The 115792-nt window shown below is 39.1% G+C and overlaps 2 protein-coding genes across 3 annotated transcripts; one reads left to right on the top strand and one right to left on the bottom strand.

Moving 5' to 3' along the window:
* Positions 1-61925: 61925 nt before the first annotated feature.
* UBXN2B (UBX domain protein 2B) lies at positions 61926-78822 on the top strand. 2 transcript variants are annotated; one of them, XM_060775359.2, is made up of 10 exons: positions 62229-62316; positions 67372-67472; positions 68044-68147; positions 68637-68687; positions 69651-69807; positions 71020-71106; positions 72826-72935; positions 74800-74937; positions 76405-76566; positions 76738-78822. In XM_060775359.2, the coding sequence occupies exons 2-10, from the start codon at positions 67425-67427 to the stop codon at positions 76898-76900; spliced, it is 1020 nt and encodes a 339-aa protein (XP_060631342.1). In that variant the 5' UTR covers positions 62229-62316; positions 67372-67424; the 3' UTR covers positions 76901-78822. The 2 variants fall into 2 exon arrangements, with proteins under 2 accessions (XP_060631341.2, XP_060631342.1); XM_060775358.2 differs by lacking the exon at positions 67372-67472 and having other exon boundaries at positions 61926-62316.
* A 10655-nt stretch (positions 78823-89477) lies between these two features.
* On the bottom strand, positions 89478-97443 carry CYP7A1 (cytochrome P450 family 7 subfamily A member 1). Its single transcript, XM_060775360.2, has 6 exons — positions 97359-97443; positions 94567-94807; positions 91953-92566; positions 91291-91421; positions 90771-90946; positions 89478-89777 (listed from the first exon to the last, which is right to left on the bottom strand). The coding sequence occupies exons 1-6, from the start codon at positions 97433-97435 to the stop codon at positions 89478-89480; spliced, it is 1539 nt and encodes a 512-aa protein (XP_060631343.2). The 5' UTR covers positions 97436-97443.
* Between the last annotated feature and the right edge of the window lie 18349 nt (positions 97444-115792).

The following is a 115792-nucleotide window of genomic DNA, read 5'->3' as shown; positions in this document are numbered from 1 at the left end:
ATCTCTTTAGATGCAGCGGAAGGAGATGACTAGAGCTTCATGTTATAGCAATTCCTTCATGGCATCTGGTATGTCCTGCAGAGACATAAAGGCAAAGGCTGCACATGAGCCTCTCCTCTTCAGACTCATATTCAATCAATGAAGAAGGGGAAATGTAGGTTGCATGCAGAACAGAAGAAACAAATGTGGAACTACCACAAGGGAATGGGGAAAGCTACATATTTTCAAGAAGAAAAATAAATAGGATATTCATAGCTCTTTGTTTTGTTTCCAAAAATCTTATCAGGACAGACACAGAATAAAATTTGGCTGTGCTATAAATAGTAATACATATCTCCTCATTAAAAGGGCTGAAGTGCTGGTAAGGAATCCAAGTGGAGGTGTTACGAAACGATAGCTAGAGAAGATGTTTCCATTTCCAAATATTTTTCTATTTTTGGATGTAGATTTGCTTTGTTGTTGCTTTCAGCTTTAATCCAGAACCATTCATTAATAATAGCATTATTTTACATACTGTACAGGAAACTCAATTTATTCACCCAAAACAAGGAATGTTCCAAATAACATCTTTTTGCTCTTGTAATAAGAAGCCAGTGGCATATATTTTCATAATGTTTTCAAGAAACAAATTCTCAAATATGATGCAAGCCTTCTTAGTGCGTGGTTTGAATGTTCCTGGATTGTGTCTATTCTTAGCAGCTGTAAATAAGTTTATAATGAATATATGTAAATCCAGATGCTGGGAGATTTTGTAACTGACATGCTAATGACTGGTCACAAAATTAGAATAGAAAAAGATGGTATATTTCTCATACTGTTTTGAACTCATAAGAGAGTTGAACAAATTACATAATGGAGAAGAATAAGGATTAAATAAATAAATAACTTTATTTGTATATTGCCCTATCTTCTCGGAGGGACTCAAGGTAGTTTCCAACATATAAGGCAAACATTCAATTGCCGGGGGGGGGGGGGGACCATACAATTACATCAAAATAAACACATTCAACACTATAACACAAACTAATTTAACTTAACGAACAAAATAACAATGACTAAAAGCATCATAAAATACCACAATCCTGTTAAAACACATTAAAAATTAAAAAAACTAAACCCATTTCATTGTAGCTCCATCAGTAGATGTTCAACAAACCAATGGCCAGAATTACAAAATGAATGAGGCCGACTATAAAACATCTGGACAAAGAATAGTGCAAACAGCATATCATGGGGTCATGGAAGTGGATGAAGTGCAGGACAGAGTGCTATCTGGCTACCTAAAGACTGGACCTAGGAACTAACCCTTCTTGAAAATTTGCTGGAACATCCAGGTTTTCAGATCCCAATGGAAGGAGGACAGTGGGGGGGGGGGTTACCTTATCTCCCTGGGGAGGGTTTTCCAAAGATGGAGGGCCACCACCAAAAAGGCCTTCTCACTCGTCACCACTAATCATGCTTGTGACAGTGGTGGAAGTGAGAGGAGAGCCTCCCCGGCAGATCTTACAGCCTGTGCCAGTTCATAGGAGGAGATGCGATCCCGAAGATAGGCAGGACCTGAACTGTTTAGGGCTTTGTAGGTCATAACCTGCACCTTGAATTGGTACCGGAAACTTAGCGTCAGCCAGTGGAGCTGCTTTAATAGGAGTGTTATATGTTTCCTATTATTAGCTCCAGTTAGAAGCCTGGTTGCCAACCTTTGTACCAATTGCAGTGTCCGGGCCGTCTTCAAAGGCAGCCCCACATAGTGTGCATTGCAATAATCCAATATGGATATAACCAAGGCATGGACCACCTTGGCCAAGTCTGACTTCTCACGCTATGGTCATAGCTGGTGCACAAGCTTTAACAGTACAAATGCCCTCCTGGCCATGGCCTACACTTGGGCATCAAGTGTCAGCACTGAGTCCCGGAGGACCCCCAAACTGTGGATCTGTGTCTTCAGGGGGAGTGCAACCTCATCAAGCACAGGCTGCCACCCAATAACCTCATCAGCCTCACAACTGACCAGGAGGATCTCTGTCTTGTCTGGATTAAGCTACAACTTAATTAGGTATTATATACATTGGATACTAAGATAATGAAGGAGACTAAAACAAATAGCTATTTATATATTAAAATATTAATATTCTGCCCTTTTTTCAAAGATCTCAGGACCACTTTAAAATAAATAAATAAAAATCGCTTTAAGATTTTAAAATACAAAGAGAATGTCCTTTCTGCCTTTTCACATATATCAAATTTCTGTCCTCCCTCCCTTTCCAACATTTTTCTAGGTTAGCTTTGCGGCCTATATATCCTAATGGCACTAGATTCCATCTGATCTTGGAACCAAAGAAGGCCCAGTTCTACTTCCTACTTGGATGGGAGACCACAAATAAGTGCTTGGTGCTGTAGGCTATATTTCAGAGGACGAAACTAGCAAAACCAACTCTTAGTGCTGTCAAAGGCTATCATGGCCAGAATCACTAGATTGCTGTAAGGTTTTTGGGATGTATGGCCATGTTCCAGAAGCATTATCTCCTGGCGTTTCACCTGCATCTATGGCAGGCATCCTCAGAGATTGACTCTGAGATTGTCTGCCATAGATGCAGGCAAAACATAAGGAGAGAATACTTCTGGAACATGGCCATACAGCCCGAAAAACTTACAGCAACCCAACTCTTTGTATTCCTTGCATGAGAAAACCCTATGAAATTAATGGGGACATGAAGACACTTACATTGTCACATATGTTTGAAAATACAAGTCCCAACGAACAACTCTTGCCCTGTTGTTTTATAAACAACACAATGTAACTCAGGTAATGTTGAGAAAAATTGACTTAAACCTTTCCCTTTTTTGTAAGGGAAAAGCCTTTGCTCACTCCTGCTTTTAATGTGATTCTAACTCATGCACACGGCATGCCCCTCATGTCTAGTTTACCTCATACCTGTCATCTTAACTTGCCTCACATGTGTTGTAAGACTGAAGCAGAATAATCTGCATATGATCCTCTGGAGAAAAGTGTAATGCAAATAAAATATTGACGGTGAAGAAATAAAATGTACTTTTATTAGTAATGAATTAAATATAATTATTGAACATAGAGATAAAGGTAAGATTTTCTATTACTCAAAATTAGTGTGTAGCATTTTCTCTTCTCAGATTATATAAATACACAAATGAAGCAGAAATGTCTGAAATGGTTCCTTGTAAAAGTCTTGTCAAATAGCTAATCTTTCCCAAATGGATCACAATATTCCAGATAACTGCAGACTGCGAAATAGCTTTCCAGGTATTAGAGATGTTATTAAAATTTCCTGTCTCTCAAGTGCAGTCTTTGTAGATGTAGAATTTCTTGTCATCCCCTGGCTTTAGCATTGATATTCGCATATGTTATATGACACGCATCCAATTTAAAGATGGAAAACCTGAGGAAGCAGTAGATTCAAGTCTAATTTTTGGTTTGGTGCTGAGGGGGAGGAGGACAGAGTAAAGATATAGATCAAGTACTCAAGGGTTCTTTCATTCTTTCTCTTCCCACTTTGGATCTGCTTAGCTGCCTTGGCTTCAAATGAATAAAAGCAGCTGAATGCTGGCTCCTTACACTCAGATAACCAGCTGTTTGTGTCTCATGTGGAGACTGCAGAGCTTCAAGGCCTGTCATCTCCACAGTTAAATTTGATTCCCAGGCTTAAATTGAAACCATATTGCTTTCTTTTTTTCCCATAGAACAACCACTTCAACAGATCTTATCTCTCTAGATTTTTTCCCCTCTCTATGCCTATGTCCTGTAAATTTTCACCTCTGACTCTCACCATAGCGCTTCAATAATTTCTGAAGATGTAGAAACAGGCTTGAGCACCAGCTTTGACCTAGTCTGCTCTCTGTGACTGTTTCTCTTTCTTTTGATGGAAAATGGCTTTTAAAAGATAACTGTCTAGTTTTGCTGAATAAAAACCCAAGCAGATGCAGGCACAAACGTAACGTTTAAATTTGGTAAAGGTAGTGAGCAGAGGAAAAAGAGAAAGGCATTAGAGAAGCATTTGAGAAGCATTAGTTAATTTTCAAAACGTACACACCAAATGTTACTGAAATGTCACATCATATATTTTTCAAAGCACTTCACACTAACAGGTTCCATCCTGATGTGATAGATTTATAACACTGTGACATTTATATTCTAATGATAACGAAGCTTTGATCTTTCTGGAAATTTTAGAGATAAAAGAGCAACGGGCTCACTTGAAATCCTTCTTCCCTTAGGGAACGCAAAAGCAAAGAGCCAGCTTGACAAGGGTTACACAAACACAGACCAGAGTACAATATTGGCAAGAAGGACTGTTTATACAGAGTGTGTGTACATTGACATGAGACTGAACTGTGTTTGAAAAAGTTCCCAGTACTGAATACAATGCCTCCACAGTATAGGTATGCTCCAGGCATTGCAAGCAAATGCTGAATTGTGCAAAGAATAGATGTGCTTAGAGTGGATTTTGGAAATGTTACTGTTTGTAGCTACATGTTGGCACAATCCAACATGTAGCTACAAACAGTTGGACTGGATGGCCCATGAGGTCTCTTCCAACTCTTTGATTCTATGATTCTATGAATCCCCTTGTCAACATGTATCCCCAAAATTAGTTTTTTAAATCTCTGGTTTAGAACAAACCAACAGAGCTGGATTTCACCAGTATTTGTGGCAGATGACGGGAGAAATATGCTTAATTGTAAATGAAATCAAGCAGTCCAGAGGAACATCTGAAGGCCTCCTGGTCAAACAGGTTGTGTGTGGAGGTTTCAAAAGGTGTAGTCTGTGACCTGAGCAAAAGGACCACAGAGATTGCCAATGTGACAAGAATGAAGTGAGCTTTGAAAATTGATTTAAAATTATGCCTAATATTTTTTTAAAAAATATTATAATTCTGTTCATATTTTATTCTGAGTATTATAAGATCATTGGCGATATGGCCAAGGATGAAGTGCCACACTCATAGGTTTTAGTTGATTTGCTCACCAGCCCCTTTCATTATTATTATGGAAACCCTTCAGAATCTGTGGAGTATATCAACTTGCAAAGCGTGTCAAAAGAAACTCTTTCTCCCAACCAAAATTATTATTTACATGTTCCATTAGTATATATATGTTACTACCAGAAAACTTCAATTGTCCCTCCAAATGGAGAGAAATCCTGAACAACTGACCAATTTGAAGCAGTGTTTGAGGAAAAAAACAGTTTGCCCTTATTCCTTTGCTTGACCTTTAAAGAGAGATGCATTAGATTTTGAAACAAGCAAGATATTGACCACAAGAGAAAAATGAATTAATGAAGCAAGGCAGTGAGTTATGTAATCAGGACAAGGGGGCTATAAGTGTAAATGTTTAAAACAAATAGGTTATAGATCTTATTTTCTTGCTCTTCCTTTGAAACTTTTTCAACCTTTTATATGGAAAGTGCTGGAAAGAGAATTGGAAATATACATAGAAAATATGAAAGGCTAGAACATTTTGTCTGTTCAAAATGGGAGGAATGAGTGTCAACATTGCAAGAAAACTTAAATTGATATTTGGAGACTCATTTTTTCCACTGTCAAATGAAGAATATTTTGGATTTTATTTAATGACCTTCTTTTTCATCATTTTGTTGTAGTTATCGAAAAGATTTAATGGGTAATTTAGTGTTCTTTTTCTTCTGCCATAAATTCTTGGAGGGAAATGGTTTCTATCATGTTGCGGGTGGGGTGAGAAACAGAATAGGGGAGGAGTAAATAGCAGAGATTTATTGAAGGCACAGTTTACATTGTGGGGGGAAGAAAGCAAGAAGAAAAGAAGAATCCTTAAACTTTATTTCTCCTATTTAAATGATGCTTTTTCTCTCTCCTTTACAAGTTGCATTATAGTAGAATCATAGATTTGGAAGAGACCTTGTAATAACAACACAATGTTAAGACTCTCAACCACATCAGACAGGGTTAAATTGGGTGGCATATTCCCCTTCTCTTTTGACATGCGGGGCTTGATGAATCCAAGGTTGGAGTTAAAATTGCTGGAAGAAACATTAACAACCTTTGTGCCGTTCCACCCAGACGCTTTATAAAACAAACTATGATGTGCTGTTCCTATGTCTGGGCGAACCGCTGGGGCTTTCTGGAGAAAATTGAGGTCTAAACATCAAAAGGGGAATATTTATTTCAATAGTTGTTCTCAATACTCAATACAATTGTTCTCTCAATAGTCAATTAAACTTATCTCACTACACTTAACTCAATACTTCTCCATTCAATAGTTCTCAAGTAAACTGATCTCAATAGTACTTATCTTAATTCTCAATATCTGATCTCAATAGCTCAATAGTTTTTGCGGTGGTTTTTTCTGGGCTGCCCTATTTGGCCCTCAGCACATCCAAACGGCTTCTTTGGAACTGAACAGGGTAGGGAGATTCTAAGAAGGAAAACTCTCCCCAGGAAGAAGGGCGGGCTCTAAGAGCTGCCCCCTAAGCCAATCACTTCAAAGAGTTTGCAGGATGGTTCCCTTTTTTCCTGCCTTTGGCTGCAACTCCAGGGCTTGCAAAGAAAGGCAAAGGCAGCCGAATCAAGCAACCAAAAAAGGTAATAAACCCAGTCTCCTGGGAGACGGAACAACCTTAGATATGCAAATACTACCACTTTGATGGCTGAAAGTGAGGAGGAGCTGAGGAGCCTTCTAACCAAGGTGAAAGAAGAAAGTGCAAAAGCTGGGTTGCAGCTAAACATTTTAAAAAACCAAGATTATGACAACCAGATTGATTGATAACTGGCAAACAGAGGAAGAAAACGTGGCAGACTTTGTATTTCTAGGTGCGAAAATTACTGCAGATAATAGAAGATTATCTGCAAGGAAATCAGAAGCCAGGAAATCAGAAAACGTTGACTTCTTGGGAGGAGAGCAATGACCAATCTCGATAAAATAGTGAAGAGTAGAGACATCACACTGGCAATGAAGATCCACATAGTTGTATTCCCTGTACTAACCTATGGATGCGAGTGCTGGACCATAAAAAAGGCTGAGCGAAGGAAGATAAACGATTTTGAATTGTGGTGTTGGAGGAAAATTAAGAGAATGCCTTGAATGGCAAGAAGATCCAACCAGTCCATACTCCAGGAAATAAAACCCGACTGCTCACTGGAGGGAAGGATATTAGAGGCCAAAATGAAGCTCTTTGGTCACATAATGAGAAGACAAGAAAACTTGGAGAAGATCAGCAAGAGGGGCTGACCAAGGGCAAGAGGGATCGATGGCATCCTTGATGGGACTACCTTGACCTTAAAGGAGCTGTGGGTAGCGACGGCCAACTGGGAGCTCTGATTTGGGCTGTACCATGAGGTCACAAAAAGTCGGAAGCAACTGAATGAATAAACAACCATAAAATAAGCTGCTTAAATCAGGACTGGGAGCTGCATGAAACCTGAATGGCCAAAGCACCCAATTTTTAAAAAAATCATTATTAAAATTTCACCAGAAAAAAGTCAGAAAAAAACATGCCACAAAACATGTCCCATAAGCTTCACAAGACCTCCCAATACTCAGCTTCCTGAAAACACCAACAAAGCAGCAGATATTAGCCAAAACCATAACTGCTGTGGCATTACTTCTGCTTACACCTGGTGCAGTCCACAAGGGCTGCAGTGGGAGAAAAAATGCAGTTATCCACCCTTGTCCTTAACAGACATATTTTCTCTAGTATGTATAATTAAGTAAAGTATAAACCCCACTGTTACTTCCTTTGCTGGGCACATCATACTGCAGCATAGAGAAATCATCACTTATCTACACCTCAGCTTATTTTGCTGCCAAATGGAAGAAAATAATAGTAGTCAAAGTCACTTCCCATTGCTGATCCTGCAATCTTAATGCATGGGGATTTCTTTTAAGGAAAAAAAAATGAAATGAACAACTGTTTTGAGTCTTCTGTTTTCATATGCTTCAAAAGGGATGATAGAAAGCCAAACAGCTGAAGCAACTTCCCTTTCCTCGTCCTTAACAGAAGAGGGAACTAACAAAAATCTGTGCCTGTAATGATGAAAGACCCAACTATATCTACGTCAAAGCTTTAAGGAAATTACAAAAACTCTGATTCAGCCTCCTCCCCTCCAAAAGGGTTTGTGCTAAAAGGCTGCCAAGATTGCTGAATGACTAAATCTGATGAGAAAGCAGCCTTTGAAGGAGAGTAGCAATCCTTTTGAGCAGCTCAGCATTCAGTTGGCCAGATGCATTGGGGTTTTTTTTCCTTTTCCAAACTGTGACATGCTTATGAAAATAAAAGATTTCATTCTAGCTATTGTTGGAAGGTTTTGCCAATGGCATCGGAAGCAATCTCTCACTTGCATCAGAGTGATTTCTCTGTTGGGACAAGATTTGATCTTTCCTTTATTTGTCTACCTGAAGTATTCTGGCCTCTGATTCCTCTGGGCACAGGGAACTTTCCAAAAGCCCAAGGCTGGCTCCAAACTGTAGAATGAATGCAGTTTGAGATGAATTTAACTGCTGTGGCTCAATGCTATAGAATCATGGGTTTTGTAGTTTGGTGAAGCAGCAGCACTCTTTGGCAGAAACTTTTACAATTCCCATGATTTCATAGCTTTGAGCCAGTGCAGTTCAGCTAATGTCAAACTGCATTAATTCCACAGTGTAGATGCACTCTAGACAGCCTTTCCAAAACACCTTTGCTTCGTTGAAACTCAGTCTAGACAGGCTAAAAATTCATTTCCGCCCCATTTCTTAGCCTTTGTTGTCACATGACCTTCACTGATGCCTGTAAAAAGCTTTGCCTTCAGCACTTAAACTCAGAATGCAAAGGGTCACTTCCCAGTATGATTTTTCCCTGCAACTTCCCTGCCCTGCCCTTTTTCCTCATCCTTTTTTCAATGTGGCCTGTTTAATAATAACAACAACAACAACAACAACAACAACAACAACTTTATTTATACCCCGCCACCATCTCCCCCAGTGGGGACTCGGGGTGGCTTACATGAGGCCAAGCCCATACAACAAATTACAATGAAATAAAATACAATGAAATAAAAACCAAAATGCAAACAACATAGTAAAATACAAAAACAATAAGCAATATACACAAAAACATAAGAAGGTAATGAACAATCATACTGACAATGAGCGGCCCGCATGTACAATAAAATGATCAAAAACTCAGGATGATATAAAAGGAGCAGATTATTTGCAAGGGAGAACTCATAGAGAAGCCGGGTAGTGAACAGGCCTTTGTACAAGGGGGAAGTGTACTCCTAAGACAAAAACGTTGAGGGGAGCAATAGCATAAGATAGTGTGGCTACTCTCCAAAAGCGCAATGGCAGAGCCAGGTCTTGAGATACTTTTTAAAGATTTCTAAGGTAGGGGCTTTCCTAATCTCTCCAGGCAATGAGTTCCAGAGTCAGGGGGCCACAGAGGAGAAGGCTCTCTCCCTTGTACCCACAAGACGAGCCTATGAAACTGGCAGGGGCAAAAGGAAGACCTCCCCGAAGATTGAAGGGCTCGGGCTGGTTCATGGTGGGAGACTGGGAATGCCCCTCCAGGAAGGACCAGAGCCACAGTAAAACCATACCCCCAAGTCCCATCCCAGCGAGTCTCCCCAAAAGGATACATGGTCGATGGTATCGAAAGCTGCTGAGATATCCAAGAGAATGAGCAGGGTCACACTCCCCTTGTCCAGTTCCCTGTGGAGGTCATCCACCAAGGCGATCAAAGCCGTCTCAGTACTGTGCTCAGGCCGAAAGCCAGACTGTGAATGGTCTAGAAAATTGGTGTCATTGAGGAATCCCTGAAGCTGCGAGGCAACCATCCACTGCATAACCTTGCCCAGAAAAGGGAGGTTAAAAATTGGTCTGTAGTTGTCACATATAGTCGGGTCAAGGGAGGTCTTCTTTAATAGACCAACACCTGCTTAAGGCACGACGGGAATTTCCCCTGGCCCAATGAAGCATTTATTATCACAACAAACCATTCCAACAACCCCTCTCTGGCCAGCTTAACTAACCAGGAAGGGCAAGGATCGCTGGCTTTCGGCCTGGGCACAGTACCAAGACGGCTTTGGTCGCCTTGGTGGATAAGCACATTACTGGCACTCACCTTCATTCTGGTTTCACACTTGAAATCCAACCCATATGACTTGCAAGACCAGTTCAATGTTGGACTAAATGCACCAGCATGGCATGCCAAGGGCAAACCTGGATAAAAAACAAACTAAAGAAAAATTGAGGAGCACTTTCCAATCACTGCAATCTAGTAGTGTAATGTGGTACTAATGTAGCACGCATGTGTCATGGGCCTATGAATAATTTACAGTTTATGGTAACCTTTTAGGCTGAAAGAGTGCAACTTGACCAAGATCACCCAGCAGGTTTCCATGGCTAAGCAGAGATTCCCATTTGGTCTCCATAAATCATAATACAAGAGTCAAATAATTACACTCCACTGATTCCCTATAATCATCATCATCATTTGATCCATAACAAGATTAGTACACAGCAAACAAGATTACTATGCTGGCTTTTGTATTTGATCACACGTCAGACACTTCCCAAGTGCCTAGGACTGTGTGATGTACCGGTCAAATCGAAGTAGGATGGCCTTTTGCAGCTGACAGATGATAATTTTGTCAGTGCCAATTGTTTTTAAGTGCAGGCCAAGGTCTTTACGCGCTGCACCCAGTGTGCCAATCACCATTGGGATCAACTTTACTGGCTTGTGCCAGTGTCTAAAGATCTTGGCCTGCACTAAAAACAAAAGCGCTTATTATTGTTGATTATTATTATTATTATTATTATTATTATTATTATTATTATTGCCCCACTTTCTCTCTTAACTGAGATTCAAAGCAGCTAATGCAGTATAGCAGGAATGTGCTTCTAGAACATGGCCATTCACGTAGCCCAGAAAACTTATAACTATCCAGTGATTCTGGTCATGAAAGTCGACAACACATTGTAGTAGGAATTTTGCCCCCACTCCTCCATAACATTTCCAAGCTGTTCTTAGGCTGTAATACTGTAATACAAAACTATTCAGAATACACTATTGTTGATATAATCATTCCTTTGAAAATAATAAAATCATGGAAAGTTTCCACGTTCACTCTTGATGAGGAATGTGGATGAAGAAAAAAGTTCAACCTCTTTGGAACTGAAGCTGGACCTTTGACAAGCCTCCTTTTAGTGGTCTATGCAAACTTGTTCAAAAAGGTCTTACTCTGCCTTAGTATGGCTAAATTAAAACGATTGGTGGTCATTTTTTAAAACACTCAGCACCAAGAGCAGCACTTTGTGAGCCCGTAAAGCACATCCAGAGAGTAGATCAGCTGAGTTGCGGCTTTCCACTAAGAGCTCCTTCACAGCAAAAAGCAGATAAATCAATAACAATGTGAAGCTCTGGAAAGGTAAAAAGTGCCTCAGGAGAACCACAACACAGAATAATGTAGCTATAGTTAGAATCAGCAGCTCTTTTTAATGCACCATAAAGGCACGACCTAGACAACAGGAAAATCAGGTGTGCCCAATGATGCGATCTTAAACATACCTTCTGGAAAGTAAAGTCCCATTTAACTCAGTGGAGCTCATCTCCAAGTAAAAATGTTTAGACTCAGACTGCATGAAGATGACTTTCTTCAAGTGTAAAGAAGAGTTCACTTTTCTCTCAACACACTTGTTACATTAGCTCTGCACTACTATTGATAGATGGATTGCCATGCTTTTTCCTGTACTCTATTTCATCATTCCCGCTGCTTCTGTTTTTCTTGGTTACTTATTTTCTATTTGGTTTAGTGTTTATAGTGTTTGTTTTAATTGAAAGGCATCTTAAACTTAGAATCACAGAATCATAGATTAAAAGAGTTGGAAGAGACAACATAGGTTGTCCAGTCAACCCTCTGTCATGCAGGAAAAACACAATCAAAGCACCCCCAACAGATAGCCATCCAGCCTCTATTTAAAACAGTGTTTCTCAACCTGTGGGTCCCCAGGTGCTTTGGCCTACAACTCCCAGAAATCCCAGCCAGTTTACTAGCTGTTAGGATTTCTGGGAGTTGAACGCAAAAACATCTGGGGACCTACAGGTTGAGAACCACTGGTTTAAAAGCTTCCAAGGAAGAAACTTGCATCATTATTCTGCATATGAACAATGCTTGTACATATTCTCTCTAGCATTCAGTTAAAACACACACACACACACACACACACACACAAATGAAACCAATTCTAAACAAAAGTACTTTCTTCAAAGAGTCTCACGGGCCATTCCAGATAGGCCTAAATCTTGAGAGGAACCAGTGTTCCTCTCAGGATTTAGGCCATATAGCAGGCCAAAACCCTGCAATTTTAAGGGGTGGAGTGGCTAGTTGCCCTCCCATGTCAAACAGAGATTGAACCAAGAGACAATCTACCCAGCTGCCAGCCCCCTCTTTCTCCCCTAAAAGGGTTTTGTACCTGTGTAAAATTTACTTATTTATCCTATCAGGAGCAAACCAAGAGTACAGTTTTAATGTATTTAAAAAAAACCCACAAAGTTTAGAAACTTGGCATTATATTAAATGTCCTTTGACCAGTAGCTGGCCACTTGGAGTACCTCTGGTGTTACTATAAGCAGGTCCTCCATTGTGCATGTAGCAGGGTTCAGACTGTGTTGTAAGAGGTGGTCAGTGGTTTACTCAACTCCAAACTCGCATATCGTGGACTCCACTTCGTGGCCCCATTTCTTAAGGTTGGCTCTGCATATTGAACTTCAAACCATGGCTGATACCGAATGAGAGACTCCTTTCCGGGCACCTTCCAAGTCTTCTGTGTGCCCAGAAAGGAGTCTCTCATTCGGTATCAGCCATGGTTTGAGGTTCTGGGTTTTGGACTCTCGCTTGCTGAGGTGTTCCTGAGAGTATCTCTGTAGATCTTAGAAAACTATTTCTTGATTTAAGGCATTGGCATGCTGGCTGATATCCGAACAGGTGATGGGCTGGAGATGTCACTGCCTTGGTCCTTTCATTATTGATTGCTACTTCCTGTCAGATGTCAGATGGTGCAATACCAGCTAAGCAGTGTAATTTCTCCAGTGGTGTAGGGCACAGACATCCTGTGATAATATGGCATGTCTCATTTAGAGCCACATCCACTGTTTTAGTGTGCTGAGATGTGTTTCACACTAGGTATACGTACTGAGCAGCAGAGTAGCAACGTGCAAGGGCAGATGTCTTCACTGTGTCAGGTTGTGATCCCCAGGTTGTGCCAGTCAGCTTTCGTATAACACAGGTCTCTACACAGGTGTGAGATCTGTGTAGAAGAGCCCTATGTTGAAATGATTCTGATCTAATCAGACATAAGAATACAAGGACTATTCCATCAGAATAACCTGTTCAGTTCAGTACTCTGCTCATGTACTGCCATGCCCTTGGGCATCAAGACACAGCCTTCTTGCTTGCCTTATCCAGTATTTGCAATGGTATGCAAATGGTAGGCATTTCTCTAAAGTGTCTTTTTTCTAAACTATGAAGCTCTAAACATTGTGGACTTCTTCACATATCCCACAATATACTTTGAATACTGTATGACGACCACAACGCCAGACAGTATTCAAAGTTGGTTTGCATATTATGGATTTCTCTAATAGCAGGATAATATTAGCAATTGTTTTTTCAGTTCCTTTCCTGAAAGTCTACAATGGAGTTTCTGATATTGGACAGGGAATGAAGGGAAGTAAGTAGATTGAGGCTGTAGAATAGGCAGGAAAAAAATAAGACAGTTCTAAACATGTGCTGGGTACACAAAGCTCTCCGAGATCTGCATGGAGGAGAGGAACTAAATCAGCAAAACTAGTCTAAATACTACCCTCCATGGGTGGAATTTTTTTTTTCAAAAGCAAAAATGGAAGGAAATCAATGGCAAGCACAGCTCTTCTTTCCTTTTTGCACTGCTAGCAGGCAGCCAGGAGGACTTCAGAAATATCAAAGCTCTTCTACCTCATACCGTATATATTAGTGTTTCTCAACCTGAGGGTCAGGACCCACTTGGGGCGGGTCATGAGGGGGTGTCAGAGGGGTCACCAAAGACCATCAGAAAACACAGTATTTTCTGTTGATCCAGGGAATTCTATGTGGGGAGTTTGGCCCAATTCCATCGTTAGTGGGGTTCACAATGCTCTTTGATTGTAGGTGAACTATAAATCCCAGCAACTACAACTCCCAAATGTCAAGGTCTATTTTCCCCAAACTTTGCCAGTGTTCACATTTGGGCATAATGAGTATTCGTGCCAAGTTTGGTCCAGATCCATCATAGTTTGAGTCCACAGTGCTCTCTGGATGCAGATGAACTACAACTCCAAAACTCAAGATCAATGCCCACCAAACCCTTCCAGTATTTTCTGTGAGTCATGGGAGTTCTGTGTGTCAAGTTTCCATTGTTGGTGGAGTTCAGAATGCTCTTTGATTGGTTAACTAGAAATCTCAGCAACTACAATTCCCAAATGACAAAATGAACCCCCCCCCCCCCCGCCAACCCTACCAGTATTCAAATTTGGATATATGGGGTATTCGTGCCAAATGTGGTCCGGTGAATGAAAATACATCCTACATATCAGATATTTACATTACAATTCATAACAGTAGCAAAATTACAGTTATGAAGTAACAACAAAAATAATGTTATGGTTGGGGGGTCACGGCATTCAGAAGGTTGAGAACCACTGGTGAATTAGTGTCATAGATACTTTAAATTTAATATTAGTGCAGGAATTAGGAAAGAGCTGCCCAGAGACCAGAAGTGGGTTTATTGTTAAAATGAAAGTGTTAAAATGAAAGTGATGTTTACTTTTTGTTATAACCATACTGCATTGAATGCTTGCTGCTGACTGTTGTAAACCACCCTCAGTCCCTACAGGGAGACAGAACAGGACATAAATAAAGTTTATTATTAGTATTATTATGTTTGGAGGGACCTCCTTGCTTAAATGGCTTAAATTGTTTAGGTGGTACATTAAAACATTGGCCCGCAATCTCATATCTAGTATTGGTCAGCATTCAGGTTGGGAAAATTGTTGGGTTGTTTTTCCTTTTTTGGTTGAAATGTCAGAGGGCGGTACAACCAACCCATACATTAATGGAACATGTTTTAAAAACAGCTATTTCCTTAAATCTTGCACAGCAGGCAAATATATTTTCCAGGGATAATGTATGTGTGTGTGTAGGGGGGGGGGGGGGGGGAGAGAGAGAGAGAGAGAGAAAGAGAGAGAGACTTTTTCATTGATAATTGGCATCATGAATTGGAATAATGAATATTTTATGACTGAAATGTCTTTTGTTATTCTGTTAGATGCCTGGTATATATATATTTGTCAAGCACTGCTTTAAATAACATTTATTTTGCAAAAACCAGATTTATGGCTTCTATCTGCCATCCATCTTTTTCATATGGTTGTAAGTTTTGATAGTCCCTTCATACAAAATCTTACAATTAGTCTGTTGTTTAAAAGGAATTGAGATTCAGCATATAAATTGATAATGCTGAAAATGTGGAGTGGTTCTTTTAGAAATTTCTTACCTAATACCATATATTTGTTTCAGCACTGAGAACTCAGCATTTTTGGCACATAATTTCTAGTCATTTTAATGGGTGGGGAAATTCAAGGATGGGATTGGGGGGGGAGGCATTTAACTCTGCCAGAGAGTTCACATGTTTCACCAAATTACAAATCCCAGGATACGATTGGATTCATAGTACTATAAAGTGGAGTCATAGTACTATAATTCCATAATGTAATTGGGACCACGGTTTCAAGTGGTCAAGAGCAGACAGGGAAGTATTTAAATAGCATTAATTTCACTGTTACTTCTAGATGCTGTCCCTAGCAAACACACAATCATCTCAATCATTGCCATTTTATCTGTATGACATTATCCATCTGCATACTCAAAGCAGCTTCCAGCAAAATAAAAGAATTTTACATAATAAGATATAGCAGCTTTTCCAAATAATTCAGTATTACAATCCATGCCAAGTTTTAAATAGGCTAACACAGGCTTCACACATTAAACAATCTGCTAACACTTCCAACTAAGGCCTGAAGCCTAACAAAAGAAAAATACCATATAGATACAAATATAGATAGAGATATATGTTATTTGCCTATGTGCCCTGAAATTCACAGCAGGCTGCACACCGATCTATGTTCTTCATTGCAATCTTGCTTTAAGTTGTTCAGTCAAAGGCAAATTTGCTCTTGATTCTTCAAGAGCAAATAGATGCATAGCTAGAAAGAATAGATGCATAGCTAGATAGATGCATAGCTAGAAAGAAGACATATATTCACACATCCAGGGAAATGCAAAGAAACTTTCAAGAAAAGGTTAGAGATAAAAAATAAACATATTTAACCATTCCCATTATTTGGCTTGTTTCCACTTTTTTTCTGTATCAGGAGCAACTTGAGAAACTGCAAGTCGCTTCTGGTGTGAGAGAACTGGCCATCTGCAAAAACATTGTCCAGGGGATGCCCAGACGTTTTACCATCCTTGTGGGAGGCTTCTCTCATGTCCCCACATGGGGAGCTGGAGCTGACAGAGGGAGCTCATCTGTGCTCTCCTCAGATTCAAATCTCTGATGTGTCGGTCTTCAGTCCTGCGGTTTAACCCACTGCACCACCAGAGGCTCCATTATTTCCACTGGAAGTTACCATGTATTTGCCTTGAATCACCTAGAACAGTGGTTCTCAACCTGGGGTTTTTGGCCTACAACTCCCAGAAATTCCAGCTAGTTTACCAGCTGTTAGGATTTCTGGGAGTTGAAAGCCAAAAACATCTGGGGACCCCAGGATGAGAACCACTGACCTAGAACATTCCTAGAGGACATATCTTGTTGGATGCAGGAAGGTGAAACAGTGGGTACAGAGGTAATACTATACATGGTATGTATAGAACTCTTATCTAGCACCATATTTCAAGTGAGATGCCTTTCTTCCTGTCAGGTTTTCTTCCTGTCAGTGCTGTTCCTTCTTTGTGAGATTGCCTCTGGCCTTTAGATGCCTTCAACACTCTTGGGAGTGTACTTTTGAACCATGTCTTATAAGTCAGGGTGGTTCTAGATGGCCAGTTCTTGGTGCTCATTTATCCAAAGGAATTGTTTAACTATAGTATCTTTTACTAGATCATAGGTTTTCTGTGGAAGGATGAGAAGATGAAAGAAACAGTGGAAGGGCATGAGAGAGTTGCAAATGAAAGCTGAAACCCATTTGGACCTCCCTAAAATTAAAACAATAGGGCTGTGCCATTGAGCAGTTAAGTGCTTGTGTGAAATCGCCCTTCTGTACTGAATGTTTAAAAACGCAGAGATATCGCTTGCTTTCAAACCACAGCATTATTTAGCATCTCTATAATAAAGAAACACCAACTAAAATCTGCCAAGGCGACCATGAGATAATTTTATTCCCACTAAGAGTAAGATATTTGCTCACAACAAAGCACAAGGTACGGAATGCCTAAACTCCATAAATCCACATTTCCTTAATCCTAAATGTCTGCACAGAGAGGGGGGAAACTGCTACCATTTGTTAAACTAGGAGAAAGGATTTTCAAAAGCTCCTAAGTGACTTAAGGACTGTGACTGGGTCCCTGAATCACAATAAAGCTGTAGAAAGCATACTCGTGGTAAGTGCATTTCAGGGCAATAATTCCTAATTGGAAGCAGTCATATTTAACAGCCGTCAGCTTGTTGGGTCTGATGATCTTTCCCAAAATAAGAATCAACAGAGAGCATCCAGGCTGGATAAACTGGGGACATGTAATTGCTTATTGTCATTTTAATATCGTAAAACTGTAAAAAAAATTTTACATATTCTGACTTGTTGATGTTGTAGTTATTTGTTTTGATTTACATTTTCATTGATTGCTGCAGAATTTGTCTTAAAGGGAGTGGGAATAGCTCTTCTTGCTTTCTTTCTCACACACATCTCTCTCTCTCTCTCTATTTCTAGCTGAAATAAGAATGCTTTAATCTGTTCACAGTGGTGAAATCGTGAATATTTGATCAAGGTGCTTGCAAATGTGAGTGCCCCTGATTGAACGACTGAGAGCAAGATGGGGATAGAAAACATCGAGCTATTCTCAGCCAGCTGCAAGTTAAGCTTTCTAGCCACATGAGCAAATCCCAGGGCCTCAGTAGAAACCACAAAGAATATGGCTCAGATGGAAAGGAGGCAGAAATGGGGAGCAACTTATCCTGGTCTATGTAGTGTGTCTTAATTTGATAAGCTCTGCCATCTGAATTTATGTCACTCATGATATTGATATATAAAAGAGATCGCGGTGAAGTGCATTGGCCTAGACCAGCATTTCTCAACCTGGGGGTTGTGAGGGAGTGTCATAGGAGTCATCAAAGTCCATCAATAAACAGTGTCTTCTGTTGGTTGTGAGGGTTTTGTGTGGGAAATTTGGCCCAATTCTATTGTTGGTGGGGTTCAGAATGCTCTTTGATTGTAGGTTAACTATAAATCCCAGCAACTGCAACTCCCAAATATCAAAGTCTATTTTCCCCTAACTCCACCAGTATTCACGTTTGGGCACGTTGAGTATTTGTGCCAAGTTTGGTCGAGATCCATCATTGTTATCATTATTTGAGTCCACAGTACTCTCTGGATGTAGGTGAACTACAACTCCAAAACTCAAGGTCAATGTCCACCACACCCTTCCAGTATTTTGTGTTGGTCGTGGGAGTTCTGTGTGCCAATTTTGGTTCGATTCCATCATTGGTGAAGTTCAGAATGCTCTTTGATTGTAGGTTAACTAAAAATCCCAACAACTACAACTCCCAAATGACAAATTGTCATTTCTCCAGTGGTGTAGGGCACAGACATCCTGTGATAATGTGGCATGTCTCATTAAGAGCCACATCCACTGTTTTAGTGTGGTAAGATGTGTTCCTTACTAGGCATATGTACTGAGCAGCAGAGTAGCAACGTGCAAGGGCAAATGTCTTCACTGTGTCAGGTTGTGATCCCCAGGTTGTGCCAGTCAGCTTTCGTAGGATAATACAGGTCTCTACACAGGTGTGAGATCTGTGTAGAAGAGCCATATGTTGAAATGATTCAGGTCTAGTTAGACATAAGAACACAAGAAGGACTATTCCATCAGAATAACCTGTTCAGTGCAGTACTCTGCTTATGTACTGCCATGCCCTTTGTGCTAGATTTGGTCCAATGAATGAAAATACATCCTGCATATCAGAAATTTACATTACAATTCATAACTAACATTACAGTTATGAAGTAACAACAAAAATAATGTTATGGTTGGGGGTCTCCACAACATGAGGAACTGTATTAAGCAGCCATGACATTAGGAAGGTTGAGAACCACTGGTCTAGACCATAATATGCTGTACTCCACAAGCCTGTATTCATCATACTTATGGGTCTATTTATATAGGAATGGCTCAGATGACAATGCTAGCAAGAATAGGCATGTTGTGTAGGTGTGGACATCTAAATAGCACAATTAAGTAGTAAAGAGATGAAAACAGACAAAGAAAGCTAATAAAACATTGTATAAGGCTCATACAACAAAATTGTATCCAGATAGACAGTTCTTCATCAAATGATGACATGCCATCCAAGAAGGTTCCAAACTACCATATAATGTCCTCGGAAAATGAATTTAATTGTATCAATCTGTCTTTTAAATCATAACTTTATTATTTTGTGATTGATCCCTATTAGCTGCATTGAGGAGTCCAAAAACCCTCTGATAAAGTCATCTTGGCTGACCATAGGTTGGAAATGACTTGAAGATACACAACAATAACATGCACCAAAAGACTGCCAACATAACTTTGACTAATTTATATATTTTTATTTGTTTAAAATATGAATCCAGCATATATATTTAAAAATCTCATGGTTGTAAATCTTGTAAAATCAATACAAACCAGTTAAGACAATTTAAAACAGAAGAGAATTTAGTATTGCAATTACAGATTTGTTCCCGAGATTTGCAGAAACATAAATGATTCATATTCACAAAGGAAAAGATCACGTCATAGCCATCAGCTGTTGTGAACAATACACATCTGTTCTCCTGTCGTTCAAGGTGCAGCAGGTTGACATATCAATCACTCTCCCACCAGTATGACAATTAGAGGTAGGATCCCTGTCACAAGTCTTCCTTCCACCAAAGCCTGGGCTTCGAAATATCACTCTGCTTCACCCCAATTGACTGGATCTCTATTACTCAAAGCTATTAAAGCTGAGGGGGGCGGGGGTAAGCATACACAGTTAGGTATGCTTACCTAGGATCCTAGCCATGATAAATATGGTTAACAAGTTCAGGACTAAAACAGTTTAAGAACTGTGTGTATTAGTATTTTGAAAAACTCAAACAATTTAATAAACAACAATATTTCAGTTACTGCATAAATAAAGCCATTGTTGGCACCCACCAAGCTTCCAAAGTGGAGGGACTCTATAACTGGACTGCCAGAGCTGAGAAGACTCACATTCTCATTTCCTCACACAGTGTACTGATCTCACTGGTGAGACAAGAAGGACACCCATATCAGAAGGCCCCAGGCAGACACATATAAAGAATTGTGTTGCATCTAGCATTGAACAACCCAGTGATTTAGGGCTTTAAAAGCCATGGGAAGAACTTTGAATTCAGATTGGCGTATTTTATAAATAAATGAAAATCAGTATTCTGTTTTAGCCAAGCTTTTTCCTTAGTCCTTCAACACTCCCTCCCAGGATGCTCATATGGTCTTTGTAATCTTTATGGCAGTGTTCCATCCTTTGTCTTCATTGCTTGTTTCTGTGAATGGATTATCTTTAGTGGCAAGATAAATGAATACTGTCGATCTGTCCCTCATATAACCCTATTTATATTTGAGAGCACCAAAAGAATTGTTTTTCTGGTGCCGATACACTCAACATTGACAGTGTTTGTTCTACCTTCTTATAAGGCTCTTTCGTTGTCTTTAAAATTTCCATTTGAAAATCAGCTCCTGAGATTAAGTCTTCAGGCTGTTCAATTAGAACCCCCCCCCCCAAAAAAAACCCCTACATTCTACTTCTCAATATTGCTTTTGTTCTTCTTTTCAATATTGCTCAACATTACTTTTTATGGTCCTACTTAGATTCGATACCATCTGGTTTACTGAGTTAAAATTAATTCAATTACTTTGTGGTAAAACCCCTGCTGGCTTAACTCCAAAGCTTCCATTGTATCACTATCAACAAATAGTAAGAAAAGTTAGCTCATCCAGGCTAGCTGCTTTTCAGGTTTTCCTCCCATCATTTTATAGATACAAAAGCCCTACATGCTTGATTGTTACAATTGCTTTTTGGGGGCAGTCATCGCCTTATATTAATTTTGTATGCTGAAGCTTTTAGTTGAATTATTACTACACATGATCAGACCTGTTGTTTGTAAATTGGGGCAATCTCATTTTCATTGTTTCCCCTCATATGATGTACTCTAGTACTTTTATTTAACTTTGCTTTTTTGGTATAGATGGAGCCATTACCACATAGTAGTAACTACAATAAATCAACCAGATACTCTTAACAAATGATTTGCTGTAATTCAAGTTAGGACACCACCATTCTAGCAGTGGGAACTCTTAAGTAGTTCTTCAAACTACAAGTCCAAGGACTCTATAGGGTTGCATTATAGCACCTTAAATGGTACAAGACTGGTTCAATTGGGCAGTGCAGTTATATTTTTAGCCCCCCGCCCCCAAATTACCATAAAAGATTCCTCCAATGTTATCAAATACTAACTTCCTGTAATCAGAAACAATGTTAATGACTCCACGAACAATTTAAGTTTAATAAGAGCGGTTTGAAAATAAATGTGGTTGACTGTGTCTGTCATGCAAAACGAAAATGTAGTATCAGTTAATTTTCCAGAAAAGAATGTGCCCTGCATCTTTGAAAACAGATTATCCATGACTTGAGAGATCTTTTCAGGGAGGAAACTACTCACCAATTGGATTGTTGTAAGTTTTTCAGACTATATGGCCATGTTCTTTCTAGAACGTGGCCATATATCCCAAAAAAACCTATAACAACCCAGTGATTCTGGCCATGAAAGACTTCGACAATACTCACCAATTATTTTTTCTTTAGAGAAAGAACTAGTAGGCTCACTACTGATAGTATCAGCATTCAAAATGACCATAACAGATTGGAAATCTGGGCCAAAATTAACAAAATGAATGTCAAGATGGAGAAATGTAATTATTACATTTAGGCAGAAACAATGGAATGCACAAATATAGGATGGGTGACACCTGGCCATCTTGGACTCCTCCACCATAATAATAATAATAATAAACTTTTACTGAAGGGATCTTGGAGTCCTAGTAGACCAGAAGCTGAACATCAGCCAAGAGTATGATACAGGGCCAGAAAGGCCAATGTGATACTAGGCTGCACCAATAGTGTCCAGAATAAGGGAAGTAGTGTAGTGTCTAGAGGGAAGTAATATTTCCTCTTTATTTCTTCTTTATTTTGCCTTTGTCAGATATCTCCTGAAATACTGCATCCTGTTCTGAGCATCACAATTCAAGAAGCATATGGACAAGCTGGAAGGCAGCAAAATGGGTAAAAGGTCTGGAAGCCATGCCCTATAAGGAATGACTTAGAGTATGCTCAACTTGTAGAAGAGAAGGCTAAGAGATGGCATAATAGCCATGTTTAAATATTTGAAAGGATTTTGTATTGAAGATGGAATAAACTAGAGACTTTATTCCACTCTGCCCCACCACTACCACCCCACTTCTGGTCTCTAAAATTAAATCAACTGAGGGTATGATTTATGTTGGAGCCCTTTCCACAACACAGGGGAGCTTTAGAAAAGGGAGGGAGGATATCATATTCTGGATTCCATCTAACTTGACAATAGAATACAACACTTTGTGTGTGGTGGCATCCCCTTCTCTGGAGGTTTTTAAACAGAGTCTCAATTACCATCTGTCAGGAGTGCTTTGGTTATATATTCCTACATCGCTGGGGTTGGACTGTATGACTCTTGGGTTCTCTTCCAACTCTATGATTCTATGAGATGTTGGTGTAGGCAAACTCTCCCATCTTCCGTGATTATTAGTATTGTATCTACTAATGATATGGCACTTACAAATAGGATATGGCACTGCAAAAACAATTGAGTGATGAGGATCTTGCTTGTGAAGGGTCTTCTCTGCAGCCTTTCACTCTTACCTTTCACCTTCCCTTCAACACTTCTAAGCCACTGGAGTATAACCCAGAATCCTCAGCCAGGGAATTGTAATAGAAACAACACAATTTGTGCATGACCAACTCCCAGACTCCCTTTGCCAGTTTTGTTTGGCCAGAAGCAATCTCGTTGGAGTATCCCCTGGAGTGTAGCTAAATCGGGGTAAATTAGGGTGTTTCTAGAGTTTATGTCTGCTATGTTTGCATTCTTTTGGTATATTGCCCTGCCCCTTTATCTGGATGTGTAATAGATATTTCTAAATGCCCAAGTGTAATTTTGTTCTACAAGTTTGTGGATGGAAGTAAACCCCATTGTGGGAGGCTGAGTTCCATTTCATTCCTCCCCCTTCCATAGCCATATCCCCTGGGCATCCCTTTTGATGGGAAAGCATTACTAGGCAGCTAGAGGTCAAAGTCTTATTGGCTTTCTACTAGCTGCATTTGATAGTGTTTTTTTGTAGTCTGAGAGGTTGGGCCAGAGCTCCTTCAATTCAAAAATAGCTTTCATTTGGAAGAGCTTTAGAGGAGACTGGATGAGACAGGAGTAACTTGACAATTCTTGTCCAGCAATGGATTTCATCTTAGCTATTGTAGAATTCAAGGGTTTGCAAAGCTCACATTTTGTGGAGGTAAACATTATGAGCCCCTAAAGCTTAATTCTGCTCTCATGCCCAGCAAGCTTTGCTGGCGTATTGGTATTTAATGGTTCCCCAAATGATAAGAGAATAGTGTGATGAAACAGTTTAGATGCAACAATTTCATCTGCAGCAACATCAAAAAGGTCATTTATTTTTTTCTTGAAAACTCACCAACTTTGTATATAACACATACTGCCATCCTAGTTTATGAATTATGAAATTATGTTTTCATTGATGCAATAAAAGTAAATAATAAATGATTCTAAGCATCTTTTTGCCCTTTAAAGTATGCAGATTTTTTAAAATCAAAGTTATAATAACCCATACTATATCTTTCAGAAATGCAATAAATACATCTGTGCAGTTTTAGAGTTCATGCCCTGAAAATCTATCTTCATTTTCTTCCCCTTTTTATGATTCGGTGGTTTTGATAATTGAAAATGTAAAGCAACAAATATTCGTCTAAGGTCACATTGGGGAAAAATGAAGATGTATCTGAATATGTAACTGCAAAACAATTATTGTTCTGAAATGGCATTTTATTATAACAGTGGTAGAGGATAATACAGTCAAAAATATCACAAACAAGGTTGAATCAATGAATTTGAAGTTTCACTGTGTTCTGATATCATATAGCAATTTTGCTCTGTTAGAATTGTAATACAATGGTTGCTGATGACACGATAAATAAATAAATAAATAAATAAATAAATAAATAGCAATTGCATATGCAAATTACTGGGAAGAGAGTTGATATAAACAAATAAACATTGCAAGAACTATTTTTAGAACTACAGTCCAAAAGTAGCCTATCTAGGCTCTGCAGATGAACTATTAGAGGTGTGCATGATTCCATTTTGGGATTCAGGTAAATTCGGCGATCTGGCATAGGTTTAGGGAAGGAATAGCCTTACTCCCTTTAGTATAAATGGGGTCCATGTTGTCCTTGGATTTTTGTACCCCTCAGACTGACCATTGCTCATTCTCATTACTGAAGAATGTGGATGTAGTAAATGTTCTCTTTGTGAAGTTCAGTGTGACTAGTAGTGCACAAAACCATTGAGAAGACTCTTGGTTAGATATTTCATTTTCTTAAAAGAGTAGTTGGAAGTCACAATGGAAATCCTTAGCAAATATTTGTGATTCATGGCAAATGTTTTGCATCCCTGGCATAGATTTGTAAAAGTAAGCAATAAACCCAAATTACTTCAGCTAATTTTAACCTCATTAAGGTCTATGTTTAGGTCTTGTTGGGCTCTTCTTGATTTGGAAAGATGTTTGTCTCTTCCTAAACATAATTCCAAATCAGTGCATATGGGCAGCTGAAGCATAAATTGATTGTAAGTTGCATGAATAGGCATGAAACTGCCTAGACACAGTCTGGTATGCATCAGTTGAAGGTACCAGGATATGCTTAACATATTGATTACCAAGTGATATGGTTACCTTAGCAACTGAAGCTATGGAAGCTTAGAAACTCTTGCTATACTTATGCCTCCCTTTATCATAACCTTTTTGATGTTTTTAATGACATCAAAAGGAGAGAGAAACAATGTGGAAAGGGGATTATTATGGCATAGACTGAATCTCCACCAACTACTCACTCGGGGAAACAGGCATATATGACCATGGAGCATGAACTCTGCCTGATATTGCATCTATGCCAAACATTCTGCATTATGACACAATGGCGGGGATCTTGCTGGTATCTTATGCATGTGTAAATTACCCTACAGAAAATGTGAGATACTTGTCTTTAATCTAGAATAGTTGTGTTCAGCCCAAGGTTGTGGAAGTAGCATTTGAATGCAGTGCCATTACACGTGGATGTTACTAACACAATCATGTGAAAGCACCCAGTTGCACATTACAGATCCCCATTTGGTTGTGCATTCAATTGCACAATGTCCTAATGCATTATCAAGATGTCACTGTGAAACACATATGCTCCATCTTCTCAGTGTAGGACCTCTGCCAATGTCTTCATTATGTCATTGAGCCACAGCACCCCCTCTCTAAAATAATAAGGACAAAGACGAAACTTCAAGCAAGTTATATGAGTTTTCTTTATTTTAAAACCTTTGTTTATTCATTTAACTTGAGGCTGAGAGTCTGTTACTCCCATGGAAGAGGAGGCTCAACAAACATGAATTCATTAGCTCTTTATAGGGACAGCCAAGCCTGCGATTGTCTTGAACTACCACCGTTGTCTTTTGGTACTTGCATCCTTACTTTCACACGGAACTGGACACTTGAGTTAATCAGGAACTCATCAGCATATCCACATCACCATTTCCTCCTGGATTGTGCCCTCCCAAGGAGCATTTCTGCAGTGGACTGGCTCTTTAAACTGATCAACTGTCGGCTGTCTTCCCACTATGGGAAATCTCCTCCTGCAGGCTGTGATGTCAAAGGAACCCCCGGGCAATCCTGGTGCTGATCCTAGCCTGCCTGTTCTTGCTCTATTTTATTTATTTACTAGCTTGGGGACCTGGCGCTGCCCGGGTTATTAGAGAAAGTGGGTAATGGTGGTTCTCTATGCCAAGTTTGGTTTTTCTTGGTCATTGGCTGATGGTTGCATTGTTTTCAGGAAGTGACTGAAGGTACTTGAAGTGCCATCATCCATGGTCCACCCTTCTCCAAACAGCAGCAGGATATAGAGTGTGTCATGGGGGATCTGTGTGCCAAGTTTGGTCTTTATCAGCCATTGGATGAGGGTGGTAGTGGTTTCAGTAAGTGAGGGAAGGTAATGCAAGTCCCATCATCCAAAGTCCATCCTCCTTCAAACTGCAGCAGGATGTAGAGTGGGCCATGGGGACTCTGTGTGCTAAGTTTGGTCTAGATTGGTCTATGGATGAGGGTTGCAGCAATCTTGGGAAGGAAGTGGAGGTACTTGAAGTCCCATCATCCACGGTCTGTCCTCCTCCAAACTGCACCAAGATGTAGAGTGGGTCATGGGGGCTCTGTGTGCTAAGTTTGGTCTTGATCAGTCATTGGAGTAGGGTCACAGTGGTTTCAGTAAGTGAGTAAACATACTGCAAGTCCCATAATCCATGGTCAACCCTCCTCCAAAACTGCAGCAGGATGTAGAGTGGGTCATGGGGGCTCTGTGTGCCAAGTTTGGTCTAGATTGGTCATTAATGAGGGTTGCAACAATCTTGGGAAAGGAGTGGAGGTACTTGAAGTCCCATCATCCATGGTCTGTCCTCCTAGAAAGTGCACCAGGATGTAGAGTGGGTCATGGAGACTCTGTGTGCCAAGTTTGCTCTTGATCAGTCATTGGCGAGGGTCTCGGTCCCAAGGAGTGAGTGCAGTGACTGCAAGTCCCATCATGCATTGACAAATTCTTCCAAACCGCACCAGGATGTAGAATGGGTCATGCAGGCTCTCTGTGTAAATTGTGGTCCTGACCCATCATTGTTGGCAGTTGTAATGGTCGTAGGAAGGGAGTGCAGGTATTGCAAGCCCCATCATCCATGGTGCATCCTCCTCCAAACTGCACCAGGATGTAGAGTGCATCATGGAGACTCAGTGTGCCAAGTTTGATCTTTATCGCTAATTGGATGAGGGTTGCAGTGCTCTCAAGGATTGAGCAAAGGTACTGCAAGTCCCATAATCCATGGTCCATCCCCAGCCAAACCACACCAGGACGTAAAGTGGGTCATGAGAGGTCTATGTGCCAAGTGTGGTCCTGATCAGTCATTGGATGAGGTTAACAGCGGTCTCAGAATGTGAGTGATGGTACTGCAAGTCCCATCATCCATGGTTCATCCTCCTCCAAACTGCAGTAAGATGTCGAGTGGGTCTTGTGTGCTCTGTTTGCAAAGTGTGGTCTGTATTGGTAATTTTCTGACAGAGCCCCTGGCCTTTCCTTTCCTCTCTTTCTCATCTCGGAATCTTGGAATTGAGGCTGGCCAATCAGAGACCATATGCAAATTTCCTTCTGTTATATCCCTGTTACTGTCATGAACCCTTTTCTCCACCAGGGGCTCCGTTGAAGCAGGCCAATCAGGGATCATATGCAAATAGCACCACAGCAGCAGCCAGTCAGAATCTTGGAACTTTCAGGCTGGCCAATCAGAAAGCCGGCACATACACCGCCCTCCACAATTCCGATACAAACACTCTTCTTTATTATATATATAGATATAGATAGATATAGATAGATAGATAGATATATATAGATTGTATTTTTTTATCCCATTCTATCTCAACCCCAAAGGGGACTCAAAGCAGCTTCCACATTGGCAATAATTCAAGAATAGCTCTAAGATTGGGTAGATCCAGGAATGAAGTTAGATGAAAGGTCTTATGAAGTTAGATTAACATGACAAACTAGATTACAATCATTAAAAAACACAAATTTAAGACAGTTGGGCATGGTGATTTTTGTACTGATTATAATAACTATATTCTGTGTTTATAAGCTGAGGATTTCACATTGCTATATAACTTGGCCCTCAAACTTCTTAGTTCTTCCATTTTTGATCAATAAGTACAATTTATTTCCAATATTGTCCCTAACCATTGTATGCATCTGAACAAGGAGATGATTTAATTTTGGGGGTACCATTTCACTCTCTTTTTATTGCCACGTATAATCACAGCATATAAAATGACTTTTTGGATTATAACTTTCAGAAATCCCCAACAATTAGGGTCACTAGCCATTTTGAGCTGTTGCTCAAAAATGTAATAACCAAGAGGAAACGCGGTCAAAACCATCTCAGGGCCAATCCGGAATTTAACACTCTCAAGCCACTGCAGGGTAAAGTGTCTGAGTAGAACCACCCTAAGATATGCAGCAACTCATTCAAACTGCAGGAAAGCGTTAAGAAGAACTACCTTTTAGCAAAGGCTGTTGACAATGTACTATGCTGCCTTGGAATGTAATTGAGTCCTCTTCTTAGGAGGTTTTTAAATAGGGCCTAGATGGCTGCCAGTCAAGAGTGATTGTGGATTCCTACATGGCAGAAGGTAGGCTGGATGGTCCCAATGGCCTCTTCCAACTTCATAACTCTATGATTCTAAGAGTCTTTTAACTTGTTAAATTATTTAATATGTGTTCAGTGCTTTAAATTCATCATGTTGATTTTATTGTAATCATGCTCTAAGATCCTTAGACAGAAGGTGGGATAATACATAATAAAAGCATTCTATGTCTATGATAAGCAAGCATTAATTGTTCCTTTAATGAGCTATTATTGTGCGATTTATCCCAGCATTTTCATACCAAATAAAAATGAGCACTACAAGAATGTATTCACATGTCATGCTAACTGCAAATCAAATATAGGACAGAGAATTTAGCACAAGGAGAATTAAACTATCGGGAAAAAGATTGTGCCAATATTTAGAAATAAATAATTAGTTGTTTAGGTTATAATGACAGTGTGTAAGTTGATAATGACGCAAGTACAACTTTGGGCCTTAGGATTAAATTCACACATTCATTTCAACTAGCTTATCCATTTCAATTAAGAGAACTTACCTAAGTGCTGACTTACCAAATTCTCATTGACTTAACAGATCTATTGCAAGTAGGAATAGATGACTATATTAGACCCTGGGATGCTGCTATCTGTTCAAGCATGCTCTAGCTATAAAAATGCAGTTAATGTAAATGGTTCATTAAAAATAATAATTCCTGGAAGGCGCCTACTCAGAAGTGTTAATGCTTCAGAAGAAATTCTGTTCCCAACTCCTTTGGCAGATAAATGGCTGCTGCCTTCATTTGAAAGCATGTTCTGTAATTGTCCTGAATGAAAAGATGTGATGATGGTTGTATTAGAGGTGAGTTTACAACAAAAAAGAGAGAGAGAGAGTATAAGCCAAAACCTGTGAAAGAAATTGGATAGCAGCTTTTAGGATTTTGACAGATTCTGTCTTAACCACTTGTCATTCATCTGCCCAACATTCGCCAAGTCTTCTTCACCATTACCAGTTGTACCCCACTTTAATTTTCCCCAATTCCGAATAAAACTGTTTTTGAAAAGCTGCAATTACAGAGGTTACATATAATCTAAATCAACACAGCTGGCCCTGGAACAGTTCCAAGACATAATCACCCGTCATGTGTGCTAATTCCTGCTATGATTAAAGCCTGATATTTCCAGTAGGGTCCAACAGCTCCATTGTCAAAAATGTCATTTCGTAATACAGCAGACTTAGGTTTGTCTGCTTTTGGCTCACAGTGCTTCCTATGTCAGCTTGAGTTGAGGGTATGTGTTAATGCTTTCAAATATAGGGGTTTCTCCCCCTTTCCTTTCCTTTTAGTAGACCTGAGCCAATATTGTCAACAGGAGACTAAAGACAATGTGATTCTCATATGAAATACAGATGCGGTAACCATGTCAAGAAATTACACAGCCTTGACTTTCCAGTAATGTTGCTTTTATGAGAGGTGAACAGACTCCACTGCAAAGGAAGGCAATACAATAGTTAATTTTTATAAGTGGAAAAGCTAGTATTTACCACATTCAAGAAACGCTTGCTTTGAACTTTGCTAAAAACAGATATTTTTCTCTAGCACTCTTTTGTTCGCTCAAGATTAGTTAGGAGCAAGAAATCATGTGAATCATATAAAGATCCTTTGAAAGCTTACAAAATGCAGTTTTTTCAGGGTTATTTTGTATGTTAACTTCAAGCAACATACTAGTATTTTTTACTTTTTACACTACATGATTAATTATTATTGTGTATTACTGCAGGTTTATTGGTTGTTGTTTTGATAGTTGCTTTTATATACAATGTTATTGTTTTATTCTGTTTTGTGTTGTTGTATTTTATATGTGAGTGTGTATTTTAACCATGTTTGTTTCGCACTCATCCCTTTGTAAGCCACTCCTAGTCCCTACAGGGAGATAGAGGCAGGGTAAAAAATAAAGTAGTGATTATTATTAGAATTAGTATTAGTATTAGTGGGTTGTTGTAGGTTTTTCTGGGCTATATGGCCATGTTCTAGAGGCATTTTCTCCTGACGTTTCACCTGCATCTATGGCAAGCATCCTCAGAGGTAGTGAGGTCTGTTGGAAGTAGGAAAATGGGTTTATATATCTGTGGAAAGACCAGGGTGAGACAAAGGACTTTTGTCTGCTGGAGCTAGGTGTGAATGTTTCAACTGATCACCTTGATTAGCATTTAATGGCTTGGAAGTGCCTGGGAGGAATCTTTTGTTGAGAGTGATTTGATGTGCCTTGTCCACAGCTGCATGGAATACCAAGAAATACCCACAAGGAAAATCCAACAAATGCTACATTCAGCGAAGGACAAGAGGGATCCTCTCACCTCTGCAGGAGTCTACCGTATTCCATGCAGCTGTGGACAAGTCTACATAGGGACCACCAAACGCAGCGCCCAAACACGAATCAAGGAACATGAAAGGCACTGCAGACTACTCCAACCAGAGAAGTCAGCCATAGCAGAGCACCTGATGAACCAACCTGGACACAGCATATTATTTGAGAACACAGAAATGCTGGACCACTCTCACAACCACCATGTCAGACTACACAGAGAAGCCATTGAAATCCACAAACATGTGGACAATTTCAACAGAAAGGAAGAAACCATGAAAATGAACAAAATCTGGCTACCAGTATTAAAAAAACTCAAAAATTACAACAGCAAAACAACAGAGAGGAAACAATCAGGCACATCAAATCACTCTCAACAAAAGATTCCCCCCAGGCACTTCCAAGCCATTAAATGCTAATCAAGGTGGTCAGTTGAAACATTCACACCTAGCTCCAGCAGACAAAAGTCCTTTGTCTCACCCTGGTCTTTCCACAGATATATAAACCCATTTTCCTACTTCCAACAGACCTCACTACCTCTGAGGATGCTTGCCATAGATGCAGGCAAAACGTCAGGAGAAAATGCCTCTAGAACATGGCCATATAGCCCGGAAAAACCTACAACAACCCAGTGATTCCAGCCATGAAAGCCTTCGACAATACATTAGTATTAGTAATAATGTTCTACTTTTTAAATGATAGATAGTCCAAAACTATGTACAATGTCAAAACAACTATTCAAAATTATCCTTCTAGAGGTTAGAGGGCTGAAAAAGACTCCATAATATTGGATGGGAAGAGGAAGCTGAAGTACTGCTTTTACTTGCATTATTGCATCCCTCTGGAAAGTTTGAACTCTTCTCAAGATAGAGAGGTGAGGCTTAAATATTTTAATAAATGCATAAAGAAATTAATGAAGACCCACAAGAAAACATGGCTAAATTCTATTCTATGAACAATTTGCATCTGGTTTCCTATCAATGGATGGAAACTGGTTGTATTTATTCCCTCCCTCAGCCAAAGGGTTCACAGCTGCTTACATGAAGAAGACACCAAAACATCTGGAGCAGGGTGCACTATGGGCAGAGCATTTTGGACTTTTTACCAAGCTGGTGTGACAGCCTTCAAAAAAAGACAATAAATATTCAAGGATGTTTTTATTATTCATTCACCTCTCAGCCAGTTCCACCACCCACTTTCACAAGAAGGGGGATAGCATACTATTTAATTTACTATTACAGAGGCAAAATTCTAATTTCTTACTATTTTTCAGCATCCTTAGGACTGAGCACTGGGCACAGAATTTGTATACACAAAGGACTTGATTTATTTGCCCCAGTGGCCACCTTAGTGCCCAATCCAACTAATTCATCTATTCCTTGTGCATAGTACAATGTGCCTTGTCACAGCTGTGTCTTATTTTATTTATGTATATATTTATTCAATTTATATTCCACCTTTCTACCAAAGTGGGACCTAAAGCAGCCTTGGGCCACTTGAAACTTCCTTCATTTTTTTCTTTAAACACAGGGTGCATCTGTAAACATGGTGATATGTATAAGAACTTTGAACAGTTTGCTGACTAAAACTCACCTGAAAAAAGAGATATATTGTTTTGTTTTGAATAGCCATGGCTGAAGTCACACAAGGGCTAGAGCTCAGCACTGGTGCATAGTATTCTGCCCGGCTTTGACCCCCTTAATGTTAAACTCATCTGTTTTAATCCAAACTCAAACTGGTCTTGAAAGCCATACATTTCCCCCACCATGAGGTCGTCTCACTATAAAAGGGCATTTCTACCATGTTCATCGGTTCCGGATTATTTTACATCAGAGAAGCACAGTAAGGGTTTGTTTTCTTCAGTCATGCAGGCAGATATATCTGTATGACCATATAAACAAATAGCTTTTCTTGTTCATGCATCAGTCTAATCATGCACCTGGAAAGTTACGTACCTGGGCAATACCTTACATGTCTTCTCTCTGTCTCCTCTAATGGGGAATATCGTTGTCCTAATAATCTTCATACACATTCACAGACCCTATACTGGTGATCAAGTCACTAATTTCTTTCTTGCACCATGAATCTTGGACCTTTCTCAGTTATATTCATCCCTCCTTCTTCTATATTAGTGTTTCTCAATCTTCCTAATCCCATGACCCATTAATGCAGTTCCTGATGTTGCGGTGACCCCCAACCATAAAATTATTTTAGTTGCTATTTCATAACTGTAATTTTGCTACTGTTGTAAATTATAATTTCAATATCTGATATGCAGGATGTATTTTTATTCCCCACCTAATTTGAATACTGGTAGGGTTTTGGGGGGGGGGGAGTTTGATTTTGTCATTTGGGCGTTGTACTTGCTGGGACTTGTAGTTAACATATAAGAGCATTCTGAACTCCACCAATGATGGAATTGAACCAAAATTGGCATACAGAACTCCCATGACCAACAGAAAATACTGGAAGGGTTTGGTGGGTATTGACCTTAAGTTTAGGAGTTGTAGTTCACTTACATCCAGAGAGCACTGTGGACTCAAACAATGATAGATCCGGACCAAACTTGGCATGAATACTCAATATGCCCAAATGTGAACACTGATGGGGTTTGGGGAAAATAGACCTTGACATTTGGGAGTTGTAGTTGCTGGGATTTATAGTTCACCTTCAACCAAAGAGCATTCTGAACCCCACCAACAATAGAATTGGGCTAAACTTCCCACACAGAAACCTCATGCCTTGAAGGGATTCTTCAGCCTTCTCTGCTAAAGGGGTTCCTAAGACCATCAGAAATATATGGTTTCTGATGGTCTTTGGCAACCCCTCTGAAACCCCCTCATGGCCCTCCCAGGGGTCCCGACCCCCAGGTTGAGAAATGCTTTTCTATAGGTGCCATTTTTCCTACATAAAGATCCAGAGTTGCCCCTGAGCTTCAGAAATAATGAGAATATGGTGTCTGCACAGTTCTAGTAAAATATAATACTTGACAGAAAGAAAAAATAAAAGGCAACTGAATAAAAATAAGTGGTGAATAATAAACCTAATGTGAGTCAAATTTACATTTCCAGTATTCAGAACTGTTCTTTGAACTTTGAATATGAGTTACTTTCTTGAATTTAATATCACTTCTCCTCAGGCTTATTTTCCTTGGAAGGTAGGCAGAATTAAAGTGCTGAACTATCTAGCTCTGGTGAAGCATATCATGGAATAATCAAGAAATGTGCTTCATTATCATTGGCATGTAAAACAAGTTCAACACTTTCCACACTTGTAGGTTTTTTTTTATCCTTCCTGTCATTTAGTACTAAAACTTTCAAAAAGTGTAAAGCTCGCTGTTAGTTAGTGAGTTGAATACAATATTATTATTTTTAAATGAGGACCTTCCATACAGATTTCCATTACTCAATTACATTTTTCACATGAGATTGCTTTTAAAAGTAAATAGAAATATGGAGGGGAGTCGCTTTGTTATCTTAATTAATCTCCTTCCCATTCCCTTGTTCATGACAGCTAAGCTCTTGTGGGAGTTCAAATTATGCTGGAATTTGATGACATAAGTGCTTAAGCATATAGGAGTTTGCTGCTATCCACTGCTGATGAATAAGCTGCTAGTATTCACATAGGCAGCTGCTCTCCCTTAACAATAAGGGAGTTGCCAGCTAAATGTAAGTGCACAAAAACTTGTAACTCAGGGACAGGTCTTTTTAATTTGTCCCATAAATTCATCAGTTTTACACTGTATACCTTATTTTATATGATGCAGGCATTTTTGAAATTTTGTGCTGAAGAGAAGGATACAGATCATGGGAGAAACTTGTGTGATTGGAGCAATTCGACATTTTAAAATTTTAAAATAATGGCCCTAGAGCAGTGTTTCTCAACCTGGGTGTCAGAGGGGTCACAAAAGACCATCTGAAAACAGTATTTTTGTTGGTCATGGAGGTTCTGTGTGGGAAGTTTGGCCCAATTCTATCATTGGTGGGGTTCAGAATGTACATGAACTATAAATCCCAGCAACTATAACTTCCAAATATCAAGGTCTATTTTCCCTAAACTCCATCAATGTTCACACTTTGGCATATTAAATATTCATGCTAGTTTGGTCCAGATCCATCATTTTTTGAGACTACAATGCTCTCTGGATGCAGGTGAACTACAACTCCAAAACTCAAGGTCAATGCCCACCAAACCCTTCCAGTATTTTCTGTTGGTCATGGGAATTCTGTGTGCCACATTTGATTTATCATTGGTGGAGCTCAGAATGCTCTTTGATTGTAGGTAAACTATAAATTCCAGCAACTACAACTCTCAAATGACAAAATAAACCCCCCCCCCAACCCCACTAATATTCAAATTTGGGCGTATTGGGTATTTGTGCCAAATTTGGTCCAGGGAATGAAAATACATCAGGTATTTACATTACGATTCATAACAGTAGCAAAATTACAGTTATGAAGTAGTAATGAAAATAATTTTATGTTTTGGGGTCACCACAACATGAGGAACTGTATTAAGGGGTCGCAGCGTTAGGAAGGTTGAGAACAATTTCCCTAGAGGAAGGGAGTGGTAGTAGTTGAGCTTTGGTTTGGGCAGTAAAATATTTTGAGTCAGTACTGAAAGGAGAGTGTCAGCTGCTTTACATGAATTGATAGCTCTAATCTGAAAGAAAGACTGCTGGTGATAGAGTCTCAGCATAATTATCTTTTAATTCATATGAATTTTACATCAGGAAGCCTTTTCTGATTTCCTGTAACTCCAGTCCTGTCTTGACTTACTAATGGCTCTTCTTTTTCCTTGAAATATTGCACTGCTCTTTATCTGAACTGAATCATTTTCCATCTGACCATTTTACACTATATACAGATCTACTTTGGGTCTATAAGATTGGAACCTTTGCATTCCAATTGAAACCACTTTATTTTTCTGAATGAAGGTATTCATTTTTAGACATTTTTAACATCAGTTTCTGTCAGTGTGTTTATGTAATGTTTGCTGTTCCATGTTTAATCTTATGAAAGGTTTGCTTCCTCTTAGAAGGTATATTTTTAAATGTGTCTGAATGAATATATTCATTTCTGCTACCAGCCTGGTGACACTTTAATACCAAGGCCTTATTTTGTTAACAAGCTGTTTAGCATTGAATGTGGATGTTGAGGCTGCAGAAGTAATTCTATCCACAAAAGTCTTAGCATGGTTGAACAGAGGCATAAGGTGGTATGACAGAACATCTCATCTGCCCTGCGCCATATGCTGAATGATAATGTTTCCTTCTTCTTAAACTGAGAAAGCAAAGCCATTTATGACCAACATTAGTTTCAAATGTGCTTTTTAATTGGCTTTGATGTTTTCCCCCAGACATGGATTCTGTTGGCAATCCAGAAATTTACAGAAATTCTCCCATATGGAAAAAGCACGCTCCCAACAATGGCTGCTTAGCTGTACATTTTAATGCATTTTAAATCCTAGGACTAAATTCGGTTTATCAGCAATGGAGGAAAAAAGTGCACTAGTGTAGTTATGCTGGGTTTCCATAGATCAGCCAGTAGGACACATGTTCTTGCAGTCTCCAACCACTGACTCTACCTCTTCTTTTACAACTGGTGGTGGTAGGATCAAGGTAGAGGACAACAAATTGAAATACAGTACCAAATAGACACATAATGCAGTATAAATGAGTAACAAATTAAAAATACACAATCAGTTTTAAAAGGCATTAACACCAGTTTTAAAAGCATGCATATTTAAAAAATACATCCATACTTTAAAAACTCAGAATTTTAAAACCCACTGGATAGGCCAGCTGGAAACAATTGGTCTTTAATGTTATTTTAAACTCAGGCAGACTGTTTAGCTATTGAATATTTCCAACAGATCATTTCTCAATCTGGGGGCAGTTGAAGAAAAAATCCTCTACTTAATAGCCTAATTCTAGATGACTGAAGTCAATGTTCCCCAGAAGACTTGAGTGTATACCAGGATTTTATAGGAGACGGCAATCCTGTAGGTTGCCTGGTACAAATCACTTTGTACATTTTCCAAAAACTATGTGGCAGTCATGGAGTGATTGTAATATGGATATAATATGATCACTCCTAGACTCACTGATATCCAATCGGGTTATCATCTTTTGTGCTAATGAAGTTTCCAAACTTGGTACAGAGGAAGCCCAATGTACGGTTTATTGCAGAAGTCCAGCCTTGAGGTTACCAGTGCATGGACTTACCATCTTTATATTTATTTATTTATTTATTTATTTATTTACTTTATTTGTATACCTCTCTTCTCAGCCCTTAGGCGACTCAGAGCGGTTAGATTCTCCAGCTTTGGGAAAGGACGCAGCTGGCATATCTGCTAAAGCTGATAATAGGCACCCCTGGACATTATAACAATATGGGTTGTTATTTGGAGTGATAGATCTAGTCGCACTCCCAAACTATGAACACAGGGGAGAATGTAATCCCAGCCAGGGCTCTACAGCCATATTAGTACTCTTAATAGTAAGAACCTCTGTCTTGTCAAGATTCAGTTTCAGGTTTTTTTAAGTCATCTAGATCATTACCTCCTACATGTATTCATTCAGAAAAGATACATTATCCTTAGCTGATGCTATTTTTAAAGGCAGCCTGCCTCCTGTCTCTGGATAATTTCTCCCAGTAGTTTAGTGTACACGTTAAACAATATTGGGATAGAATGACACATTGTAGTAACACCAGACCCTTTTTTGAGGAGTAGCTATTCCCAAGAACTATCATCCTGAATCTATCCAAAAGATAAGACTGTAACCACTTGAAGTAAGCACAGTGCCGCAATTCCCAAACGCCTTAGATATCACAGAAAGATATCATTATTAATAGTACTGAATGCTGCTGAGAGGTCCAAAAGCACCAAAAGAAAAACAGCCCCATTGCCAATGCTCAGGTGACCATGGTTGTCTCAGCTCTGCAATTTGTTCTTAAACTAATTTGAAATGGGTCTGAAAACCTGTATCTTCCAAGACTTCAGCATAAAGACCATTGCTAACAAAACACTTTTTAAACACTAGAGAGGGTATCAGCTGTGTAACGAGAATTAATTGCTTTGGAAAAATAACTTTCAATTTGGCCCTGTTGGGGCCAAGGAGACATTAATTCAGAGATAATATCTAGATGGATGATATCAATTGAAAAATCTCACTCTGTTCTGAAACAGCAAGAGACCTTGGCACACAAGGATAACAAAAATATCCTGAGAAGCTAAGAGGAACATCATAAGACATCGTAACAGATGGTGAAACCATAACATACTAGCTTTGTTTTGAAAAGCTGCTTATATGGAATTTGCCTGTATGACTAGTGTGACAATAAATGGCAATGACAATTTGCAGGGAAAGTGGCACTGGCTATCCTAACAATGTTAATATTGGGTCTGATCTCTGATTATGAAGTGTAAAATGTGAAGAGGTTAGTTAACTACATTTCAGGCTTCCTGCCTTCAGCTCTGTTCACCTTTCAGTTCTAATGAGACTCAAGTTCTCTGAAAGCATTCACCCACATATCTCAGAGCTAGAACCGTGCAGGATAGCAAAGTCCAGATTTTGGGAAATGGAACAAGATGTTTGCATTAGGTCTCTCAGAACTCCTGAGCCAGCATGTCCAAAAATATTTCTCAGCTTTTACAACTAGTACACACAAAGCTCATGGTAAACCTTCTGGAGCACATATGTTTTTCTAAAGAGCATTATATGTTAAGCAGAAAAGTCTCCAGGGGGTTTACCTTCATATAGCTCAGTGATTCTTAACCTGTGGGTCGTGAACCAGCATTGAGTCATCCGTAAGGATGACAATCTGGTCCACGAGCCTCCTTCCTCTTTATTCATTCATATATTTATTTTATTTATTTTATTTCTGCTCCTTTCACGCCACCTGCCACTCCTTCCCTGTCGCTGACCAGCCCCACCCACTTGGATAGATCACATCAGTTTCATATTATTAAATATGGTTTTATGTGGGCAAGCAGATGGCAACTTTTGGATGGCATATGTTCTGTATCAGAAACTAGAGTTGATGTGGTCGATCCAATGCAATTTTCTGAATCAGCACCCCAAATAACCAAACCAAATCGAAAGTTGACCAAAAAGTGATTCATAACCCTTTTTATACTAATGTTGGAGAGTGGTCCCTGGTCAAGTGGTCCCTGGCCAAACAAAGGTTGGGAACCACTGATTTAACTGGACATGTTTAATATCATGTTTACCATCAGAAATGCTGATGAAGGCAGGATTCTCAATCACAAGGAAACTTTTAGCCATGTTTGGTGTAAAAATGTTTTCTATGCCTTCCTGCTCAACTTAGGAAGATTTGTTTTTGAGGACCCATGTACCTAGAGACACAAAATACAGAGTTCATATATTTGTCCTTGACTCTGTATACCGTATTAGGTCTCTGTGTCCAGGCAAACACCTACATGGGGAAAATATCTGCGCATTGTATACATTGTAGTCCTTTTTTGTTGACACTCTCTTCTTCCTTTTCTTCATTCTTCCCTTCATCCTATGCTGTAGACAAGGGGGAAAAGGCTTACATTTGTTGATGTACTACACTGGATCATTAGGTATGACTTGCTCTGCAATGCTTTATAATACAATGTCTAGAAAACTCGAATAGTTAAGTTTCTTTAGACTAGAAAAAAATTATCCATGTTATGTAAGGCCTAGAGATATGTATATTTTCATTCTTAATTTTGGTTTTAGGAGGTTTGCCTATTGTTCTTACTCAGATATATTTATACTTTTGCTCATTTGGTGATGCCTTGCTTCCTACATTGTGCTACAGTAATCAATTCTACTGTGTTTCATAAACTAAATGATTTAATAATTCATAATAAGAAATAGAAAAATATATAATTGTGTAAAAATATCTAATTAATTTATATCATATTTCTGACTCTGTTGTCTTTGTCTTGAGTTCAGTTTCACCCTCCCCCACAATGTAAATTCAAGCTTAGACAAACACACCTCTTTTAAAATGATGTATAGGTAAACAGGTTTAAATGCCTTGAATACACCAGATTCTGCCTTATCTTGGGTTTTAAGTAGGGTCAACCCTGATTGATACTAGTGCCAATGAATACCAGGGTCAGTGGACCATATTTCAGAGAAAGGAACTAGCAAAACCACCTCAGAGTATTTATTGTCTAACAAAACCCTATGAAATTCATGGAGTCATTATGAAATTCAAGTCAACAGAGGACTGTAAGGCATATACACTGAGATAAACATCCATATCCAATTCCTAATTATTCTGCTTTTTAGTACAGCATGTGAGGATAAATTCTGATAAAAAGAAGCACTATTTAACAATAACAAAATACAATGATAACACTGTAGTCAGGAAGAAGAGCAAATTTATCTTCTTTGCTGCAAGGAAATTTCTTAGGCTGACCTGTTGAAAAACCCTTTGTTCCCTCTCTGGTTATATATATATATATGATGCATTGGAAAAAAGATAAATACATATGAGAGAAGTGCAGTGCTCAGGCATTTCACGTGGCCCTCCCACATGTTATCCTTTTTACATTATAGCAGAAAGGTCAGAAAGTGGAAATACTAGCTAGCTACATGTACTTCCACTTGCCAGCTCTTTTCATGAAGTTCAAATGCAATGTTAATCAATAACAGAAGGCAGTGCATTAAATGCACAAATAACAGAAAAAGGAAAGGGGCATTTTCTCATCTTGTAAAAAAGAAAGAAAGAGTCTGCTTGTACCAGAACTTTTAAAAATAAATCAGAGTTGTCTTTATTTACATGTTTTAATATGCACAACAATATTGGTGTTAGTAAGGACTACACATCCCATCATGTGAATATCCAGTGAAACATTTTGGTTGAATGGAGCTTAGAATAATAAAGATTTGGAGATGGAAATCTTTCAGCCTTTCATTCAGGGCAATGACAATCATGTTTCATGGTGGCTTGCTGAGAAAGATGAAGAAAAGTGTGAACCTGATGGAACAGGAATATTTCTAGATCAGTGGTTCTCAGCCTGTGGGTACCCAGATGCTTTAGCCTTCAGCTCCCAGAAATCCTAACAGCTGGTAAACTGGGATTTCCGGGAGTTGTAGGCCAAAACATCTGAGGACCCACAGGTTGAGAACCACTGTTCTGGATTAATATTTGTTCCTGGAGGTTGATTTGACTTTAGCTGCACAGAACTGCTTTGACCAGATTTGGTTGACCTGTTACGTCTCACCAGGGAAACCTAGCCACAATAATTCATATGGTGATACATTCCCATTTTGGTTATAACAATGTGTTCTGTGTGCAGTTGCATTTAAAATGAATAAGAAGTTAAAGTGAGAGGACGTACTTACCAAGTTTGCAGATAACACCAAATTGGAAGAGAATAGTTCATATTCCAAAAGACAGTATCAGAATTCAAAATGACCTCAACAGATTAGAGAGCTGGGCCAAAACTACCAAAATGAATTTCAGCAAGGAAAAAGGTCTTGGAGCCTTAATAGACAGTAAGTTGAACATGAGCCAACAATGTGATGCAGCAGCTTAAAAAGCCAATGGTATTTTGGACTGCATCAAAAGAAGTATAGTATCTATATCAAGGGAAGTCATAGTGACTCTCTATTCTGCTTTGGTTAGACCTCACTTGGAATACTGTGTCCAATTCTGGGCACCACAATCCAGGAGAGATATTGACAAGTTGAAACGTGTGCAGAGGAGGGTGACCAAAATGATCAAAGGTCTGGAAATCATGACCTATTTTTTTCTGCTGTCCTGGAGACTAGGAATCGGAGCAATGGGTTCAAATTACAGGAAAGGAGATTCCGCTTGAACAATAAAAAGACCTTCCTGGCCACGAGAGCTCTGGAACTCTCTGCCTATGCATGTGTTGAAAGCTCCTTCTTTGCTGGAGTTTCTTCATGGCTGGATAGTCATCTGTCAGGGGTACTTTAATTGTGTTTTTCTTTGACTTCTCTCTGGAACATTGTACAGAAAGCTCATAACTGTGGTTTTAAAGGTTGTTGTTCAAGTTGGTGGTATCATTTAAAGCCATAAATGGTATCATTTAAAGCCCCCCCCCCCCAAAATTTTCATGGTGGTTTGCGAAAAGGCCTTATTGGTGCATTATTTAAACTGTTATGTTTATTCATATCATGATCTGATCACCATACTCAATATATCCCATATGCATGGGGGTATTGGGGTAATGATACAAAAGGTTTGCTAGGCTAGACCCTCTTTCACTCAGACTCAGCCCCCCCCCCTGAAACTCAGCCCCCCCCCCAAAAACCCCCCCTGAAAAAAATTAGCACCCCCCCCCCCCCGAAACGAAATCCTGGCTACGGGCCTGATCCAGGATCTTGAGGTTTCAAGTTGTGTCAATCTCCCTGTATGCGTTTTCTGATTAAGATCTTTCAAGAGGAATGCCTGTCTGACCCATTGTGAGGAACCATACCTTGTGACAAGATTCTTAGTCATTGCACCCTGGTTACAGATTTCTATCCACCAGAGACCTAAATAGTGCCTCATTTTAACATCAAGTTAATATCCATCTTTTTCTGAGGCATTTTATCTTAGTCAAGATATCTTGATTCTGCTTGATGAATTATAAATACTGTGTGTGTGTGTGTGTAACAGTTTTACATTGTATTTAACTGTTTTGTGTATTGCACATTATCTAAAGCTCTTTTAAAATATGTTGGGTCAGAAATATGTTAATAAACAAATCAGTATACAACAAAAACCACAAAAGGACGTTTTCTAAACAGAATTTTAAAATACCTATTTTGACCCAATTACTAGCTTGAAATAGCTCCCTCAGTTTTCATTGAAGGACTTAATTATCATTTTCTCTTAAGTCTGATTCTATATGTGTGCTTTTGTGATGTCAAGCAATCCTATATCCTAAAACTGATAAAAACAGATTGATAGGAAAATAACTAAAACAAATATGCACCTTCAAACTGACTGAACTTGACCAAACACGTGTGTGTATGTATGTATGCATGTATGTATACATACATTAAAACAATTCCATTGAAACAATTGAAATCTGGTTAAAAATTACAGTAGAAGATTAATAAATTTCAATAAATTTCATGTACTATAAAATACACTATTACACACTATAATACTGCTATATACTACTATTATTGTACAGTAGAACAGCAAAGGCATTGTGCCTCAGTTATTTCTCATAATTCCCCAGATTCTTAGATATTACATTAAACAGACATAATCTGTTCCTCTGCTGAAAGTGAATCTTTTGATTCACATCTGATCAAGTCATCAAAGTCTCCATTATTGTGTACTGCCATCACCCTTGGGAGTGTTTGGATCATTTGCCCTGTCACACTGACAAACTAAAAGATATTATCCGTCTCAGGGGACTAAGGGAAATACTTGGGAGATAAAAGGAGATTGGTTGTTATTACATGCATTACATGCACAAGGGATTTGAAAAGCTCCATGGATATCACAAAAAGAAGCAACAGGAATGCAAATGAGGTTGGTTCTTTGCCATGGCAATATGTGCTCTGAACTCAGCTTCCTCTATCCTGACTTTGTCTTTCTTCCTTTGGACTCTTTACGCCACCTGTATTTCCTTGGGAATTCTCTTCTCCCGCACAATTCACTATGTAACTGCACAAGAGTCTTGTTACTGATGCCATGCCCAAATATATGCATGGCTCCCTCAGCAAGTGCTTCATTAAAGTCTGATGATTGCATCAGAAGAATTTGTCAGCAGAACAATTCACTGTTCCAACATACAACTATTTTTTCCAATAAACATTCTCCCTCCTGGGCATTGTTATAAGATACCTCTTTCCCACAGAATAGATAAATTCATCCAAAAGTGTAATTTTATTATATTATTAAATAATATGCTTTGGTTATGGTGACATAGAATCACCATTCAATACTTTTTGTTCAATTATATTTGAATTTATTTTAAGATATGGTCATTTACAATTTTCTGGTCATTTACAATATTCTACAAAATGAATAATTGAAAACAAGTATCTGTCTTCAGTAATACAATCCTCATTCAAGCTTTCTGCACATATGTAAGAGTCGGCTTCTTACAATAGGGATTAATGTGGCCCACATTGCTGATACATAGTATGCTCTAGAAATGAATGTGTGTGGATGCCTGTGGTCTAAGTCATGTTTTGAAATAAGAGAAAACAAGAAGGCTATATAACAGGTTATTATATGAGAGGCATCTTCTACGGTTCCTTTTGCTGCTCAGTGATTTGCATCACTTCTGCCAAGTAGAGTGTTTCTGACAACTTCACTCCTCATGGTTCCTTTTAGTTACAGGGTACAGCTATCTTATAAACTCCCTTTCTGTCATATCAAAAGCTACAGCTGACTGAACAGCTGTTCTGAAAGTATGAACACCACTTCTATCTGAACAATGAAATGCCCTTCATTGCTTCAGAGGTGAACTATGTGTTTGAGTGTTTAGAGATGGAGTTTTTTGGCTTGTCCTTTCACATATCTCACAATGATATAGATGTCCCATCTGCTTTCCATGTAGTATGGCACATCTGGAGTTACTAGGTGGGAGGGAGCAGGCTGACGTAAGGATCTGGCAAAATATCATTTTCAAGGATGCCTGACAAGGACTGGATGAATTACAGCAAAGTGCAAGACTTCAGGTATAATTAAAACCATTTCAGTGCAACACTCATGGAAAAAAGTTGTGTGATTCAGTGGCTCGCATGCTAGACAGAGACAGAGAGCAAAGAGCAAACAAAGAAAAAGATAAATTCTAGCTGGTACCTTTCCATTTCCAGCTGGAAATGGAATTAAAAGAGTAATTCCATGCAGCATTCAATAGTTTGTTTTCATGGTCAGAATTCTTTGATAACAAAGATCGGCAGCATGTAGTTCTCCAGATGGTATTACCCAACATCTCCAATTATTCCTGCCCCATTTGCTATGCTACCTAGGGATAGCAGGGGTTTGGGGCCAACACCAGCTGAAAAGACACAAGCTGCCCTGTTCTATAAAGCCAGATGCCTTGTTTAACAAAAGTCTCCTGCAGTTTTAGTTGGAAGTTCTCTCCCCAGAGCTCCTTCCTGTTTTGCACAGCAGCAGTGCTGGTGACAAAGAAGCTCCTTACTCAATCGGTTCCTGTTCTCTATGGGGGTTAAATTTTAACTTTAGTTATCTCTGTTGCTCCAGCTGAGCTGAAGCAGATAATCTATCCATGGGATAAAGAGGGTCTTCAGCCTTCATTGTGCCTCAGATACTGTAAATTAAGGTCTAAATGCAATGTGATGGTGTCCCCTTATCCCCTACCCTGGAGGCTCTTTAAACTCAGATTCCAATCCCCAGAGGTAGGTTTTAGTGACACTGCTTTCGAAATAGAAAATCATCTCTACCCATTTATTGTAGTTTTGGCTCTTCAAACAATAACACATTTATTGTTGGGTGGAATCCTATGCACACTGTAGAAAACAAAAATGGAAGTAACAAATGTGACATTTCACTTGCTTATGGCAGTATATATAACTAGCTTCAAATATTCATTCAGGATTTTTTTTCTTATTTCCACCAAATGAAAGGGAGACTATGCTTCAAAAGATGATATTTAATAGTTCATGTGTTTTTGGCCCGTAGATATCTTAAGGTCTTCAAAGGACTGTGCAAAAAAAAATGACAACATGTGAATATTTATATTTATAAACATGATAAAATGCGAGATCTGTGGTGACCCTGAAAGACATTTGAGAGACTAATTAAACTCGAACTGTTTTATGTGCTTGTTTCTTTCAAGAAAGCACTGATGGTATTATCATAGTGTTGATAATGGCCACACAAAAACTCAGCCAATGTAGCACAAAATCATCCTCCAGTGCTGACAGTGAAGAATTGGCAGCTGGTTATTAAGGCTAACTGCAGAACATGCTGTAATAATGTTGACTGAGATTGCGAGCAACTCTTATTTGGAAAACCATCTCAGTTTGAGATCAGGCACATCTCATACCAACTGTTGCATTTATAGAACAGCACGTTCCAAAATGCTCTGTGATATTTTTGTACAAAAAAACGATCTTCAGTGACAATTCCAAGAATATGGTACAGGAATGTGACTACTAGAAATCTTCTGTAGTTACAATACTGCTGTTGCCTCCACCACCACTAAATAACCTGCACATCTACAGGTCAAATGTGATATTAAGAAGAATCATTCTAAAGATGTGCTAAATGTATCATATATTTTGACCCTAAGCGCAATGTTGTTTGACTCACAGAGAGGCTACTTCACATGGAAAGAGTCCCCGGTGGCGCAATGGGTTAAACCCTTGTGCCGGCAGGACTGAAGACTGACAGTTTGCAGATTCGAATCTGAGGAGATCACAGATGACCTCCCTCTGTCAGTTCCAGCTCCCCATGTGGGGACATGAGAGAAACCTCCCACAAGGATGGTAAAACATCAAAACATCTGGGTGTCCCCTGAGCAATGTCCTTGCCGGCCAATTCTCTCACACCAGAAGTGACTTGCAGTTTCTCAAGTCGCTCCTGACATGAAACAAAACAAAACATGGGAGGTAAGATGACGATTTAGATTATCTGAATTAGATAGAAAATATTCTGGTGGGAGCTGCAGAGAGAATGCAAGGTCTTTATGCACATAGTTATGCAAGGAATTCCAATTACACAGACTTTCATGTGCTTTTTCCAACCCAATGGCAGAACTCAGATAATGTTTAGAGTGTGCCCTCTGTCCCTATGTCAAAGGAAAAACTCTCAGAACTTTTTTTAACTGAATCTATAACAAGAGAGTGTCTGTATCTTAAATACTCCAATGTTTATTTACAACTGCTTCCCCTTTCCCTTCTCCAGTGAACCCAAGTCATGCTTTGACCTCATCATTGACCCTTATCTAGCTAATTATCTTGCCAAGGATAAGTTTTATTTCAGCCCAGAAGACTTAACTCGGCTATCTCAATATCACCATTTCCCTTCATCACAGACCTCAGAGCAAAGCTGCAATAATTGACAGATAGCATTTTAAAACAGTGATTAAAACTGGCTGCCAACTGAAACATTTAGGCTGCCAAAAGTAGCACTATTGTAAACTAATTGTAAAGCTCAGAACAGCCATAATATGTAAGCATAGAACACAGGAAAGCAAAAATGTGATGCAGTTCAAAACAATTGATATGTTAAATCATAAGTACATGGGGGTGGTACTTCTTGAGGAAAAAAGGAATATCCTACCATCTGGAAAATATGGTGATATCACAGTGCTTTTATACAAATCCACAGTGTAAACAGATTTGCAATACACTTGTGTCATTCTGCTTACTGTACCATTAAAATAATACTATAGCCCTGAAAAAAGTATGGAAGGGAGCAAGTAAAATTATTTCTGGGGCAGAAGTAACTCTCGTATCATGAAAGGTTTCAATATTTGGATCATTTTTGTTAGAGAAAAAACACATAAGGATGTCTTTTTTTCTAACTCCTCTCCCACGCCTCCTCACTATTCCTGACCTGTCTATTTAATATTTTGCAATAATATTGACTTTTTAAAAACATTGTTTAATTTTTTAAATTACAGAGCAACAGTAGCATGGAAAGGGGGGTGACAAGATTAGGGGGAAGTACAGCTGTGTGCCCATGGAACAGAGAATCAGCACAATTTTACGACTGAAGAGAGGTGCAATAATGAAGGTGCCCATGCTGGTATGTATCTAGTAACAAGGACTGAGTATAGAATAGCAGCCTCATGCAGTAAAGCCCTATGTAATAAGTTTTCTTTAAAAATGGAGAAGAAAGAAGAAAATACTGCAAAATGGAGGGCGACTAAACTCAGATTAACTGATGTTAAAAATGAGAAAATGTGTGAAAACCGACAAAACAAGACATGGCATGACTACATGCTCTTAAAGAGACTTGTAAACTACTAACTACTGATCATAAGCACATTAAGGTTGCTTGCTCCTGAGAATGTTATGCGACCCCCAAGGAAAGAAAATACTCAAAGGCATGTCAAATGCTATTGTAATAGATGACCTTTCAGTCCTAAGGGGATTGGCAGGCCCTCATCTCTTGGAGGTTGCCTGCCCTAGTCTAAGATGGATATTTGTTGGTTTGGTTGATCCACAAAGTCTCCAGCATGGGTTGATGAATCTGGACCAAACATGACACACTTACCCTTCATGATCCAACATAAGATTCTGGTGAGCTTTGGAAGGGGGGAAGTCTTATAGAGGATGAAGAGAGTTCGTCTAGCAACATCCAGAGAACTGTGTAATTCCTTCTCATGACCAAAAGTCCTCATCTGTCCTCAACCTGATCAGATGGTTCAGCCTACTTGCCAGACTGCATCTCCCAACACGCTTACCCTTTCCCTAGGCAGGCTGAGGTTGGTGAGAGTTGAAGCCAAACAACAAGGATAACCTGTCTGACTGGAGGAGAACTGTGCTTTTCAATCCAGTCAGACCTAGAGCTGATGGAAGCAAAAATAGTATGAGTATGTGAGACAGTGAAACAATGCCCTGTACAACCCTTCCCAATACCTTTTAAATGTTATTTGTATAACGTGTAAAATTATAATAAAAAAAATTTAAAAAGAAAAAAAGAATGAGTGGGAAAGACCACTGGAGGGTTGCCATGGAGACCTATATCAGCCGGTTATGGTCTCTATCTGAGGGACAGAGAAAGTCCTGCTTTGTGTTTCAGTGTGGTGATTGAACTATCCCTACAATCATAATGCTAACAATTAGTTTTTCTAATAAATACCATTACAAAATACCTACCCTTTCCTTCATACTCCAGTAAGTGTTCAACAGTTGCAGTTGGGCTTTCATCTCAATATTCTTCATAGAAAATATATTTCATTCAAGATCCTATTGTATTCCCTAGAAATACAATTCTGGTGTTGCATGTCTTGAAAAGAATAATGTGTGAAGAAAATTAGGGAACCAAATTAAAATGAATTGTGGCATTGAGTAAAGAAAAACTATATAGGAACTAAGTTAAGCCTACATACCTAATTCTTTATTTTGAACTGGAGCAACAGTGCACTAAGGGATTGGGGGGGGGGGCACACTTTCACCTCAATTCTAGCAACAGCAACAAAAAGAAAAGGAAAGAAATTTGTCCTCAAAATGTGCAGACACCACCAGACAATAGGGGCATTTTTTCAGGTCTTCCCACCCTAGGAATTTTGGGTTTGTTTTTTTGTTTTTTGGTTTTTTTTAGGACCAGGAGAGATTTTCTTTTTTAGCAAGACTAAACCTTTGTGGTTTAAGAGAAGGTTTTTTTCTGGACTTAAAATGGTCCAAGGGACCAAATGCATAATGAAAATTCTTCCCATGGCTGCTAAAAGGCATTTGAGAGCATTTTGGGGGACCCTGAGGCCACAAAAACAGCCCACGATCCCCTCTTTGCTATTCCCTGTTTTCAACAAAAGTATTTCACCTTTAAAAAAATTAACTACCACTACAAAGAAATATGAAACATGCAGGCCAGGGGTGTTACTCATTTTCATCAAAGGTTGCCTCAAAGGCCATTGAATCCATGGATTGAGAATCTGTGGATACAGAGGGCCAACTATACTTTCTTTACATAGTGGTCAATGTTCTTAGTTTTTGCCCATTTTGCATCACAAGATGTTATTGAACGACAACTCCTATCACTTTTTATTATCTGCCATGTAGGCTGGGGATAATGAGAATTGTATCCCAACAGTACATGTGGCTCTGAGATTGGGGAAAGGTTAAAGTAGGGGTCCTCAAGCTTTTTAAACAGAGAGCTAGTTCACAGTCCCTCAAACTGTTGGAGGGCCGGATTACAATTTGAAAAAAAGCCTGAATGAATTCCTATGCACACAGCACATATCTTATTTGTAGTGCAAAAAAAAAAAACCACTTAAAAACAATACAATAATTAAAATGAAGAACAATGTTAAGAAATATAAACTTATTAGTATTTCAATGGGAAGTGTGGGCCTGCTTTTGGCTGATGAGATAGGGTTGTTGTTGTTGTGTGCTTTCAAGTCGTTTCAGACTTAAGTTGACCTACAGCAAGGGCCGGGTAAATAACCTTGGAGGGCTGTATCCAGCCCTCAGGTTTTAGTTTGAGAACCCCTTGGGTTAAAGGACATTTTAACGCCTTATATCTCAATTCAAACCCCACTATCCTGACTAAACAAAACAAATTGCAGCCTTCCAGATGTTACTGAATCAATGTTGTAATCTAGCATCTGAAGGGCCACATAAAATGACATGGAGGGCCAAAAAATCGTCCTGCGGGCCTTCAGGTAGCACATGTGATATAAGCCATCTGTAACAAGACTGTAAATTACTTGTAAGCTATCTAGTTTTTGGAGGTCCATATGTACAATGAGAACATTAGAAACTGCTTTCAAAAGCAAAAGTATATATCCTTTTCATTTTTATTTCTTCTTAAAAACCCTACTATGAATTATTTTGTGGGTTTGTGTGTGTGTTTGCGTTTTCTTTACTCTTTCTCATGAGCGTAAATATACAAGAAAACTTCTCAGCTCAGTAGAGATGGAAAGGAATGAACTGAAATTGCATTGATCTGTTTGAGATCAATTAAAAATAGTTGCTTCAGAAAAATATTCCACCGAAGCCAATTGAATCAAAGCTTACTGACTTTTAAAAATGAAGAGAAAATATATCATTTCATTTGCTTTGTGCTGCTTGGCAGGGGCTATGGCTTCATTCAGTCTTCATCAACATTATTGATATTTTTGGATACAACATGCTATGTGATTGTGACTAGCGAGCAATGACTTCATCGTGCTGGCTTCCCAGAGTGTTTTCTGTCTGCTAATACTGTTTGCCCAACAGAACTAATGATAACATTTTCTTCAGTCATCCCAGCAGAGGTTGGTCCGCTGAACGTAAACCTGCTCAGTATATAAGAGTCTCTGACATATTCTTGGAACAGTGAAGAACAGATTACTGTATATCTTATCCTCCTTTAGTGAAGATATGAATATTTAATTGCTGAGAATCAAACAGAAATTTGGCCATAATTCAAATTCCTCTTGCTTTTGACAAAAACACTGATAAAGAATGTTGGAATATTGAAAAGCTTAAACATTGCCAACCTGGTTAACTTCAGTATCATTTCAAAGGCAGCTTTTTCAAATAATGAACATTTACTTATCTGCCCTGCCCTTTCTTTGCTCTGTACCATTAACAGTTGACTTTAGCCAAGTGTTGGATACAGTATGATCTCATCCACATATTCAATATACAGCCCCCTTCCACACAGCTGAATAAAATCTCACATTATCTGCTTTGAACTGGGATATATGGCAGTGTGAACTCAGATATTCCAGTTCAAAGTAGATATTGTGGGTTATTCTGCTTTGATATTCTGGGTTATACGGCTATGTGGAAGGGCCCACAGCTTCATTTACCCATAGTCCAAACAATAGTCTCTGAGAAGCATTTGTGGGCTGCTGTAAGTCCTCCAGTTCTATTATATGGTATGCTTCTGGCCAAATACTAGGTTCAGTATTACCCATGGTTTCAAGTATCCATGGGTGTCCAAATTGTGTCTTGGAACATCCCCCCACCCCCCACCCCCCATAGATATGGGAATCGTAAAGTATATGAAAGCCACAAAACCATAGCCAGAAAAAAAATCAGAAGGAAGGGGTGTAGAAACTTTTTTAAATGAATCATTTAAATTATATGGTTTTTCTATATTTTATATAGATTTTAATTAAATCAAATTTCTATTTAGTTACGAAGTTTCAAATCTTAAAATAACTGCAAATGACTTTTAAATGATAATTTATAGTTACAAATGAATGCCACAATGTCTGTTGGAAATACAGCCCAGTCCTTATTCAACATAAAGAGGCCGGCAGAATGTTGGATAAGCAAAAATGTTGGATAATAAGGAGGGATTAAGGAAAAGCCTATTAAACGTCAAATTACATTATGATTTTACAAATTAAGCACCAAAACATCATGCTTTACAACAAATCAACAGGAAAAAGCAATTCAATACACAGTAACGTTATGTAGTAATTACTGTTTTTATTAATTTAGCACCAAAACATGGCAATATATTGAAACAGCTGTGGATCTGGGCAGGAGGCAGACTGTGTTGGATAATTCAGAACGTAGAATGAGCAAAGGTTGGATAAGCGAGACTACTGCATTAAGCAATGTTGGGAACCCCGGTAGAGGTTTTAAGAGTAAGGATAATTCTATGTGCTTTGAAAAGCCAATCTTTTGAATAATTTCAATAATTGAATTTATTGAATTATACTTGCATATAATTACCCTATAGTAATCTTCCCTCTGCCATATATGCATAGGTTATGCTCATGTGGAGTAGTTCAGTTTTTTTAAAAAAGTTATCCTATGTGGGGGGCCCACTGGGGGCAAAACATTTTCCCCTAATGTGCCAAGAATCAGTATTATTTTTCATCCCCATTGGGGATAATTGTTTCTTTCCTGGAAACTCTCCAAGGACTGGCAGCTGATGCCCTTGAATAGCACTGCTGTAGCTGATCTTTATATTTAAATCTTTTCCCATATGCAGATCATATATCAACAGCAGAGCACATAAATCATTCTGGCAACCAAACCTTTCCTTTCCATGTGCTGAATATTGTTTTCAAAAATTGACTCTGAAAAAAAAATGAGTCAGCTAAGCATCTTTGTTTTAATCATTCATGAGGTAGGTAGATAGTAATACTTGTTTAGGAGCTTTCTGAATTCCTGTTCTGTGGCGTTGAAACAACTTTGGAAATGAAATCCATTTCCGTCATGCAAACCCAGTGAACGCTATAATGGATTTGATGAAGCTAAGAGTCAACTGTAGTGCTTTAAATGAAACTGTTAATGTCTCTTTTATGAATAAGTTAATTTCAGATGTACTTCTTTTATTCCATTATTTTGTCCAATTAAAACAGTTAATGACTCCTTTCCACTCAGATGAGATTTACACCCATTTGATTCTATTACATCACAACAGAGACCTCCGTCCCAAGTGAATCTACTTAATCTATATGTCCCTGCCCAATGGTCTAGAAAACCTTACTTTCTGCCTGGGAAAACCTCTCCTTCCAAACTGAATTCTAATACAACCTCCAAGGTTCACACCAAGGCCACAACAGATTGAGTTGTAATTGATGGCATTACTTCATTCAGGCATTGTCTCAGTATGAAATATATTTCTATGGAAATGAACATGCACTCAGCTGTGTTTAAATCTATTTCACTGCCCTGCTTTTGGAATCTGCATGCTGTCCACATATTCATTTCTGCCCTTTCTCTTTTTCTTCCATGCTTCTGTGAAGAGACCACACATTGTCGGGCTTTTACCTGAGGCATCCAAATGATGCCTCAGGTAAAAGTGAATTAATTTGGGACAAAGCAGGTAAAACCTGTTATGTCCCAAATTAATTTGATACCCCCTTAGACCCTGGCCTTCCTGAAAGGGGTATGGGGTATGGGGCTGGTGGGGACAGACTCCTGGATACTCCCGAGAGTCTGTCCCCACTTCCCATCTTGCTTCTTCTGGCCGCATGAGCCTGGGGAAGGGAAATGGCTCTCCACTCCCCCCCGCCCCAATCCCTTAAAATAAAATAAAAAAAACTTACCAAAGTTTCAAAGTTAGATTTGCTATTGCAGTGATACAAAAAAAAAAAGTACCCGTAAGGCCATATATGGGATGGCATATCAACAACTTCTTGCATACAATGATGTGTGAACTAGCATACAGTCTGATGCCAGGACAGAAGTTGCATATGACTCATGTATCACATTGCAATTCTGGGTTATGCTGTGGTAGAAAGCTAGGACGGTATAGTGACTTGATCATTGAACTACGATGGAGAACAGGGTTCGAATCTCCACCCAGACATGGAAACCCTTTGAGCAATCTTGAGCAAGTCACATTCTCTCTGCCTCAGAGGAATATAAAGGTAATTCCCCTTCTGAAATTTTTTGTCAAGGAACCTCTGTGATAAGGTCAATATATAATTGCCATTAGTCAGAAAAAAACTTGAAAGCACACAGCACCAATTTGACTAGGTAGTACCTAAATAACTGCTAAACTACCACTTTTCTTATCACAAATGACTGCAGTCCCAAGCTAGCAAACAATTTTGTGCAATTTCTTTGTTTTTAAAAAAATGTGTTGTCAAAGGTTTTTTTTTTAAAAAAAACTTTTAAAAAGTCAAATTTGGAGGTAACAATTTTGAATTAGGGTTTTTCAATTGTGCCTCTCTTATTTTGGTTGTAATTTTATTAGGATATTTGTTTTGTTTTGTTGGGTTGGGTTTTTTTTAGATGGTATCCTGTTATTGGGGAAATGTAAATAGAATGATAATCCTGGTATCATCCTTTGGGTGGCAGCATGACAAGAAAGCAGATTTTTTTTCTTAAAATAAAATAATAAAAATTGAAATGAAAGATTAACATAAATTTTATAAGCCTTTTAAATTAATTAAAAATAAAAACGGGCCATGCTGGCAAGGAGATTCTGGGACTCATAGTCTAAATGACTTTTTTCCCTTTCAAACTGTGCTTAGGAGTATCCATCATTTTCTGAAACAAGGGTTTCTGAAATGATTGTACATGTACAATCAAAGGGCTAACAGGCTAATCTGGGATTTGGACATTTGCCTTTAACTAAATCCTGGGGTGTGAAGTAGTCAGTATATTCTTCAAGTACTGAATTGTTGCAAGATTCGGTTAGATTAGATTAATAGAAAACATTCCATGGACTCTTGATCAGCCCTAATTCAGGGATCAGTATAGAACAGTCCCAGATATTGGAGGAAGGAACTGACAAAACCACCTCTGAATATTCCTTGCCTAAGAAAACCCTGGAGCCGCTGGTGGCGCAGGAGCTCCTGGTGACATAGTGGGTTAAACCAGTGAGCTGCTGAACTTACTGACCGAAAGGTCAGTGGTTCGAATCCAGGGAGCAGGGTAAGCCCCCGCTGTTAGGCCCAGCTTCTGCTAACCTAGCAGTGTGAAAACATGCAAATGTTAGTAGATAAATAGGTACTGCTGCGGTGGAAAAGTAATGGTGCTCCATGCAGTTATGCTGGCTACATGACCTTGGAAGCTTTTATGGACAACGCCGGCTCTTCAGCTTAAAAATGGAGATGAGCACCACCCTCCAGAGTTGGGACTGATTAGACCTACTATCAAGGGGAAACCTTTACCCTTTCACAGAAAACACTATGAAATTCATGGGCTGCCATAAATTGGCAGGTGGTTTGAGGACACTCACTTGTACATCCAGAGCAGAATTTTCTCATTAAAACAAAAATTCCCAGGAGTATTAAAAAGCTAAGGGACCTAAACTGGCATTAAACTGCTGTAATTGTGAGCTATACCTCGGAGGACCAATTGTTAAAACAAATCGACGTACATTTTTAGAAAAATCCGACACTCTGAAAGTAGAACTTTGCAGCCACTGGAATGATGTGCATTGAATATTAATGAACAGACATTTTAATTTTATTTTGAATAATTCCCTGGTTGCAAAGTGATATTTCGTAAATATAAAATAATAATTCCTGGCTAGAGATATGTTTGAGAATAAATATATGAGTTTCCTTGTGGAGAGTAAAAGCAGGGCATAAATAAGCATAATAATAATAATAATAATAATAATAATAATTCAAAGGAAGGAAGGAAGGAAATGTTCTTCTCTAAGAAGTGCCAAATCATTCACAGCAGCAATATTCAAATGTAAAGTGATCTCTTAAACTCTTATTTTCTAGTTCTGCCAGAACAAGGCCTATGAGAGGCATAATTTCCAAATGACAGCTGCACTTCTGGGGCATGCTTTCTTTCTTTCTTTTTTAGGAGAAAGAAGGAAGGAAGGAAAAGTAAGTAAGTGGCTTTTGATATGACTCAAGCTTGGTACAAAATCCAAATAACCTAGATGAGAAGTTAGACTCTATAATCCAGCCATCACAGTAAATCCCTTGTTGTATTGTTTCTTAGAAAATGGTTTCTTTGATAGGGTGATTCAATATTGCACATGCTAATGTGCGGCTGCCAACCCACTGAATGGCTCATGAATATCCCAAGCACCATTCCAGGCTCAGCTCTGAGACACATTTTATTTAATCATAACCAAATATACAAGTTTGGCATTATCACTCTCCCTCCTCCTCATCTTCTGTTAAGGATCATTTGGATCTAGGAGGGATTCAGTGCAACGATGTGGCTTCTGAATTGCCTAGATTATATTACCATAATAACGGAAGACATCACATTTGCTCTTTATGTCTGGCACGTACACAGATGTAATGAATGAAGTCTGACTTGCTACATTTTATTGAGCTTGAAGTTACTGCTTTATGGAAAACTAGTTTATATACTTGGCTTATACACCAGCCTGAATGCTATTCATTAGAAAAAGTAATTGTTCGCTTTTACAGTTGTAGGGATACAGAGAGGTGAGGAAAAATATCCCTTTTTTTACAATCCTTTGTTATTTTAAATAGTATTTACACTATTTTCCATTTTCTTTTTCATAGTAATTTATTTTTTGTTGTCTTTGGAGGTACTTGCCCTGTGGAGTTTCTGAGTTTTTTAGGCATTACATAGGCACATCAATTGATATAAGAAGCACAATAATTCACCAGCCTGAAGCATGAAGCAGTACCTTTTTTGTCCCTCAGGTACTGAGCACACCTTGCTGGCTGAAATCTCCATAGCAAGGCTTTACTGCCCTCTTGCACTCTCACCAGCCCCACATCTAGTCAGATGCTGCTCTCATCAGCTGAAGACTTTTATGAAGCAGCAACTCCCATCAGCCCAACACCTGACCAGCTTCAGTTCCCATTGGCCCCACAGCTGCAGTTTCCATCAGCCCCAGATTTGCCTAGCAAAGGGCTATGGGTGTTGGGTGGTAAGTAAAATAGGCCTGCTGATCAGTTAGGAGGAGAAAAACCTGTTTGGTTGTGGGTAGGAAATCTAAAGCCATACATATTATAGAAGAAGAAAGAAACTAGAGTGCACACACTATCTTAGTTTAGAACCCTGTATACATTTTAGAAATAGTAAGAAATAGTAAGAAAGGTGGAAGCTGTTGAAAGAAAAAAAGTAATCCCTGGGTACATTTTGGAAGAAGCTTTAAAATGGTCTCTAGAAGGTTCAAAATATGTTTGTTTATTTATGCAAGGCTTACCTAACCTGGTTGTTTAATTTTACATGAATATAATATTAGTTTTAGATTTTTTTTAAAAGTCCACTGAAACTTGTTGACCTACTTTTCTTTCTTCGTGGTGTAAAGTTAGAGAAGTAAAGCCCAGAAACACATCTAGTCCATTAACTAAGAATGTACTCCAAACCATTGTACTGCTGAACTTACTGACCGGAAAGTTGGTGGCTCGAATCCGCAAGACGGGGTGAACTCTCACTGTTAGCCCCAGCTCCTGTCAACCTAGCAGTTCAAGAACATGCAAATGTGAGTAGATCAATAGGTACCATCTCAGCAGGAAGGTAAACATCACTCCATGCAGTCATGCCAGCCACATGACCTAAGAGGTATCTACCGACAACGCCAGCTCTTCAGCTTAGAAATGGAGATGAGCACCACCCCCCAGAGCCTTTACCTTTATCTGTGTGTCTGTGTTTCATTGTTCTGAGGCATCGAATGTTTGCCTTGTGTCTCTGTATATGCGGAATATAGATAAGGTGTTGTTATTGTTATTATCTGTGAGCAATCAAATCCACAAATGGCAAAACTGCAAATGTTGAAGGACAACTGTAGTCTTTTTTTTTTTTGCCTCCAATCATCATCATCATCATTTATTTCTTTTCCGCCTCTCCTTGTTGCTCAAGGCAGGTTATAAAACAGCTAAAAACACATAATCATCATAAACATTATATATACATATATTAAAACGTATTTCTACAAAATGCGTATAACAAATTTAGATGTCAAAAATAGCAGGCTACCAGCTTTGAATAACAACTTTACTATTGAACTGCAATTTAGTGTACCATGAATAAGGTTTGTAAAACAGCTGTTGTGATTTTCAATACATTACAGAAAAAAAGGAAAAAGCAAAATTAATATATTTAGTGAGTATTAAGTGTTACTTCACCACCACCTAGTGGTGAAGAATGTCTCTCCAAAGGCTTGTTTTTAACAAAGTCTTCTAAATACATTTTATGTGCATCCTCTAAAAAGGAGAAAAGCCTTTTCTCTTTTCAATAACAATAAATTTTGGCATATAGGGAGTAAATTAATTGTTATATTTCAAAAACTGAAATTGAAGCCAAACAAGACAGAGGTACTTCTGGTCAGTTGAATGGCCAAACAGGGTATAGGGGTCCAACCTGTGCTGGACAGGATTACACTCCCCCTGAAGACACAGGTTCTCAGCTTGGGAGTACTCCTGGATTCATCACTGAGCCTGGAACCTCAGGTCTTGACGGTGGCCAGGGGAGCTTTTGCGATATTAAAACTTGTGCGCCAGCTGCGCCTGTCCCTTGAGAAGCCAGACTAACAAGAGTTGTCCACACTCTTGTTACATCTCAATTAGATTACTGCAACGCACTCTACAAGGGGTTGCCTTTGAAGACTGTTCAGAAGCTTCAAGTAGCCCAATGCGCAGCAGCCAGACTGCTCATCGGAGTGGCATGTAGGGTACGTACAACTCCTATGCTGCGTCAACTCTTCTTGCTGCCAATTTGTTACTGAACACAATTCAAAATGCTAGATTTTAAATGGTTCTGGCCCAGCTCACCTGCCCGAATTCATCCCCCCTATAAACCATCCTGGGTGCTAAGATCTTTTTGGGGGTGGGCCTGTTCTCAGTCTTACCTTCTTCACTGGGGCAGCTGATGGGGGCAAGGGACCGGGCCTTCTCAGTGGTGGCCCCTTGGTTGTGAAACTCCCCAGTGAAATTAGATCAGCCCCCTCCCTCCTATCCTTTAGAAAACAAGTTAAAACCTGGCTATGGAACCAAGCATTTGGAGAGTAACACAGGGCTATGTGATTGGAACGGCTTCTGGATTATGGTTTTTAGTCTATGTGTAATCTTTTAACAGCTTATTTGTATATTTATATGTTAGCGTTTTATTATTTTCATGCTTTAACGCACAAGGTGTATTGTATTTTGTTTGTCTTATGTTAATGTGGATTTGAATTATTGCCAATTTGGAAGCCACTTCAGGGTTGAGATAGAGCGGGGGGAAATACAGTAAATAAATAAATTTATTTTATTTATTTAAAACATTTATATTCTGCCCTTCTCATCCCGAAGCGGACTCAGGGCAGAGCACAGTATATATAGGCAAACATTCAATGCCAAGGACATGAATTCATTATATGCATACATAAACATTAAAAACATTTTATCAATATTAAAATACATTAATTAAATACAAAATAATATTAAAGTCAATATTAAAATACACTGTTTAAAAGTCTTGATAATCTGTGTCTAATCTGCCCTGAGTCGCCCAAAAGGCTGAGAAGGGCGATATACAAATATAGTAATAAATAAATAAATGGCCTGAAAAGGTTTCCTATCACTGTTTTATTGCATTGTCCCAAAAGCTTGGTCCCACAGCCAAGTTTTTACCATCCTTCTGAAGGACAGGAGGGAGGGGGCCTATTTTATCTCACCACTCGGGCCGGGGGGGGGGGGGCAATCACCAAGAAGGCCCTCTCTCTTGTCCCCACCAATCACGTTTGTGACAATGGCAGGATGGAGGATCTCTGTGATGGTTCATAGGAGGAGATGCATTCGGACAGGTAAATTGGGCTGGGGCCATTTAGAGCTTTATAGGCCAAGGCCCACACTTGGAATTGTGCCCAGTAGCAAACTGGCAGCCAGTAGAGCTGGGGCAACATGGGAGTTGTATGCTCCTTGTATGCAGCCCCAGTTATTGACTTGGCTGCCTCTCGTTGGACTATTTGAAGTTTCTGAGCAGTCTTCAAATGTAAGCCGCCCCGAGTCCCCTTGGAGAGATGGTGGTGAGATATAAATAAAGTTTTTTATTTATTATTATTATTGAAAGGCAACCCCACATAGAGTGCGTTGCAGTATTCTATCTTGGATGTAGCAAGAGTGTGGACCACCGTGGCCAAGTCTGGCTTCCCAAGGTAAATAAATAAATAGTCCAAGAAAGATTAGGAAGTATTTTATTTTATTTATTTATTTATTTAGTACATTTCTATACTGCCCCTCTCAGCCTTCTGGCGACTTGAGGCGGTTTACAAGGCAAGAATTCAATGCCGCCAAGGACACAATTACAACATACAATATAAAATACATCAGCAACAATAAAACCAAACATTATAATGACACATACTTCAATCGATAATCATTAAAACAATGTCCATATAGTTATTCCATTATTATATCCTTTACTCTGTATTTTCAAATGCCCGCTCAAATAGCCATGTCTTAAGATTCTTCCGGAATGATAGGAGCGAGGAAGCAGATCTAATCTCCCTAGGAAGGGCGTTCCATAGCCAAGGGGCCACCACTGAGAAGGCCTGTCTCTCGTTCCTGCCAACCGTACTTGTGATGATGGTGGGACCGAGAGCAGGGCCTCTCCAGACAATCTTAAAGTCCTTGCAGGTTCATAAGGGGAGATTCGTTCGGTACATCCTGAAGTTAAGAGCTGTTTGGCAGTGGAATGTGCTGCCTTATAGGGTGACAGAGTCCAATTTTCTGGAGATTTTTAAGCAGAGGCTGGATGGCCATTTGTTAGTACTGCGTTGACTGTATCTTTCTACTCTTTGATTCTAGTGGCTAACATGTTTAATGAATGTAAGCTTTTGTGGACTCTCGGTTAACCGGAACTCAAGCAACCAGCAAAAAATTCAAATAAATAATACTTTAAATAAAATTAAAGGACATGTATTTATTGTTAAATTGTATTATATTATATTATTTCTGGAATTTATATGCAGGTTTTTTTTTTCCGGATGGACCCAAAGCAGCTAACAAAAACAACATAAACAATGTAACATAACCATTCATTAAATCAAGCATAAACCCATTATATTAAATTAGTCTTTAGTTTTCATTATTTGCTGTTGCTGTATTTCAGTATGAATATCAAGTCAATACAGAGTTTAGATATGGCATAGTAGTAGTTACGTCCATTTTTAATAATAACTCTCAGGCAACCAGAAACTAGATTTATCCAGCATGTACCAATTCCCATGGGTGCCGGTTAACTTTGGCTCCATCGACACGGCCAAATAATGCAGTTTCAGAATCCAAATTAACTATATTCTGGATTTTATCAGTCTACATTGTCATAAAATCCAGTTCAATGCAGTTAATCTGCATTCTGGAATTGTTTTACATGACAGATCCAGCCTGAGAGTCAATTATATACGAATCAGAAAGGGTCTATCTGCACAGTGTGATGAATGCAGTTTGGCACTCCTTTAACTGCCACGGCTCAATGCTATGGAATCATGGGAGTTGTAGTTTTACAAGGTGTTTTGATTTCTCTGCCAAGTTCACACCGATATGCTTGGGACCAGAAGTTACTGGGAGCCCCATCTACACTGCCATATAATGCAGTTTCAAACTGTATTATATAGTAGTAGATGGGGCCCCAAACACTTTCTGGCCCCCTCAAAATTTCGGTGTGAGGGCTGCTCAACCTGTGACGGCCCTGAACTGAAAGGATAACACACATTGGGCCCGCCTCCCTTCGGAGTCCTGTCAACCCAGAGTGACGGCCGGGCCAGCCAATGGGAACGGCGCACGCGCAAACAGGTGCGAGTGGGCGGGGCGGAGGGAGGGCCCGAGAAGACAGGCAAGAAACTCGAGCGAGGAGGCTTTGGGGACCAGCGGAACCGACGTGGGCCCTGCACCTGCGAGCCGGTCGCCATAGCAACCCTCGCTGCCGGAAGAACTCCTCAGCGAGCGAGCGGGCGCGCGCCTGCCCAACCGCCCTCCCGCGTGCTCCTCTCTCTGGATTTGGCAGTTGGCACTCGCCCAGCTCGAAGATGGCGGACGATGGGACACTCGCCGAGCGGCCTCAGGAGGAAGACGAGGAGGAGGAGGAGAAGGAGAAGGAAAAAAGGGAACCGGAGGCGGCTGCAGCAGCGGGTACCAGCGGAGGGAGGCGGGAGAAAGGGCCCCGAGGAAGCGGCCGCCCGCCCACCGTCCGGGATCTGCAGGTAGGGAAGGCAGTGTGTGTGCGGCCCAAGGGCCTCGCCCCCTCTCGCCTCCTTCCTCCTCCTGAATTACAGAAGAAACCCGAGCCCTGATGCCTTGGGGTGGTTCGGAAGAGTGGGCCAAGCCCATGACTCCCTTCCTCTTTGGCTCAGACAGATTTAGGGGTCTTTTCTCCGCCCAAATGGGAAGCAAACGTGCCCCTGACGATGACGACACATTTTGTCACGTCAGTCTTGGAAGGAATGCGTTCCCAGTGCAGGGAAGCCATGGCTATACGGAGAGTTATTTTTTTAAATGCAGATTGAGCATCCCTCATCAGAAATGCATGGAAGCAGGGCCCTTCCACTCAGCCATATAACCCAGAATATCAAGGCAGAAAATCTCACAATACCTGCTTTGAACTGGGATATCTGAGTCCACACTACCATATATTCCAATTCAAAGCAGATAATTTGGGATTTTAGGGTTGTCATCTTGTCTTCGGTGTCAGTTGGGAGCCCCTCCCCCCAACACCAACTGCTGCTCTGAGACTAGCCTAAAGAGAGGGGTCCAAACAGATATTGTATTTATTTTATTTATTGTACTGTATTTTACTTGTAAGCCGCTCTGACCTTCGGGGTGAGAAGGGCGGCATATAAATGTCATAAATAAATAAATAAATAAAGCAGATAATTGGCTGCCAGTCAGCTTCCGAGCACAATTCAAAGTGCTGGTCTTAACCTATAAAGCCCTAAACGACTCCGGCCCAATTTATCTGTCCGAACGTATCCTCACCTACGAACCATCAAGATTGCTAAGATCGTCTGGAGGGACCCTGCTCTCGATCCCACCGCCTCACAGGCGTGGCTGGTGGGGACGAGAGACAGGGCCTTCTCGGTGGTGGCCCCTCGACTCTGGAACTCCCTTCCACTGGAGATCAGAACTGCCCCTTCTATCTTAACATTCAGGAAACAGGTGAAAACTTAGCTTTGGTGATTGGCATTCAACAAATGAGCCATGATCCTGTGATATGGATGGATGACGACGAATAATGATTTTTGATGACGACTGACCACTGTAATTATGATTATGATTGTATTTTGCTATTTTAATGTTTTAGTGTGATTTAGAATATGATGTTTTAATGACTGTCTGTAATATTGATGTTGGAAACCGGCCTGAGTCCCTCGAACGGAGGTGAGAAGACCGGTATATAAAACTACTAAATAAATAAATAAATAAATAAATAAATAATTTGGGATTTTACTCAGCTGTGTGGAAGGGGCCATGATCTCGGATTTTTCCTCTTTCAGTTCGGAATACTTCTTTATACATAATGAAAGGGCTTCAACACCAAACCCGTTTGTGGAGTTTATTTCTAAAAGATAAAATGTACACTTTTTACAGGAATTTTTAAAAACGTCTGACATATTCTTACGCTATAGCAAACATTTTTTCCAAACTCTGTACCTAAATGATTTAATGCATTTTGATAACTTTTATATGTGTAATATGTATAACACCATAGTCTACTCCAAGCCATCAATGTGCTGCCACCTCATTTTTCTTTTCTGTTTTTTGTGAGGGTACCTTTTGGAAACATACTCCACGTTTATCCAGTCAGTTTCAACCTATGAATGTAAACGTAGTTGCTGTGAGTTTTCCGGGCTGCCAGGTTCCAGAAGCACAACCCAGAAAACTCACAGCAACCCAGTGATTCTGGCCATGAAAGCCTTTGACAGCACAATGTAAACTTGCCTTTTATTGGTATGGATCAGGCCTGGGCAAACTTCAGCCCTCCGGGTGTTTTGGACTTCAAATCCCACAATTCCTAACAGCATACCTGCTGTGGGAGTTGAGTCCAAAACACCTGGGGGGCCAAAGTTTGCCCTGGCCTGGTATGGATTATTTTAATGTGTTTTAATCATAGTTCTGTGTCTTTTAATATATGTGCTTTCATGGTCTTATGCTGTTATCTATGTATTTTTATTGTGTTGTACCCTGCCTCCAGCTATGAAGAGAGGCGAGAAAGAAATACAGTTTATTTTTATTATGTTTGTTTCATATACGCATCCTTTGAAGATAATTTCATATGCAGTATTTGGTACTATTCCATTATCTGGGTGGAAGCCACTAGGGGGCACTAAAGAGAGATGGATGGTCCGTTTTATGGGAATGTTGTGGGGGTAGAGGATGAAGGAATAAAATCATTTCCCCCTATTTTCCTGTTATTCACCCCCCCACCACCACCCATGTCCCCGTCGTGGAAGAAACTCTCATTTATGATATGAGAAGTGGAAATATTTATGTATTTATTTACCATATTTATCCCACCTTCTCGAGGGGATTCAAGATGGCTTTACACGTAGGCAACTATTCAATAAGCAGCAAAAATGGGGGGAATGGTTTTCATCAACTCCCTCACTGTAAAATGGACCATCCTTCTCTTTGTAGCATCTCCTAGTGACCTCTGCCTGGATAATGGAACAGTATCCAATATTTTAATAATTTTGTGCATGTAATAAAGTGTATGTGGAATCATCAGGGGAAAAGTTGTCACTATCTCAGCCACTATCTCAGTGGATAGTTTGAGGTTTTGGAATATTTGGGGGTTTTTAGAATTCAGGATAAGAGCTGCTCATTAAAATTGCTGTGACAGTGTATTCCTATGTATAGGTACAGAAAGTACTTTCACTTCTATTGTGTAGGGCTCCAAGTAAGGTGATATTGACAGATAGAGAAACTGCTCCGCAATGTTACTTCTACGCTCACCATTTGATTAATTTTTTAAATGATTACTGGGTGTTTGTTTTTTTTGTTTACTTGTTAAAAATAATCTGAACCCCTTATTCATGGATTCTGTAGCTACGGATTCAATCACCTATATATACAAGCAGTCCCCATGTTACTGACAAGATAGGTTCTGATAGTTTGTTCTCAAGCTGAATTCGTTTGTAAGTCGGAAAATGTATTTTTTAAAGTATAACTCAGAAGATTTCACCTCACTTTCTATCCCTGTAATAATTGGATTTTGAAAAAATTGGCTTTTTGTGGAAACAAGGATTGGTGAGAACGCTTCAGTTGAGACATCTTTTCCCCATGATAATTCTTCCAGGAATGATTTTCCCTTCCTATAGGTAGATTTCTCTCATTTCCTGTTTTCTCTCCCTGTTCTTAAATATGAATCCTTTGTATGTCAGATGTTTGTAACTGTACTGCCTGTGTGTGTGTGTGTCTCCAAATGACAGACATTTGGCATTTGATATAAGGAACATTATTTTACTAAGCCTCTGTATATAGTGTGAGCATCCATTGATTTTGGTATCCGCAAAGAGTCCTGGGACAAACTCCAGTGCATACCAAGGACCCACTGTATGCTTTCTTATCTTTTATGACACAGAAATATTGGAAGCAAGGAAGGAGTTTATTCTAGAAATTAGAGTTTATAAAACTCTGGTGATGTATTTTCTTACTCAGCATCTCAAACTATGAAATATGTTTTGTGTGTATATTCTACAATTTTGTAGCTTTAACAAATTATTTGTAAGAATAATTTATAATTATAAATTATAAGAATAATAAGAAAGTGAGAAACGTCAGGAGAAATGCCTCTAGAACATGGCCATATAGCCCGAAAAAACCCACAAGAACTATTTGTAAGAAAATAAATGTCCCTTTGTATAATGGTTTCTGCTTTAATCAGAAAACACCATGCTGTGTAGATGTATTTTTACTCTGTCTAAATGTATTTTACTTATCAGGAAAATCACTTGCAATAAAGCCTTGAACATTTAGCAAAAGATTGCCAAGTTATAGTGTTTGTGGGTTAGAAATAGCAGCATTTTATTTGATCTGGGTCTCTTGTGGATTTTTTTTTCTCTTGGTTTAAGTGAGTTGTAATGATGCCAATATAACCCATAATATAAACTGCTCAGCACGCAGTTTTATTTCTCTAATATCCTATGATATAAGATATTTATCTTGCCCACGTGCACCACTCAGTATAGGACAACATGGAAGGCAAAATGTGACAAAACAAAACATGAATGTATATAGTTATGCACTTTTTAAACAATGAGATTGGAATAGTTTGTGCTATCATTGCGGAGTCAAGATGACAAAACTCACAAAACTTTTGCCACAAAATCTTGCCTTCATGATAGCTGGGTTTGTGAATCAGATGCCTATAGAGATGATAAATTTCCCCTGATTTTGACTGGTGTTTCCCAAATGTAGATATACCCTCCTCCTCCTCCTCATTATTATTATTATTATTATTATTATTATTATTATTATTATATCATCGTTCTTTTATTCATGTTGGGTAGAGTTTCAAGGAGTTGTGGTTCAGCAACATCTAAGACTCTGGATTTGGGAATCACTTCTATAGATACCTCTGAATATTAATATTCCATCTTAATATTCTGTTAATGCAATTCAGTGAAACGGAGAGCGAAAAGACAGGCATCCAAGCTGGGTCCAGAAAAGGAAGAGTACTAAGATTGTACTGCAAATATATGTTGGATAATGGAGCAAACCAAATAATTTCAAAAGATAATTAGGTTGTGCTTTATAAAGTATTGCAAAGCCTCTGATTTTGTAGATTGTGAGAAACTATTAATCACTTTTAATAGAATTGCTATAGTATTTTAACTTGGAACAACTTTTGATGAAAATGAATGAAGAAGGTTCAAAGGCAAAGTTACAACTGAACATTAAGAAACAAATAATTACTACAAATTATTTTCATATCTTTAAAATAAATTATAAAAACTGTGGTCAGTAAATAAGACTTGTGGCAGTTCTACACTGACCATTTATCCTGGGGTCAATTTGGAGTAGCAAACACCAAATTACCCCAAAATGGTTTAGACCACTAACACCACTGAGGAGGCAGGAAGTAGTCCTGACTAACAGCCACCATTACCACCCACTCCCAAACTGTTTCTTGTGATGGCCAGTAGGCACAACATGGACTGTAGTGGTCACTCATCGCCTGAAGTGATGTTGGACAGGGCATCAGAGCAACAATGAAGGGAGAGAGGAATCACCCCCTCCTTTCTGCCTTCCTTCTCCAGTTGCCCATTGCTCCAGCCAGCGTGATTCCAGGTGATGAAAACTGACATGACCCATGTCAAGCTCGCTGGCAGCCGTGGTGGAGAAGGACAGGAGGTGGATGGTGAGTACCATCTTGTGACCCCAGACCATACAAGCCTGGGGAATAAAGGATGGCTGTGTAAACTGTTGTGGCCAGTTCCATCTCAGAACTGGCAGCAAGTGTTTACTTGGGCCCAAAGTTCTGGTTTCAGATTCTGATGGAGAATTCAGAGCAACCCGTGACTTTGATTAGCATGTTTTAAGCTGCAACAGCTTTGGTCTGCATTAACCCGAACTAGCTCCATTCACAGAGCTAATTCACTAGCTCTTCAAGCTAGGTGATCAGTTCAGTTGTGCCCTAGGACATGTAAGGCCATTAATGATGGAACTATACAAGATCCTCAAGTTTAAGTTTGTGTGTGTGTACACAAACACACACATACAAAGACATTGTTAAAGACTTGAGAAATAGCTGTTTCTTCAACATGACATTTTGATACAATGAAGCCGTCATACCCATAGATGGTCACAGATGGCAGCATATGTTTCTATCTGAGCTGGCCATAATTTTCCCCCTGTAATGTATCATTTAAATATAACTTGTGTTTCTTCGGCTAGAACGTATTGCCTAAAGTATCTCACATTCTTCATAGCTGGCATTGGCTGGACTGTATGAAGATGAAATGAAAAGACAACCACTTCATTCTGAAAAATCAACAACTAGAGTAGCCAGTCATCCAAGATTACCCATTCAAAGGTAACAGTGTTTTTGTTAATTGTTTATGAAATTATGTACATTACCTGGAATTATTTTTCATAAATCCTTTAAACCTCAAATGCGAAGAAAGCATTTGAATTTTTAAAAATTCAGTATAAAAATGTAAAGTGATATGCATACTTACATGTATATCACTTTACATTTTTATATGTAAAGAACGAATCCCACTGAACACAGTGGAAATTGTTTTCAAATAAGCATATGTGGGATTTCACTGTGTGACTTGTTTTTTAATTAAGAATCTCTGCTGGAAGAAAAAGTGGGTCATTATGATTAACCTGTTTGCTATAGAGATAGATATTTGTATGGCACTTACGTGATATTATCATATCTAAAGTCTTCACCCTTGGATTTGCAACAAGTTGTGCAAGCTATACAAAAAATTTAAATGGCACAATGTTCTTTCCTGTGTATTTTAATATACAATAAATGAATTTTAAATATATTTTTCCTGGTTGGCTTCTTCAGAAGTTTGAAAAAACCTGAAAGAAGTATGAGTGATGACAAGAACAACCAAAGGTATAATAATTGCTTTAATTGCTATTTAATACTAATGCATTGTATTGTGTTTACATTTCATTTCTTAACTTTTACACATAATTACATTGATTACTGCCATCATTATAATTCCTATATAAATATAGTATGATTCTGGGTTGCTGTTGGGGTGTATTGGTAACATTCTATACTAATAGAATGGATTGTGCAGTTTTTATTCTCTATTCTCTATTTTTTTTTTAAATCTCAGATAGGAAGTTCATTTACAGTAGCATCTTTTTTGGAGCAATCAGTATAATTCCTTCTTTACTCAGTATTTTGGTTTTAAATTTTGAACTCAGAATCAAATAAATCAAAATCACATCTGTATGGCATGCACAGTATCTATGTTTCATCTTGCATCTTGGTAATGGTAAATTCTCACAGTAACCTTTTTGCTGATCTTCCTAATTTTTGAACAATTCCCCCATTCCACATGCTGCTCCTAAGGTTCTGTCAGTAAGAACAGTTTTGTGGCATTGCAGAGGGTTGCAGTAGGATGGAATGGTAGGGAGCTCCATGATGTGAGGAACTCTTCCACTTTGATGTAGCCTGTTTTTTCTGTAAAAAGTTAGAAAATTCAGGGAGTTAGAGAAGCATGAGCAGGCTCCAGTACTTGGTGCCACCTGGTAGAAATCGAGCAAAATGAGATGGGCCAATGATACAGTATACCCTAAAACCTACTTTAGAGGGCTGAGAACCCCCCCCCCCCCCCAAGAACTGGTTTTCAGAGAGCTCTGAAAGATGCAGGGGGAAATGAAAGTACGGTTCATAATGCTGGCATTACAATGCCGGTTTATGATTGGATTTAGATCTAAATTTGTAGTTTTTAACCATAGAATCACTTGGTTTTAGTCTTATAACAGCATTTCAATTGAAATTTAGTTCTGTCTGAAAGTTTCTTTAAAACTTTGACCAATTATATATATTTTTCTTTTTAAAAAGATTTTACCTAGGTGATTCAGATTGTAGAACTGATGGGCCATCTAGTAATATGACTTCCAGTAAAATTGTTGATGAGCTTTTCAAAGAAGCAAGAGAACATGGGGCAGTCCCTTTAAATGAAGTATCAAGAGCCTCAGGAGATTGTTATAAAGCTAAAGTGCGTACGTGACTTCATTTTTATCAGAAGAATGTAGTAATTTTAATACAAAATGCTTTATTTTAAGAGATAGTATTTGATCTCTGACTGTTAACAATGGTACTTGAATATGTTTTCTAGAAACCATGCTGAATTTCCGAATGCAAAGGGATACACAAATAATTATACAGTCCTTAGTTTTAAGATTTTTTTTGTAAATTGCAATTGGCAAGAATTAATATCCCTTTGCCTGGAAATGTGGAAGACAATAATTGATTACATTGCATTACATTACTTTACACCTTTATGTTGTATAAAAAGTATGATGGGTAATCAGAACTTAGAAAATGTGCTTTGTTTTGGATAATAGCTCTAAGATTCCATTTACCTAAATGGCCAGGAGATCTGATCCCTGTGGGATTTTGGAAATTGTTCCTGAGCTCTAATAATCTTATATTATAAAAAAGGGACTACTTTGTAGGTTCATATTAATCAGTGTTTGATAGCAGCTGTCTCTGACTGTGGAGTTGTATGTTTTATTTGATTCCTATAAATTAGAATCCAGATTTTCAAAGGAGAAGCATCAATGGTATGCCAAAGTGGCCATTATGCCCAAATATATTTTGCAAATTGACTTGATACTGCAGTCAGATTCTAGTTTATTCATCACCAACATCTATAGTTTGTTATAATTCTGAATTTGAAGTTCAAATTCAGCTCAGTTCAAATGTCATTAACCATAATAATAGCATTCTCAAATAACCACTTTTTCTATAGTTATTATTTAGGGCCCTTCCACATAGCCCTATATCCTAGAATATCAACGTTGAAAATCCCACAATATCTGCTTTGAATTGGGATATCGGAGTCCACAGTTCAAAGCAGAAAATGTGGGTTTTCCTGCATTAATATTCTGAGATATAGGGCTGTGTAGAAGGGCCATTAATCAAGTTAAGGTGAAACCAATTGACATTTATTTTTATTTTTTATTTAGGGTTTGGCAATTTCCCCCTAGCAACCATGTTATTTGAAATCTACAAAGTGTATGTTTTGGGGATTTGTTTACTTAATTAACTTGCTAATCCTGAAACTTGACTTTATTGCCTACAGTGAAGTTAACAAATAGACTGAAAAGTTTTGACCTTCTCTATGTAATTTATAATTAGTTTATTTTAAAGAAATATAAGTAGTCATTGCTACTTTGTAATATGTATGTTATACATATTTTATTAGTCATTTTCTGGTGGTGGATACAGATTGGGAGACTCTACATGGAAGCGCTCTGAATATATTTATGGAGAAAGCCAGTTTGGGCAGGATGTAAGTAAGATCAAGTTGATTATTTGTAATAGGAGCTGTCACTTAAGAAAATCTCCAGTTTATTTAATATTTACAAAATGCAAGCATTGTGGTTTTTAAATACATTGATTTCATAAAGAGAAGTATTTGGGGGAAGCAGCATGTCAATTGGCTTTTCCCCTGTTAATTTCCATAAAGATGAGTTGTTCATCATGTAGAGGTTTCCTATGGAACACCTCCAAAAATGGCACTTTGAAGACAATTGATAATTATTTTATAGGCTTCTTTTGTATTTTTTTAAATAATGCATTATGATTTCAGGTTATAGCTGGTCATGAGTATTACTGCAATTTAGAAAGACACAGTATATAAATCTTTATAGAAATAAAGAAATGAAAATAAATTGCCATAAAATAAAAAGTCATAAATGAGCAAAAAGAGTTAGCTCCATTGACATCTTGCCATGTTTCGTCATCATTGTGCCATTCAGTAGCAGTCATATTGCATACAAGGTAACACTAAGGCACACAGTTATACACTTGCAAGTGCCACCCTCTTCTCTTCTTTGTTAATTTATGCCCCATATGGACAGTACAGATTTATACATAAGCATTCCCAGTGAAGCTATATTGGACTATTATGTCTTTCGATAAAATTTAGATGACATAAAGGCCATATATATAGTTATGCTGAACTGTAAAGGGGTACTCCAGATCTGCACTGGCGAAATCAGCAAGGCAGCCTCAGTGTCTCGTAGTATTCATACTGTGTAGCACTGAAGTGGCTGGTAGCTAGATGTTGCTCGCATAGCCCAGCAATGCTAGATCTCGTTCAGCATCATTGAACTGCCACTTTTACTTTCCCCCTGTCTTTCTGGACTTAGGAGCAACCACTGGGCAGAAAGCTGGTAGTGGCCATTGCTCATCACATGTAGTGACTGTAACTGGAGTGACAAACTGACACAAGAGAGTGGAGGGGGAAAAGAGGAATTGCTCCCTTCTTTCCCTCTCCCTTCTCCAATGGCTTTTTTGCTGTGGCTTCTGTCACCACACACAACAAGTGGCATGACACAAAAGCCAGATTGACAGAGAAAAGGTTAAGTGCTATCGCCTGTCCCTGGCTGCTTGAGCTCAGGGATGGTTATGTAAACAGCCATGGCCACTTTTGAATAGGAAATCCCCCAACTGTTCACAGTACCACAAAGTGCAAGCCAGCTTCAGGAAAGCTTCAGAACATCCCGCTAATTTTTTAAGCCAAAGACGAGATTGTATTGAAGTGAATGGATCCCATGTATCGTGTGTACTCCATAAGACCCATTCACCCCTTCACTGACACATTTGGCCTGTGAAGATGGGCCCAGATAGAGATGGCACAAAATTAGTTTAGATTGTAAACATGTTCAGATATTTTAAAGAGATTTAAAAATCCATACATTAAAAAGAGAGATGGGTTGCCCATCTGCACTCTCCAGGTGGAGATTATCAGTCTGAAGAGAAGAGCCTCCTGTTTACGTGGAGAGGTTGCTCATTTGGAGAGCAAAAGTGGAAAGGGACACTATTTGTATGTTAATTTCAATCTCTTCTTGGACCACTAAATGTGGTTTATCTATTATAGTAATGGAGAGTATTTGCAGGTGTATGTAATTATTGTTAAAAATGTTACTTTTTAAATTTAAATTTATTGTATGTTGTCTGATTTATTCTTTTGAACAATTTTTTAAATATGTCTTGTTTACCACAGGTTCAAATCTTGCTCAAACTGTGGAGGAATGGTTTCAGCTTAGATGATGGAGAGTTGAGATCTTACACAGACCCAGTAAATGCTGAGTTTCTCGAGTCTGTTAAAAGAGGGTAGGCATCTATTATTTTTACTCCAAAAACCCATTTTCACTGTTTACCAGATTATTTTATTCTGATTTTTTGTATTATTATTTTCTTTCTATAAAGAGACTCAAAGCAGCTCACAATAAAACCAATACAATACAATTACAAAACTAGAAATATACAGACATTAAAATTGAATTATAATAGATACAGTTGATAATCAAAGAAATAATCCAGATTTCATACAGTTTGTACAGCAGATTCAGGCTGGAGTATAGAAAGCAGGGGTTTTATTATTGACTTTAGCTTCCTTAACTACACACTATGCCCTTCAAAATGGTGTAAAATTGAACTGATTTGAAATAATTTTGGGAATTTGGTGAGTTGGTGTTGAAAAATCCTTGAATGTGTCACAATGAAAAATAATGTGCAGATTTAATAAATGTAGATTTGATTTGTGTGGGTATGAATGGAATTGAATGAAAGAAATGAGTGAATGAGAGCTAATAATTTTGGAATAACCATTCTAAAAGATTAAGGCCTGCAATGACTAAATCATTTACTACCTGCTTAAGGAACTGTAATTAAAAGCGTCTAATGAGAACTGAAAAAGTAAGCTGTGATAATAACTGTGACAGTGATAAAAGAAATATTTACATCTGTCAACATTTGCAGACCAGAAACTGGATTAATTCTAAGGGAAATTACCTCTGTTTGCATTAGTCAAAGACAATGCTCTTTCAAGTTAAACCCAGAACACAATGGTTAATTACCTGAAAATTAATAGAAGATCAACATCTATTTCAGGAGATGAAGACTCAAGATAATTTCAATCGCATAGTTATTTACTACATCAGAAGAAATATTCCTATTAAGGATTCAATCTAATAATTCTTATTTGTGACAGACAGCGGAGCTGTTCACCTGCCTCTGGTCCATGGGAAAGACAGAGATGGTGTATGGAACTCCCTGCCCAGGGAAGCCAGAATGGTCCCTCCCTGCTGTCCTTCTGACAGCAGACTCTTAAAGAATGAGGTTTTTAAGATAAAGTCAAGAAGTGCTGTGGTTTTAGTCAGGAATAAGTTTTTAATCAGTTTTAAGAGTTTTAATTGGGTTTTTTAAAAAATATTGTTAATATTTAATTCTATTTTAATGTCTGTATGTTTTTCAGGGTTTTAAATTGTATTGGTTTTACAGCAAGCCTCTTTGAGTCTCTCTTTTGGAGAGAAAAAGTGGGGTATAAATTATTATTTATTATTTATAATAATAATAATAATAATTATTATTATTATTATTATTATTATTATTATTATTATTATTATAGTTCTTCCATACATTTTCAGAGAAATCATGGCACATCCCATTCTACAAACAGTTCAGACCATTGTGGTAGACTAACTTGTAAATGTATAAGTAAAAATCACTGTTATTTGGTATACACATCTATTTTGTTTGTGGATGTATTTCAGTATGGTTTCAATCTTTATTATGGAATAGAGTCAGCTTTGGGTTGTCTTTGGGAATGACCTACACTGGGAACTGAACAGCATGACTATATTCTGTTTGGTTCTGTTGGACAACTAATCTGCATCATTGCGAGACATGGTATTCTGCTGGGTCGCCCTACAGCAACACTAGATCAGCTTACTCTTCTGTTTATTATTATTATTATGTACAAAATAAACATGCTTATTAAAACCTGATACTTGAATCAAGTTATTGAGTGGCATTTAAAGCTTTTACATGTAGGCCAGGTTTTCTGGAGAGGTCCTCCATATATATTACTTGTGAGTGAATACATCTTTGTTCTTGCACTTCAGTTCCGTTATTGTTCAGCTTTCTCTTCTCTGCCTAAAATTACTTTGTTGTTGTTGTTGTTTCTGTTATTAAGAGAGATTCCTGCAGAACTCCAAAGATTGGTTCATGGAGGGCAAATTAATTTGGATATGGAAGACCATCAAGAGCAAGAATACGTAAGGCCTAGGCTGAGATTCAAAGCTTTCAGTGGAGAAGGACAAAAACTTGGAAGGTTGTTTTTTAAAAGTAATCTTCAAATTTTCAAAAAATCATTATTTAATTTTTATTACTTTGGCAATCTAGAAATAGAGAGTAAGTTAGAGCATACCACTATCCTGTAGGTCATCTACATCTTAGGCAGTTTGATGCTTATTGTCTCCATTAGTTTAGAAGTTTTAGTCTGAAGAACTTGGAAAGCACGAAGTCACCTGCCCTAACTTTAAGGATATTTGCTCCTTAACTGAAAGTATTGTAATATTTGAAAATAAATAAATAGGGTAGCAATCAGAGGTTAATCCCACTTAATTCAATGGGAATTACTCTCCGTTGTGTGTATAGGGAGAGACAGTGTTGTTTGGGAGTCTAAGTTGGACATTTAAACAGGCCCAGGCTTTCTTTACTGAAGACTATTTATTATACCTATCCACTAAACAAAATGCTTAAAGCATCTAATAACAACACAAAACCCACTAAAATAATGAAACCATTACAAAAATCACTAAAAATAATAAAACCATAAAATAATGAAATCAATAAATAGTAAATATCAAAACGGTTTAAAAGCAGAGTTTTTTTTAAAAAAACCAATTAAACCAATATAAAACAACAGTTGCTGAATCTTGAATTATTCCTTCTGTAGTAAACCTTTCACACTGCTTTACAGAACTGGATTTATTTTGTTAGATTGGACTCTAGAGCACAATTATAATGAAAGAGCACTTCTTTCTAATTTGTTACTTCATAAAGGTGAAGTTAATTGAATGTCAAAAGCTGGGAAGCCAAGTATGAAAAAAACATACATATGCCTGGTAACTGTCAAATGTCACTATTTCTTCCTTTTCACATTGCAGTACTTTTGTATCTTTCCCATATTTATTAACTGAAGTAAACATAACCATGTGCATTTCTTTTTAATAGCAAAAATCTAGTGCAAATGGATCCTATTCATATAAAGTTTTTTTGCCTACCACATGGCAATGTATCCACAGAAACTGTGGCTTTTGGGCTGGTTTCAGATTAGTCATACAGAATAAACCATGGATAGTTGCCTTCAGTCTCTGAAGCTAGATCCATGGGACTCCGCTCCTCAAAAATTTCCCCTTTCTGAGAAGTTTATTTATTCATTTATTTATTTCGCATATTTGTATCCCGTCCTTCTCACCCCTGAGGGGGGACTCAAGACAGCTTACAACAGGCAACCATTTGATGCCATCAAACAGATTCATAAGTAACAGTTGCAATTAAAACATTAAATTATTAAAACATTAATTTAAAATGACACAGGTTCAATCTCTAAGGTAGTGAAGCTCTTGCTTTTCATCCTTCAAATATGAAGGCAAATGTAAAACAAGAAAATTCAGTGTTAGTTTTCTGTTACATAATGTTTTAGAAGGATAAATCTTCTATACATAATTGTTCTCAGTATTGCCCTTTCACTTGTCTATCACCGTTTCACTTAGCATTTTTTATTTTGTTTTAGCCTTACTCCTGAGATTGTTAGTACACCTTCCTCTCCAGAAGAAGAGGAGAAATCCTTTGCTGATGGTGCTGTTTTGGTAGATGACTCTGTGCCAACTACTAAAATTCAAATAAGGCTAGCAGATGGAAGTCGTTTAATACAGAGGTTTAATCGAACACACAGGTAAGCTTTACAGTCCCTCCTTTATTTTTGATCTTACTTCAATATTATCATCACTTCTTGTCAGCTAAAGATAATTGTCGTTATTCAGAGCAAAAAGCAGACATTTTTAGTACATAAAGTATTTCATTGATCCAATGACTAAAACATAAATTACTATGTTCTTGCCAACAGGATTGTAGATATTCGGAACTTTATTATCCAGTCTCGGCCTTTGTTTGCTAACACTGACTTTGTTCTTCTGACTACATTTCCACATAAGGAGCTTACAGATGAAAGCCTGACACTACAAGAATCAGATATACTGAACACTGTGATTCTTCAGCAGCTAAAGTAAACCTTCAGCCTATCAGTAAATCTGGGGCCTATGGCTTCAGTGAATGGATAATGTTTTCTATTGTTCTACAACAATGCTTCCAAAAAGAAAGAATGGAAAGAAGCTAATTTTTTCGACTTAAAGAGGTCCATTGGCTTTCAATACTCTTCCGTCTTCCAGTGATAATTGTCTTAAATAGATTTCAGAAAGATTTGTTAATGAATGTTTATTGATTTTGTATCTTTCTAAAACCAACGGTGTCCAGTCAAGTTCTGCTTTTATTTGGGGATAGGAGTGCAGAGAGAATTGCCGCAATTAGCCATTTTATAAGAGTGTAAAAGCCATTTTTGGATACAGACTGGTTCTTTTTCAATAGACTTTTGAGACTTGAACTTTGGGAAACTGTTATGCTGCAGCAACTAACAGCCATCAAGAAATTCATCGTGTCAGTTGAGACACAGTTGTGTCTCATTGTGAGACTTGGAAGTGTCATGTTTATATCTTCAGTGTATCTAGCATGATTCTAACGCATTGTAATATTGTGCTGGTAAAATATTTGACTTAGCCTATCATTCTCTTTTAATCTCAGCTGTAGTAATATTGATTTAATTGAGATTGTGAATGTTGAACAGAGATAAATACGTTTAACCTATCTGTAGGGTCATTTTCTGCAGCAATGTATGACCCTTCGTTTTTAACAGGAGAAAAGGATAATAAGTAACAGGTTTTCAAAAATGAACTTCATTTGGTCAGATCTAAGAATTCTGCATGAATCAAATGCTCCAGTGTACACTTTGAGTGTTCTTTTCAATGGAAATACTCAATTTGTATATGTTGGCCAAAGTCCAGTTTACTCTTAGCAGAGGAAATAAGTGTGTTAATGAAATCCCATTTGTTTTCACAACTAGAAACCATAAGCACATTTGTTCTTATGGTTCTTAGGCATGCTACCATTTGTATGTCCTGTTTTGTACTCAGAAACAGTGTTGGATTTACCCCTTGGACATAGTCTGGAAGTCATGATATCATTTGCACTAGCATAATGGCACTAAATGGAACTTGAGAGGAATTTTCTTGGAATACTTTTAAGATTCCATCTAAAACTACACAACCTCTTTGTTGGTGACAATGGTCTTTATGAAATTTTTGTGGCTTCTTAGAAAACAAGTCTGATGTGATAAAAAGAAACAAAAGAAGAATTGATTGAATAAGAAATGTCAAGAGAGGGCAATGATGACCTCAGACAATGGCTGACTATTAAGGCCAATTACCATTTAATACTGGTATGCATACATACCAGTATTCTAAATAGTCACTTGTGTACACAAATGTTGTGTCCAGAAGTGTGACAGTGTATGATGGTATACTGTAATCTTTGCTTAACTGTGTATACAATTTGCACTTTATCTTCTGATCACCATACATTGATATTTTGCTGACATGTTGATTACAATGTAATTTAAAGACAATTAACCCTTCAGTGTGTGAAGAGTTGCCTATTCTGAAAAAGAACAACTGAGAAAGAATATGTCATTAGATTGCACCCATCTGAGGTTCTCTGTCAGTAAACAGAGAATATGAAAGGGCTTATTCAGGCTGTGTAATTCATGGTAAAAACAGAAATACTTTTTTCTGTATAGTTTGTCATGGTATCTTCAAAGTCAAAGAGTGGAAAGAAAATATGTTCAGTGGAAAGTAGGTCTTCCACGTAGAATGTGGGAACACTACCTTGGTTGTATATTTTTTTAAGTAATTTTAATTTAACCAATTTGTTTTGAATTCTTGTCCAGATGTTTACATGCATCTCTACATTGTTTTCAGTTATTCACACACACAAAAAGATTCAAACTTAACAAAAAAATTCTAAATCCAGTGTTTGCATGATTCAATCAATCACAAATTCCCTTTGTGTGGTAATCAATAAAGAACATGTTTTCATTGTATTATTTCCATGTTGGATTATTTATTTTTGAAAAGCAGAGGATCATTTATGTGGGGATTTATCTGTCACAAATCAGAGGAATAAACAATTAATAAACAAGTTGGGGCACAGAAAGATTATGATGGAATCTTATTCAGAGGTAAGTACTATTGCTTTAATTGGGTTTACATTCAAATATGTAGTATAGGACTGAATCTTAAAGGATTTTTAGCTCAGTGTGAAAATTCTGGTGCTTGAATTAACGGAAAAACAAAGTCTTTCTATTCCATTCAGTTGGTTGCAAAGGTGATGCTGGTAAAAAGTTTCTCCTTTCTACATCATTTATCTTCATTGAGAGGTTGCCAAGAGAATTCCAAAAACAGCAGTTTGCTGCAGCCACATATATGGGCAGCTAAAGTGACACCTAATAAGTCATAGTTCCTTTAGGTAGTTGATTCCTCTGTCTAAAAATTAGGTATGTAGTTTTTCCTGATGTGTGGGGGAAATTTGAAGCTATAGATCACAGATGATGAACAGCCACACTAGCCATTGATACTAGCTACCAGGAATGTGTGATACCCGTGTTGCTGGTCAGAGATAGCTGGTGTCTTCCTTATCATTGGAGTTGATTCTGTGCCAGGCTTTCTTCTAAACTTCAAAGATGTTGTCCAAGGTGCCAAATTTGTGATTAGAGTTTAGTAACTTGGATATCTCCCTAAAGTTCAGATTAAAACTAGTGGTGGATTCATTGCCCCTTTGCTATTAAAGCCACAAGCTCCTCTGACAAAATGTCCAATGGTTACAAACTAGGCTTAATTGAAATATTTGTTCCCATCATACTTTTTGAGGTCCTTTATGAGCTGTATCATGTTTAGTCCATACCTGTCAGAGTACCTTTTCTTTGCTATTTACTGTTGAAGCTGCTGCATCTATCAGAAATTAAAACGTGTTATAAAGGTTAGGGATTTATTTGTGAACAAATCCCAACTGCTGCAAACCAAATATAATCGATGGAGGCTTTATTTTGGAATAAAATCCCAGCGCTTTCCACCAATTGTACAAGAATGTGGCCTTAGGCAATTAAAAATCAAAATAAAAAAGCTGTAATATGGCTGGAACTTTCTTCTGGCCAAAAACCTTTTGAAAGCTCTCTGGCACCCACCAAACTTTAAAGCAGTGTCAAGCCCTTGGCTTACTACAGGTATCTTTAGCTAGAATGTGCTGGATTCTCACTCAGGCCTGTGTACTGAGGTAACACTGGAGGGAGTTCTTCTTTAAAATATACTCTGCCACCATTAAATTTTTGACTTCTTCAGTAAATTGCTTTTAAAACACAGAGGCACACGTGAGGCAGATGTTGTGAACAATAAAACAATGATGTTTATTTAAGAGAACTGGAACAAAATAGACAATAAGCTTAGTTGGTTTGAAAGATTGTCTTAAAAGCATGTGGTTTCTTTAAGCAAGTTAGATTTAGTTACAAATAAAACTCCTTTCTCCCTCCAGAGATTACTGACAGGATTGCTTCTCTGAAAGTAACTCTAAACTCCTCCACACAGACAGTCCTTTACTGTCTGTCACTCCACTCACCAGCTGTCTTCCCTAATAGCTGAAATCTTCCCACTAGCTATCTCTGCTAGCTAACTGACCACTTCAGGCCTCTTTCACTATTTTCTTCTCCATTCCAAGCTCCTAGCTCCTTCTTTGACACCCAGGTTCAATCTCCCTGACAGGGTTTTAAAACGTCCCCTTAAAGTCATTTTTTTTCCTTTTCTAAGTTAAGCTCCGCCCACTCCCAGCCAATCACTAACTCCTCTCATTTCCCTCCAAGTACCTAAGCACGCCCCTTTCAGGAAATGAGATTTTAAAATGAATGCCCCCGGCACCCTTTCCAAAATGGCTGCCGAACTTCCTGGGCCTACATTTTTAGGCTTTTCCTCGTCTAACAGGTAGGGAATTCACAGTCTTTTAAGCAGATGTCCTGCTCTTTAAAGTCTACTAAGGCTGTGCATATGTATTACACAGGTTGAGTCTTCCTTATCCAGACCTCCGAAATATTTGAAACCTTTGCCACTGCCCACCCACTCCTGTCTTTGGGGGAAAGAGATCTAGTCACATGTCCAGTGCCTGCTGAATTTTCTTCAAGGAGCCCTGATGGGAAAAATAAAGGAGGAAGAAGCAGCCACAGCAGCAGACTTTGCTTACTTTCCCAATTAAGTCTTCAGCCCTGAGCGGGCCTTGGTTTGTCCTAAGCCTTGCCTTCTAAGCTCCTGCCTTCTATGGCTTGCTCATTAATTGGCAGTTGGGGAAACAGGTGCACTGGGTCTCAACAGCTCTGGCCTTTGGGTGTTGGACTAGAAGAAGTAAGATATGGCCCCCAAGAAAGGTTTAGGAAGCTCCAAAGACACAGGCCCAGCCAGAAAGTTTCTGCTCAGGTGCCTTCCCCCTGGAGCATCTTTCTTATCTGATGATGAAAGAGGGATTTGGATTCAGGATACCATTTCAAGGAAATTGCCACCACTTTATGCCTAGGAACCTGAAGTCAGTAATTGATCTAGAGCAGGCATGGGTAAACTTCAGCCCTCCAGGTGTTTTGGACTTGGAACTCCCAGAAATCCCAGCCATATTAATGGCTATTAGGAATTGCGGAAGTTGAAGTCTAAAACATCAGGAGGGCTGAAGCTTGCCCATGCCTGGTCTAGAGCATGTAATTAGATAAATTAGGATGGAGATTGCTGAGGGAAGAGTGGGTGGACCTTACCCCGCTCAGCCTGTTCCCAATTTAAGAGTCTTGTCTTTGGATGTCATGCTTACGAAGAGACATGGTAAATATAGACTTCTTCACCACTTGTTTTACCCCAGTGGAGAGTCCCACCACACAACGTTATGGGCCCTTCCAGACAGACCCTATATCCCAGGATCTCATCCCAGATTGTCTGATTTAAACTGGATTATATGAGTCCGCGCTGCCGGATAATCTAGGATAAACAGAAAACCTGGGATCAGATCTGGGGATATAGAGCCTATCTGGAACGGCCCTCAGTAACAGGAAGCATTCTCACACTGATTAACATGCCTAGATATGACTTTTTGACAATTGCTATATTTGTCTCTCTCTGACACAACCCACCCCACAACCTTTCAATGGGACCGAGGAATCAACATCCCCTTGATTTTAACGGGGTGCTGCAGAATAGCCAGTGGATCTTTTCTGGATCAAACGCACAGTGTGTTATTTAATTAGGAATGACTGCTCTCTTCTTGATTTATCTGTCGTATAGCATATGAATACCTTATCTTGACATAACCTTTTGGGGTAGATCACTCCTGTCATGTGTTTCTACCACTAAGTAACAGAGTTTTACATCATATTCCCTGAAGGAAACACTTTAAAGATGATTTCACCTCTTTTTGCCAGTTTGGTGTGGTGAGTAATCAAACAGCAAACACAGAAGAAGTAGTATTAAAAGTATTAAATGCTATCTAAAATCACAAAATATGTGACTCATGATTCAGCAATTATTAACTAATGGGGTTTTTAATCTAAAAATGGGTGGCCCAATTTATCAGGTAATCCAAGACCTAGATGTTAAATAGAGCTGTTCCATTAACAGTGATGACAAATAGATTGACTTAAATTCATGTAATCTGCTTTATCTGATTTGCTGATTACAGATAAAATACATTTTACAAGGTGACATCCAACATGGAACCTGGTTCAGTCTTTGGTCCAGGGAAATCCAGAGACACATCATACAATTGTGAAATAATTAAAGTAGGTTACTACAATATATGAACAATACTGGATCATATTGTGAACATCTTTCTATTCCTACATGGAAGCCTAGGTTAGAGAATTGCAGAGTGCAAGAAGGAAAGTGCAATCTCAAAAATAGCATGCATTCTGATTGTTTCATTATTTTATGAGCAAAGCTATCAGACTTTATAATCCTACAAATATATAAGGTGCATATACATTTGAAAACATGTATATGCACCTTATTTTGATGGTTCTTAATCATTAGCTTTTCTAAGAATAAAACTACCGAAAATATTAAGTATTAAAGAATTGGTTGTGTGACTTCAAATCATTTCTGACTTTAAGCAATGGCATCCCTAAAGTGAACTTAGCAAGATCTGTTTCGAGAGGGCTTGTCAACACCTTCCCCTGAGACTGGGTGTGACTTACCTGAGGTCACACAGCATATTTCCCATGAGCATTTGCACCCTGGTATCTCAGAGCACCGGTATAACACCCAAACCATTGCACCATCCTAACACACACAAAAAGCTGCTGGACACTGCTCTGATTCAATGTTCTGGCTTTGCTCTCTCCACTAGGATAGACAATTTCTACATTCACTGAATTAGTCATTCTTAAGATTCAGGCATATGGAATTAACTTCTTAGAGAAGAAATCACAGGCCTAGTATCTATATCAGCCATTGCCCTGAAGTTATTCGATATTCAACCCACAGGCATGTCCAAACCAGAGACCTGTACAGGGTCAAACTCAGGAGTGGGGTCCACATGCAGCACCCCTGGGCTGCACCCTAAAATTGCTATTTAAAACTTTTCTCAATTGGAGCAAATAGCAAGTGCATAGTAATGTGATCTTCAACAGAAAAACTGTGTGGGTGAAAAAGTTGATAAAGCTGTATTGTCGAAGGCTTCCATGATCGAAATCGCTGGGTTGTTGTAGGTTTTTTGGGCTGTATGGCCATGTTCTAGAAGTATTCTCTCCTGACTTTTGCCTACATCTGAGGCAAGCATCCTCAGAGGTTGTGAGGTTTTTTGGAAACTAGTTTCCAACAAACCTCACAACCTCTGAGGATGCTTGCCACAGATGCAGGCGAAACGTCAGGAGAGAATGCTTCTAGAACATGGCCATACAGCCCAAAAAACCTACAACAACCCAGTTGATAAAGCTATTTTTCTATCTTCTCTGCCACGGTATACTGCTTTTGGAAACAGATTAAGTCATTGTGCTTTCCAATCATCGTCTAATTTGATTCACAAACAATCAGAAGTGTGAAAAGAGATCTTTTAACTAGTATTCCCTTTTTTAAACATACACGAATTACTATTCAGGAATCTGTTTTATAGCTTTAGCAAACATGATGCACTTGTAGAAGTGAAAGATCATAGGAAGAGGCCATTAAGAGTCAAGGTAAGGTACAAAATAGAGATAATCACTTATTGTGGAAGACTTCGGTACACTCCTTGATTATTATGGGTGTTTGAATGAATCACACATAGGTGTTGTGTGGTTTCTGGGCTGTATGGCCGTATTCTAGCAGCATTTTCTCCTGACATTTCACCAGCCTATGTGGCTGGTATCTTCAGATCATACATGATATTTTGGATATGGAGCATTTGGGTATACCATTTTGCAATGGAATCTCCTTTGGAGACTAATAATTTCAAAATACACACAACGCCAAAGCCTTTAAAAAAATTCTAGTGGATTTAAACCAAGAATCAGTTCTAACAGTCATACAGCTGCCAGCTACTGTGTGTATGCAGCTAACACAATCATAATAATCACGGACTCTTTAGATATTGCTAATATAATATGTTTTGCACTGTAATATTTGAAAACATCATTTAATGGAAATGTCACTTTAGTCGTTCAAAGGTTCAAGGAAACTGATGGCGTAATTTACTGTATTGGTAATTAAAGATACTAGAGTACTAGTGAAGGTCCTTGAAAGTACTGTTCAAGGCTATATGTTCAAGGCTAAATGCATAATAATGCATGCTTATCAAATAATTAGAAAGCTCCAAGAACCCTTATCTGGTGTATTGTAAAAGACACACATTTCTGTGAGGTGATGGATATTGCCTGGGGCTCAAACTACATGTGACATGAAGCAAGATGTCTGTGTTCACCATAGAAATTGGTGTGGCAAAAAATGGCTTTCCCACTCACAGCTAATCTTTGATAAAGTGAACCCATGTGGTAGAAAGTAACTGAGTGCAAAGAAGGGAAAAAGCAGGCAGGAGAGCAAGCCTAACTTTACCACTAGACAAAATGAAGTTGTTGTTAGGGCATCAGAGTTTGGGCTGTCATGAATGTTTTACTGTGGGGAGAAGAAGGGATGATCAAAATCAAATGTAAGTGGTGCTAAGAATTGACAGAAAATAATCCCGGACATTGGAAATGTCATTTGATATTTAAACAACAAAACAGACCAAGAACTAAAGTAATGAATACACCAATTTCCTGAGACATTTGACCCATCTGAAAAAGTCATTTAACTGGACTGGAGCAAAACCTTCCTTTTTTGGGCAAGGTGATTGAGACGGCAACTGTCCTTCATCTCCAGGCAGTCTTTGATGACATACACTTCCTTGGCCCATTTCAAACTGTCTTCAGAGCAGGATATGGAGTTGAGACTGCTATGGGCGCCTTAGTGGATGATCTCCCCTGACAGAGAGTGTGTCTCTGTTGGTGCCTCTAGACCTTTCAGTGGCCCTCAATACTATCGACCATAGTATCCTTTTGGAACACCTGAGGAGCTGGAAATCAGAGGCACTGTGCTGCAGTGGTTCTGGTTCTACCTCTCAGGCAGGTTCCAGATGGTGGCGCTTGGGGATAGCTGCTCCACAAAAGAAAAAGAAAAAAAGGAGCTGTTATATGGCATTCTACAAGGTGCCATTCTATCCCCAGTGATCTTTAATATTTACATGAAGCCTCTGGGAGAGATAATCTGTAGGCATGGGCAGGGTGTTATCAGTATGCTGATTACACCCAAATATATTTCTCAATGCCTTCAAAAGCAGTTTCAACTAAGGTTAGTGTGTCTTCTCTGAATCAATGCCTGGAAGAGGTAATGGGGTGGATGAGGGAAAACAAATTGAAACTGAATTCAGCCAAAACAGAGGTGCTTGCCATCAAGGGTCCTAATCTTGGGGGGTGGAGGTGTGTCAACCAGTTTTGGATGGGATTACGCTCCCCCTGAAAGACTGTGTTTGCAGCTTGGGAGCACTTCTGGATCAATCTCTCCAAATGTCAGTCCACATAGATGCAACCATCAGGAATACTTACTATGAGCTTCGGTTGATAAACCAACTGCACCCCTTCCTAGATTTGGAGGACCTGAAGATGGTAGTGCACACACTGGTAACCTCAAGGTTGGGCTACCTTTGTACCAAGTTCAGAAACTCCAGTTAATTCAAAATACGGCAGCCAGATTGGTTACAGGAACATCAAGGAGTGAGCATATTATATCTCCTAAAGTCACTCCACTGGCTGCCAGTTAGTTTCCGGGCAAAGTACTTGATATTGGTTTTCCAGGTTACCTAAAGGATCGCCTTCTCTCTGACAATCAGTTCTGAACTCTTAGGTCGTCGGGGGGGGGGGGGTCTACTCCAACCAGCCAGAACCCAGCTGACGACAGTCACCCAGAGAACCTTTTCATCGGTTACCCCAAGACTGTGGAACAACCTGCCGGAAGAGCTCCAACAGCTAAATGAGCAGTCAGAATTTTTAAACTATCTCTTTCGGCAGGCCTACCCGGCCAGTTTTTAACATGAATTTTAAACTCATGCCCTTTGTTTAACCTCTGTTTTGTGTGTTTTAATATGTATTTTATAGAAATATGTTTTAATATGTATCCTTTATAGAAATACATTTTAAATTCTTGTTTGTTGTTCATTCGTTCAGTCATTTCTGACTCTTCGTGACTTCATGGACCAGCCCACGCCAGAGCTCCCTGTCAGTCGTCACCACCCCCAGCTCCTTCAAGGTCAATCCAGTCACTTCAAGCATACCATCCATCCATCTTGCCCTTGGTCGGTCCCTCTTCCTTTTTCCTTCCATTTTCCCCAGCATAATTGCCTTCTCTAAGCTTTCCTTTATTCTCATGATGTGGCCAAAGTACTTCATCTTGGCCTCCAATGAGCAGTCAGGTATTTTCCCAATGTTTCTGTGTTTTAATTATTCTGTAACCTGCCTCAAGCCACGAGGAGAGGTAAGAAATAAAATTATTATTATTATTATTATTATTATTATTATTATTAAATTTTATAGCTATACTGTCTCCCATGCTGTTTAACATCTACATGAAGCCGCTGGGTGAGATCATCCGGAGTTTCGGGGTGCGGTGTCATCTGTACGCAGATGATGTCCAACTCTGTCACTCCTTTCCACCTGCTACTAAGGAGGCTGTCGAGGTCCTGAACCGGTGCCTGGCCGCTGTAATGGTCTGGATGAGGGCGAACAAACTGAAATTAAATCCAGACAAGACGGAGGTACTCCTGGTCAGTCGCAAGGCCGAACAGGGTATAGGGTTACAGCCTGTGCTGGATGGGGTCGCACTCCCCTTGAAGGCGCAGGTTCGCAGCTTGGGTGTGATCCTGGATTCATCGTTGAGCCTGGATCCCCAGGTTTCAGTGGTGACCAGGGGAGCATTTGCACAGCTTAGGCTCGTGCGCCAGCTGCGCCCATACCTCGGGAAGTCTGACTTGGCCACGGTGGTCCACGCTCTGGTCACATCCCACCTTGAGTACTGCAACGCTCTCTACGTGGGGCTGCCCTTGAAGACGGCCCGGAAGCTCCAGCTAGTCCAGCGCGCGGCAGCCATGTTACTAACAGGAGCGGGACACAGGGAGCACACAACGCCCTTGTTGTTCCAGCTCCACTGGCTGCCGATCTGCTACCGGGCCCAATTTAAGGTGCTGGTGTTGGCCTACAAAGCCCTAAACGGTTCCGGCCCAAAATACCTTTCTGACCGCATCTCGGCCTATGAGCCCACGAGGGCCTTGAGATCATCTGGGGAGGCCCTTCTCTCGATCCCGCCTGCCTCACAGGCACGTCTGGCGGGGACGAGAGATAGGGCCTTCTCAGTGGTGGCCCCCCGGCTGTGGAACACCCTCCCTGTAGACATCAGACAGGCGCCCTCCCTTATGTCATTCCGCAAGAGCCTAAAGACATGGTTATTTGAGAAGGCATTTAACTAAGTGCTACAACAATTGGCAATGACGACTGGAACGGAATGCGGATTACGAGATTGGTTTACGATTCTATGATGAGACGGCGTGGATGATTTAGTGTAATTATATTATTGTTACACATTGATAGTTATGTTGATATTTCGTTGTGTTCTGCCTTATTGTAAACTGTTTTTACATGTTGTACACCGCCGTGAGTCGCCCTAGGGCTGAGAACGGCGGTCAACAAATGAAGTAAATAAATAAATAAATAAATAAATAAATTATGGGGATATTTCATGGCCCCAGTAAATTCCTTTACAACCCTCTGTGGGAATAAGTTTATTTCTCCAGTTTACTGACAGAGAACATCAAATGGGTACAATCTAATGACATTGTTTATAATTGTGCAAGTGACTCGATTGTAAAATGACAATAGTGAGGGCTGCTTCTGTGTGGATTCAACAACAAAACATGAATCTGGGGAAATAAAATTTCCCATACCAGAGTATGAAGGTTAATTTGGGCAAGAGATCTTTGTCAAGTGAAGTTATTATAGGTTAAGTAAATAATGATGCAGATTGTGATCAGTTTTTCAGATTAGGATTGGCACCATTCTATGGACTTCTATTGCAAAGAGGGTCAAGCAACAGAAGAAGTGTTTGCCCCCACGGGGTTACTTTCGTCTATTGATAAGTAAACCGCCCTCTTCAGTAAACCAAACCACCTCCTATTTGCTCATTGACTCCAAACTGTGTTTTCTGAGCATTTCTCATGATCTTTCATAAATATGTTATGTTGAAAGTTAATGACTATGTATGAAAATAGGAATCTTCACAGTTTTTTTTTTATTTGAGCTGGAGAAACACAACTGAGAATAAGGAATTTCCCCAACACTACCTTGTAAAGTGATGCTGCATTTCCAATCTATTTACCCATAAACACCGGTGCTCAAAATACTTTATTGCAGAAAATAGTATCATATAAAATCAACAAAAACAAACAATATTTTCTTATACAGTCACACCCATTTTACAAAAACTTATAAGGTAATTCTGTTTATTAGACACAACTAGAACGGCCTCATTTGATGAATAAGACTTGATAAGTCAGCATATATCGTATATACATCCTCTTGATTAAATGGATCTCTTTTTAACTTGAATAATGAACTGGACTTACTCACAAAGCACTGACTCTTTGATGTTTAACTACTTTGAATGACACTAAAGAAAACAAGATATATGTTTTTCTGCTCCTGTTTTCCATACTCTTCATGAGATCAGTGACAGTATGATACAAAAACAGTTCTAGCATGCCCCTGAACCAAGCTTGACTGAAACTTTTGTTTGCAAGTACGTAAATGGCAGCATGATGCAAGGGCTCCTACAGAAAGTGGTGACGTAAGCACTCTCCAGCCTCTCAAGTGAAACAATGTTCAATTTTGCACCATTTCAACATACTTTGCTCCTATTATGATTAAAAAACTCTCCTGAAGATCCACCAGTAACATATTTACAGTGGAAGCTTTCTCAGAAAAAGGTGCATAAGATGACATCCTTAGTGGTCTGTCTTTTTATTGCAGAACTCCCAAAATGTTTCCTAAAATCAGATATATAAATGTACATGCTTCATATACATATTGGCAACATTTACAGTTTCTCCAAAATCCCAGTAGCAAAATCCTCACAGGAGCTTAATGTGTGTATAAGACAAAGAAACAGCTTTGCTTCATAAGTTGGTTCACAGAACTTTGAATCTGTACTTGAAATTAATGTCACTTGTAGGCTGTAAGATACCAAGTCCTGCCCGCGATTGGTCTAAAGAAGGGCATGCCACGTTGCTGTCAGTGAGCTCCACTTCAAAATAGGAAAGCAACAAAGTCAAAAATTGCTTGATTTCATGAACTGCAAAGAGTCTTCCTGGGCATTTTGCAAGTCCTGTTCCAAACGGCATATAATAATATTTCAATCTGTGCCCATTGCGGTAGAAAACTGTCTTTTCTTCTCCATTTTCATTAAGGTAACGATCATACTTGAATGTCTGTAACAAAGTCCAAAAATGCATTTATTAAATTCAATATCATTTAAAATTGTGGTAAAATTATTTCATCTGAGGGTGTGTGTGTAACTGTGTATGTGTGTGTGTTCCTCATCGAACATCAGTAAACCACTAATGTTAGCTCACCATACAACAATTGATTCAGTCAGTGTATTCTAGCTGTGGTTACCAGTAGGGTTCAGGTAATTGTTTTTGGTGTCATTATAAGGAACATTCTTGTGTTACTTTAAAATTCATTTTAAGGGCATTTTAGAACAGTTACATCTTATTTGGCATTTCATTACTAGTACCAAGTCTCTCTCTCTCTCTCTCTCTCTCTCTCTCTCTTTCTTTTTTTGGTTAGACTAAGATAATCCATTTCTAACTCTGATTAAAAATTGTTAGTTACCCTCAAATTAATCTACTGCTTGTATATCATAGAGGATCATTTCTTAACTTGGGGGTTGGGACTCCTGGGGGGGGGGAGTCGCAAGGGGTGGTTGTGAGGGGTCACTAAAGACCGTCAGAAAACACAGTATGTTCTGTTGGTCATGGGAGTTCTGTGTGCCAAGTCTGGTTCTATTCCATCATTGGTGGAACTCAGAATGCTCTTTGATTGTAGGTTAACTATAAATCCCAGCAACAACAACTCCCAAATGACAAAATCAACCTCCCCAAAACCCCACCAGTAGTCATATTTGGGCGCATTTTGGGTGTTTGTGCCAAATTTGGTCCAATGGATAAAAATATATCCTGTATATCAGATATTTACATTACAATTCACAACAGTAGCAAAATTACAGTTATGAAGTAGCAACAAAAATAATTATATGGTTGGGGGTCCCAACAACATGAGGAACTGTATTAAGGAATTGTGGCATTAGGAAGGTTGAGAACCAATGCCATAGAATGATAATAATATGCTGTCGAGCTCTGGTGCAAGCAATGTCTTAAATTCTGATGACGTGTGATTTTCTCTGAAGCTGAATTACTCACCATAGGATCAGAATAGATTTCTGGATCAAAATGCAACAGCTGGGGATAGAGAGCTACAATGTCATCTTTGCGGATATTGTAGGAGCTGCTGCATAATTGCAACGTGAAATCTTCCTTGGCAACTCTCACTGTCATGGATGCACTGGAGAGCCTTATTGCTTCTTTGATAATACTATCTGGACAGGGAACAAAAGGCACCTTTAACCTAGATACAGGATAAGATCAGCTACTGCAGAAATGGCAAAACTGAAAGTAATGTGGTTGCATGGAATCCAGAGAAGGTTTCTTGGAAACAAAAATAAAATTATTTGGATTTAGTTTGACTCCTTGAAATATTATGAAAACTAAAAAGAAGCTGCCTAGTGTGACAGATCAAATACTATGACCAATACTAAGAACTTTGCTGTTGATTTATTATCATAATTAATGATTCCCAAACACTGTCAGCTGTTTTTATTAATCATAGATATGGAGAAGTGCTGGAAGGTTTGCTACTACAAGATGTGTTAAGCAATTGTACCTAACACAGGCATGTCATCCAGTTGTTTTCGATTCAAGGGAATTGGATTCCTATTTGAACCAATATTTCTTGAAACATTTTGTAAAGTCCTTTTCACCTCTTCAGTAGCTGCTTCCAATGCTTTTGGATTCCTGAAATTGAAAAGAAATTAGTACAAAAATGTACCAAAATTGCAATACTAATATTAGTCATCAGCTAGCCCATAAACTAAACATAAGCACAATATCAATCACTGCTCAGACATCCCATAATGGGGATAAGTTGCAGACAAGTTATCTTGTTTGTAGTCTTTTGGAAAACTTTTGTGAAGAGATAAAATAGACCCTAATTGGTCCCAGTTATAATGTATGATTGTAATACTAGGATGACTTGTGAAGAAGCTCTGAATATTCATATCCCTCCTGACTTCCATCTGACTTAGTTCTTACTTGCCAAACTCCAGCTTCCTCCCAACAAAGACTATTTATGATCCATGAATGGGAACAACATGAAGGTTTTGGTGCCAAAACTGTGGATTTTTATATAACCTGTGGATAATTCAAGGGCCATTCCGCAGAGTAGGGAAACACCCATGCCACCTCAAGGGGCCAGCCACAACAAAGGAAAATAGTACAATATAGAACAATGCCAGTTCTTGTAGCCTGACAACAGTAGCAACTTACCGAAGAAGATGTAATACAGTCCAAAAGGTAGCAGGTATTGTATTGGCTTGTGAAGCCCACAGAACTGCAAGATGGGTCTTTGCTTTTTCCTTGTCATTAAAAGTGGAGAGAGTGTCATTCAAGAACATGCGAAGAGAAATAAGTTCAGAAATGTTTTCTCTTTTTTTAAGGTTCTCATGGAGCAAAGCTTCAGCTAGCTTCTCTCGTGCACTGTGGGCACTTTTGAATAAGTGGATTGGTAGACCTGCTACAAGAGCTGGAAAGATTTGGTCAAAGGCTTTGAAGTTCTCCAGAGAATGGAGGATGGATGCTCTCTGGTTTTCTTGGGTAGAAGAAAGGATCTTCCCATAGTTTGAGTTAAGCTCTGTTCCAAAGAGGGTTAAAAACCCAGATTCAAACATCACACAGCAGCAAAACTCATAGAGTTTATCAGTGACCCAGTCACTGGAGCTCATTTTTGCTTCTCTAGATTCCACCATAACATAGTGCAAGTTTTCCATCATGGCCTCACTGAGATATGTTAACGCATTGCCCTGCAGTGTTCTAGTGAAGGTCTGTTGCATATTCTCAGTAGTGTTTCCATCACTTGGGTCAATACTCCCATGTCCAAATGCCTGTTGTCAAATGTAATGAAAATACATTGTATTAATATTCATTCATCCAGTTATCTCTCCCATCCTCTTGCCAACAGATGAACAGAGGGATATTTTAGATGCCTTTAGATGCAGCATTTTCAATCTCACAGGCTTTTGAATACCATTTCAACCATTTAACTGTTTGTAGAAGGCTGCTGTCAGTAGTATCCAGTGGTACATTCTATTAATATAGAATAGAGCAGCTGCTTGTAAAAATCCATCACTTGTCTTTCTCATATGCAAACTTTTCCACCAAATGTTCCACAATCCCTCATTATACAAGGAATTGCAAATGGCAACCACTTATTGCTAGTTTTATATTGGATACAGTCCTAACAGCTTGAAAATTCAATTGAAAAGTAGAATGCTACAGATGGTGCTTTGGTTCCTAGCCAAACATTTAAGAAATTAGGAAATATTAATGCAGACAGGAGAGAAGAAAAAAGGGAGAGTAAGGGAGAAGGATAGCAGGGAAGGGAAAGTGGGAAGGAGGGAGAGTCTTCCACTTAACTGGTTGTTAAATATTTTGAATGATACGACTGTCCAAAGTTACCCAGTATTCATGAGCAGTGATTTGATCTCTAGTCTCTCGCTGTTCTAGTCCAGCGCTTAATCAACTGTGCTGCACTGGCTCTAATCCACAGTATACCTAATTTTAAATAAACCTCACTTCCAAATGAACCTTATGCATGTTTATCCCTAGTAAGCATAGGATTACAGTCACAATCTATCACTTTTACTCCTCCTCAGTAAATGTGGCAAAACTGGATCACAGTAATGTTAAATTGAATATTTTTGCCACTAGTATATTTATGAAGCATCTATTCTATTTGGGGTCAATACTCCGAATCAGCCACCAACAAGGATTTGTTTAAAACTATAAGTAAAATATATTCCTGGGTGCCTGAAGTGGGTATAGTTTGAATTATTCATTCCAATCAGTGAATCAGCAGAAATTTTTAAATGAGAGAAAAAGTATTATGATTTGGTTCTACTTTCAACTGCTCTCAAAATGGGAATGAGAAATTGATCTTGTATCTCTAATGCCAGTTTAAACTAGCTGTTTGCTAGCAGTCTTAAATTGGCAGCTTCCTTTCCTTTTACTAAGGACCTCATCATATGGATATTTTCCTCAAATTTCTAGCCGTTTCTACATTCCCATGGAGTCCATCAAACAATGCAGGACTGTTTCCAGGTAATGCTCATGGGGAGTGTGTAGAAACCGGAAGATCCAAAGATGGGCAGAAATAAACTCCAATCCTTTCACTGCTCATAGAAATGCTTACAAACAAGTACTTTCCTTGCGATGGGAATTAATGGATTTGTCCAGATAACTTTATGACGTTTCAGTATGCACATTCATGTGGACAGTTTGCTCATATGCCACCTGTTTCCGCCAATGGTTTAAAAATGGTGTGGGTCCCATTGAAAGAAGTTTTTGAAAAAGTATGCCCCTCTCCTTTAGTGTAGGTCAGAGTTGAAGGCCAAAGCATCTGGGGACCGACAGGTTGAGAACCACTGGTGTAGGGTCTTTAGGGGAATGAGCCCATGGAAAGTGGTAGTTCAAATAGGATACTTATTTTAAAAGGGTACAGATGTCCTTGAATTTATTGAGCTAGAGGAGGAAGGGGTGCTCCTTTGTGAATGGGGGAAAGTAAATTCTCCATCTTCTTTAAAGATGGAACCCCATGAAATGGCACACAAAGAAGATGATTTCACCCGCTTCCCACTCACTTGTGAGTAGAAATCCTAAGAGTAAAGAAAAAATCAGCTTCATCAGCTCATCTAACAGTGAGACTTGCTGGAACTGATCCATACCTCTTAGACTCATATTCACCTGGCCTGAATTGTTGCTGTATTCAGTTATATTATTTATCACTTTGTGATGTTGCTGCAAGCTACTTTAAACTCAGTTTTATCACATTAATTTATTAAATAAATTGAAAATGTTTTCCTCCTTTGCCCTCACCCAGGGCTACCTTTGCAGAGGTCGCAAAGTGGAACTTCTTCCAATCCAGGTGCCTTCCATGTTGCATAACTGCATGATACGAAAAGGGATCTGTGAGAAAATGGACGTATTTGCCAGCCAGTTGACAAGTGAAAATTGGACCGTATTTCTTTTCTCTTGCCCTGAGGAATTGGAATGGATTGGCTCCAAACTGCAAAGCACATCCAAGGTAGGGCAGCATCCCATTCTCTAAGGGTGGCTCATTTGGACGTCTACAAAAAGAAATAGATTAGATACACAGTATAGAAGACTATAAATTCAGGCTTGACCTTCAAATTTGCTGTGCAAGCAAACATTTATTTATAATGTGTAACTTCCATGATTGCTTGAAGGAATTACCCTCCTTTGAGTAATAAATCCACTTAGAAGGAGTAGATAACCAGCAAATAATGACTTTAGCACAGTACAGAAGCTTGTTATAGCCCCAATAATGAGAATACGCCACACCTACTGTAGATCAAATTCAATTAAATTTGCATTTCTATCTTGTATACACTTATGATTTGTGGATTCTAAATGGAAGAGATATATTTATTCAGATAAATTTTGATGAACTAATGAACATATTGACCATTATTTTTGGTAGATTGGATATTAAATCTGAACAGCTGGATGAAAGAAGCCACCTCTGGGGACTTTGGCAGGTGGCCCAGATTTATGTTTACAGACCTTTCAGTTCAGCAGATGCAATATCTGTTTGGTTTAACTTGCTGAAAATCAGTCACCATAAGTAGAAGCCCATTAATAATATGTGATGCTTAAGTAAAATGAACAAAATCTGGCTACCAGTATTAAAAAAAACCCTCTAAAATCATAACAGTAAATAAAGAACAACACTGAAAAATGGGAATTCCAGATAAGAAACAATCAGGGCTAGCTAATCACCCCCAACAAAAGATTCCCCCAGGCACAGACATGGAGCCAGGGGGAGAGAGCTAAAGGGGCTGCAGCCCCCCCCCCCGAAATTCTCATGGTGGTTCGCGAAAAGGCCTTACTGGTGCATTATTTAAACTGTTATGTTTATTCATATCATGATCTGATCACCATACTCAATATATCCCATATGCATGGGGGTATTGGGGTAATGATACAAAAGGTTTGCTAGGCTAGACCCTCTTTCACTCAGACTCAGCCCCCCCCCCGGAAACTCAGCCCCCCCCAAAACCCCCCCTGAAATTTTTTTACCCCCCCCCCCCCCCCCGAAATGAAATCCTGGCTACGGGCCTGCCCAGGCAGTAAGAAGCCAGACCTTGAAACTGCTGGGCCATTAAATGCTAATTAAGGTGGCCAATTGAAACATTCACATCTTCTTCGAACAGATAAGAATTCTTTCTCCCACCTTGGACATTCCTCAGATATGTAAACCCCATTTTCCTAGTTTCCAACAGACCTCACAACTCCTGAGGATGCCTACCATGGATGCAGGCGAAACATCAGGCAAGAATGCTGGCCATACAGCCCGGAAAACTCACAACAACCCATGAAAAAGTTATTTTCCATGCTCCCTGGGGAATGTTATTTGTAAGTGTGTGTGTGTATTAAAAACACCCAAATGCTTGGGAAATTGAGAAGGATAGGAAACTTCAGCACTGGCAAACCCCAGTCCACCCTCTTGCCCAATAATGCAATATTAAAATACTATTGATGAATAATCTCATTTGCAAAACCACTAAATGATTGGTTGATTTTTCTAGAATATATAGGTAAGTGTTTAATCATACAAACAGCAAATAAGAAATGACAACAGCAGGAATGTTGATGACGGTGGTGAGACGGTGATTATAGCTGGCAAACATTTCCAAGTGTCATTTAGATACATAACAATAAGTAAAAACTTTATTTAATCTGCTGGATTTTGTTATCTCCTTCCATATTTTCCTCAAAGTACTATATCATTTTATCATATAATGGACAAAACACTTGCCTGATTTCAATGTTTAAAAATTCTAATGTGTTTCAATAGGGAAATAACCATAGGAGAACATATAGAAGAAATCTGGAGAATTCTGCACACACTGCGGAGACATTGTTGCCTGCTGCTTTCAAAGAAGCTGCAATACAGGATTAGGTATTTGTGATAAACCAGTCTTAGTCTTTCAATTCACATAATTCAATAGCTTGCTCACACATATTTTCCTCTGTATATATTTATGTTTCCCTTTTGAAATGTATGAAAAGTTAGAAAATAGGGTCCATTGTCACTGGTATACAGGGAGTGCCCAAGTTACAAACATCCAACTTACAGATGACTCGTAGTTAAGAACTGGAGTGAGAAAACAGAAAGAGAGTCAAAATCTACCCCTAGGAAGGGAAATTCAGTCCTGGAAGAGTTATCATGGGAAAAAGGTGTCTCCACTGAAGCTATATTACCAATCCTTGTTTCCACAATAACCCAAAATTTTCAAAATCTAACTGTCACAGGGACACAAAGTGAGGTAAAATTTTCTGAACAGAGGCACAGAGAGCAGAAGAAACATTACAGGGCTGTCAATCTTTCCCTATGCTATGCAAAACTTTAAAAAATATTTATTTTTCTGGAGTTATACTTTAGAAATGTGCCTGCTCCAACTTACAAATTCAACTTTAAAACAAACCTAAATAACCTATCAGGTTCATAACTGGGGACTACTTGTATACACCTGAAATTAAAACAATCTTATCTATTAGCTGAGCTGTTCGTTAAACGTAATTTTAAAAAATGCACATTTGATAGTAAAGATCTTTAAAGATTTGGCAACAATGTGCAAAAAGAATCCCCCTTACCTCCTTCTTCTCAGAAAAAACCAGCAGCTACAGCAGAGCATCACCACTGTTCCCCATAAGAAAAGCAAGGTTAACATCTTAAGGCAACTATAATGAGAAGACAAGTGTGAAACAATAGTTTACATGAAAGCCTAAGACTGATTCAGAAGATGTCAAAGACTCACTTTTTATATTCAGCAGGATCACCTACTGACTTCACTGAACTGAAATAACCCAAGCTATTAATTAACCATTTCTGGACAAAATCTCTATGTCTGTAGTTGATCAAAAATCTTACTAGGGAATTGGATTACACAACTCAGGTAGTGGCCTTGAGCTGATTAATACTTATCAGTGAAGGTCCAAGGCAATCAAAGAAAGGGGATTATGAGATGGGATGGTGAGTGTATAGGTGCTCACACAGCCTTGTGAACTCAGGTTAGAGATCAACTATGCAAATTAGTTAAACTGTGTCGTTGGGAGAAACTTCACCATGGACTTTCTGTCCAGGACCCTTCTTGGCATTTCTGGGAGCAAGGATATTGGACTGTTTTGGGGTTCTGAGGTTTTGATAACAATAATAATAAAAGCTAAGGTATGAATCTATATCAGAGAGATGGAATATTGAGATGAGAGTGTAGAGGATTGCTCTGACATGAAGTAACTTTTTAGGGAGGTGAACGTGTTCAAACAATATGTAATAATTACATGGGGGAAGGAGTATTTGCATGTGATTGAATGTTTACAAAAATAGGACACATGTACTGGCATGTTTAGAGCTCTCCCTGCAGTAAGTGCACACCCATTTTTTCCAGGATTTAAACTAGTGTTGACATATCTGCAAATGAATAAATCTGCACACATGTCATCTCCCTGGGCAGATTAAATTGAGACCAAGGGTTACAACCACAAACCCACTCCTCATTTCAGAGTGCAGGCAAGAATTGTGTGAAATGAGCTAGCAAAGAAGTAATAGGCTTGTGCACACATTCAATTTGGCCGGTTCCCTTTGGCTAATCCAGCTGGCTCGGCTTGTTTGGCTGGTCGTAACGGCAAGGGCTCAGCCTCCATGTTTTTTCCAGTTGCAATAGAACAGTGGCTGTCAAAAACCGGCTGCATTTGCAAGTGAGTGCAGGAGGGGGACAGCTGCCAGAAGGAAAAGCGGGGGTAGGGGGAAGCACCACTCCAGGACCTGCAAATCAAGAGAAAAGAGAGGGTTTTTTTTTTTAAAGGAAGCCCAGGGTAGGATAGCTCCAGGTTGATTGATCTTCCTTCCCTGGGAAGTTAGAGGCCTCTTTAAAATGCCTTGGAAAGCTGCATGTTGCAGGGAGAAAGTGCCGCAAACACCTGCAGCACCTGTCTCCTCTAGAGTAGAAACAGCTTTAACAAAGGATTAAACCCAGTCTCCTCTACAGACAGAAAGGAAAGGATCGCAGAAAGAGTGGTATCTTAACTCTGATGCTTTTAATTCAGGTCTTAATGAAGGATATAAGGACAAACAAAGCCTAAAATGACGGGAAGGGGAGCGTGGGAAGCCGTCCCCCATAAAGGGCTGGATAGAACATGAATCTTTCGGCTTCCCAGATCAAATACGGATTTCTGTCCTCCCAAATTTGGGAGACTCCCAAAAAATGGATCAAGGCCCCCTCCCCACTGAAAACTGGGACACTGAAACGGATTGCAGTTTACCCAAATTACACAAGCCTAGGAAGTAGTACTCAACCAAAAATATATGACTCAGGAGTCAAAATACTTTAGTTTAAACAGGATTGTATTGTCACTTTCTGTTTTTATACTATTGTACTGACATTATATAAACAAGGAAAGAATCCCACTGGAGCATTGCAGCACACCCAAATATCTGGGAATCACTCTGAGCCATGCCCTGACCTACAAGAAGCACTGCCTGAATATCAAGCAAAAAGTGGGTGCTAGAAATAATATCATACAAAAACTGACTGGCACAACCTGGGGATCACAACCAGACACAGTGAAGACATCTGCCCTTGCGCTATGCTACTCTGCTCCTGAGTATGCATGCCCAGTGTAGAACACATCTCACCACACTAAAACAGTAGATGTGGCTCTTAATGAAACATGCTGCATTATCACGGGGTGTCTGCGCCCTACACCACTGGAGAAATTACACTGTTTAGCTGATGTTGCACCATCTGACATCCACCGGGAAGTAGCAACCAATAGTGAAAGGACCAAGGCAGTGACATCTCCAGCTCATCCCCTGTTTGGATATCAGCCAGCACGTCAATGACTTAAATCAAAAAATAGTTTTCTAAGATCTACAGAGACACTCCCTGGAAAACCTCAGCAAACAAGAGTCCAAAAGTGGCAGGCTCAAACCCAGAACCTCAATCAATGGCTGATACCAAATGAGAGACTCCCCCTGGGCACACAGAAAACTGGGCGACTTGGAAGGCACTGAACAGGCTGCGCTCTGGCACCACGAGATGCAGAGCCAATCTTAAGAAATGGGGCTACAAAGTAGAATCCACGACATGCGAGTGTGGAGAAGAGCAAACTATAGAACACCTGCTGCAATGCAACTTGAGCCCTGCCACTTGCACAATGGAGGACCTTCTTGCAGCAACACCAGAGGCACTCCAAGTGGCCAGCTACTGGTCAAAGGACATTTAATCAACTACCAAGCTTGCATGGTTTGTTTGTTTGTTTGTCTGTTAAGAAGTGCAGTGCAGGTCTGCCCCTGACACGATAAATAAATAAATATAAACAACATACCATTCTATTCTTTCTTTACTTTTTTTTTTCTTTTTGCACTGTGCGAATCAGTTTATACAAACATGCTCCATCCATCTGCCACTGGCCTGGCCCATGCCTGATATATACAAATTATATATAATATAATATATAACTTTTTGTTTTTTATTCATTCAGTTGCTTTTGACTCTTCGTGACCTCATGAACCAGCCCACGCCACAGCTCCCTGTCAGCCGTCGTCACCTCCAGCTCCTTCAAGGTCAAGGTATAATATATAATATAATATATAAACATTTCTTGGGGCTCCATGAGAAACTTTTGCTTCAAAAAGGGCTCCGGGCTGATAAAATTTGAGAATCTCTGTTCTAACAAAAAGTCTAATTTTAAAATTTCCAGTAGAGGGAGCCAAAAGAGTACAGATGAGTTTCCTGCATGCGGGCCAAAGCAACTGCAGCTCTGCTAAGTTGTGTCCTTTCTAGGGATGTAGTTCTTTACTAACTTTGTTTTCAAAGAAAGCAGTTTTCTTCCATATGTGGGAAAGTTTTCCAAAACCGCACAGCTTCTGAAGACTATCCATAATTCAGAACTTATTATGCAAAATAATAATAATTTTAACATTAAAATGCACATAGTATTTATAACATTTTTTTGCACTGGAAACAGGGGCGGCTCAACCCATTACGCAAAGTAAGCATTCGCAGTACAGTTGATTTTGCCCAGGGGCGTTCTTGCGGTGCTGTTAGGGAAAAATAGTCCTTGACATATGCGAGTTGTAGTTAATGGGATGTATAGTTCACCTAAGATCAAAGAGCATTCTGAACTCCACCAATGATGGAACTGAACCAAATATGGCACACAGAACTCCCATGACGAACAGAAAATATATATCAATGATTGGTTGGGGGGGGGGCCAAAATACTGTTTGCTTACCATTGAAAATTACCTAGGGCCGCCTCTGACTGGAAACGGCGTTATCTGCAAGAAAACTGTGTTCCCTTGTAGGAATACTTTATTCTCTATTTAGTCAATGCTATTCTGTGTATCTGCAAATTTGCAAATTGTGTGGTCATTATCAGTTCACAATTTTCCTCATCAAGGTTTTTCTAATATTTCAGAACATGGTGTGTTTGTGTTTTTACCATATTTAAAATATTTTTTCTATACCTTTCTTCATATACTTTTTCTAGAAAACAAAAAAGACTTCTTGGAAAAACAGCAACTAGTACAAAAGGAAGTCATTTGGATTTCTTTATAATCCCATGAATGAGTTATTTAGGTGCACTGTTTTTATCTTTTTTGGTATAGCACTTAAGCTGAAAACCACGACTTACCATGAATGAAAAAGGATATTGTGGCACTATTAAGATTCACAGTCAACAGTAAGCCCATGTGTGCATGCATTTGAGTGTTTTGTTCCATGAGGGCTTTGAGTATTTTGCTCTGTGAGAGTCTGGTATTACTTAATTACTTACTTACTTAGGCAATCCCTCATTGTCCGAGTAGGATGGCCTTTCAAGTGTTGTGTCTTGGTGGTTAATACATAGGTGGCTGTAGAGCCCTATTCTTGATCTGCATGTTCTTCCACAATGAGGGCATCGGTTTCCAGGTAGAAGGTGGTCCCAGTCAGGGATGGCTTGACGCACCTTCCTCTTGGCACATTTCTTCCTTTCACCCTCCATTTGTGCCTCTTTGAATTCCGCAGCACTGCTGGTCACAGCTGACCTCCAGTTAGAGTGCTCAAGGACCAGGGCTTCCCAGTTCTCAGTGTCTATGGCACAATTTTTAAGGTTAGCTTTAAGCCCATCTTTAAATCTCTTTTCCTGTCCACCAACATTCTGCTTTTCGCTTTTGGAGATGATGATTGGGCATTCAGACAATGTGGCCAGTCCTGCAAAGCTGATGGCAGGGAATCATTGCTTCAGTGCTGGTGGTCTTCGCTTCTTTCAGCACACGGATATTTGTCTGCCTGTCTTCCTAAGAGGTTTGCAGGATTGTTTGGAGGCAATGCTAGAGTTACAAGCAAGGAATGCCATGGATATAGCGTATCTGGATTTCAGTAAGACTCTCAACATGACCCTATGACCACCTTGCAAACAAACTAGTCAAATGAGGGCTAGGCAAAACTACTGTTAGATGCATCTGTAATTGGTTAAATGAATGAACCCAGAGGGTGCTAACCAATGCTTCCTCTTCATCCTGGAAAGAAGTGATAAGTGGAGTGTCACAGTCCTGTTCAACTTCTTTATGAATGACTTAGATGAAGGGTTAGAAGGCATAATCATCAAGTTTGCAGATGACACCAAATTGTGAGGGATAGCCAATACTCCAGAAGACAGGAGCAGAATTCAAAACAATCTTAACAGATTAGAGAGATGGGCCAAAACTAACAAAATGAAGTTCAACAGTGAAAAATGTAAGATACTCCACTTAGGCAGAAAAAATGAAATGCGAAGAATCAGAATGGGGTACGCTTGGCTCGAGAGAAATATGTGTGAAAAAGATCTTTGAGTTCTGGTGGCCAACAAGTTAAACATGAGCCCACAATGTCAGGCAGCAACAGAATAAAAGCCAACTGGATTTTGGTCAGCATAAATAGGAATATAGTGTCTAGATCCAGGGAAGTCAGGGAAGTCATGCTACCTCTCTCTTCTGCCTTGGTCAGACCTGGAATAATGTGTCCAATTATGGGCACTGCAATTTAAGGGAGATGTTGACAAGCTGGAATGTGTCCAGAGGAGGGCAACTAAAATGATCAAGGGTCTGGAGAACAAGCCCTATGAGGAGCAGCTTAAAGAGCTGGGCATGTTTAGCCTTTAGAAGAGAACGCAGAGAGGAGACTTGACAGCCATGTATAAATATGTGAAGGGAAGTCACAGGGAGGAGGGAGCAAGATTGTTTTCTGCTGCTCTGGAGACTAGGACGCAGAGCAATGGCTTCAAACAACAGGAAAGGAGATTCCACCTGAACATTAAGAAGAACTTCCTGACCATAAGAGCTGTTCAACAGTGGAATTCTCTGCCCTGGAGTGTGGTGGAGGCTCCTTCTTTGGAGGCTTTTAAGCAGAAGCTGGATGGCCATCTGTCTGGGGTGCTTTGAATGCAGTTTTCCTGCTTCTTGGCAGGGGGTTTGGCTGCATGGCCCATGAGGTCTCTTCCAACTCTATGATTCTATTATTCTATGATAACGCTGACTGAATCATTGCAGGAGTTGAGTGTGACGTCTACAAACTGTTCACAGGCTATTACTGAGTTGTAAAAGAGGGACATTTTTAGAGCTTTGCAATACATGTGTATTTAGAGAGTAAGCAATAGGGTGTAAGAATTCCACAAGTCTAATACTCAGTAAACCTACCGTGAGAAATATGCAGTAAGTTTTCTACAGTAGAAAAAAAATGTAGAGTGACGACACACAGGAAAGGAAAATGAATTCCTCAATTGCATAATGTTCCAGTTCGAAAGGTTACCACTATGCTTACTGAAGCATGTGACCCGTTGTGTTGTGCTTACTCAAGCTGATGAAACAGGAAGTTTGAAGTGGCTTTTTAAAGAAAACATTTATTTAATCAATTAAAATACAATAAATAAATCTGTATTACATATTGCATTAATCTACAAATATCTGTTTCAATGTTCCATGCTAACAACTATTCTGCCTCTGTAAGTACCAGAGGATTGTTTCATCACAATAGTTAATTTATTATAGTATCGAAAAGAACGAAAATAATATGTACTTCAAGTTTACATTCCTTTCTGGAAGATTTGCTAGAAATGCTTGGTTTGCCTAGGTGATACCATGGGGGCAAATAGGTTCCATAATCACCATGGATTCCCACATTACATTTCATTGTGTTGTAAGATACAAAGTAAATATGTTAACTCATTCAGTGTGTGTTTATAGCCTTTCTGAGACTTCATCCCCATCCATGCAAGCTTTTTAGCAAGCATTACAACATGGGATTTTAGATGGATAGACCAGGCCTTAGTGCTTTCTTTGGACCTCTTCAGGAACATTTATTAGTTACTAAAATATTTATACCTAGCTTTCTTTCACTAAATGGAAACATATCTTCCTGCTTACCGATCAGTGAAAAATATTTATTCTTGCTGACCTTTATGCTAACATGTTGTTTGATGTCTATGAGGAAAATGCTACAGTTTATAGCCATTCCTCAAGGAGTATGCAACAGAGGAACAGGGGGAAAGCCAGTGGGTCTCCTTCCACCGGCACCTTCTAAAAAATTAAGCAGGGCTTTAACTTATTGCGGTAGATTAATACAGGATGTGAATGCGCTGTATTTGGGTTTTCATTGCTATTTTTAAATTCTTTTGAGCTGTTTTCATTCTGTTGTGAATAGGATAGCTTATGTTCTATTTGCTGGCAAAGATACTGTTTTAATGGACAGTTTTTAGGATGATGACTTAAATCAGCGGACTGATTTAAACGTTCTTTTAATGTATTTTTATATCTGTATTATTATAATATGTGTATTTATGCTTGTTTTATTTTGTTGTTGGCACGGTGCTGTGCCGGTTGGTAGTCGCCCTGAGTCCCTCTGCAGAGGTCGAGAAAGGAGGGGATACAAATGCTCTAAATAAATAAATAAATAAATAAATAAATAATGTGATTACTTTTTACACTGTTTTCATTATCATTATGCGTTTATGTCTGTATTTTGTTTTAATCTATCGAATTTCATTTTGGGGAGTTGTCGGATATAAAACAGTTTTTTTAAAAAAATAGGGGAAATGCATTTTACTATTTTCTAACGTAGATTTCAGCTTTTATTTATAACCTTGGAAGGGTACAGATGTGCAACACTGTTTTCTGGAAGTAGTCCTGCATCCTGTAGCCCAATATTTGTACTGGTTCCAAATTCTGAATTCTGGTTTTGACTGATAAAACCCTTTGGTCTCATCTACATATAATGCCAATGAATGCAGATTGAACTGTATTGAACTGGATTATATGGGTCTATGCTACCATATACTACCCTGTCACACACGCCACTGGAATGATAGTGCATTGCCGCATCCCGGTGGTGCTCACACAGGGTGCATGGGAACCTGTCACTCCTTGCCCCGCATCATTGTGGCTTTCTCCCCTTCCTCATCACATAGGGTGAAGCCTTCTTGAGCCGGTTCAACCCACTTTTCCTAATGGAAAGCCGGGAAGCCGCTCATTGACTGCCTCTAGCAATTTGGCAGTGGTGGCAAGGTGTTTGCAGCAGTTCAGTTATGGAACCACAATGGAAGTACTTTTCCGGAGTGTGATGGGACTCTGAGGCTGAACTTAAAAAAAAAACCTGTCACTGCCTCCAAAATTTGGACTGTGTGAAAAGGTCCATAATCCAGTTCAATCTGCATTATAATGGTAGTGTAGATGGAGCCTCAGTCACCAAGATATATGAAGAACCACCAAGTTATCTCTAGAATCCTGGAGTTGTAGTTTTACAAAGTCTTTAGCTTTACCTGTCGAATAGTGCTGGGGCTACAGCAAACTATTTCTCCCACAATTTCGTAGCACTGAACCATAACAATTAAAGTGGTGCCAAACTGCATTAGTTCTACAAGCCCAGTTCCTTATTTCAGCTCCTGCTTCCTCTTCTACCTACTTAGATACCAAAAGCCATTATCATCAGAAGCAATGTTCTTTCTTTATTGTTCCTACTTATAGACCTCCTTCCTTTAAGACCGCCAAAAGAATGTTCTTTCCCTCTCCTTTTAAGGGCAAGTAGAAATTTTTAACAGAGATTTTTGGGAGAAGAGCAGCTAAACTTGTTCTATACTTCCTTCTGTTTTGTATTGTTTGGATTTTTTGTTGCTCACTTAGGACTTCATCACATGCAAGTACCCCACACACTTCTAAAACAGTTCATGGAGGAAGTACCATGGAGCCCATCATATGACACAGACAGACTTCAGGCTGTTGTGTGTGGTGTTTCGTCAGTGAACTGTGTCAGAAGTGTGAAGAAATGGGGGGAACTGAAGTGGAGAGAAATTGTTTTCTGAGCTCCTGATGCACCTTAGATCTTAGATGCACCCGGAAACAGGAGAAAGCACTTAAATACACGTGGGATGGCATCTGTCAGATTTGTCTGGGTTCAATTGTTTTAGAGGTAAAGTAAAGTATCCCAGAAGTGGTGTCTGTTTCAAAAACAGTGCCTTGGGTCTCCTCTAGAGTAAGGGAATTGAGAGGGAAAGTAAAGGAGCCCATAAGTAGTGTCTGAAGAATGGTGCTTTGGGTCTCCTGTAACTGGATAGTTGAGATGGGAAAAGGCAATCCTGTGTGATGGGTGTAAGTAAATTCTCCATCTTCCTTAAAGATGGAATCTCACACAAAGAAGACATTTCTACATCCAAGAAGATGATTTCCCCCTCTTTCCCCTGTTTTTCCCAGCTCCCCTTCATATTGGTCTGCTTTATAGGGAAGTTTACAGTTACTTAGAGATATTTTTAATTGAATAACCTTGGCATCTTTGGGGGCTGCATGGGTGAGATGCACAACCAAAATAGTTACAAGACAGGAAAAACAATTATGTCATTTGCCTCACTTTATTAATTTATAAAATTCCATTTGAGGTTAACTACAGGAAAAGCACAGTTCCTTTGGTTGTTACACCAAAACATTGCTCCCCCCACACTTCCTGCTATACTTTCCTGTGTCTGAGTGCTTTGACAGGAGTCTGTTTTTAATGTGCTGTTGCATAAAGAAATTCAAAACAGTAACTGGCTTATGACTCATTCTGTGTTGTGTACTCTCCCCTCTCTTAACAGGTCTGATACGTGGCAGCCAGAAGCTATCATCCATGCGCATGCAAATATGTAAATAATAGTTTGGGATTACAAGGAAATTAAAAAAAATATTGTGTCATTGTGGTTGCGCGTATGTATTGTTGTCTGCATGTGGCACTTGGAGTGCTTCTGTGAGACATCCTGAGTTCCTCTGGGGAGATGGTGGTGGGGTACAAATAAAGATTTATTATTGTTGTTATTATTGTTGTTGTTGTTGTTATTATTATTATTATTATTATTATTATTATTATTATTATAAACACAACAATGGGGCATTGTTTGGTATCCTAGGCCCAAGCAATAAAAAAACAGGCATCCTTAGCACCTGCATTCAGCAGTATTTTTATACCACCAGCCCAAAGGACAACAGAAGCTTTTGCTTCGCAAGAAAGAAGATTGGGATAGTTTATAACCATCACTTTGTACCAGAGAAAGAAGACTCCAGAGGGATGACTGCAGCCAGCAAAGGCTCCTTTTGTAATGCATTGTTTTAAGTTACTTTATAATAGTCCCGGGTGGAGTTAACCCTTTATTCATTGTGTTTGCAGTAAAATCATTTTGGTTATCTTTTCACCTTGCCTAAAGTGCCGCTGTCTGCTAAGGCTCTTAATCTTAACAGATGCTCCCTGAGTAAAACCAGACACTATAGTTTTTCCCAAAGACTCAGATGTGCCATCACACTCTGATTGATGGATTCACATCGAATATGTCCAGAATATTGCTTGCAGGAGCTTCATAAAGGAATCAGGGTTATTTCAGATTGTCTATCATTTTTCATTTATTAGAAGTAATTCTGAGAGTTGAAGTCCAAAACACCTGGAGGGCCACAAGTTTGACACCACTGTCCTGCGGTCCCCGAGTACTAGAGAATCATTGCTGCATATCTGGCTTTGGGTAGGCAATTGGATATGCAGTGTCATCCTCTGGGACATTGCAGGACTCCTTGGATGTCTTGTTAGATGCCATTGTTTGTCTGGTCTATAGGGACACAGATATTTCTATTCCGTATTGCTCTACACCAGTGAGTTTTGTATGAAGTAAGAAGGGAGTAATTTCACCATCTTGTTGTATTGGATCTTGCCATACTGGATAGAAATAGTAGTGGATAGAAATAGTCTTCTTAAGGAATTTTTTTAAAAAAAATCTTTGTTCAATGGAACAGCTAGTGAAACACACTGTTTTTTAAAGTATTCGGTTCAGTGTCATTGAGAAGCGTAGAAGCTAGATTTAAAGGCAATAATTCAGTCCAGTTTTGCTTTCCTATACTATTATTATGTGGTATATTACCTTTGAACTCGTGGCAAATTATAGACAAATGAGTTTCTTATAGCTTCATTTACTAGTAGTCATCACTATGCTCTTGAACTACGGGGATAAGTTGTTGTTGTTGTTGTTGTTGTTTATACTCCACTTTTTCTCTCCACAAAAGAGACTCAAAGTAACCCCTAGTGCAAGTCACCAAAAACATACATATAGTTGAGGAAGAACATTCCAACTCCCGTCCCTCCATCATCCCCTCCTGTCTTGATAGAGAAGATTTGCAATTAAACAGTAAGTGTATTCAGATACACTATTTGTTTGAAGCCTTTCAATGGCATCTAATAGTATTCCATAATGTTTCATTGGATGTTTCGCACATGCTATACCCACTAAATCATGATTCTGTTTTAAGATATTTTCCCTCCTACCTCTATTTTAATGATTTTTGATGTTTTCAGACAGTAACATGAAATTTATATTGTTATATCTAAAGACAAATGCTCCCATGGGATTCCCCCACTAAAATAAAGCCCTTGTAACCTAGAGAAACGTTCAATCAGTTCAACAGGCAAGAAAATGTTGGGGGTTTTGTTTTGTTTTTGCCAGTTGCCTGTTTCTTGCACAGCATTTCCACCAAATCCCAGGGCTCCCTTGCTGTGTTGCAAAGAGTCTTACAGAGGAAAGATGAGGTACACAGGGGACTGCCTGAGAGAGTGGAATCAGAAAAACACACATACACATTTCCCTTACTGTACTAATTTTAAATTAGTACAGTAAATTAGTACAGATAATGGCTCCTTTTGAACCAATCTTGCCAAGAAAACACTGTTATAAGTTACCATAGTTCAGAAATTATGAGAAGACACAACAACCACAACACACCATGTTTGCCACAATAGAGTAGTGACAATCATGTGGCTCTACAGATGTTATTGTACCGCAACTCCAAGGAGTGATGGCCAGAATAAACAATGGTGAGGAATGCTGGGTGCTATAGTCCAAAAATATCCTGAGGGCAGCACAGTTCTCACTTCCGCTACACTAGATAAAAATGATAGGACTTTATCATATGAGGCCGCTATCCCATGACATGAAGATGGACAAAAATGGCAGCAATTTACCAGCATGTTGCAATGCTTTGATAGTGTAATGTCTCATAGCCTATATTTTCGGATGAGGGATATTCACATTACTAAAGAAGACCTATACCTTAAATAGACCCAAAGCTCATCTGATCATTTTTTTCTCACAAAGGCTACTAGCAGGTAATGGGAACACTGATAAAGAAAGTCACATTGTTCCTTTTTGTTTTAGCCTACTAAAGACACACAATTTCACAAAATGGATGTAAAAAAAACCTTTCTTTTGCAGAAAACGGATAGTAGGAGAAGAAGACAACCTACCCCCGACATAGCTGTTATGCCATAACAGAAATGCTTGGGATCATTGCACCAAGTATGTTGCAGCACCTTGGTGTGATCAAGGGCTATTGAAAGGTTTTGCCTGTCAATAGTGGGGATGGCTTCCTTGTAGGAAAGTGCAACTGATATTGCCTGGTCTTTCTTCTTCCTCAGATTGTTATGGTTGTGCCAACAATTTTATGGAGGGAAACAGGACTAGATTCACTCTCTTCTTTTCTCCTTTCCCCATTCTTTCCTTTCTCTTTAAATAATTAATTACAAGTTTATTTAATCTCAGCCATAGGTTCTATCTCATGCACAAAATAGGCATTAGCTCTTTCACGTACAGAGCAGTCAACTTTTGTTACAGGCTCGGCATAATGCACATGGATATGGCTTCAAGGGTTGGGAGGGAGCCAGGACTTCTAGGCTCAGTCACTGGACCTACCCAGTCAAAGAAATAATTGCCCTGGCCTTTCTTACTGGCAAGCACCTGCTTCAGGTTGGCCACGTGGTCTCCCAGATTTTGTTATCAAGGTACTGAAGGGGGGAGAGGTGATTACCCCATAAGAATTCTGCCCCTAATGAAGTTTTCCTTCAGTTCTCAAATTTCTAGCACTGCAAAGAGTAAGACGCTGAAAACCATTCAGATCTAGACCACTTAGGTCTAGCATTGCAAAGAGTAATTTCTAGCATTGCAAAGAGTAAGATGCCGAAAACCATTCAGATCTAGACCACTTAGGTTTACTGTGTTTTCACTACCTTGTCAACTGTCTATGACCTTTCCATTTGATTACCTAAATTGTACAGTTGGCTTTCTCCATTTGCAAGTTTTACTTTTTGCATTTTTTCTCTCTTTATTATTTAGATTTGATATGAATGTTCTCTCCAGGAATCTCTAGGAATACATCTACACTTTAGAATTAATGCTATGAATGCTGGTGTCCCACCAAACTATAAGTCCCAGGGTTCTACAGCACTGAGGGTGCTTCCACACAGCCCTTTAACCCAAGAAAATTTGCGTTTTAAAAATGTGAATGTTCCCAGGTCCTCATCCACACATATCCCAAAAAGTGGGTATCCAGGTGTTCCTCTGGAACTTTCCGGGAGAACATCCAGACACTCTAACCTCCTCCCCAAAAACCCTTTAAAAATAAAAGAACTTACCAGCCTCCACTTGCATGGTGCTGGAGCTCTCCTGGCAAGTAGGAATGATACGCCAGGAGACTGAACTTTTGAGGGAGCAGTTTGAACATCAGAAGTAGTGGGTATATCCCGTGCAGAATAAACCCACTAACAAATTAATTTTCCTGGCTTTCCTGGTTTGTAGTCTATTAATCTGTGTTTCTCAGGGACATCATCTGGACAGCCCCCTTTTAATTGTAGGAACTCCCACATTAAAGGGGCTGTCTGGATGTGCCCTGAGACATGGCGGTTCAAGTGGTGTCAAACTGCATTAAGTCTACAGTCTGTGCACCCTTGGTCCTTCATGGTAAACTTGATCTGTAAAATAATGGGATTCTGTTGTAAATGATCCTACCATGTTTTTTTGTCTGCTGACAGCAAATAAAGTAAACAAGCAGCTGCCTCCAGAATTCTTTTCTGAGAAACTGTGGACAGTAAAACAGAAGAGGGGACATACACTTATCTCAGGAGTTGCATCCTCTATGTTTAAGGAAACATAGATCTGTACATTTTGCCACCAAAATGGAAATCACCGAAAAAGATTAAGTTGGGAATAATGACTGGATGCATTTTGAAAAAAAGGTTTTAAAAACTTATACAGGTTGTTTCATTTGACATGTACAAATTGTTATATTTGGTGGGAAAGTTCACTAAAATGTGTTGAACCGCTTTTTTTTTTTTTTTTGGTGGCACAGAAGTTATCCCTATTCTTTCCATGTTGTTTCTGCTTCCATTTTTGTTGTTGTTGTTAAGGATGCCCGGGAACACAGCTGCGTTGTTAACTGAGGTATACCTTTAAGGTAGTATTCATGCAAGCAGCAAAGAGTCAGCTTACTTTCAATTACTGGTAGTTAAAAATGATGGCATATCATAATTTTAAATAATTTTTAAAAGCTTTAGGCTGCATTTTTGCCACATCAGTATCAGATTATCTAATAGCATTCCTCAGTGTCTAAAGCTGTTTTTACATGTATCTCAGGTTACTAAGTCATCTGTTCTTGTGCAAATATATTCAAAGATTATGAAAAAAAAATTGAAAGCTGAAATGAACTTCCTGGTTTAGCTATTTTTATTCTTCTGCTGACCTTTCATATTCTTGCCAACTTCTGGTGCATGGAAATCCAATACAATACATAATAACTTTAGCAGATTAAAAAAAAACATAAAAGTTCTTTTGTGGAAAATGTGAATTATTGGAACATGTAATGTGTTTTCATGTTTATTAAAGCCCAGAAAACAAATAATTGAAAAGGTTCTCTGACCCTTGGGATTTTGAAAGGGCCACAACAGGAAGAACATAGTAAGTTTCTTAAGTGAATCGTTCACATTAGTAAAGAAGACCTATACCGTAAATAGACCCAAAGCTCATCTGATCCAGCATTTTGTTCTCACAAAGGCTACTAGCAGGTAACGGGCACACTGATAAAGAAAGTCACATTGTCTGCAGTAATGGGGATGGAACATATAGCATAGCATATATTAGCTTATGTACCTGGCATTGCCCTGGTTACGTATTTTCTAATGCTACTTATTAGAAGTCATTGTTACCTTTATGATTGTGGGGATGGTTCAATCAGAGAGAAGGAAGAAAAATGTCCACAATTTGTTTTATAATCCTTTATTATTTAAAAGAAGTGTTTACACTTTATTTTACAGTTTTTGGTTGTCTCAAATTGTCACAATAATTTACTTTTATTTGGCTTTGGAGGGACCTGTTCTATGGGAATGTTTTTGAACGGCATTACACAGAATAAAAGAGAAAAGAGACAAAATTACCATACTGAAACACAAAGCTGTGCTTCTTTTGAACCTCGGGTACTAACCAGACCTAGTGGATTTAGGTGTCCATGGCAATCCTCTAGTACAGGCATGGGCAATTTTTTTAACTTGGAGGCTATATGGAGGGCCAGAAGGGAGGGGGTTCTCCCCAAGTCCCCTCCCTGCTTTTTCCTCCCCTTTCTCTTCTCTTTCAGAGGCAAAAAGTAAAGGAAAGATGGAAAACGTTTGGATCTCAAAAGGGTTAGCCTGGGAGAGAAAAATTGTATCCATTAAACCCCATATTGCCTACTCCTGACAAATAATCCTAGACTCCTAGAGCTGGAAGCGATCCCCAAGGGCCATCCATTCCAACCCTCTGCCATGCAAGAAGGCACAATCAAAGCACTCCCAATAGACAGCCTTTGCGGAAAAGCCTCCAGAGGAGATTCCACCACACTCCGAGGCAGCCTATGCCACTCTACAACAGCTCTTACTCTCAGGAAATTCTTCATAATATTTTCAGTTGAATCTCTTTCTCTGCCATTTGAAACCATTGCTCCCTTGTGCCCTGGTCTCTACAGCAGCAGAAAGTCAGTTTCCCCCCCGTCCCTCCTCAATGGGATACTCTTTTAAATCTTGAAACATGGTCTTCATGTTTCTTCTCTACTTTTTCTTCTCTCAGCTAAACATCCCCCAGGAAGAATTAAAGAAAAAGAGAAGGGAGGAAGAACAGGAAGGAAGGAGGGAGGGAGGAAGGAAGGGTGGAAGATAATGGAGGAGGGAAGGGGGACAAAAGGAAATACAAAGGGGGAAAGGAAGAAAGGAGAAAGAGAGAGAGGGAAGGAGGAAGGAAAGAGGGAAGGAAAGACAAAAGGGTGGAAGGGTGGAAGGGAGGCAGAAAGAGGAAGGTAAGGGAGGGAGGGAGGGAAGGATAGGATGGTGGGAGAGAGGAGGGCTGGGAAAAGAGCCCAAGGGGCCACATCCGGCCCCTGGACCTAGGTTTACCCATACCTGCTCTAGTAATCTCTTGGGATCACAGCTGGCTATTTCCCACTCATTCTTAAGTTGTCATGCTCACAGGAATTGTACTTTCTCTGCCTTTGGAAAGACTTGTCCACTGTGTGTGTGTGTGTGTGGGGGGGGGGGGGGTTGTAGGCATTTCACAACCACCTAATCTGATTAAAAAAACATAATTTTTCACCATGCAGAAAAAGCAGTTCTTTCTTTGTCCCTCAAGCACTGACTACACATTGATTTTGGTTTCTATGGCAAGGCTTTACTGCCCTTTTGTGGTTAGTTCTGAGCATTCCCATCAGCCCCACATCGGGCCAGCTACAACTCCCATCAGCCCTACTTTATCAGGCTACAATTTCCATCAGCTCCAGGTCTGGGTAGGGTGCAACTTGTCATTATCCTCTTAACTGGTCAGATGGCTTGGCCCTTTTGTTGGGCTGCAGCTCCCATCATCCCCAGCTTGACTATCAAAGGAGTAAGGATGTTGGAAGATACAGTCTGGCAATATTTATTTTATTTATCGTGTCAGGGGCAACCAGACAATTATATTACATTTCTAACAGAACAGAACAAACAGACAAAACACAAAAACACATTCTGGAGTGAGAGAATCAGCCGTCTACGAAGATGTTGCCCAGGGGACGCCCAGATGTCTTGCAATCCTGTGAGGAGGCTTCTCTCATGTCTGGCAATTAGACTGAGCCATCTGATAAATTTGGATGAGATTATTTACTCTTCATTCCCCATAGCATCATTACTGCTGTTACCCATTTAATTCCTTACACTGAGTTAATAAGTATGCAACTAAAAGTGAAGAATAAATATTTTTGAAGCTCAAATTTTGGAATTACTTAAACTCCTCCTTTTCCTTCAAAGACATCTTGACATGCCTTGAATTCACTTTTGAGCAGGTAAAAGAGTTCAAATGTGGTTTCCTCACAACCTGCAAAGTCTCCAGAGGTATCAATTATGAAATAGAATACATTAATAAAGAATAGGGACTGAAATTAAGAAGGCTTCATAAACAAAGGAGACTAGATTTAGAACTGCACAGGAAAAAGAAAAGATGCAAACTGCATCAAATTAAAATCTATGAACATATGATTAAACAATTCTAAAACTAAAGAACATCTAAATCATAACACAAATGTGCCTGTGCAGATCGCCAGTGTCCCACAAAACAACAAGGAGCCTTAAGTTGAATCTACACTGTCAAATGAATAGTTTGGCACCACTTTAACTGCCATGTCTTAAATGCTATGTAATCCTAAAAGTTGTAGTTTTACAGGGTGTTTAATCTGTGAAAGACTGTTGGTACCTCACTAAACTACAACTCCTATGATTCCCTAGCATCAGGCCCGTAGCCAGGATTTTGATTCGGGGGGGGGGGGGGGTTCTGGGTGAAAGAGGGTCTACCCTAGCAAACCTTTTGTATTGTTACTCCAATACCCCCATACATCTGGGATATATTTATTTATTTATTTATTTATTTACTTTGCTTATATACCGCTATATCTCAAGCCCGAAGGCGACTCACGGCGGTTCACAAACAGTAAAAACAGTAGAAACAGCAGTGGTTCCATACAACATATAACAATTGACTTAACACATTATCCATAAATTACCAATAAGCAATTACAATGCACAATTATTACAAAAAACAACCGTACCCAATCTTCTCATCATCCAAGCGTAGTCCAGGTTCGTCGTCCATTGTTCCATTCCTATGTTCCAATTACCAGATTGCACTAAATTACTCAAATGCCTGCACAAACATCCAGGTCTTCACCTTTTTGCGGAATACCATTAGAGATGGTGCTAGTCTAATGTCCGTAGGAAGGGCGTTCCACAGCCGAGGAGCCACCACCGAGAAGGCCCTATCTCTCGTCCCCGCCAGCCGAGCTTGAGAAGCAGGCGGGATCGAGAGCAGGGTCTCCCCGGAAGATCTCAAACTCCTCGTGGGTTCATAGGCAGAGATGCGGTCAGATAGGTAGCTAGGGCCGGAACCGTTTAGGGCTTTAAAGGCCAACGCCAGCACTTTGAATTCAGCCCGGTAGCAGATCGGTAGCCAGTGGAGTTGGCGCAACTGGGGGGTTGTATGCTCCCTGCGCTCCGCTCCTGTTAAAATCATGGCTGCCGAGCGTTGGACTAGTTGAGAATATTGAGAATGATGATCAGATCATGATATTAATAAACATAACAGTTTAAATAATGTACCAGTAAGGCCTTCTCGCGGACCACCATGAGAATTTCGGGGGGGGGGGGGCTGAAGCCCCCATAGCCCCCCCCCCCCGGCTACATGCCTGCCTAGCAT

The sequence above is a fragment of the Anolis sagrei genome, chromosome 4 (assembly GCF_037176765.1).
Source record: "Anolis sagrei isolate rAnoSag1 chromosome 4, rAnoSag1.mat, whole genome shotgun sequence".
NCBI classification, from domain to species: Eukaryota; Metazoa; Chordata; class Lepidosauria; order Squamata; family Dactyloidae; genus Anolis; species Anolis sagrei.
Note: the sequence above shows the minus strand (reverse complement) of the source record. Positions and strands in the feature narration are given on the sequence as shown.

Coding starts and splice junctions, on each gene's coding strand:
- UBXN2B (XM_060775358.2), top strand. CDS start 62,143: ATGGCGGACGATGGGACACTCGCCGAGCGGCCTCAGGAGGAAGACGAG. Junction 69,808..71,019: donor GAGATTGTTATAAAGCTAAA/GTGCGTACGTGA, acceptor ATATTTTATTAG/TCATTTTCTGGTGGTGGATA. Junction 76,567..76,737: donor AGGTTTAATCGAACACACAG/GTAAGCTTTACA, acceptor TCTTGCCAACAG/GATTGTAGATATTCGGAACT.
- CYP7A1 (XM_060775360.2), bottom strand. CDS start 97,435: ATGTTAACCTTGCTTTTCTTATGGGGAACAGTGGTGATGCTCTGCTGT. Junction 92,567..94,566: donor ACTTTGCGACCTCTGCAAAG/GTAGCCCTGGGT, acceptor ATTTGACAACAG/GCATTTGGACATGGGAGTAT. Junction 89,778..90,770: donor AAATCTATTCTGATCCTATG/GTGAGTAATTCA, acceptor ACTTTGTTACAG/ACATTCAAGTATGATCGTTA.